This window comes from Chrysemys picta, chromosome 24, assembly GCF_011386835.1.
Source record: "Chrysemys picta bellii isolate R12L10 chromosome 24, ASM1138683v2, whole genome shotgun sequence".
NCBI lineage: Eukaryota > Metazoa > Chordata > Testudines > Emydidae > Chrysemys > Chrysemys picta.
The window spans coordinates 3,763,467-3,885,362 of NC_088814.1; the positions used below are offsets into that span (position 1 = coordinate 3,763,467).

At 48.3% G+C, this 121,896-nt stretch overlaps 2 protein-coding genes and 1 long non-coding RNA gene across 6 annotated transcripts; 2 read left to right on the forward strand and 1 right to left on the reverse strand.

Annotated features, from left to right (window-relative positions):
- Positions 1-56,257: 56,257 nt before the first annotated feature.
- On the reverse strand, positions 56,258-93,351 carry CDK12 (cyclin dependent kinase 12). The gene is given in 15 exon segments (XM_005301818.5): positions 56,258-60,167; positions 62,837-63,286; positions 64,804-65,018; positions 67,503-67,634; positions 68,365-68,481; positions 68,972-69,049; positions 71,304-71,405; positions 71,990-72,046; positions 73,348-73,537; positions 75,013-75,183; positions 76,949-77,088; positions 79,501-79,577; positions 79,579-79,678; positions 84,940-85,827; positions 92,155-93,351. Coding segments are annotated over 15 exon segments (4,431 nt in total). The 5' UTR covers positions 93,219-93,351; the 3' UTR covers positions 56,258-59,517.
- LOC122172612 (uncharacterized) lies at positions 63,810-66,453 on the forward strand. The gene is made up of 2 exons (XR_006173070.2): positions 63,810-63,943; positions 64,614-66,453. It is a non-coding gene; the product is annotated as an uncharacterized LOC122172612 (long non-coding RNA).
- Positions 93,352-98,831: 5,480 nt separating the features above from the next.
- MED1 (mediator complex subunit 1) lies at positions 98,832-121,499 on the forward strand. Of its 4 annotated transcripts, XM_065577439.1 has the most exons (18): positions 98,894-99,058; positions 102,120-102,226; positions 103,215-103,293; positions 103,836-103,890; positions 104,016-104,148; positions 104,942-104,970; positions 105,437-105,508; positions 107,225-107,299; positions 107,950-108,023; positions 108,453-108,542; positions 109,869-109,980; positions 110,455-110,579; positions 110,771-110,889; positions 112,472-112,673; positions 112,911-113,006; positions 113,144-113,249; positions 114,974-115,114; positions 118,687-121,499. In XM_065577439.1, the coding sequence occupies exons 1-18, from the start codon at positions 99,031-99,033 to the stop codon at positions 118,760-118,762; spliced, it is 1,719 nt and encodes a 572-aa protein (XP_065433511.1). In that variant the 5' UTR covers positions 98,894-99,030; the 3' UTR covers positions 118,763-121,499. The 4 variants fall into 4 exon arrangements, with proteins under 4 accessions (XP_005301876.1, XP_065433511.1, XP_065433510.1 ...); XM_005301819.5 differs by having other exon boundaries at positions 98,832-99,058; positions 114,974-121,499; XM_008162721.4 differs by lacking the exon at positions 98,894-99,058 and adding an exon at positions 99,308-99,626 and having other exon boundaries at positions 114,974-121,499.
- Positions 121,500-121,896: the final 397 nt, after the last annotated feature.

The window sequence follows — 121,896 nt, forward strand, 5'->3', positions numbered from 1 at the left end:
AATCAGTGGCCGTATGTTGCCTTCAGAGCTGACCTCCTGGAAGCCCGGAGGCAAAAGTTAATGCAAGAGCAGTTTGAAAAGTAACTGACTGGAGAGGGCAGATGAAACCATATGTCGGATCAAAACAAAATATCTAGAGCACACGTTTGGGTAGCTCACAGGGAACGAGCCATGGTACGTCTCGTGGGCCCCCTCACCGGAGCGGCTGAACGCCCCGCTCTGTAGCGGATCCTTCCAACCCCTCGGATGTCAGTGAAAGCTAGGGCCCTGAATGTGGGGCTTTGGCAGAGCTGGGTACGGGCACAGGGCTTCAGCAGCAAGGGGGCTGAGGGCCTGGCGAGAGAAATGTGGGGCCCTGATGCATCACAGACGCTGGGGTCCCATCCCCTCCCATTTCACCCCGCTTATACAGATGTTGGGGGGGCCCCCATACTCGGGATCTGATACAATTGCCCCCTTTTCTCACCCCCTTGGCAGCCCTGGCTGTGGGTGATGCTGGAGGGGCATCAGCAGAGCAGAGAGGAGGGGGCCCAGGGCAGGACTAGCAGGGTTGCTGCCCAGCGGGGTTGATTGGCAGAGTGCCCCACAGAAGCTCAGCACCTGTCTGCGGCTCGAATCTCTCTGCCGTTATTAATCTCTGGCTTTCACGGCAGCCAAGTTGACAGAAGAACTTACAGCTAAAGATCCCAGCGACGTTAGCCCCGGCTACCTCCGCCAGGACACAGAGACCCTGAGCCCCAGCTCCTAAGAACGTCTCAGCTGGTTGGCTACTGAGAGCCCCCTACTCCTCCTGCAAAGCAGGTACAACGCCTCCCCCCACACTTCACCCCGACTCAGGTGTGTGTGTGTGGGGGGGGAATTTGCCAGTCACTGCTCGAGTAGGTGGCATCAAGGACATTTCTGTGATGGGACTTCACGGCTCACGTGACCCTCCCAGCACCTGGCAGATGAAAAGTAAAGTCCCTCCCGGCTCCCCGCCCCCCCGTGTTTCTGATCTCCCCCCATCCTGGTTCAGGAGGCAGAGATCAGACCTGCAGCGTCCCACTGCCACCTTCCACCTCCAAAGGGGGCCTCTATTGTTCAGCCAGCCCAGGGGGGAGCGCTTGCCCGCAGTGGGGCACACTCACCACTAGGTGGCTTCGCAGAAACAAAAAGACTCAGGGGCCGGCGTCTGGCTGCGGATAGAGCCCGGGGAGGCCTGTTGGCTCCTTGGCACTGGTTCCCGGCCAGCTGCTGATGGTTTGCAAAACCCTTCCTGATCTAGGCCTGGCCTCTCACCCTGGGTCCCGCCCCAGACCCGGCTTCCATCCTCGGGCCTGTCCTTGGGATGGACGTAAAGGGCGATTAGTTACCGAGGCTGCTGGACCCAGGCAGACTCCGTCATCCCCCCTGCTCCCGGCCTGGAGCGGAGCGGGTCGGACCGGCTCTCCGTGCTAGGTGTGGCAGGGACACTAAACTGCTTCAGCGGAGAAGGCCGGGATCCCCCTTTCGGCTTGGGGCGGGGCGGGAATTCAGGTCTCCCTGCGCCCGCCGAGGCTTGTGCAGAGATCGGGGCGGAGTCCGGCCTGGACACAGCCTGTTATTGTTCCTGGATGGGATCTGGCCGCTGCCCTTCTGACCTTTTCCTTCCCCATCCTCCTCTCTCGTCTGGGTGGCTCCGTTCCCCTAGCTGCATTTCGTTCCTGGCAGCTATTCCCACCCCCCGGCGTCTCTCCCACACGCCCATGGGTGCTAAAATGAGCAGCAATGGATGGGAGCGTTTACTCACTGCGGGTGTGCACTGTTCTGCTGCCTGGGCATGGCACAGCGGCCTCTTCTCCTCTGCTGACAGCTGCTCCAGCCCTGCCGCCGAGTGCCGCTCCTGTGACCCAGCCTTCCAGCCAGGGGGAAACCGAGTCCACACGCCAATCGTGCCAGAGTTTCAGCCCCACCTCAGACTTTGTGGGCCCTCCACCGGGATCTTCAGGCCACCGCCCTGTGTGGGCTGGTTGAGGGACCTAGGCCAGCCCTCTGCTCTGGGTTCCTTCCAGACCAGGGTCCCTGGACAAAGCAGACTTGGCCTGTTTGTTCAGACCCTCTGCCCTATCCCCTGCACTATTTCCTGCCACGGTGCCCAGCTTGGCCTTTCTCAGTCTCTTCCCAGGCTGACTCTTCTGGAGAGCTCCCAAAAGAGGAACCAAACTACTTAAAGGGAACAAAAGGTCCCACCCCAGGCCTACCTGCTCCCAGGAGGGTCAAATATTGAAGAGTCTCTAATTTGGCTTGCCAGGCCTTCCTTCCAGGACCAGCTAAAAAGATCCACTCCCTCATCCAATCAGCTACTGCTGACCTGGTCCCTTCCTCTTTAGCTCTTCCCTCCAGGCTTGACACCTGGCCCAGGTGTAACAGGGTGGGGCTGATTGGGGCCCCAGGCTTTCATTAACCCCTTTCTGGTCAGGGTGGGGTGGGGCCTGTATATTCCATCACCCAATGTCACAGTCAATGTCAAAGTTCAAGCAACATTTCAACTGCAATGCCAGCGAGATAAATCGAGGGTCAAGGGGGTCACACCTGCCTGAGTCATTGGTCCGAGCTGTCTGCAGACTCAGGAAGGCAACGCTGCAGGGGGTTTGCCCTTGGAAGGTTTCCTTCACAAGCCCAAGGGCTAGAAACATGCAGGAAGCAGAGATTTTTCACAACCAGTTGCGTGGGCCACAGTAATCCATCCGGCAGCCCAAATGCAACGAACAGGAAGTACATATGGGCCTCCCCCTTTGATCAGAATCAGGCCCATTTAGTTATAGGACCAGAAAGGTACTTATATCCCCTCTTCACTGTATTGAGCCTCGCAGCACCCCGGGAGGCAGGACAGGGTCAGGATATTAACGTCATTGTACAGAGCAGGCCCAGAGACTGGGGTCACACAAGAAGCCTGTAGCAGGGCATTGAATCAGACTCCAGACTCCTTGGGACTAGGCCAGTGCTCTAACCGCTAGCCCATCCTTCCTCTGCGCCCCCCCCCTTTGGAGGGGCTCAGCCCCCCAACTTTTTGGTTAACGACCAAACGCCTGCACCAATTGCAGCGTGGGAACAGCCGACTCTCCATAGATGCCTGCCAGGCCTCTGGTCCTTCTGGCCTCCCATTTTCCCCGGCTCTGCTTCCTTGGAGCCTGCGTCTCTGGTACAGCCTGGTTGGGTTCCCCTGCTGCAGGGCCCAGTTTGGCTTAGTCTCTGCTCAGTCTCTTGGCTCCCACGCTGGAGATGGGCTCTTTGTACAGGAAATGAGAGTTAAGTAGCATGTGGCCAAAAGGCCCCCGTTTCTTTCTCGGCTATTACTTGCCAGACAGCTAGTGGTGCTTAGGGGGTTTGGAGGAAGAACTGACGCTGTACAAACCACTCCAGCGTGGGCTGAAGGGGATCTGCGGTGAGCCGACAGCGGTGCAATCGTAACACCGACAGAGCCCATTCGGCGGCGGGCGGGATCGAACCTGGGACCCCTGGAGCTTAGCGCATGAGCCTCTACCGCATGAGCTAAAAGCCAACCGGCTCTTAGCTGAGGCAGCCTCATTAACGCTCTCTAAGTGGTCTCAGTGCCCCTAGCTGGGACAGAACCCCACCCCCAGGAGGCGTGGGGGTTACACAATCACACCCCCTTCAGCAGAGGGGAGCAGTCATACGTGTGCACAGCCTTTCCCGCTCTGCACCTCCGCTCCTTCCCTGACTCATTTTCCCATGTCCCCCCCAACCATAGGCCTCCATTCCCCGAGCCAGCAAGAGAACCCAGGAGTCCTGACTCCTTGTTCTCCCAGGCCAACGGCTTGACCACATTCTCATCCCAGAGCCAGGAATCCTGACAACTACTCCTCACCTGTGTTAACCTCTGGACCGCGGTTCCCCTCCCAGAGCCAGAAGTAGACCCCCGGAGTCCCTACGCCTTGGCCTCCCTGCTCTAACCACTAGTCAGAAGTCACCGATGGACTCCAAAAGCCACTGCCCGGCCATCCAGCTCCCCGCATAGCTGTAACCAGCACCCGAAAGCCTGCAGAGCCCTGGCTGTTCACACACATCTTTATAGACTCCGAGAGAAGCTTTAATTACTCCGCTTGGCAAGGAGCTAACCCTTGCGCTGGATAGTCACAGCTCCCTGAGCCGTGCGGGGACTGGAGCCCCAGCCGCTTGCTCCAGGTGCAGAGCTGGGCTGCGACATAATGTCGAAGCGTTTTCAAACGTCTGTGTCAGGAGGAAATTGACCTGCCTTCCCCTGCCAGCGTGCCGGGGCTGCTGCTGTCACAGGCGGGCTGGAGGGGTGAGCCAGGCCGGGGCTGACTCGTGCCCGGCCCAGGTGAAAGGCGCCGGCGGCACTGGTCTGGGCGACACGTGACTGGACCAAGCTTTGCTGAAGCCACTGGAGTGCTGCTGGTTTACCGAGCTGGGGATCTGGCCAGGTCGGTTTAATTCTTGTCGGGCTCAGATGGGATGGAGGTGATGCCTTGGGGTTCGTGCTGGCTTCTCTGCGTGGGGTGATGTCACTTGTACAGGGGAATGTTACGCCCGTGTACCAGGCCCATGGAGTTGGCCAGTGCTTTGGAGCTGATGTGGTCCAACAGTTCAGGCATTAACCACAGGCTTGTGGTTCAATTCCTGGCTCTGCCACAGATGCTCTGTGGGATCTTGGCCAAGTCACTTCAGCCCATTGATTTCATCCCCATACACATCATCCATCCATTGCCATACACACTCCTCTCTCCATCCATCCCCATGCACATCATCCATCCCCATACACACCCCTCTATCCATCGCCATACACACTCCTCTCTCCATCCATTGCCACACACACTCCTTTAACTATCCATCCATCCCCATACACACTCCTCTGTCCATCCATCCACCCATCCGCATACACACTCCTCTGTCCATCCATCCACCCATCTGCATACACACTCCTGTCCATCCATCCATCCCCATACACACTCCTCTATCCATCCATCCACCCATCCCCATACACACTCCTCTGTCCATCCATCCACCCATCCGCATACACACTCCTGTCCATCCATCCATCTATCCCCATACACACCCCTCTATCCATCCATCCACCCATCCCCATACACACTCCTGTCCATCCATCGCCACACACTCCTTTATCCATCCATCCATCCCCATACACATCATCTAATCTAATCTATCTGTTGCACCTCTCACTATGGTATTCCGGTGCCACGGGCACTGATAAAAACCAATCTGGAGAAGCTCTCCACTGCCTCCCCATTGCAGATGCTGTCCAGAATGCACCCACTGGACTGTCAGGTCCCGGGCCATTCGCAGCTGTTACAGGCCTGTGCAAAGAGCTGGGCTCTCGCTTTGTGCCCATAACCAGCAAAGCTCAGCGCCATCCTGGCCTGCTGCATTAGGAAGCCTCACTGGGGACCAGCCAAGACTGGGAGAGGCTCATGAGCCGAGCATCGGTAACATCCCACTGCAAGGGCCTTTCTCCAATGTCACTGCCTCCTGCTCTCCACTCCCAACGCCTGCCTCACGGAGCAGAGAAAACACCTCCTTCTCCCTCACTTCTTCGGGGCGCAGCTCACTAGGCTCCCTCTGAAACTGGATCCCCGGTTCCCCCTGCCCCCAGGCTGAGAGGGCACCCCGACAACACCACGCCACGCTCTGGAGCCGAGCGCCGGCGCAGGGCTGTGCCGCTTTCCCAGATGCAGCCCACTCCCTGTTTTCCTCCGGAGCCGGGCCCCCACTGTGTGCTAGCAGCGAAAGGAATCAATCACCATAATGAAGCTGCAGCCTGCCATGCATGCCGGCTCACCGCAGGGGCACTGAGGAGAGGGAAACGGTGCCAAGTCCTCCAGACGGTTCAGAGATTCGGGGCCCGGTGCTTGCGTGAGCTGGGCCGTGCCGGAGCAGGAGGGATCTGACGGGCTGGGTTTGTCCCAAAGCAACTGCGCCTTGGCAACGGTCACGTTCATGTGGCATCAGAATTGGGGGGGGGGCGGGTACAGTCTCTCTCCTCCCTGGTCCCCCCCCACTTCTTTTCATAAAGCTCCAAGATGGCAGACAGGGCCGGAGTTTGGCCGCCACACAGGAATGGGCCATGAGGTGGCAGAGACCTTCCTGTTCCCTGGCTGATGGGGTGCCAGGCTGGGTGCTGACAGGGGACTCAGTGGATCTGCTGTTGGCAGCGCTCCCTCCCCTCCCCCAGAATTCACCCGGAACGTTACAGCCCAGCTGGTCAGTAGGGATGGCTCCCACGCCCATTGCACTGCAGGGCATTTACATGGAGAGTGGGCTGGGTCAGGGCGGGAGTCGCCCTGTCACAGCTCAGCAACCCCACCCAGCATTCAACACCACCACCACCGCCCTGCCCCAGAACAACCAACGGTACCTCCACCAACACAGCATCATACCAACACCTCCACCATCACCATCACCCAATACCGCCACCATCTCCATCAACACCCAATACCGCCACCATCTCCATCATCACCATCACATTGATACCATCACCTCCATTATCACAACACCACCACCGTCACCACCACCCAATACCTCCACCATCTCCATCATCACCCAATACCTCCACCATCTCCATCACAATGATACCATCACCTCCACTATCACAACACTTCCACCGTCACCATCACTCAACACCTCCACCATCTCCATCACCACCCAATACTTCCACAATCTCCATCAACACCATCACCTCCATCCATCACCATCACATTGATACCATCACCTCCACTTTCACATCTCCACCGTCACCATCACCTCCACCATTACACTGTCACCTCCATCCATCACCATCACATTGATACCATCACCTCCACTTTCACAACACCTCCAACACCTTTAACATCACCCCAATTACTCCACTATCACACCTGCACCATCGCCATCACACCAGTGCCTCCACCATCCTCATCCCCCCAACACCTCCACCATCACACTGACACCACCACCATCACCACATCTCCACTATCAGAAACACACAGACACTTTTAACATCAACCCAACACCTCCACCATCACCTCAACATCTCCACCATCACCCCAACACCACCACTGTCTCACTGACACCACCACCACCAGCACCTCCAGCATCACACCGGCACTGACACCTCCACCCTCACACTGAATCTAACACCTCCACCATCATGTCGCTACCCATCCACACCTCCGCTTTCACTTTGCCACTATCAGCTCCCCCTGTGCTGTCACCCTCGGCTTCACCCCCATCGACACCCGCATTCCCTTCCAGTGTCACACAAGGTGATGGGACTGGTTTGGAAATGAGCTAGGGCTCCTCTCTCCACGGTGCCATGTGTGCCGGCTCTGTGGCAGGGCGAGCCACCGATCTTCTGGAACCAGCTTCCCCGCGGCCGGGGCTCAGACCCTGTTTATTGGAGTTATGTGCTGCCTGCTCCTTCAGACCCGAACCGGCTCTCCCTGCATCAGCACCGAAGCAAGGGACCGGAGCTGTTCCATCGGGACTCCATATCCCAAACAGCAGCAGAAGAAAGATCGGCTGGCTGGAGCAAGCCACGGAGTCCAGCCCACTTCCAGGACATTTCAGATGAAGTGATCTTCTCCCCGGAGATCTCTCCTCCCCGTGGTGTTTGCCTATTGATGGCCAAGCACCGCAGCCTCTGCTCAGCTCCTCCCCACAACGCCCATCTGTGGATCATCCCACCTCCTACTGCCATTGAGAGCGACAATGCCCCACTGGTCTAGAACCACCAGCTCTCTTAGGGGAGCAAAAAAAAGGACATAGTCCCTGGTTGAACTAGCAGGAGCCGTCCTGAGCTGGTCCCAGCTGGGACTCACCTCCCCAGGCTGGGCTGGTAGGAGGGGGTCTGAGCGAACAGTCACTCTCCAGAGATCTTACAGATGCCTCATCACATGGATGGATGCCCTCATTTCCTTTGGCGTGACTTGATCCAGAGTCCAGAGTGTAGGACTGACAGCCAGTAGCTGTGGCGTTCCAGCCCCTGTCACCCACTCTCTCTGAAGCTGTGAGCAAGGTACTTAACTCCTCGGCCTCAGTTTCCCCATCTGTGCAGTGGGGATGGGATATTTCCTCCCCCCTGGGGAGCTAAGGGGATTAGGTAACCTCCATGCAAGGGGTTTGTATTCTCACGGGCGATGGAGTGCGCCCTGATGTGGGGTGTGCAGGCTCTGAACTAGCCAGAAAATACAAAGCCCGTTTTGTGAAAAGTGTCAAGGTTCCAACCATTTTTTCCCCACCCCGACGTGGAATGAGACTGAGACTGTTCAATATTTTTCATGAAAAACTAAAAGGAAAGAGAGATGCCCACGCCCAGTTGGCCAACAGCCCAGTTGGGATACAGCAACCACAGGGTCAGGCTCTCAGTCCAAAACATAGAACGGAGGGATTTGAACCCAGAACTCCAACAACCCTGGAAAGTGTCCTAACCAATGGGCTCTTAGCAAGGTTACTATTGGCTGCGTGCTGGCTCTCGCGCTCCCTAGTTCTGACCACAAATTCCACCCGGGCCCTCAGAACCTTCCCGACGAAACTTTAATTTAAATCGATACGTTTCCGTGAAAAGTTTTCGTTTTGATGCAAAAACGCAGGTCGAAAAGCTCCGGCCCAGCTCTCCCCTGACCTCGTGCGCAAGGCGACGTCTTTAACCCATGCAGGCAATATTCTGAACTTCAGGTATATTACTTACATTTAGATGTCCCACCCGACACCAGGCAGCCCGTCACGCTAGGTGCTGCATAAACACATAAGCGCCCGTTGCCCGGAAGAGCTTACAAATCTAAACAGGGAATGCAGGCGGGTCTAGAAGCAAAATCTGCCGAGTCTCCAGGCCTGTGCTGCACTCACAAGCGCTCTCCATTGAGATCACCCCCGGGCTGTGATTGGAACAAAGCCTCTTGCCCTGCGATGATGAAAGCAGCGTGTTGGCGGTTTCAGTGTCATGGGCTGGAGAAATGGCACCCACAAAGCAGAGGGATCGTTTGTAAAAGGCCTGAATGCAATTGAAAATCCCAGGCTTGGCTTGCCCAGGGCTCTGAGCCTGCCAGCACTGTGCGCAGGGGAGTTCCCTGGCTCCTGTGAGTCAAGCTACGGGCTTCTGTGTTTGCAGGATCAGCCCCCCCTCGGGTTCTGGGCGTGATCTGTTCCCATGGAGGTCAATGAGTTGGTCAGGTTTGGGCTCTATTGGGTATGTCTACACAGCAATTAACCAGCTGCCGCTGGCCCGGGTCAGCTGATTCAGACGGTGGGGCTGAAAAATTGCCGGGTAGATGTTCAGGCTCGGGCTGCAGCCAGGTTCTGGGACCCTGTGAGGAAGGAGGGAGGGACCAGCCCGAGTCCCCACGTCTACACCACCATTGGTAGCCCCACAGGCCACACCCGAGTCAGCTGACCTGGGCCAGCTGCGGCCATGTCGTGGGTCTTTTATTCCAGCATAGACTCCAGCCGCAAGCCCATCCCTCACGCATGTGCGCTGACTGCCCCCCTCCCGGCTGTGCCCCCCTCCCATGCAGGCCTGAGCCGGCGCTGTTCACATAGGGGGAGTTTGGTCACCAATTGCAGTGCACGCAGGATTGGAGCTTCTATAAACAGCTCCTAGCCTTTCCATTGCCCCATCTCCCTCTGGTAAACAGTGGTCCTCTAGCACCAAAATCTCGGGATGGGAAGGCCAGGCCAGGCCCATTACAGTCATCGAGCACGTCCTGCTGCATACCCAGACTAGAGCATCTCCACCCCAAAATAAGGCAGCTATTCAAGGGACAGCCAGATTTGAACCAGGGACTATTTGATCAGCATTCAAACGTTCTACCACTGAGTATAACCCACCGCTAAAGAAGCATCTGTAACCCTGCTACATATTACGTCTATGAGACCTGCTCCGCCGGAAGCACTTAAAAACTCACCTGCAAAATCTTATCGAAAAGGGTAAAAGTGTCTTCTCTCTCCTATTTCTTTGGAACCTATGAAATTATCATCTCAACCCTCATGCTCCAGGGCACAAACCAACTTCTAACCTAGTGGGTCAGGAAGAAACTTCTTTTATTGACTAGTTATTCAATTTAACTGTCCACTTCCGAGACCCAGCTCTCCAATCAGGGAAGGCTGGCCAGAGAACAGCATGATCTAGGGTCGACCCTCCGTTCCCCTTAACTCTGACCTCACTGACATTGACCAACTTCAAGAGCTTCCCACATATGGGGGGGGGGGCACTCTCTGGCATCAGATCCCTTCCCTGGCATAGAGCATTCACCAATGCCAGGCAACTTCTGCCTGCCCCCCCACACCCACACACATCATCCAAAAGAAAACAAGAAGCCCTGCAGCATATTCCTTCCACATCCATCCATGCCCATCAAATTGCCGAAGAGGGGAGGGTGCGTTTGTGGTGGTGATGGGGGGGGTGATATTGTTAGCTTTTGACTGGGTCCCTTCTGTGCATTCGCTCTCATTTAAAATTCCGATTTAAACCAAAGAGCCTCTTTAAATTTCCGCATTAGCATGCCGTTTGTATGTTAGGCCAAGATGCTGGGGACGCGTTTGGCAGGAGCCATCCTCCGACAGCTTTTGCCAGCAATAAAACAACACATGAATAAAAGAAAGTCAGTCGCTTTGGCACATGATCGCAAGGTAGCTTTGTACTCGGGGAGGATCGACGAGCAGGGCCGGGGGGGTGGGGCGCATTGGGAGCTCAGTTCTGGGGGGTTCGGGCCCTCTTTGGCACTGTGCAGTGGAATGCAGGGGTTCTGCTGAGGACCGAGAGCAGAGCACGATGCATTTGCAAGGGGCAGTTTGAGCACTTTTATTATCAAAGGGAAGGTCTCTCGCTCGCTCGCTCCCCCTTAGCCCAGCCCCCACTCCCCTCCCTTTTCCCCCTTGGGTGATATCTTCCTTCTTGGAGGGGACAGATGTCTCCTTTGATGAGGACATGAGGATTTGGCTGGGATCCTGTTCAGCCCAACTTCATTAATGGGCTTCCACTGAGCTGGGGAACAGGTGGGGTCAGAGCGTGATCAATTCTCCAAAGAGCGTCTTCGCGCATAAAATACGACGTGTGGGATGGTTCTGACAGACCGAAGGACGGGGAGAAAAGCCGGCTAGTTACTCACAGGCGAGGGGCAGCTCTCTCTCTCTCTCGCACGCGTGCGCACAAACACACAGACACGGCTGGGTTTGTACAAGATGGATCCATTTAGGCCTCTGTTTATTACAGGGCTGGAGTAATAGGGCAGGATCTTTGAATCATAGAATATTAGGGTTGGAAGGGACCTCAGGAGGTCATCTAGTCTAACCCCCTGCTCAAAGCAGGACCAATCTCCAGGCAGATTTTTACCCCGGTTCCCTAAATGGCCCCCTCAAGGATTGAACTCAAAACCCTGGGCTTAGCAGGCCAATGCTCAAACTACTGAGCTATCCCTTAGTTCTGCCCAGGCCAGCCAGGGCACAGTCCCCCTGCCAGAAGGGGAGTCTGGTACATCTTCCACCGTAACAAGTGAATGGGGTTCAGGGGCTGAAACAGCAGCATATGTTCTTGCGTGAGCCCCACTGATATTGACAAGGATCTTTGTTTATCCGTTCAGTAGTGTCCCGCCATGATACCTCGGCATGACACCCTCTTGCCTACTGTCCAGCCAGTCCAGCTGGCCCTGATCCCTAGGTCTCCTCCCAGCAAATGTGCACTAAGCTATTTGTCCCCAAAACGATTCCAAATCTTCCACGCTCCCAGGTTATTAACACCTGCTTTTCCTTCCTAAATCTTCTTACCTGGCAGAAGCCTAGAGCCCTTTAGATCCATTCAGTCACCGAGCCTCCCAGCACTGTTATCAAATAGCTGGCTTTATTCCAGATGAGTAAACTGAGGCACAGAAGTTAAGTGACATGCCCAAGGTTATCAGTAAGGGGTAGATGTGAGACTAGAACCCAGGAGGCCGGAGTCCCGCCCCTCTCCTCTAACTAGGAGGCCTGCTGAACCGATCCTGTTGAGGATGAGCTGCCAGGGGTGGGTTGGTCAGAGGCAGCATCTCTATCTGAGATGCTGTTAAGTTCAGTGCTGCGGTTTCCTTGTGGAAGGCTGCAGATGCCCCCTGCCCCACAGCCGGCTGGGATCAGACAGGGGCCGGGGCAGGTTTGGAAGCACCAGTGGAGGGGCCGGGGAAGCACCACGATCTCAAAACAAGGAGTTTGCTCTAGACTGTCAGCAGCTGCTCGTGGTTGGATCTGAAGAGGCCTGGTCCAGCTCCTTCTGCTGAGAGATCCCAGGCCAAGAGGGGGATGGGCACGGGGGCAGCCCCTTCCCTCGAGCAGGGAGGGGACATGAGCAGCCTCCAACATGCAAGATTCACACCGTCCCGCTGCCAAACCCATAAAGCTGGCGTCATGGGCTCTCCCAGAGCGCCCTCCACCCCACTCCCCGGGCAGATCCTTTCGGCAGTAAATTCCCCCATCGGGAGCCTCCCGGGTTGAAATACCATTCCAAGACCCCTGATGCAGGGCCTCTGTGTGCAGCCAACAGGCGCCTGATTCGGGTTTTAACGGCCAGGATACAGAGGGGCTGGGGAAGCAGGCCCAGAGCAGGGCCCACTTACTGTGCCAGTCTTGGGCTCCTGCCTACACACACAGCTCCACTGATACCCGGGGCTTAAATCCTTAGAGCAGATATCCTGGGGCCCCGGGCTTCAGCCCTGCAGGAGGCATCAGGGCTCAGGACTTCAGGCCCGACTGGCCAGCTCCAGCTTATTTTAAGCTCTGCTGATACCCCTCAGTCCCACCCCACTATCCCAGCCCTGGGCTCTGCATCCAACCACACCTCCACTAACAGCCCTGGATCCTGACGCTCGTCCAGTCCTCCTCCCTCTCTGCCAAAGCTCCTCTGCCCTGGGCAGGCTTCCCCTGCCCTGCTCTTGCAGCCCCCACTTCTCGCCCTGGGTTCACCTGGCTCCTATCACCACAGGATCTGAGCTGTCACAATCTCTTCCAGTCTTTCTCCTCCCATTGCACAGCAGGGGACCTGGGGCCCAGGGAGGCGAAGTGAGGCACCCACAGTCACGCCGAAAGTCCAGCAGAGCAAGGAATTAAACGCACGTCTTCCAAGTCGCAGGCTAGTTCTCTAACCACTGCACCCTCCTTCCTCTGCTGCTCCAGCTCGGTGCTTCTCCTGCACAAAGACGGACCACGGGATTGGACGGGATCATTGGCCTTTGAGCCAAGCCAGCATTGGACACCGAGGCTCAGGCGAGGAAAGTCCTGAGCTCCCCGTCGCCAGGCCAGGCTTCCCGGCCCGCTGCCCCCAGGCCCCGCTCAGTGCACTCACGCAGCCTTTCCGTTCTCAGTCTGGTGGGGTTTTCGGTTTCCAGCTTCGTTTTCCGGAGTTGAGTGAAGGTTTCTTCAAAAACAAATGAAAAAGCCCCCAAAATAACAGTCATCGACCCCCAGGCCCAAAGGCCCCAGTGCCAGGGACTGATTCAGAAAAACGAAGCGGGTGTTGCTAAGCAACAGGTCTCTGCAGAGGACTATCGGAAATGGCAGCAGGACGCCCTCCTGCTGGGAGGCACTTTTGGACCAGTTGCCCAGGATCAAGGCGGGCGCTGGGTTCACTGATCTGAATCCAGGGTGAAAGGGAAAATGGGCTTGAAGCAGCAGCGGGGCTGGGCTGACGTTTCTCATGGTTTTTTCCCCCAACAGGGTTCAACATAACGACAAGAATTTGCTCTTCTCTATCCCCGTACAGCTGTGTCACCATGCACTTTGCAACCAGGGGTGCAGCCCCATAAACCCACATCATGGCAGGGAGGTTTGACTCAACCTCCATTTTACACATGGGGAAACTGAGGCAAAGTGATTGGCTCCAAAGTTACACTGTCAACCTGGGTTACAAACCCCAGACTCCTGACTCCCAGTCCTCCTTCCTGGCTAACCTGTCTCAGAAAAGATCTAGCAGAAATAGAGGGGGGTTGGTGATAGGTGACGAAAATGGCTAGAAGTCTGGAGAGATTTTTGCACGAAGAGGGGCTGGAATGATTGGAGCGGTTTAGACAGGAGACTTACTAGAGATCTACAAAATAACGACTGCCATTGAGAGGTAAAAAACAACATCTTTCAGTTTTCAAAACCACACAATGAAAATCCTGCTTTCTCCGTATTTTCATTTCATCCCACTCCGTCAGTGGCAAAGGGGGGGGGGGGGCGAAGTAAAAAAACAACAACAACAAAAAAGAGAAAATCCAGAAAACGACAAACTTTTTCACAGGAAAGTTTGAGAAAATGAAATTTTTAAAGCAAACGCATGAAAGCGGCTCACTAATTACATGAAACATTTGCCACACCTTTGATAATTAGCCTGTATAACTCATTGTCACTAGACATCTTTGAGTTTAGGATGACTCTGGACACTTCTGTGGAGAATGAGATCACCCACACTTGCATTAGAGAGGATGAAAAGCATTTATTTATTTTTTTAGAAGATATAAACTCTTGTATCAGCTCAACTGGTAACCGACAAGAGTTGAGGGAAAACTTTCCCTACAGGTAGGTTATTCCATAATTGACCACTGGGGGGTGTTTCTTGCACCTTCACCTGAAGCAACTGGTGCCGGACACAGCTGGGGATGAAATACTAGATGGAGCAGAGTTCCTCGTGAGAACAGTGGCTGCACACTGGCCCTGCTGGCCTTCTCAGGGAGGCAGAGAATTGGTCCACAAGGAATGATAACAAATGGGAGAAGATGGCTCTTCTAGATGGAAATTCTGCTTCTCAGATCAGATGTACTATTGTGATGAGCACATTATAGGTAGCTGTTGCCCTTCTTCTGACTCCAGTATCCCACTGCTGCCACCATCCTCACCCCTTTGCCCAGGCATAGCAGGTGTCCCGGGCCTTGCAAGTCAGCTTCCTCACAGAGGAGAAATGAGTGTCACGGAGTTGGGGTTTGCTCTGTTTTCACACCCCCACCAGTCCTGCAGTGATGACACAGCACACAGGCAATCCCTGCTCCCAGGGATCTCAGCCCAGGGTCAATGCCCCATTCCCGAGAAGCAGTTGAATTTGCTCCAGTCAGAGCTCGAGGCACAGTGCAAACTCCTGCTGCTTGTATGGCTCCCAAAACCGCCTCTGCACAAAACCTTGCACAGCCCCAAACTTACAATACCCCCCAGCATGGTCTTCCCAAGAGTCAAGAACTGGGTGCAGCAGCACCACCTAGGGAGGCAGCCACAAACACCGGGCAGTGTGGGGACTATGACACAGTTGATTCGTGCTGATCTCACCCCATGGGGGAGCAGCGGCGTGCACACCAGCCCTTCCTCTTTTCTCTCCCGGGTGGCGTCAAAGGAATGGAACACGAAGGCCCTTTGGAAGCGGCTCGTGGGGGGCTCCCAGGGGCTCAGAGCCTGCATCTATGGCCTCTGCCACTGGAAGATTGGCTGGTGTCATCCGTGGTGCGAGACTGGTTTACACCAGCCGAGGATTTGGCTCAGATCTCTAAGAGCCCCGGTGCTGAGACTCAGCTAAAGAAGTGGGGGGGGGGCTGCTTGGCAAGCAGGCTAGCCCCCTGGCATGGTGCTGGGCGCCCGTGTCCAGCTCTACTGGTCGTGTGGGGTGGGGAATACCAACCCACTTGGGGTGCAGGGAAGGAGGGAGACTGGCGCCTCCTGCTGGCTCTTTAAAGACAGCTTCGGTCTCAGTCACCTAGGACCCCCCCCCCCTTGCCCTTCCCCCATCCTTTCCAGCCAGATTGGTGAATGCTGCCAGGCAGGGGGAGGGGGAGGGGGCGCTCACTGGAGGGGAAGGAGAGGAGATAGGCTGTAAAGGAGATTGGCGAACATCTGGCCCGATCTGGAGTGACTCTTGGTTCAGAGCCAGGAGGAGGAACCATTCTCAGACGCTTTGGCGGGGCCTGGGGGTGAAGAGGAACCGCAGGGCCTGTACAAACCAGACTGAGTAGGAGAGTCCGTGGGGAGATGCCCGGCGGGGTGGGAAAGGGAGGTGGGGGGGGGATTAATGGGGGAGGGGAACAGAGGCAGCTTCCTACCATGAGACAAGTCACCTGAATTTTTGAAGGGACGAAAGTGGGGCTCTTTGACCTCAGCGGGAAGCTGCCCCCCCTCCCCTGAGTGCTGCCAGCCGGCCACCAACAGCTTCAGCCCAGGGCTCAGCCAACCCCCCAGGAGCTTCTGTGGCATGTGAACATGGCAGGAACTGGCCATCCTAGGTCAGGGCAGCAGGAAGAGATTAATGAGGCAGGGGGGGCAGAGGATGGGAAGGGAACTCCCCCTCCCGCCGCCCCAGCTGTCAGCACCGCCAAGCTGGAAGAGGGCAAAGGGTCAGGGCAGGACGAGCTGGAGCCGCTCACGGTGCTGTCTCTTACGGCGCGGCAGGGGATACCCGGACGCCTGGGTTCCAATCCGGCCCCTCGTCGACTCAGTGGAATGACACCAGGGCTTTGGGTGGAGAGCTGGGCTGACAACGGCTGCCCCCTTTCTGAGCCGTGGGGGGGCTGGGCACAAAGACCGGCTTCAAATGTCCAGAGCCTCCCCACGAGTCCAACACAGAGCTCCTCCCCGCAGCCACCAAGTGCCCATCACCTGGGTATCCAGGCCCGGCCGCTCTCTCCGCGCAGCCACCAAGTGCCCATCACCTGGGTATCCAGGCCCGGCCGCTCTCTCCGCGCAGCCAGTCGAGAGGAATAACTCGAGACAGCAGGTTCTCATTTGGCTGCCGAGGAGTTTTGCCCCCGTGCGCCGCGCCAGACGCTGTCCAAACCTGGCCAATTAACTGGCCTAAGGGAATGGAGGTTCAAAGTTCCTCCAAACCAACCCCCATCCCCCGCCAGCTGCCCCCCCTTTTCATTTAACCCTTTACCTTTCCGAACCAACACGCCGGCCCGGGGGTTAAACTGGGGGCGAGGCAGGATAGAGGCATAGATGCCACTGCCAGAAGGAACCATTGTGATCATCTAGTCTGACCTCTCCTATGCCACAGGGCAGAGGCCTTCCCGACATCTGCGTGCAGTAGGCTGCAGAATCCAAGCCAGACGCACAGGGCTGGGTTTTCTCTCACGCCTCGGAGGCTGGGGGTTCAGAAGGAGGGCGCGCATCACCCCCTTATTGCCCCCCTCCCCGCTGCCCAGCACGCAAAGGCCAAAACCCCAAACGCCTGCCCGCCTCAAGACGGGCGAATTAAGATATAGAATATTAACGTATGTCAGGAATAAATGACTGCCACAGAGGCGCCTAATCTGTTTTTCTAATATGACCACAAGCAGAGAGTTAGTGGAATTAGGACGACAGCTGCTGTGGGGTTTTTTTTTCTCCCTCCCCTCCCTCTGTCTCTCTCTCTCCTCCTCCTCCTCCTCAGCGCTCCACACACCGATAGAAACGGTGCCCTTCACTCTATTTCTCTTCATCTTCCTCCATTCTGCGCCTTTTCCGCAGGCTGTTCTGCCAGAACTGGCTGTCGCTGGCGTCACACCTTACTGCTTTTAAAGATTGCTCCGCAGAGAGCTGGGGAAAATGGCAATTTTGTGTTGATGCAGCCTGGCAGCAGTTGGGAGCAGGGGAAAGTGAAGAAAAGTTGGAACCTGTGCCAAGTTTTCCCTCGGGAGAGATGCGGGGGGGGGGAGGGGGGAGGAGAAGAAGAGAGAGAGACACACACTGAGAGGACACACACACACATACGCACAAGACACAGATGATGGCTTATGTATGTTAGAAGCCCATGAATTTAGAAGCCCTTTTGAAATCTACCACCACGACTCTAAGCATGTGCCAACGCAAGACATGGAGCTGTATGTTGCAGTGTGTGTGTGTGTGTGTGTGTGTATGTTCCTTTTTTTTTTTTTTTTTGGATAGCAGTAGAATGCAGTATGCAAATGAGATGGTTATTACCGCAATGTTCGTCAAGCTGAGCTGAGAAGACATTAATAGCCTGATGAATATGCATGTGAATTTGTTAATTAAGTTAATTATTCTGCTGAAAATGCATTCGTCTTCCAAGGACATTTTCCCAATGATTTTTACATGCTTCAGTCATTAGTCATGCTATATTTTATCAGGGAAATGAGTTTGCTTAAGTTGTAAAGAAAAAGAAAAGAAGGTAAAAAAAAAGGGGAGGGGAAATGAAAAGACAAAAAGAAAGAATAAAAGTTGAGAAATGCAGAATTTATTACCAGAAAAAAAAAGTTTGGAGAAGTCTTTGCGATTTGGAAACAAACCCAGAATTTCTTGCAGGGGGTGGCTTAGGGTAAATTCTACTTTGCCATTTTCCTCTCTCTCTTTTCTTTTCTTTCTTTTTTTTTCTTTTTTGATGACAAACTTTTTTTTTTCCGGTGCCAAATTTCCAACACATTAATTAATTGTTGTAGCCAATTAACTGTAGTTGTGCAAATGAGTTTAGCACTAATTACCATGCAGCGCTTGTAATCACATAAAAAACTTGCTGAGAGAGAGCGAGAGAGAAGGGGAAAGACAGAAAGAAAAAGAAAGAAAGGAAGAAGAGAAGCGATGCATTTAAAGGCCCAGTGCCTCGATTCCACCCCACGCCCCTCCACAGGGGCAGAGCTGAGGGGAGTGGAGTCGTAGGGGGAGAGTCCTGGATGGATGAGTAACAGCGGAGAACGCGCACGAGCTGCCTTTTGTCTCCTAAACGCTGGTGGGATTTTAAGACTACGACTCCAACTCCAGCCGCGATGATTAAATCAAGTCATCTCCGCTTTACATAATATTTCTGCCGTTCCTTTAATTCCACCGCTCGGCAAGGAATTAAAGCAAGTAGCCCCCGATGGAAACGGCGATAAGCAGCCTGGTTGCAGACCTCTTTTTCATAGAATTGAGGAGATTTGTATCCTTCTCTTTGCTCCCCCGCTCCCCGCCCCGGCCAACATAGACTGGGCGAGGTAGTTTTGCTAGTTTCGAAGTGAATTTAGCACCTGGGAAAGTTGACAACGCCAGGGGATTATGGGATGACCTGGGCGGTGGCTGTGCAGGCTTCCAGCTCATACGCACACTCCGAGCCTCGGCTCAAATTCAGAGCCACCATTGCCATGGGAATTTGGTCTCCAAGGCCTGTTAAAACCCTTCAGCTGAAACTCACCTGCCTTGCTCTTACGTGTATTACAGTAGCACCTAGAGGTCCCCAGCTAAGATCAGGTCTCATGGTGCTGGATGCGGCATGGAGGAGGCGGCCGTCCCTGCCCCAGAGAGCTTCCCATCGAAATAGGCAAAGGAAAGAGGATTCTACCCAATTGGCAGATGGGGAAACTGAGGCTTGAAGAGATGGAGTTTGTGCCGGAGACAGGAATTCTGTCCCAGAAACCCAGTTTCCTACAGGCCAGGCCAGCACCTTACCCACAAGCCCATACAGCCGAGTCACCAAACAGGCATAGGACCATAGCCACGTTGGGTTGCTGTTGACCTGAGTCATAACCAAGAGATGAGAGTCTCCGTACCCCACTCCTCCTAGCCTGCCCATCTTTTCTTTGTTTGCCCTATAAACAATAGCAATGCTGAAGCTCCGTCTCCTCCCATCTATTGGCAGAGCATGACATAGTCCGAGCTCCTAAGAGCTTACAGCGTAAAGGCCCAACCCAACTCCCAGCCAGACAGCGGGCCCCAAGGTGGGCAAGACACAAATGCCAGAGCGGTTATCACAGACAACCCTTTGAGTCAGCGAGGGTGCGGGGCCCGGTGGGTCAGAGCAGGAAGACAGAGCTGTAGGGGGCTCGTGGTCGAAGGCTGGGAGAGGGAGGCCAAAGGAGCAGCAAGGCAAAGAACAGAAAAGCGAAGGGAGTGACAGCCAGTGATTTTGTTATTCCGGTTACAGTTGTGCCCCCGCCTCAGGCTGGTGGTAACATGATGGCACCACGTGCTGTTTGCAGCAGGTACAACCTATCGGCATCAGCTGCACCCAGGAGAGGGTTTCTCAGGCAGAGTGACTCAGGGAGGGATCAAGCTTGACCAGCCATAGGCTCATTGTCTAAGAACTGCACCACAACTGGCAATAAGCATTTTGCCAAGATCTAACTCCTTTACATTCAGATAAACACAACACTGGACTCATGGCCAAGCAAAGCATCCGGCCATTTGGAGCCCACAACTCACAGAGAGGCCTCGCCTTCCTCTTCAGCGATGGAATCGGCTCACCACCACCACAACTTCCATTCTAGGAGCAGAGGAGGAAACTCAAGGCCTAATCCTCCCACTCGATAAATCTAGGGGCTCCTTGTCACTTGGGGGACCCTTGAAAAAAAAAAATCACAAGCCAGCAGAGGCAACCAGGAAGTGCAGAAGGGCACATGGTCCAGGCTGGGACTGAAGGTCCCAGGCTGGTTATTGTCTCTAAATCAGTTGTACTGCTGTCCACAATTCCTATTTCCTATCAGGAAAACCCAATGGTCTTTGATTTCTGCTGGCACATGGGTGGCATGAGGGGGCAGTTACAACCCTGTCACGAGCTTGGTCTCAGCCTCTGTGCCAGGGAGCTATTTCTGTCTCAAGCACTTGCTAGTCTCCAAACTACTTGCTAGCAGTAGATTCTAGAAGCCTCGTTGACCCAAGCACAAACTCACCTCTCCACCCGGTGGAGCTGTTTCATGTCCTGCTTTGTTGGGTGTGTCTGGGGTAAACTCAACCGCGATCCACTTTGCAGAAGTCCCCACAACTGGAGTGAGCGCCAAACCCATGGGGGGTGGGGGAGGCAGAACCAAACAGTCACGTGACCTGCATCAATAGGGGTGTGAGGGCAGATTTGCTCAAGATGTGCATTAAGGGATACAAAGCCAAACAGCTCAGATACACACTGTGTGTGTGTGTGTGTGTGTGTGTGTGTGTGTGTGTGTGTGTGTGTGTGTGTGTGTGTGTGAAAAATGCTGCAGCTGCACCCATCCCATCAGAAAGAGCTTTGGTTTTAGCTCCTCTCCTTATTACCCTAATGCTTTTCATGCACCCAAGCAAAAAAGAGTTGCCTCTGGCAGGTGGGGGACTGGGAGAGGAGAGACAATGCGTGGACTGTGAGACTTCCTGGGCAAGTCACTTAATTGCCCTGTGCCTCAGTTTCCGCAGCTGTAAAATGGGGGTGAGGATCCTGCCCTCGCTGGCGGGTTGGGAGGGTCTGTTCATGCTAGTAAAGGGGGAGGGGAGAGCTTAGCATTCACATCCGGGCTGCTTTCCACAGGTGCTGAGCGCAGGTAGCTCCTCTCACAGGAATGCTCTAGACACGCGGAACGTCTGAACACACGTGAGTAGCTGGCTATCAGACGAGGTGCCAGGGGTTGGCGCTCAACAGTACTTAGCATCGCTAAGAACCGATTGTGAGACGCAAACGGCTTTCCACGGAGCTCTTCCCAGCGCCCGCTGACATGAGCCATGCCCACTGACCCCAGCCAGCCACGGGCAGGGCCGTCTGGATTCCAGCTCCCTCATCCCCGCAAAGATCTGGCCCCATCAGACCAACCAGGGCAGGAGCACAAGTGTGTAGGTCACAGACCAGTAGAGTGCAGCGCTGCACACAAGCCATTGCACAGAGCAGCGATGGAATCGGCCTCACAAGTGAAATCAGTTGGTTGGTCTGCGTTTAGTCCCAAGTCTGCACCACGGAAGAACCACCAGACGGCTGGGAGTGGCCTCAAGAGACGGTCCAGAATAAGGGGACACTACAGGCCGAGAGGCAACGGCAAATCTGTATGGGGGGGGAGCCCCAGATTGTATCCGAAGGGGGGGGGGGCTGTAGGTCAGGAATTAAGAGCCCTGGCAGAGCTGTGAGGCCCCAGAACTGGAAGAGCAACGGGGCTGCAGGCTAGGCTTGAGGGGCACCAGCTGAGCCGTGGGGGACGCCCAGGACTGGAACAAGTCGCTCGGCAGAGGTGATGACTGAGAGACCCCGAGGAAGTGGGGTCGGCTGAGTCTCTTCTTGAGGGGCCCGAATGCCGACCGGGGATGGGGTGGCTTGGAGAGTCAGGGGAGGGAGGGTACCTCGTGCAGCCAGGAGGGATCAGGCCGGTTCTATTTGGGGTCCTGGAATTGATCGTGTCAAGTCTCTGCAGACAGCAGGAGCTTCCTGCACTTGTCTCCGTTTCCCAGGGCTGGGCTCTGCCCACAGAGTTGAGAAAAGGAGACTGGACCTGGAGAGGAAGGTTCCTGCTTTGCCTCATCGGTTGCCTCTGTCAGGGCCGCACCGATCCAGGCCAACCGGAAACGTCCCACGCGATGGGAGACTCACCAGATGGAACCAGCAGGACATTTCAACCCGCTCTTCAGCCGACGTTTTCCTGAGTGCAATTTTGCCCTGTCCTGGGGGAGAATCTCCAGCCCCACACGCCTGCCTGCTCTGGGCTGGATTTCTCAGATCGATATAAACAGCAGGTCGCCTGTTATTACCGGTATCCTGGCATTACAGAGAGGAGCCGGCCGAGGTCAGGGCCCCGTGGTGCCAGGCACGGCACAGACAACTGACAATCTGCATAGAGAAGGGAAGGACCATTGGCTCCCTTTTAAAGATGAGGAACCAGGGATAGAGAGATTAAGAGAGTTGCTCAGGGTCACGCAAGGAGCCTGCGGCAGAACAGGGATGAGAACCAGGATCTGCCGAGTCCCCACCCGGTGCCTTTAATCACACAGCAGCTCCTCTTGAACCTATCATTTTATTTCAACAAGCCATCTTTAAACCTTTCCCAGCCTCCCCCACCCTCCTCAGACACAGGCTCCAATCTGACCCAGTTGGCTAGTAACGTCAACTGGAAGGCAACATCATAGCCGGTGTGAATGAGTTTGTTGGGACTCAGCCCAGTTTCTCATGGATGGGAGTTGATGTCACAAGAAACCAGGATCGCAACTGGCACCTCTTGGTTTCAGCAGAGGACTCAAGGACCGAACAGACCATGGAGATGGAGTTCCCCTTCCACAGCTTGCCCCACGTGGCAGTGCCACCAGGCTGGCGCCCCTAGGCATCACGGGATGGGGGCACTCGACTGATATTGCCATGCAGAATTCACAGCAGGCCCCATCCCCCTTTCCAATGTTCTGCACCCAGCTGGGAAAACCAGGGGGAAAACACCCTCCTGGCCCAAACGCAGGGGTAGCAGCCAGTTCTCTGCACACAGTTGCTGCTGGGACACCCATATGTCTAGAGAAGATACCCTGGTGGGGGGCAGGGTGTCCAGCCTGGCCTATTTCATGTAGTCTCTTTCCAGAAAGATGCACTTCAAAGGTGACCTGCAAAGAGGAAATGAATTGGCCCTCGCTCTTTTTCTATGTGGTTCGGAGAGGTGAAGAAAAAAAGCCTGACAAGTGTTTTTTCCTCCGCTCCTTCCTCCCTAGAAACCTCAGGGATGTCACCTCTGATCTTCCCTGGTTTTGCAGGAGAGCTGCTTGGAGGACACCAGGATCGGGGCCTGGAGCTTTTTCAACCCTTCGTCGAAGGGGCGCGGAATCCTTCCTGAAGAGCTCTTTCTCCCAAGGGTTCCCCCCAAAAGTCTGAATAAACATCACTTCCCTTCTCACACTGGCTTTGCTTCCTTGGTATCCACAACACCGTCTCTCTACAGGTTCTCCTGTCGTCCACGGAGTCTCCCAGGGGAACGAGATCAGAGGCGCTGCTGTGAAAAGCAAACAGAATAAAAACACTTAATTATATTATATATTACGCACACACAGGGTGCTGCCCAACACCCCCGCTCCCACACACACACACACACCCGATCTAGATTTTTATGATGTCATCAATGACTGTGGTCTCTGAGCCGCTGTAGTCACATACACACACTCTTGACTATGTAAGCTTTTATAAAGTCACCCATCACCGTGGTATCTGCTGCATTAGCGAATCAGTATAAGGAACCTGTATAGGAGTTTCGGGGTAAACTTTCTCTTAGCCAATCAGAAGTCACTAGCTTCTCATTCCAAGTGTGCATTATCCATTTGTGAGTTGCTCCTTCTGACCAATCAGATCAAGGGACAAGCACATTGCCTCCTGCAGCCATGCCCCAAACTTTCTAGCCAACTGATTTGAGCCTGCTCCTGACATACTTTGGTCCCCGGCTACTGGAGTGGCGGGCGGCGGGTGTGCAACCGGAAGTGCGCCCACTGGCGGCCAATCAATCCAGCTTTTGCAAATTGCAAGCAATGGAAAGCAGTGGCCTGATGGACTCAAGAGAGGATGTACCATTTTGAAGATTTAAAAAAACCCCAACGAAACGGAACCATCTGGCATTAAATATACAGTGACGTCTTGTAAGGTTTGCCGAAATCTGAATGGTCACAATGTTTTCCAGCACATTCCCAGTAGGGCTGGAATAATAAATGATCATAATACTCTGAATGCTTTGGCCTCTTTGACTGGAGAATCTTAAGGGACACACATTAGTTATTCAAGGTAGAACAGTGTTATCCCCCCATTGTATAGATGGGGAAACTGAGTCACGGGGGCGAGAACCAGGAATCAGTCCCAACAACCTCAGTTAGAACAGGAAACGGAGAGCCGAGACTCTTGCATTCTATTCCCAGTTCTGGGAGGGGAGTGTCACCTACTGGACAGAGTACGGTGGGGCTGGGAGCTGTTAAACTGCACTTTCCTACCAGGCGCGGAAACAGAACCCAGAAGTCTTGGCTCCTAGATAACTCCTCTAACCACTAGACCACCTGTCTCATTACATAGCTATACATTAGCAAGCCACCCACATACATGTACGTGTAGGGCCCGATCCTGCAGTCGTTACTTCAAAGGGAGGTTTATTTTGCACCAAGACTCTGAGCACCTCGTGCTGGATAAACACAGAGAGCGAGTGGAGGAATTCAGAATCCATCCTACCTATTGAGTAAAGACGAGCAGGTCTGGTGGGCGATAGAGCGATATGTACATCAACCATGAACGAGTGGGCTTCATGCAGGAACTGGGGGAGAGTCTCTGGCCTGTGGTAGGCAGGAGGTCAGACTAGATGTTCAGAATGGCCTAGGAATACACACACACACACACACACACACACACACACACACACACCTCAGCCTGGCTCTCCTAGCAGTATCTGCAATCCCTCTATAGAGCCCAATCAATTGCATTCAGATGAGGGGCTCCCAACCACTGTTAACCAGACAGCCTCGGAGCTGGGTTCTCTCTCCTGCCAAGGTTCATTCACGCCATCAAGTTTTCACCTTGTGGGCCGGTTGCCTCAGTTTCTCTTAACTCCACCGGGATTCCTCGCTTTCCCGCCAGCCGTCCGGATGGGAGAGGGTTAAAGGGACAGGATGGGTAAGCTATAAATTTCGCATCAGAGAGTGGGGAGAGCGGCGCTGTGGGGGGAAGCTGGGAAAAAGCCAGTGGGCTGTCTCTAGGTAACAATAAACACGGCGAGCAAGGAGCAGCTGTTACAGTGACTCTCTCTGCATCACAATGCTGAAATAACGCTAATAAACCACACGCGCGCACATGCACACACGCGCCGGTTCATGGGGGGCGGGGAAAGAGGGTCGCACCCGGGGCCCGGGTGGCCTAGACCACAGGCCTGGGGACAGTGAGTTGAGTTTTGCTATCCAGAGAGGGGGCTGGTGATTAGCATGAGCTGTGCCCCAGGTCTGGAGGGGGGAAGGGGAATGGAGAACAAGTCATAGCGAAAAATACTGCCAAGAGAGGATGGAGGCCCCGATCCGGTATGCTACAGAGCCGGAAGTCAGCGATGTCTCAGGGAGTTGGGGGGGTGAGAGGGGGGGGTCTGTTTATCAGGCCCTTAGCAACCCTGCATTGGAGCAGCTCAGTCATTAAAGGATTCGATCCTCAGACTGCGAGGGGAGCAGCATCCCCATTTTACAGGTAGAGAATCGAGGCACAAGGCCGGCGGAAAGACTTACCTGATGAATCAAGGGCTGGGAATTCCCAGTCTGGTACCCTGCCCACTTGGTTCTACTCACAAGACCAAGACGCTAAGTTTAGACGTAACAGGCCCCAGTTAGTCCCATGCTTGGATGTATAGGTGCTTATAGGTACACGCTTAGATGTATAGGTACCTATTGGCCCATGCTTAGATGTATGGATGCCTATAGATACACGCTTAGATGCCTAGGGGCTTATAGGTACATCATGAGATTTAAATCTAGGAGCAGCCCTGTTGGCATTGCCGAGTTCAGTGCAACTGCTCCTGTGTGTGCCGCGTTACCAACTCACCATTTTTTCAAGTCCTACAACATTTGGTGTTTCTCGAGGTCCCTTCCAGCCCAAATCCCGTTGCTAAATGGGACAGGAGCTAAAAGAAACAAAGGCCACGTCTTTTGCAAATGTAACTAGCGCTTTGTGGGCTGCATCCTGAGACACCTTTAAATGGGGCTAGTTTCCAAAGGGCGGGTACTCAGCACTTTCTGAACGCCAGGCCCTATGGAGGTGCTTCTGGTACCCCCAAATCACCAGCCTAAGATCCACGGGGTGGGTTTCATGGGGGTGCGAGGGGAGGAGTTGATGTTTTAAAGGAAAAAAATGGGGGGGGGAGGGAAATGTGGTGAACCTAAAAGGACAATATTGATGTCATGGACCTGGGGCAGATCCCACCATCCTCCAGCACTAAAGCTTTGGGGAGACTGCGCACCACCCCATAGAACCCAGCCCAGGTTTTCCAGCCTGGGAGTTTATCTGGGGCTGGATGGATTCTTCGGCAATGCAGACAGGATCAAAAAGCTCCTGGTCTGTGCTCCTCACTGTGGAGACTTGGGGCTCTGATTGAAGGATCATCGTGGTAACATAAGAGTTGGCACCCACAATTCTGTGATTGCAAAGCACCCACACTATGGCTTAATCGTGGACTCAGAAATAGCCGATGGAGCCCACTTCCATGCTTGACTCAAGGTTGGTGGCGACCATGTGACCACACTTTGGTGGCCTCTGGGTGTGGCTGACACTAGCCCCGTGGGCACAGAACAAAACAACAGCTGCACTTGAACGTAAGAACGGCCATACTGCATCAGACCAAAGGTCCAGCTAGCCCAGTGTCCTGTCTTCTGACAGTGGCCAATGCCAGGTGCCCCAGAGGGAATGAACAGAACAGGGAATCCCCAAGTGATCCATCTCCTGTCGCCCATTCCCAGCTTCTGGCCACCAGAGGCTAAGGACGCTTCAGAGCATGGTTTTGCATGCCTGCCCATCCTGGCTAATAGCCATTGATGGACCTATCCTCCAGGAACATATCTAGTTCTTTGTTATAATCTTGGCCTTCACAACATCCTCTGGCAAGGAGTTCCACAATTGATTGTGCATTGTGTGAAGAAATACTTCCTTTTGTCTTAAACCTGATGCCTATTAATTTCATTTGGTGACCCCTAGTTCCTGTGTTATGAGAAGGAGTAAATAACACTTCCTTATCTACTTTCTCCACACCGGTCATGATTTTATAGACCTCAATCATATCCCCCCTCAGTCGTCTCTTTTCCAAGCTGAAAAGTCCCAGTCTTATTAATCTCTCCTCAGACGGAAGCTGTTCCATACGCCCAATCATTTTGTTGCCCTTTTCTGAACCTTTTCCAATTCCAATATATATTTTTTGAGATGGGGCGACCAGATCTGCACGCAGTATTCAAGGTGTGGGCGTACCACGGATTTATATAGAGGCAACATGATATTTTCTGTCTTATTATCTCTCTCTTTCTTAATGATTCCCAACGTTCTGTTCGCTTTTTTGACAGCCGCTGCACGTTGAGCGGATGTTTTCAGAGAACTCTCCACAATGACTCCAAGATCTCTTTCTTGAGTGGCAACATAACATGATGGGGTCTAAATTCGCTATGTATAGTTGGGATTATGTTTTCCAGCGTGCGTTACCTTGCATTTACCAGCATTGAATTTCATCTGCCATTTTGTTGCCCAGTTTTAAAGCCACCGTTAGAGGCCAGGCAAAGACAATGACTGACCTTCTCAGGCCTAGGTGGTGGCAGCTCAGGGTTAAGGTTAGGTACGTTCTAAGAGGCCGTGCCCACGCGTGGCTTACAGCACTGCTTTCTCTGCTCGGTGGCTTTGCTTTGTAGGGCTGACAATCTTGCACCCTGGCTACCAATGGCGAAAGGGAAATGCAAGCGGCTTTGCTTTGCTGTCAGAAGCCAGGCAGGCACATTCTTGGGAGTAAGAGCGTGGGGGAGGCTCTTTGAGCCCCAAATAGAACAATGCAGCTGCTCTACCTAATTAACAGGCCCTGGAGTGTCTAATTCCAGTAGCTTGTGGGGCACGGATCTGGCAAGAAAAATATTCCCTGAAGATCTGGGATACAGGAGGAAAAATCCAAGCCACATTGGAATTTCAGAGGCAATACTGCCCGTATCCACTGGGCCCGATATCGTCACTGGTCTGATGTGACTCTGTCCCTGTCGTAAAAAAAAAACAAAAAACAACCACCACCAACCTGCTTGGCAAACTGGACGCCTGCAAGGCAAATAACAAACCCAGACCTGCACCCCCTGGCCCCAGGGGCCCAGTTCTTTGGCTCCCAGGAATCTGCAACGCAGGCAAGAGGCCTCCGCGTGCACCCTGTGTTACAGCAAATGGGGAGGGGAGTCTGTGAGCTCGATCCTGCCTTTGCAGTCTGGGCCGGTCTCAGAAGCTGGCTCGGGCATGCCCGCTGCTTTCTTGGCACTGTCTGCTGGCGAGGGAGGTATTTAGCTAGAGACGGCAGTGGTGCTTTTTGATGCTGGCATGCCCAGCCCGGAAGGGGAGCCGCGGATGCTGCCCCCAGGATCTTAGCCACTGAGATAGTGGCTCTATCAGGTCTAGTCCAACGTCTCCCCCTTTCCATTCAGATCAGGAAGCAACTGATGCCAATCAAGTCTATTGCAGTGCGATTCCATCTCTCTGCCTGTCCCTTTATTTCCTCTGTCCCTGTTCTCTTCTCTTCTGTCATTCTCACAAGAGCAATGCTGCCAAGACGCACGGGGGGTATACAGAGACTGTATCCAGGCATGATGCAAAGACACGTCCACACCCCAACCCTTCAGGGAGGTAGGAAGCCATGTAAACAAGCACGTGGGAGAGCACACGGGCCCCGTGTACATGGAGAGGCGCTGTCTGGCACGAGGTCTGGGTTTTCAATTCCCATCATGCCACCGAACGAGGGGGAATTCTGAGTAACATCCGGCCTAGGGAGCTTCTGAGCTGAGAGCAGCATCGAACATGCAAGCAGCAAGGGAACGTCCCGGGTGGAAGATTCCTGTTGTTCCAGCAAAGGGTGGAAAGTAAAGATTCCGGAGATGATCAGGGCCGTTTGCTCTCATAGATGGACTTTCGTCCATGGACTGGCAAGGGTTTTGTCCCGCCCTGCCAGCTGAATGCATTTGATTGGTGGGTCAACTCATGGCGCCCACAGGAAAGGAGACGTGGCCATGGATGCCCAGTTAGTCCCAGGAACCAAGAGTGACCAGGGAAATTAGACTAAACATAGAACGTTACCAATTTGGAGGAGATGCGCCAAGCAATGGAGGCCAGGTAAGAAGGGATGGATGGATGGGTTTGCATAGGGCTGGGTAGATAGATCGACAGCTTCACGCCACACTTCCTCTAGCAACTCAGGCGTTGCCAGAGTGGACCAGAGCCGAGGGCCATCCAGTCCAAGGTCCCGTCTCTGACGGCGCCAGCACCAGTTGCTTCAGAAGGTGCAAGGAACCCATGAGTGGACAGCTATGGAATAGCCTGCCTGGGGGGTGGGTCTCTGTCTTAGTCCCCACGCGTTAGAGCTTGGCTTAGCCCGCACTCCCAGGCTCTTGCTAGGAAGAGCTGTGTGTGTCCAGCTGGCGGGGAGAAGATCAGCAGGGCCCGGCCTGGGAAGCAGGGGCCCTGGGTTCTAGCACTGATGTGCCGGTGCCCTCGGGCAAGTCATTTTGTGCCACTGTTGCCCTTCCCTCCCGTCTTCTGGGGCAGGACGCATCTCTCACTCCGAGCCTGTGCAGCACCCGGCCCAGCAGCGCCTCTCCATGCTCCCGCCAGGCAATCCTGGACGTGGGGGGCGCTTTGCCTCCCGCTCTGGGCTTGGCAGCATGTGCCAGCCCACCTGGCACTGCCATGCCACCGACAACTGCGCGGGGTGCCGGCCCGGGAGAGAAGAGCGAGATCCTGCCGGTAGTGAAGCCGGGCCTGGCGCTGGGCCTCCGTAGGTGCCTGGGAGGCAGACGCTAACCCCCCTTCGGCAGGCAGCGCGCTCACGCCGGCGGCTGCACTTTGCATTCCAGCGCAGACGGCGGCCGTGCAGCAAACCCGGAAAAAAAAAATCCCCCAAATGACACTAAATATTAATGGCTGCCCTACATTAGGCAGCCTGCACCTGACTCGAGCGAGCCGGGAGAGCCGAATGCCTTCCCCACCCCTTCCATTCTGCAGGGCAGCTGCCCTCACGCACGGCCCAGGAGACAGCCTTCCCTTCCCTGCCAGCAGGACGCCCCCACCCCACCCCCGACTGGGACACGCCAGAAGGTTGGGGGGGGGGGGGGGGGGAGCTGGTGCAGCCGACCAGGAAGCTTGTGCACCAGCTGTGCTCCCCTTTCCAGAGGTTTCCAGCCCCCCCCCCACTCCTCCCAGGCATCAGTGTGCATGGGAACCAGGGAGGGGACGAGATAAACAAAGCAAAGGAGGGGGGCTGGGTGTAAATGGGGGCAGGGAGGGAGTATTTCTGGGTGCCGGGGGAGCGGTGGGCTTTGCCCCTGAGGGGTAGCAGCACTGACCTGGGGGGTCTCAGCGGAAGGTTGGGGAGCAGAGCTGATGAGAATCCAGCAGTGGGGGGGGGCTGGGTGAAGGGAGGCATTGGAGGGGATCCAGGCCACAGAGGGAACCCGCCCAATGGAGGAGCCATCGGCCTCCCAGCCGGGAAAGGCAACAGCTCCTGGGCCGGGGAGTCGCGTGGGAAAAGACCTACCAGCCGCTGAATCCAGCCCAGCCAGTCCCAGCCAACCTGGGCAACCGACGCTCACAGAGTGCCAGGGCCAGCTCGGGGGCGCAAGGCTCCCGGCCACGGGCATGGTTGCAATGCTTAGTGTAGACTCTGAGCACAGGAAGGGCCCGTGGTTCCTCATCCTCCAGGTCTCGCTGCGAGGAGGAAGCGGTCACGGGAAATTCCCGTTTGTCGCCCTGGGTTGAAAAGCGTCTCGTTCCCCGTCACCCGCTGGGCAGCGCCTTCCTGCCCCGCAGTGGGACCATCCATCCCCACCTCGTTCTGGGAACTTACCCCCCGCCCGGGGCCCTGCTGAGTGCAGGCTCAGCTGGGGGGGGTCGAGCACCACAGCAGCGCTCTTGGGTTTGCCACGCCGGACCCAGGCCAGCTCCGCCCTGCACCCACTGGTGCCCACAGATCATCCAGGGACAGCCCGTGGAGATGGGGGCAGTTCACGATCAGCTGCTAAAAGTGATCCAAAAGCCCCTGCTCCCAGCAGCAGGGCTGGGCTTTTGGGGACACCCAGAATGCACTGGGGCAGCACAAGGCCCTGCTGTATGTGCCCACGAGCTGATGGCTTCCAATCCCACCAGTGCTGCTGGATGGATGCTCCAAGCTGCCCTAAGCCAGTGGGTTTCACGGGCCACGTGAGATGGAGTACAGACACGCTGAGCTCCTGCCCCCGTGACCCAAGGCTGGGTCCTCGCTTCTGTGCTGCTCTTTCCTCAGGCTGTCCCCGTAGCTCCCCGACAGATCCTGGCCCCAGAAAGCCACGGCTGCTCTGGACCTCTGGGGGCAGAGGGAGCTTCTATGACAGCCTCTGGGCAATGAGGGGTTACCTCGCTGCTGCAGCTTGCTTCCCTGCCGAGTTGGATTTTCTTGCCCTCGCTCCCCAGCGGGGCTACACCCCCAGGAGAAACCCCTTTAAACCTCTTCTGAGCATCCTCCCTCTTGGGTCAAGTTGTTGGCACCACGTGGCGTCTTGCGGCTTGCTCCAGAGCGGCTGTAGGACACCCCTGTCCTGGAGGCACCGAGCCGTGGCTCGCCCACCCCAGCTCTAGAGGAGGCACTGAGGATCTCCAAAGGCCTGTTGGTTGGTACCGCCAGCGGGCTCCACTTAGGGGTGGGGAAAGTGGACTGGAGGTGGCGTCACAGCCCAGGCCCGCCCGTCTGTCCGTCCATGCTTAAGGGGAAGCAGAAGGCGCTTGGTCTCAGGAAGGCCGGCTCCCGCCTCCGGAATGCCCCAGCGCTGTCCTTGCATTGCGCAGTCAGAGCATCGGCTGCGGGGTGAAGGGAGGAGACGCAGCAGTGAATCCTGAGGCGGTTAGGGGAGACCGGCTCTGGGACATCCCGCACCTGGCACGGCCATGTCCACCTGACTGTCCCACAACGCCGTACGCAGCCGCTCAAGTGACCCAGAAGTCCCTTCTTTCGGCAACAGGCCTGGCTCTCCACGACTCCCAGAATGCACCGGGGCAGCAAGGGACCCTGGCGTGAACAAGCAGAATGGTTCTAGTCAACACTAGAGGCTCCAACCCCCCCATGCAGTGGGAGGGAGGGCAGCGGGCGTCCCACGTGGGCCGTGTGGGTGGGGGGAAGGACAACAGCAAGAGGGCGACAATTAGTAGAAGTTTGCTTAAAAAGAGGCAAACCCGAGAAGAGCCCCAGCTGCCATTGCTGTCTGCACGAGGTGCCGTCTCCCACCCGATCTGTGCCCGCGCTGCGCGAGGGAACAGCGTCTGCCCAAGCCGCTCTCCCCAGCCAAACCATGCGGCCATCCTTGGAAGGAAACCTGAGGGGTTGGAAAGGACCTGAGGAGGTCATCTAGTCCAACCCCCTGCTCAAAGCAGGACCAACCCCAACTAAATCATCCCAGCCAGGGCTTTGTAAAGCCTGACCTTAAAAACCTCTAAGGAAGGAGATTATACCACCTCCCTAGGTAACACTAGCAGAACCAAGTACTGATTTTGCCCCAGATCTCTAAGTGGCCCCCTCAAGGATTGAACTCACAACCCTGGGTCAGTTATTCTGACACACAATCTCCGTGGACACCAGGCTGTGGAGCAACCAGGCAGGGCTGCAATGATTTCACCCAGGGGGGTTCAAATCACATCTTCTGGTCAATCCACGTGACTGGGTGGGTAAACCGAGCCGCAGGCAGCGGGCTCTCAACTCGCCGGCAGCTGGCAAATGGGAGCGCAAGGGGCACTGGGGTGGTTTAAATGTCTAGACCTGGAGGAGAGGGACAAGGAGCAGCCCCCTTTGGCTTTCTCAGCCCCAGGGCCAAAGCTGTGGGACTGACCCCAGTCATCCCAGCCTGCGGAACCAAGCCCCACCCCAGCTGCCTTGGGGGAAGGCACAGCGGAAAGACCACTGAACTAGTGGAGCAAGCACCAGATGGGGACTCAGGGGATCTGGGCTCTTATCCCAGCTCGGCCACTGGGTGGCTAGGTGACCGTGCCTCAGTTTCCTCATTGGGGATAATGATCCTGCTCTCCTCTGGAAAGCACTCGGAGATCGACTGACAGAAATAAGGTGAACCAGGGAGGATGATTATTGGGTTATTATCTCTTGGGAGTGGCTCCGATACCTCAGTGAGGGGACCCCTTCTCAACAGGGCCAGCCACTGAGACTTTGCAGCACGTGGTTCTCATCTGTGCTGAAGGGTTCTCCTCTTCATAACCCTCTTAGGGCGAACCTGCCCCCTCCCCTAAGCTGGCTAAATGGCAGAGGCTGGAATATTCACTTTCATTTCCTTCCCCCTCCCTCCCCCCGCTACCCCCTTTCCCTCCGCGCTGATCCCCAGCCAAGAGTCCAGAGCTGAAAGTAGCGCGTGATTGATGGCGGTGTTTTTGCGGTAAGCGCACCCTGTAGTCCAATCCTTGTACCTTTCCCAATTCCTCCCTTGTCCCTATTCAGAGATCATGTTGTCTCATGTTGGTCCCAGAGGCACCATTAATTAAAAATACATCCAATTAAATGGCAGGTGAAAATGTGCAATTCCTGGCCCATTCCACCCCTGGTCCCCCTTCCGCCTTGGCGCAGCTGCGCTTTGATTTGAGCGAGAGGAATAGGGGAGGGTTCTCTGAACCTCAGCCAGCAGCGCCCATGCCAGTCTGTTCGGGCGGGTGCGTGCGTGTGTGTGCGCACACTGATCTCCATGGCTGGTGGATCATCAGCTGTGCTCTGCTGCTCTTCAAGTCGCACGGCTCCTCTTGGCCACTTGGGGTCCCAGGGCCGAAGCTGGGAAGGCTGGGGTGGGCCTCGGGGAGCAGAGCTGGCGGGAGCTACAAGCCAGCGCAAAGTCCTCTGCGGTGCAGAACACCCCTGCCCAAATACTCACTGCGCCCTCCCCCCAAACGGATGGGACAGACAGACAGCGGATAACAGGCCTGGGGAGGAGAGCGTGGTAATGATGTGACAGCTGGGATACGAATGGCTGAATCCGGCAAGACGCTCATTACTGATTGTGCCCACGGACGCGGGGTGGACTCCGTGCCAACTCCCCCCTGCCCTTACCGCTGGGAGAAATGAATCCTAATGGGCGAGCGGAGCCAGGGTGCCCGGCGGGCATTCCCTCTCCAGGCTGGGGAGGGCGGGGGAGACGGGAAACGCCAGAAGGCCAGGCAGGGTGGAGGGGAAGCCAAACAGCAGGGGCAGAGAGGAGGGACACATGGGCTGATAGCAGAGGCCTGACTAGAAGCTGGAAGACAGAGACAGAGGGGGCACAGACACCTACCCAGAGAGGCGGCATGGCCGGTGGAGAGAAGCCTGGGTGGAGACACAGAAGACCTGCGCTCTAGTTCCAGCTCTGGCACTGATTTGCTGTGGGACCTTGGGCCAGTCATTCCCTGTTTCCGTGCCTCAGTTTCCCTTCCTCTTTGTCTGCCTTGCTATTTAGACCATCGGCTCGTTGCGGGCAGGGACACTCTCTTACTCTGTTTGTACAGCGCCTAGCGCCCACGGGCCCAGCCCCAGCTGCAGTTGCTGGGCACTCCGCGGTTACAGAAAACAGCAGCTGGCAAAAGTGGCCAGGTGGCTAAATGACCAGGTGCTTCCTGGCTCGCAGGCTGCTTGTCACTGTGACATCCAAGTGCCCTGCAACCCCTCTGCAGACACACGTTAGCCAAGGAAATGACAGGCAGGTAAACGGCCAGCACCAGAAGCCAGAGACATGGAGACAGTTGCCAGTGGCCGGGACGCTCTGGTGGCTCGAGCCCTGCGTTAGCCACCAAGCAAGTAGGGGTGGGGGGCAAAGAAGGGACCTGGCTGGTGGACACACTCCACCAGCAGCCAGGACCCATGTACAGCACCTGGCACCACGCTTGAGGCGCAGTAACTGTGGAAGCAGGCAGGAGGGGGCCGGTAGATTGGGGCGGGGGGGGAGGGAAGACGGCCCCTGCTCCATTTAGCTCCGAGCCAGGAGCAGGCAGAGTAAATACAAGAGACAGGCCTGGGTGGGAAGGGACGGGAGACAAAGGAGTGATCCGAAAGGGGGCTGAGGTCCTGGGCCAGGAGGCGGTTCAAGGGGGCCGGAGCATTTGGGGCTCGGAACCCGCTGAGCTTCGCCGGCTTCACTTTAACGCTAATTGGAGATTTTAATCTTCAGTGACTTTCTGCTCGGGGTGCCGGCAGGCGCGCCAGCTGTGCTGCAATTCCACCCGCGCCGGCTTTTTAATCAAGCCGCCTTCGCCGCGAAGGGCTGGGGGAAGGGAGGACGCGGAGCAGGGTCGCTGAGGCCAGGCGGCCTGCTGGCCCCAGTAAGGGAAGCCAGCGCGCCTGCTGCCCCCACTGCACTGGGGGGCAAACGCCCAAGATCTGAGCTCGGAGATGCCAGGCCAGGGCCAAGCCTGGGAGCTCAAAGGGCGGCTGGGCTGGGCAGGTCTCATTCCAGCATCCGGCCTGCACCACGCTCCGCCCCACTGTAGCAAACCGCACAAGCACTGAAGGGACCACGGAGCCAGGCTGCCGCCTAACTCCGAGAGGCTGGGTCCCTACAGCTCCGGCCTGGGCTCCAGCAGCAGGGAGATGGGGGAATCTGACATTGCAAGTTCAATAAGCGAAGCTCCCTTGGCAGATTCCTAGAGTCTGATCTCCCGCGTAGCATGGGCCAGCGACCCTCTCCCAGGGGTCCCTGCCTCCAGCCCAGATCTCACAGCTGAGCCAGAGCGGAGCTTCTAGAGAGACATCCAGTCCTGCGTGGAAGACTTCAAGTGATGGACAATCCACCACGGTCCTATTGGTTAATTCCCCTCCCTTCAAATTCTGCACCTTATTTCTAGCCTGAATCTCTCTCCGCTCCCGCTGCCAGCCATTGGCTCCTGCTCTGCCAGATTGGAGCCTCCTGCTAGCGGGAATCTTCTCCCTGTCTAGCTAGTTACAGATCAAATCGCCTCTTAATCTCCCGCTAAGCTAAACCGATCAAGCTTCGTAAGTGCAAATCACGCAAAAGGCGGCGAGGGAATAGGACAATCCGGTGGAGGTGGCAATTCGGCCTGGCTCGTACGTGGGTTTTCTACAGCACCTGCTGGCAGAGTCTCGCAAGATGGCGAGATTTAGGCTGAAATTGACGCCGACGCCGATGGGATTTGCCACCCAGTTCTCCTCTCAGTCTCCCTCGCTCTACCCCACGTCCCTCCCATTCTGGCTCAGGGATGTGACACTTTGCAGCTTGTGGAAGGGTGATGGTCAACCGCAGGGATCGGTACTGGACAGAGGTTTGCAGGCAGCTGTCCCCAAGGCCACCTTGATCTTTCAGGAAGGATGGCCCCGTGGCTAGGTGCTAACCTGGGACTTAGAAAACCCAGGTTAAATTCTCTGCTCTGCCACAAACATACTGTATCATCTTAGGCAAGTCACTTAGTTGCTCAGTGCCTCAGTTTCCCCACCTGTATAGTAGGGATAATAGCAATGCCCTGCCTCCAAGGGGTGCTGCGAGGATAGATACCTTAAGAGAGTGTGTGATGCCCAGCCACTACGGTGATGGGGCCACATAAGTAGCACAAAGAGAAGAGAGGTTTCTTTTTCTCTGAGTGGAAACGGAGGATCAAGCGCCACATCTGAGCTGTTCAAATCGTTCTTTGCGATTAACCCTGGATTGGCCCTGCCGGACGGGCGCTCAATTGCCAAGCTCCGCTTGGTCCTGCTGAAGCTCCTCACGCAGGCTCCTCCAGCACCGACTCCCCTCTGGGTGGCATCCACATTTAGCTCCCTCGCCGACTTCGATGACCAAAGCAGGAATCAGGAGAGCTCTCCGGGGCCTTTCACACCACAGCCCAGGGCAGCAGACTCCCAACCCTGCGTGGTGTTGAACCAAACCCCGGCCATGGGAACCTGCATCGGGTTCCTGTTTTAACGTCCGGGTTGAACAGACAGAACCAGAGCTGGGCAGAAAATAAGGGCAGAAAATTGAATTAATTTTTGTTCAAAAACTTGGCTCTTAGAAATTCCAAATGTTAAGGCATTTCTAGGAGCCCCTGAGCAACCACTGAAACAGAAGCACGTTTCATTGACATTTTCCGCCCGTGGTGGAGGGAAATTTGGGCTCTGTGACCTCTCACCCAGTAGTTCTCAACCTTTCCAGACTACCGTACCCCGTCGAGAGGTGGATTTGTCTTGCGTACCCCAAGTTTCATCTCACTTGCTTACAGAATCAGACATAAAAACACAAAAGGGTCTCAGCCCACTCATACTGAAAATTGCTGACCTTCTCCTTTCGATCACGGAATTACAAAATAAACTGCAACTCCCCAGGTTGAGAAACACGGATCTAGTATATAGAGCAGTATAAACAAGTCACGGTGTGGATGAAGTTTTACTTGGCACTGGCTTCGCTAGTGCTTTTCATGTAGCTGGTTGTAAAACTAGGCAAATACCTAGATGAGCCAATGGACCCCCAGAGAACCTCTGCATACCCCTGGTTGAGAACCACTGCTCTGGCCCGAACACCCTGAACTGGTCATTAAATGAGCGGGCCTGGTGGCTTTTTATCTGTCATTCTTAAGCACTTTTAGGACCCCCCCCGCTGCAGTACCCTAGTATCTGAACATCTCCACAATCTTGTATTTATCCTCACAACACCCCTGGGAGGCAGAGCAAGGCTGTCATCCCCATTGCACAGATGGAGAAACTGAGGCACAGGGAAGCTAAGTGACTTTCCCATGGTCACGGGAGGGCTGTGGCAGAGCCGGGAATTAAACCCAGTTCTCGAGCCCCAGGCTAGTGTCCTAACCACTGTGCCAGCTGTCTCTGAGGATGGCTGTTTTCTCAGCAAGCTATTTGAGTGAAGTAGGATGAGGTTGCTCTGGACCTAACGCGTGTTCTATGGATCAACGACTGGCCAGGAGCAACACGGGAAGAGGGTCTTGACAGTTGAGTGGGAATCCTGCAGGATTTGCACACACAAGGTCTGGCAGTGCGTGTTGGCAGGTGGCAGGTACAATTCAAGATGCCCGAAGCGTTCGGCGCTGATGCGTTTCCGTTTGTCGCTCGAAATCACCCAGCCAAGGTTTCACGCAAACAAGTTCCCATCGTTGCTGTCTCCACCTCGTTTCCGGTGCGATGGGTCGGCCACTCTGTACCCCGAGTGGAGGGGTAAGGAAGGGGGGGAAGTTGTGATAGAGTCAGAGAGACGCTGTGGGGAAGCAGGCCAGTTCGCAGGCCCTGGGAGAAGCAGGGATCCTGGGTCCCTCTTGTGAGCAAAAGGGAGGCAGGAGGAGGCAGATGAGTTCAGCCCTGTCGAGGAAGATGTCCGTGCAACACATTGTCCTGTGCGTGCTCCACATCTCCCTCTAGTGGCTGGGCCGCTCACGTGTCTGCTACAGCTCCCACCTAGGAGATTTCGGTAACGGTCATGCTGAAGGTTGCGAGTTCAAATCCTGCCACACGGCTGCACGAGCACAAAGCCAGTTAACTCCTGCAGAGAGGAGCACGGATAACACATATCTTCTCCGCGCGGAATGGTCCCATGAGCAGAGAGAGCCCAGAAGACCACCAGACTACGGCCATTCACTGCCTATCTTCGGGGCTCATCTGGGCCCCAGCACTGTAGTATCCCAGAGGTGCTAAGTGACACGCTCATGGTTACACAGGGAGTCTGTGGCAGAGCATGAAATTAAGCTCAGCTCTCCGGAGTCCTGATCCAGGGCCTTTATGCACAAGGCCAGCTCTCGTTCCTATTGGCTCGTCCCTATGCTAAGGCCAAGTGCCTTCCCGATCGCCACTGGCAGCCTGGCTCATGCAGTCGGCAAGGGCTTTTCCCTGGAACTGCCATGCGCTAGATCCTGCACAGAAGCCTCTTTGGGCACTCCCCTCTCCTCCCCGTTCACCAGCCACACTCCCCAGGCGGCCACCACCTTCGCGGCCTCCCTAGTCCCACATGGCTCACGAGAGCCATGGGGCCAAAATTCATCGTGCGCAAGCCAAGCCCATCTCGCCCGGAGGCTGAGAGTGGAACGCCAGGACAAGCGGGGAACGGAAACCCAGGTCCCAAACGGATGGAAGCTTTGACAGCAGGTCGCTCTCCCCAAGGCACAGCACGTGGGAGAGGGCTGGGAAAGGGGGTCTCTTGTTAGGATGCACAGCTGCCTAAGAGATTCCAACCCAACTGGCATGTGTGTGGGAAGGGGGGTTGGGGGGTTTACTGGTTTGCAGTGCCCTCGTGTGGCCAGAAAAGAGACTGGATCCTCCACAGAGGAACACAGCAGGACAGACACATGCACCAGAGTCCTGAACGTCGTTGGAGGAACAGTATCTTCCATTCTTGAGTTCTGGTCCAAGTAGAAAATAACTTGCAAACTGCTGGAAGCTAGCAGGGCTGGAGAGGGTGACGGGTGACCCATAGAGAGCTAGAGGGGTTGCAAACTAGCGTCTGGGCAAAGGTATTTGAAATCACAAGCCCTGCGCCATTAAAGCAGCATTCAAAAAGCATGAGTCAGGCCCCAAACTAGCACCAGACCGACTTAAAAATCAGGAGGTTTTTTTTTTTTTTTTTTTTAAATCACACATTTGGGATTCTTTCTTGGCCTTCTGGTGTCTGAGCCAAGAATTCACGTTTTTGAGATTTCTCTGAACCACGAAGACTAGAAACTTGCTTTGTATTTGAAAGCCGAGATTCGCACCTAAGCCAGCGACTCTGGGGCGTTGAGAAAAATTGCAAAGATTACAAGAAGAGCACGAGCATTGGCAACAGTGTTTAAGACCAATTTTCTCCCCCCCCCCCCAACCCGTTTGATTCACACACACACACACACACACACACACACACCTAGCTGATGGGCTCTGTCTCAGAGATAGGTCACGTAGTATACACAGAACACACCCCACAGGATACAGAGGGCGCGTATTGTACATTAAATAGGTTGATATAGATCCTGCGCTCTTGGATTATTCCCTTTCCTGCTCCATTTTTCAACCTGCTCTCCTGAGCCAAACAACTCAACCTACTCACGTCAGCATCTGAGCAGCACTTTGAAACCAGCTGCATTCCGGTGGCTTTGAAATCCTCTGGGTGTTCACCCAGCCCCTGCCGCTGCAGGATCTCACCAGCCGGCACACAGGAAAGCTTTATTTTTGCAAATCCCCCTCCCCTCCCGCCCCCATCGTGAGGCAGGGAACTGTCATTCTCCCCATTTTGCAGGTGGGGGAAGCTGAGGCACAAAGGGATGGCGTGACTTGCCCAGTGTCCCACAAGGGAGCATGACAGAGCTGGGGTTTGAATGTTGAGGTCTAGAATCTCAGTCCAGTGACTTATTCACAAGATCAGCTCTAGTCCAGTGTCACCCAAACGATTCTTAAAAAAAACGAACAGGGAAAAATAAAGACTCTGCCTGCCACACGATATCAGTTTTAATAAACAGGTTCCAGGCCTAGAACATGCCACCAAGCATTGCAGCCCACTGGATAGAGCACTGGACTGGGAGTCAGGACGCCTGGGTTTTATTTATAGCTCTGCCACTGACTTCCCATGCGACCTTGGGCAAGTCACTACCCTGCCCGTGCCTCAGTTTCCCCCTCTGTAAAATGGAGGGATAACAACACTGATCTTCTGTGGCAAAAAATTTGAAGAGCTGGGGATGAAAAACACTAGCCAGGAGTTATGTCTTATTATTAATGGAGAATTCCATGGCTTTTGGCATCGAATGCAGCAGCAATCATCCATTTGAGAGGACAATTCTTTTTCAAACACTTAAGCAAAGGCGGTAGCGGATTTGGAAGGAAACAGGTCATTCCAGTGGAAACCTGTACCGCAGATATAAATAGTATCTGGATGGAGAAACGTAGCTGCGAAAATTTAAAGTGACAGACTAACTTTCATTAACTTTAAACGCGCTCGTTAGGAAATCCTGACCACAGTGCTACACTGTCACTGTGCTGAGAGCGACATCTTGTGGCTATTTCATGCTTCCACATATGGCACATGGCAGGCATTACTGGGTAATTCCAAGCCCTTCCAACACCTCCATTCCCACTGCATTGTAGGGGCCCGGGGACATGGTGTTTCCATGCCCATGGCTCGAGCATCTACCCTGCATTGTAAAGCCTGGGTTTATAATGGCAGGACCCAGATCTCGCAGCTGTCCCACGTCCGACTGACGTGTGTGTGGACAGAAGGGGGCTTGGGCTTGGGCTCAAACCCGAGTCAAAGCCCGGGCTTAGCGTGAGTGTAGACGTACCTTCAGTGTCTGGAAATGGATCAATAAATTAAGCGAGGATGGATCCACAAAGGACAGGTGCAGCCTTCATGGCTGACCACCTGCAGCCATGAACTTGGATCCTGGATGTTTTGTCCATGTTTGGTTTGCAGCCAATACCCCAGCCCACTCTTCAGAATAAAGCAACACCTGCTGTCGGGAGCGGATTAGGGAGTAGCTGCAAACAGCTTCCTATGGCCACAGACTGCCCAACGGCTTCCTGTTATGGTGAGCCCCGAGCCATCGCGTCCTGATCTGGATCCAGACTTTGTAGCCAGTCCACATCTAGTACAAGAGTCTGACCTGCGAGTAGCAGCCCTGCAGCCTACCATGTGCAAGAGGGACAGGACATGGTGTCAGAAGTAAAGGCACCCAGAGACAGAAGGAAAGCAGCAACAAAGGCTGCAGGATCACTCTCATGAACATGCCACTTTCGGTGCCCCGGAGACCTTCAGCTTTGCCACACCTCCAGATAGGGACTGGCTACAGAGCTTCTATCCCAGAGAAAGAGACTAGAAATGTGTCTTCAGTTCTCCACTAGCTCTTGCTATTAGCAGCTCAGGTATGTTGCACACGGTACCTTCTCCTGGCTGAACAGGACAATACCATTTAGCGTTCCATTCCATCTCCCGCTCTAAGTTTTACATTCCGGCCGTTTACAAAACATGCTCTCTCATGCTGTCTTTAGAGCTCAATACGTATCGGTCTCTGGATGGCGCTGGTTTTCTAATTACACAACTAGCAGCCCCACAACCTACAATGGGAGCCACAACCAGTGCTCCCCGGTGCTGCCACAAAACAAAAAACAACATTAGCTGGTAGCAGTAGGAGGCTGTTATCCACTGGGAGCCAGCTACCAGCGGGAGGACACTTTATAAGCATGCTAGACTTTATCCAGTGCAGGTTGGCTTAGTGGCATATCATCATTTCCTTTCTGCCTTTATAGACGGTTCTAAACCATTCCTCGCCTGCCTTGAGCTTTCCCTCTTCCTAGCACAACCCCTGCCCCCAGTTAGCAGATACACAAAACCCCATCACAACAGGACAGTTTGCAGCCAGCCCTTGCAGCTGGGGTTGTTGCAGCTCCTTGACCATTGGTTACTTACGAAGGAAGAAGGCTTAAAGATGCCAAGGTGCCATGGGCCATCACCCTCCACAATGAGCAGGGACTCTCAGATGGGCGTTGGCTAAACGCAGACTCCAGTCAGGCATCAGCTGCTAAGAGACGTGCCAGCACTCGACCTAAAACAAAGAAGAAGACTATACATGAGGGTGTATTGAAGGAAGGGGCTGCAGAGTGAGCCTGGCCATCCCCAAAGGGAGGTTATTCAAACCTCTGTTAAAAGACAGAGGGCGTTGAATCTGTTCCTAGCACGAGAGTCCTGGCCCAGCAGTGAGGCTCCCTGGAGCTACTACAGTAAAACGTAGTAAATAACCATCATTTAGCACAGACTACCTTTCTCCAGAGCGTTCGCCAGTTATGATATTTGTTCGCATGTACTGAACGTCAAACAAAAAGGGGAGTGCTTTAGACAGTCTGTGGAAAAACCCCTTCCCTTCTGCTCTGAGAGGCACTGCACAAGTTAGTGCAACACAGCAGGGTGCAGAGAAAGTCCCAAGGAACAGCCCCTGTAGCCCAAGTCAAGAAAAACCTTAGCAGAGATTTAAACAGCCCAGCTGCCTTGTCGACGTTTTATAACAAGAAGTGTGGTCTCTCCATGTTATGGCAGCAGAGAAGAGGGAGAGGCGTAATGAGCATTAGCCCTTCTCTAGCAGCTTTCACAGAGGATCTTAAAGAACTTTACAAAAGGCGGGTCAGTCTCATGAAACATTTCACAGGTAGGGAAACTGAGGCACAGGGACTCACTCAAAGTCACGGAGTGAGTCACTAGCAGAGCCGGGAACAGAACCTAGGAATCCTGCTGCCCATGTTCCTGCTCTAGCCACTAACCCCTACTCCTCCTCCTTTCCCATCAGTACATAAAGCAGCAGCACCCAGAGTCATGGCACTTAGTGAAAGAGCAACAGGTGTTTAAAAATAACCTGGCTGGAAACCGCAAGACCAATGAGGCAGCTCGCCCTGATTTCCAGCCACCACTTGGGTATTATTATTTGTATTACAGCAGCATCCAACAGCCACTTTTCAGAAGCAAGGCCCTGTTGGGCTGCGCGCCGTACACAACAGTCAAGAGACGCAGGCCCTGTATGCTTTGATATCAATGTTATGCTCCGTTTCCTTTTCCCCTCACTTGCTTTTTCTTCTCAAGCATCGATTCACGTGCATGGGTGAGGGGATTTATTTTCGTATAGACCACGTCTGACATTTAATAACAACAACCCCTCACTCTTATATAGCATTTGTCATCAGTAGATCTCAAAGCACTCTACAAAGGGGAGCCGTTTCATTATCCCCATTTTACAGAGGAAGAAACCGAGGCAAGGATTGGGGAAGTGACTTGCCCAAGAGGTCACCCAGCAGGCCAACAGCTGAGCCAGGAATAGAACCCAGGTCTCCCGAGTCCCAGCCCAGCACTCGATCCACTGTACCACACCACTACATCCACTGAGGCTTTCAAAAGCTGACTTTTTAGAACCACACATTAGGACATCTCTAGCTCCTCATTCAGGAAATGCTCAACTCCGCCATAGCTACAACAGCCCAAAGGCACCCACTTGCTTAACTGCACCGTCCACGGAGCTGCCCAAGGGTCCAAGTTGAGCACGTGCATATGCGGTTTGCAGAATCGGGGCCTGTGTGCCAGAATTACTGCAAAGGGCTGCAAAGGATGTGCCATTGACTCCTTCAAAGCCTCACAACTAGAAATCTGAGATGAGACCCCCATTCACCAGCTCTTCCTCCCCTGCTAAACAGACCCCATGACTATCAGCAAGCTAGGGACCCGGTTTCATCACTGTTAACATGAGAACAGCCAGACCGGGTCAGACCAATGGCCCATCTGGCCCAGTGCCTCTGTCTTCCAACCGTGGCCAATGCCAGGTGCCCCAGAGGGAATGAACAGAACAGGTAAACATCAAGTGATCCATCCCCTGTTGCCCATTCCCAGCTTCCAGCAGTCAGAGGTTTAGGGACACCCAGACCATGGGATCGTGTCCCTGAGCATCTTGGCCAATGGCTACTGATGAATCTATCCTCCATGAACTTAGCCAATTCATTTTTGTACCCAGTTATACTTTTGGCCTTTGCAACATCGCCTGGCAGGGAGTTCCACTGGTTGACTGTGCGTTGTGTGAAGTAGTACTTCCCTTTGACGGTTGTAACCCTGCTTCCTATTAATTTCATTGGGTGACCCTGGCTCTTGCGTTATGCGAAGAGATAAATAACACTTCCCTATTCACTTTCTCCACCCCATTCCTGATTTTATAACCCCCCATTACATCCCACCCCTTGGTCGGCTCTCTTCTAAGCTGAACAGTCCCATCTTTTTTCCTTGTATGAAAACTGTTCCATAGCCCTCCCCATTCTTGTTCCACATGTGCAACATGGATGGGACCTAGCTGTGTCCACTTAGGCTCCACCCACCTCCATCCGCCACACGAAAATAGGCAAGATTTTCAAAAGTGGCTAGTGATTTCAGGGGGCCCACTCGAGACTTCTTTAAAGGGGCCTGATTCTCACAAGGTGCTCAGCACCCCCCCCCCCTGGAAAATCAGGCAGTTTCGAAGAGGTCTCAAGTCAGGCCCCCCCAACACCTTTGAAAAGCGTGGCCACCACAGCTATTTTTACTTGCCCATGTGGATATAATCATGTTAGAAACGCATGTTCTAACTCAGGGATCTTACAACATGGGGTTACCACGTGGCCCACACATTTTCCCCCACCCAGACACGGTAAAAGAAACATGCCACAACCACACGGTGGTTTTCGGAGTAGAATTCCTCCTCTGTCCCAGGCTTCTCAGCCTGGTGTCGAGACAGTGGTGACGGGTTGTCCACGCTACAGCTTTTAACTTTATTGTACCTGGGGTAGAATCACAGTGTAGACAATGGGTCAGATTTAGGAGCCTAAATCCCATTGGCGCTTAAGTCTCATTGAAAGCCTCAGTCACTTCGCAATTGATACTTAAGTGCTTTTGAAAATGTTACCAAGTACTGTAGAGGTGACCTGAAGAGGAGGTGGGATGAAAAGTAGGCCAGTGCCTTCTTTTTCCCCCCCTCTTTAGGCCAGGAAGAGAAGCATTGAAGGGTTCTTTATCTATCTTTTTATTGTTAATGGTTTTCTCCCTGCTTTCCCCCCCCCCCACAGTAGAAATTCAAGGCTTGTCTGAACTGGGTGTCTCTCTCTGGACTCAAGTCTCAGAGGGGTAGCCGTGTTGGTCTGAATCTGTAAAAAGCAACAGAGGACCCTCTGTTGCTCTCTCCGGACTGAAGACTTAGCGCCATGATGACATCATGAGAACCAAGCCAGTGAAAGCGGAGCCATTGGCCGGGGAAGACATTTGCAGTCAGACTATTGGGTGGGTGGGTTGGTTGGTTTGTATTTGTCAATAGCGATTGATTCATATGGCCTGTTAACATTTTGGAGAAAAGAAGCCTTCACTAAAGAATGCCCATTATTCTATTAAAGTCAACAAAACCTCCTCAGGGACCCTCTCGTGAGTTCGCCAATGAAGTCAGGAGACCAGAGGTGACATTTCTAATAGTTTTAAGGTTAAAAAAAATTATTTATTTTAAACAGTTTCAGGCTGTCAAGTTTACACCTTTAAGCAGCAAAATAAAGGGCACAAACCCAGTTAAAACCGAATCCTTTGCAGGGCTCTAATTTGCCTACTAAAATGCCCAGCTAACCGGCTGCAATGGCACCTCAAAGTACATTGGGCGCAAGAACCCTTGAGGTGCAAACCCATCAAACATAACCCGCTGTAGTGGACCCTGCCTCCCCTTGCCAGCACCCATTCAGGCAGCTGAACCGTGCCTCAGCGATCCCACCAGCGATCACTGTCACTTGGGGACGTCCTGTCCCCTGGCTGGAAAGGATGGGATGCTAGCAGTGAACAAGTACCCACTTTCTGCAGAAACATTTGTTTTTCATCAAAAACCATTTCCCCCCAAACGGAAGTATTTCTATTTGGATATGCCGCTGCTGGGCCTCATGGGAGTTATAGAGCAGTTGCCTAAAGGTCCCCCATTCTCCTATCTGGGGTAGGGTTCCCAAGTGGACATCTCCCATAATGCACCATGGCCAGGGATTTCCATGATGCACTGCTTCTGCCTCGCCAAGGAGAGAGCTCATGGGAGATGTAGTCCAACCAGGCAGCCTGGCCTCTAGAGGAAAATGGGAGCATGGGGCATTTGAACTACAACTCCCATGAGGCACCCTAGAACCAGATCCAAATCAAAATATTTAGTGTCAACTGAAATTTTTTGGTTTCCAAATTTTTGCTGAACAAAAAAGACCATTTTCCAGGAGGGGAAAAAAAAATTCAACCAACTCTATTGAAGACTAGGCCATGGACTGCAAGATTGGGATCACAGAGCGTGCATAAGAAAGCAGTGATCAGACAGCTGTAATTACGGAGAATGGCAGGGACCAGTGAGGACAGAGGCAGGAATAGCCTTTATCAGCCAACAGGCTATAAATGTATTGAACCTTAAGTTGTCTCCTAACCAGAGAGCCATCCTGGGCCAGTGGTCACCATGGCTTGGCCCAGGGGCTCAGTTCCACTACCAATGTCCCACCCTGCAACATGAGCTAATCAAAATGGGCCAGACCTTTTTGCTATAAATAATTGGATCATCATCCAGTCTCTGAGAAGCAGGGCACCTGCAGTAGATGCACCCTGAAAGGTGCCATTGGTTACTAATCTATGGCCTGCATGATGCTGCAAAGCAGGATGGAGGATCATAACAGTGCCTTCTTGATTTCATGTCCGGGAATCTAAAGTTTCACTGCACCGCACTGAACCTGATCTATAGCCAAGTCTTAAAAATACATAAAAGATGGGATTTCTGAATTTGATTCATGAAAATATTAGGACTGCAAATTGTACATGTACACATACACCATTAGTCTGCAACAATCAGACCACTTGAATTCTGGACCTTCAACTTACGTATCAGATCTGATTCAGAGTAGAAGCGACCATTCGCTCCTTCTGTGTACACACAGTGCCAAGAACACAGAGTGCAATCATCAGATAGAAGAGGAATGATCTAGCCAGAAGCGGGACAGCTCTGTTACCAAAACGTAGGCAAGAGGCTCTTCTTGGAGCAGAGCTAAAGCATTTAATGCCATTACCTTCTGCTTTGGATCTTACACCAGCAGTATTGCACAGTACTGTTTTAACCAAACGGAAACGTGATCTTAACGGGACAAGGAGGAAAAGTAGGAGCCTGCCGACATGTACAATAACCAGATTCCAGCTGTGTTTGCACCATACTAGTCAGACCAAGAGAGCGGGATCTGTCCGCTCACTCTGCCTCATCTTGGGAGCAGCGAGGGCATAGCTAGCCTGTGGAACTCATTGCCCCATGATGTCATTGCAGCCAAGAGTTTAGCAGAATTCCAGAAGGGATCAGCCATCTTTCTGGAGAACAAGAGTAGCCAGAGCAAAGATTTTAAAAGTAACCAAGAGTTTTGGAATGTCCCTGTATTAGGGCAGAGCCAATCTCTAAGGGCCTGAAATTAGGAAGAAATCTCTCCAACCAGCAGATTAATCCATAACCGCCTACTGCAAGATTTCTTGCACCTTCTGGGATGGCGCACAAGACACTGGGATGGAGGGGCCATTGAGTTGAGCTGGTATGGGAATTCTAAGATGTCCATGAGTAACATTCAACCCAGCTTTGGCATCTCTACTGCCAATGGACAATGGGTTTGGGAAGAATGAGCAGGAGGATATGGGGATCTCAGCTGGGAGGGGAAAGGTACCAATAAGCCCACCGGTGAAAGGGGAGCAGTGGACATAGGTGGTGGGGAAAGGGGGAGTTAAGGTCAGCGTTGGGGTTTTCACTCTGGCATTAAAAGCACAGTCCCACAGATACTACGCAAGCAGCCGGCTTTAAAAGCCACTTTGACACCGCACTGGGGAGATACACGAAGCAGCGCTGTGCACTATCGATACTGGCAGTGTGACGAGACTGATGGGAAATGAAGCCCGGGGTTGCCAAGGACAGAGAGAAGAGCCTTTTGGCTTGCAGCAAATCACAACGTCCTCACAGCTGTAATGGGCCGCTAAAGGCTCCCGCAGGCCTTGCTCAGATCTGCTTAAGGCGAGGAAGGAGAAGTTTTAAAGGGGAAGAACTGAGCATGAAGACAATTACCATTGTTCATAGGAATCTGCTAATGGGATCCTCCAGGAAGGTGACCCAAAGCATTGAAGATTTAACCTCCTGCCCCCTCCTTAAACCCAATCTAATTAATAAGAAGTTGGAGATGCTTTATTGCTTGGGGAACAGGATGAGAATAAATCAAACTAGGGCATCTACGACACAGCAGAAGGGTTTGCCGTTGGATCGGCCCTTAGGAAAAAGCAGAAAGGTTAGGAAACACGGGACCTTTAAATTTTGGGGGCCAATAAAATACATAGGACTCTAATCAATTTGACTGTAAGCTCTGTGGGGCAGGGAATGTCTCTCTCTGCTGTCTGTACAGCACCCAGTGCAACTGGGATCTCTAGGTGCTACCATAATATAAATAAATGAGATGTTCAAGGCATCCAGAACTTTTGCATTATAACATATTGCACCAGCAAGAGGCAGAAAACACCCTTGATTGCAAACTAGAGAGGTAATGGGATATTTAAAATAAGCCTTCAGTAATGGGTCTTACTTTCCAGGGGGTTTTACTTCTTTTTGTTACAAAGACCCCAGATTTTACCTTCCACGCTCTTTTAGAACCATTATGTCAAATTTGGGCCCCGCAGTTCATTGGTCCCATACAAAAACTGCAAAAGCAGCCCCAGTTATGAACCTACAGTCTCAAGATAAAGGGACAGTCAGCCATACGTCTGTCTGGATTTTTTTTTTTTAAACCTATTGTTACTTGTAACCCCCCTCCCTCCCTTCCATTCCTGTAACAAAGAGCCAGGAAAAATGACATTTACTTTTCCAGTTTATTTACTTTGCACACTTGACAGTGCTTTGAGTCTAGTCAGTTTCCCGGGCTCCCATGTAGTCAGTTTCCCAAGGTATTTGCATGGGTCTTTCATAGAAGTGATGAAAAAACCAGCTAGGAAAATGTGATTGTAAAGCCATAATTGGCAGGGAGACTTGGGGCAAATACAGCAACGGCCACTTCCCCTGGCCCCTTTTAGATGGACTACCTCGCTCGTTAATTGCATCTCTTGAAGTCCTGGTGAAACCTGTCTGAATGAGAGCAGGAGTATTTGACAAGGGACAAACCATGGCTCTCAGCCTGTGACCTACATTTAGGCTAAGTGCTGAGGAAGGCATCTGTATAGGGGTGAATGAACAGAGTATTGTCTACACTAGGGCGAAAATCAGACTCCAGGTCTCCCCAGTGCAATCTACAGCGGGAAGAGTCAGCCGAGAGAGCAGTCGGGGGATTTAGCAGGCTTACATGAGATGGTAGGCAATCCAGCTGAGCCTTGGCTATACTACAAGTTCTATCATTGCTATTTCCAGGGGAGAGTTACGGATCTGATTTTTCCCCAACATGAGACAACCTGCGGGAAGCGGGATCGCTGTTGTGTGGGATGGGAGGGGAGGACAGGGAAGGGCAACAGAAGTGGCCAAATAAAGTACCTTAAAAAGCATTTCAAATGTATTCCGTTAGGCCAGGACTGGCAGAGCAGTGGGCAGATCTTTGGTTGGCTAACGGCTCAGCTTGGTGAACACTGGCTTAGTCCAAACCCGTGGGAGGAAATCTCTTTGGTAAGCACGCCTCATCCCCACCGGTAAGGGTTAAGATGACTCCTGAAACATGAGTCATCCTAAAAGTCCTCCAGCAAAAGGGATGATGATATGATGTGACAGTCCTAAGGTAGTGGATAAGGTACTAGGTTGGGACTAAGGGGACCAGGGTTGTATTTCAGAAGCAATACAAGTGCTAGGTAGTAGGTTGACTTCTGACGGGTTAACAAACAAGCCAAGGCCTGCAGTCTTCCTCACACATCATAAAGCAGCAAATAAGTGTACAGGCCCTTTAAACATAATCATTCCCAAGTCACCTTTAATTGTTCAAATCTACTGAGAGTTCTTAAGCGGGGGAGCAGTCTTGAGGTGAACGCAGCTTAGACCCCAAATACAGAGAGTACTTTCTCCTGGGGGTATTGGTAAATGGTTCCAGAACCTTCCCCCCAGGGCACTAGCGCAGAACTGGCCTAGGTACATGAGGATTAAGACCCAATTTGCTGCGGTTTAGGGCCCACCCCTTTGTGAAACCGGGTTCTCCAACCATATGCATGGGCAGCAGTGTCCACAACACGCCAGGCACTTCCCAAAGAAGAGGCCATTCCTGCTCCATCAAGCCCATGATTTAAAGAAGGTCCACACGCCCCAACCGGGACGAACCAGCAGCTCTAGGCCTTTTCATTGGCCAAGTAGGCTAGGATTGACGGAGCCCAGGAAACAACTCCCCTAACCTTAGAGGAGAGCCAGGTCAGTAGTAGGCACAACGGTGGGATAGCTTGCACTGCGGCTGCCTGTTCTGCAACCAGGAGCTCTCCATCCAGCAGTTTACACTAGTACAAAACACACAATGAAGAAAGCTTCTTTTGTTGGTAAATGCAAAACATTGCGGGGTGGTGGTGGAGGGGAGGACAACTAAAACAGGACAAAGTAGCTCAGTGCTCAAATTTCATCTACCTTAGAGCTTCCCTTCTGATGGAACCATCAACCCGTCCTTTCCCATAAACGCTCCCTAGAAATTATGATCTAGGATGTGTCTCAATCTTACCCCCCCAAGAAGTACCACAATCTTTGATGTCCCACCATGCGGAACAGATAAAGCCTCTCCATGAATTATCTGAAAGACCCAGACCAAACACACCGCACAGAACTCTTTCTGGCCGGAGTGGACCTTGTCTGGATTGGAACCTGCAATCAGGGTGTTAACAGGCATTTCAAACCTTCCGGTTCCCTGCCCCATTCCAGGGACTAAGCCATCTTCCTCTGTAGTACAAACATCAGATTCTCAAAGCAATGTGGCACTGGGAAAAATCAGCCTCGGATCTCTCTCCTTCACCCATCAGGACCATCGTCAACTACGAAGAACCCAATTCTCAGCCATGGATCCCGCCATTTTTCCCTCACACAAGTTTTGTACTGAAAATTGGTGGGAATTCTGCTTGAGTAAGGAGTATAGCCTCAGGCCTTGTGTTGGTCATTTTACTCTTGATGTGCAAGGCAGAATAGCTGGGCCACAGGTAGGATTAGGGTTTCGGTTACATACAAAAACCTTTTCAACTTCCAACCGCAAACAAAGCAAGGCTGAACCGAAGATGCCCAACTGCATCTTCCCGATCCCAACCTTTAAAACATGGTATCAAAACGCCTTTTAACTCTTCGCAATTTAGCACCTCTCTGCCAGACTCATTCAGCAGGGACATAAATCAAGCCTGAGGCAGTCACATCGGGGATGATGGATGGCCATGCAGATCCTTTCCGTGATGTCCCATGGCCAGGTAACAAGCAATTTGTGCTAAGTGAAGGCACGCTGCTGGGAACCTGCCAAGGCTGTCCAACAATATACGTCTTGCAGATAGAACTTCCCTCGCACAGGCTTATAATTCAGCTGGCTTTTACAGCTACCAAGAGTTTCGCAGACACAGGGAAGCAAAGGAGTCCTCAATCAGGCAATGAGAGAGACACCAGTCTCTAAGGGTCTAGGCTGACCGATCTGCTGGCTAACCTTTACACTGCATCCCAGTAAACTAGATTTTTAAGGCTCCCTGGTGGAAGCACTTAAATCCCGATTATCCTTAATGAGGGCTCCTGCTTTATTACTCCCTCCGTTTATATCTGAGCAGGTGTAGGGGAATGGGAAACAGCTAGAGAGTTAACTCTTAGCCCACTGCTCTCTGCGCCCAGGCTGGCAAGGGCATCCAGCCAAAGATAACATGGCAATTGGCATAGGGTTCTGGGCAAAACCATTCAATGTATTCATGTCTGCAGACTGTCGCTTCGATTTGAAGATAAAAATGTGCTAAACCCAGTTTGATCTAGTTCATCACCTTTTCCCTTCCCCTGGGCCCATTCACGGTCATGGCAGCTGCTGTAACAATTAGATTCACAACACATGCAGAGTAATCCTCGTACAGGGCTCTACCAACTCCCCCTTTCTCTAGAAGAAGGAAGCTAGCATCACAATGGGTAGAGGAGACCCACTGAGATCATCTCATCTGACCCAGGCCCAAGGGAGGGGAGCCAGGGTATCAAACTGGTATCCCATCATCTCAGCCTACAGGCCAGGCAAGAGAGAATCAAAGCTAAGTTTGTCCTAGAGACCTTAACTCACCCTGCTGGACCCATCTCGGCCTACACGCTTTCCAACAGCCTACAGTGGAGACACACCAAGCCGTGCGGTGAGACCCACGCTTCTCTTGGGGGCAGGGATGTTAAATAAGATGATTTTGTTTCTTACCCTCCCCGCTCAAATCTTTATATTTAATCTGGTTTCCGTGGAGAACCTGCTCCGCCTGCCCTGAAGGTGCAGTGACTAAACTCAGGAGCTCAGGCAGAACTAATCCTTCCATTCCCTATGCTCGTCTGCAAACCAAGCTGGTAGTGCTTGCGCTCAAATCCAACGGCGCCACCTAAACCCGAGGGAGGGATCTTCTAAGGGGCACAGTGGTGGAAGACCAGCCTACTTGGTGAGGAGGGGCCCCCTCTCCATGATGGGCAAAGGGCCCCTTTTTAAATCTGTAAAGTCTCCCAACTGCCACGATTTGGCAACACCCTGCAGACACGGCCCCCGCATGGCCCTGGGGACGGCTCAGAAGGGCAGAGGAGTCAACGCCGCAGGCCAGCTGCCCTGCTAATAAGTCACCACAACGGGCAGATCCCTACGCTTTGCCACTGCTTCCAAGTGGATAGCAAAGCATGAATCCCTACTGCTGCCTCTTTCCCCTGCATCCACCCGCTGCAGACTGATCTCGCAGGGGCATCTGCCAGGAGAAAACAGGCCGGATCTAGGATTAGGGACTTGAGTCCAGCGAGAACTAGATTATCTGCACGCTCCCGACGGAAATGCCCTGATGATCCGTCACTCTGCCAGCAGGACAGAGAACGCCTGAGAGATGCCAGTCTAGCAAGATGGGTGAGCAGACCTCTAGCTCAGGAAGGCGCTCAGACATCAGTGGGATAGGGACCATCTAAGCACCTGGATAGACAGGAACTGGACACAGGCAGGTCTTAGCACACAGCAACCCAGCTTCCCCTCTCGGATTCTACCCCACCTCTGCCAGGGCAGGATTTAGCCCTACAGTACATGCTAATAGGGTAATCACCTGGCCCAGTTGAGAGAATCTCAGGCTAGACACACCTATCAAGGACAAAGGTTGCTCAGGAAGGATAGGTTTAATTCACCCTGGAGGAACGAGCCAAGTGTTCAAATTTTGACACGGTTCTGGTGGCTTTCCTCAGCTTTAGAGTATGGGGTTGACTACCCAGCCAGCTTTAGAGGCCAGGCTTGTACAGCTGTGCTTTGGTTTTCCATAGGGGTGGAGCATGCAAATCGCAGAGGGCTAAGGGGAATCCTCTGGTTTTAGCAGCTGCTTGGAGCAGGGCGGGAGATGGATATGCTATGGCTTGATTTGCATGAGTCAATACCCAGCCTGCTTTGGTTCACAGTTCTGGTGTTGGGTGCAGAGCAAAAGCTGCCTTCCGAAGCATGCCCTGTGGAAAGGACAATTTTGAACATAAGAAGGGATGGGACAGGTGGAGAGCAGTAAGTACGGCACCCCCACGCACACACTAGCAACAAATGGTACAAGTCTCCCTACTAGGCAAGGGCCACGCTCACCCCTAAGAGCTTGGCACTGTGCTGTTGCCAGGAAAATCAGTAAAGGGCTGAGATGGCAGCTGAGATCTTTGGGAAATCTGACTAAGGCTGCATCTTCAATGCAAAAAGTGTGTTCTTAACTCAGGTTACAATAGCAGTGAGGACATAATTTGGCTCGTCACTCAGGTTAGCAGCTCAAGTTAAAGCCGATAGCTGCTCACCCGCGTTAAAAGCTGAGTTGCCATGTCCTCCCTGTTATTTTAACCCGAGTTAGCTAACCTGTGTTAAGAACACATGCAGTGTAGACACACACTGAGAGTCTGGCACTCCCAGGGAGGTGAGAGGGTTGCCCAGGCCACGCCCACTGAAGGGGAGGGTTAGGAGCTAGGTTTGCCTCCTCTCCCTCCATCCCCTTTCCATGTCCTTTCTCCCCTTGTTCCAGTAACTCCCACACCTTCCACGTGTTGCTGATTCTCAGCAACTCTTTGCCAGGCTCTAAGTTTCAGACCCCTGCATTTCCTTCCACCCCCCTCTGCTCCCTGTTCTTCCCCTCTCAGCCCTACCACCAGCCAGCTAGCCCATCTTCATCTCTCCTTCCTCGTTCTCCCTTTTTAGGCCCTTGTCAATTCTTGTTGCTACTTTCTCATTTAGGTCTCCAGACCATGATCCCTGCACCGAAATATTAGCCCATGCTCTTGTTCTCTCCTCCCTCCAGCTTGCTGATGCCACCATCCTTTCTTCATGGCCCAACCATGTCTCCACACCTTCTGAAATTCTTGCACTGGCTTCAGCTCCTCTTTACGTATCACCTCCTGCCTAGTCACACCCAACCTGGCTTCTGGCAGCTTCCTGGGTTGTCTCCTTCACTGTGTCTTCATGCCCGCCCACCCCCCCCCCCCTTTTTTTTTAAACCTTGGAAAAGGTTTTTCCCAGCCACATGCCACAAATCCCATCCCCTCCCCCTCAGATGCTTCAGGAGGCAGACCTGTTCTGGAAGACATGCCAGGAACTCAGACCGCACACCTGTCTGCTCTCCTGCAGCTCTTTCGGAAGGGACTTTTCCCTTTGTTCCTAAACCCCTTGGCCCAGGAAGTCCGCCCTGATTTGGCATGTTCACTAGCTGGGTGTGCACAATACACACCCAGGGGTATTAAAATAATTTTCTCTCAATACACCCAATGGTCTTTCCTCCTCCATCTCAGACCTAGCTTGGCCTCTATTTCACCACTGCTTCCCCTCCTTCCATTCATTCTGTTTTCCTGATTTGTCCTCCCCTTATTTTTCCCTTCACCTGCACAAACCTACGATTTAAGGGTTGCCCAAATAAGCGAAAAGCCCCAGGGTCCAGAGCCTGTCCTCCACAGACCTAACCAGAGTGAGCATTAGAAGAGCACAGGTAACTTAAAACACTTCAAAGCCACAGTTCTGAGTGACAGACAAGGAGATTCAGGGAAGGACGGAGACTGACACACTCCTGGGGCTCTGGTCTTGACTCAATTGAAAAGGATTCTCTAGACAACCTGGGACTTCTGAATGGACTATGGTATTTCAACAATGCGTCTAAGAGACTGGGACTATGTGTTGGTGCATTATGGCAAATCCCATTCACCCACACCAACCAGCATTAAGATAAGACCCACTTACCGGTATATCTGGCCATTCAGCATCAAGCTACAGTTGGGAATGGGGGAAGTAGGAAAAGAGAATCCTTTAAAGGCAAAAGTTACCATATGTGCTTTAAAGACTACAATGAGGAGCGTAATAACTCAATGCACTGGAGCAAAAGATAATACAGTAACAGGAAATATTTAATTTTCCAATCTCCACTTTCCATTTTTATAAACTGAAAAGAAAAAAAATTAATATATTACAAAATATCTGTACAGAGACAAAGGTACAACCAAAAAAAGGCGCGCTCAGTCTCAAAACGAAACTCAGGAGAGGTACAATAAGGTGTTGGTATCAGACACTTCTCTGCTGGGGAACACGGTGGCTACAGCTTTTAGACATTGGTGTTAAACCCAAAGATGATCTAACATTAAGAAAGAAAAAAAAGGAGGGGTGAATAATCTAATGAGTTGCCTGTAACCTGTACCACCAGCTTATAAATCACATACAATTTGTTTTTTCTTTGTAAATCCTTTAGTCTTCTACGTACAGAGCCCCTCAGGATAAATTCAGCTATGGCTAAGGAAAGGGAGAAAATGAACAGCTTCCACCACCTTCCTTCCCCAGGATCATAAATACAAAGTAGAGGCTTGTGCCCCTTCCACCTACATGCTCCCTTCTTCAGAAACGGAGCCACTTTCTCTCATCTGTTCTAGTCACCTGTGCAATGGAATTAATGTCTTTGTGGTGCAATTAAGTAAATACATTTTGGATGGAGCTCAGTGACTTTCCCCCACACTCATTCTAACTATGAGAGATTTAATTCTGCTCAACTTTGCTCAATGTGTTTAAAAGGATAACAGATGAACAGTAAATACCATTTCCCCTCCCAACAAGATCCCCTGGTATTCAAAGGCATGACCCAAAGCTCACTGAAATAGATGGGTGCTGGACCAGGTTGAATATCAGGTGCATATGGGGGGCGGGAGGGTGTTTAAACTTAAAAACAAAAAAATTCTGATTTTTGTCTAGTTTCTAGATTCAGACTTGAAAGGGGAATGAAAATCCACTTTCACATTACCACTGCCTTTGGGATCCCCAGCATGTTTTTAGGGCCTCCAGTATAATTTATTATTGACTGATGCAATCAAAGAAACAAAATTGATGTAATAGCATTCGATAGTATATAACACAAATACGTGTATAGAAACAGCGTGAATGGCTGTTCTCTTTATTCGCACTTATGGGGAAGCTGGCAGGACAAGTTGGGGTTCACAGCATTGCTTCTTTTCAGAGCCTCTGGAGCCAAGTTTCACTACAAAAGCCAAGACAGATAATGTCCTCGTATCTTGAGAGTTGCCCCACCCAGACAGACCGGGGAGCTCAAATAAAGTCAATACAGGTCTGGTCACACACAGCAGCTCACAAGACCGAGGTTCTGGACTAGAACTCCTGGAATTCAGTTCTGTTAGAAAGCGAATAGCACATAGATGGGGCCACGTCAGAGGAATTCAAGTCGATTCCTCCCACCCCCAAAGAACACTAGTTTCTGGTGAGGCGGACAAATCCGTGGATGAAAATTGGTAACAAAAGTGGAAAGGAAATAAAAAAGAAAAGGATGCATCTGCTTCCTGCACAGACTCAGGACTGTAACACAATTCTCCTTCCAAAATTCAAACAGGCTTGGAAGGAAGAGCCAGGACAACTAAAAATGTGCCAGAATGTCTGGCAGCTGCATGTGGAAAAGAAAAAAATATATAGAGAGATTTAAATAAAATGTCTGGAGAGGCTATTCTGTTTTATTTAGTGCACTCTGCATTTTTACAGTACTATTTTTGCACATTAGGCATGAACTGGCAATTGAAAAAAAATCCACAAATTTACCCTTGGAATTTTGCAAACTGTGTTACTAGTCTTTGCTGAATCGACAATATAAGGATTTGCTTTTTTAGTCATACGAATGGACTCGTATATATTACAGGATAATATATATTCTCTCTCCTCCTTCCACCTGCCTCTTGAAAGCTTTTCCCTACAGTCATTTGTCTGTGTTTATAAGGCAGATTTTCGCCCTGCAGGTCACGATGCACCACCTGCTGGGGGGGAGGGTGTGGTTTTTATTTTTAAAAACAAGAAATCCTTTTGCAATGATCAGAAGGTCTCACGGCCATACAGATTCTGATCCATTTTACACATCAACACTGTCATTTTAAAATTAAAAGACTAGATGTATGTTTTCCTTTGGAAAAGTCCACTTGGAAGAAAAAGCCCCAAAATGTGTATTCTTGTTTTATTCATTTGTTTTGTTGTTGTTTTGTTTTGAAGCCTTACTGAAATGGACAACATTGCAATGTTCTGCAGGAGAAGAAAATCCATTGTAAATACTTTCTTGACCACACCAAAAATATATATGTATATAGAAATGATACATTAACCCTCGAAGTACTCAAACGCTGCCAGCCCGGTTTAAAAACAGCAGACATGCACACCACCAGCCCTGAGAGCATGACTGACATTTACAAAAGACACTCCCAGCTGGCAAAGTTTCCCCACCAGAAAATTTCTGCTTTAAATCTTAAAATGTTTTAGAATTTAAGTATTACAAAGGTTTTTTCTTGCTGTTGTTTTAAAGTTAGGAGTTCTCTTAGGCTCTTGAGCTTCTAAAAAGACCATTTCCACTGCAAATTTATGGAGGAATAATAATAATAATAATAATAATTAAAAAAAAACCCAAAGAGCCCTTTCAAAAGCCAGTGCACTAAGGCTGCCATCAAAACACACAATCTAGGATCTGGGAGGGAGGGAGACTGAGCTTGTGATCCCCAAGTGTAAAACTTTGAGAGACGATCTGACCTGAAAAGAAAGAGGGGAGTGACGGGGTGTCCAGCAGCTTAGTGGAAAGAAGGGATGCTAAATAAAAATTTGTAATACAAACCAGTGCCATATCCTGGTTCTCCAAGTTCAGTCTAGGTGATCTAGGCACCATTCCATGAATACTTTAAATAAAAAGACTGAAAAAAAAGATTTGCCTTGGGAAACGGACCCTCTCTGAGTCCTACCTGAACACCAAGGTGGTTCTCTTTCTGAGAAGCCCGAGTGCCAGGCAAGTAAAACATTTTTATTTCCTTTTTCCATTTTTTCCTCTTTTTTTAAACGATTCCCCACCATCTGCAACCTAAGGCAGAAAACTCACCGTTATTGTCACTAACCAAGTGAGAAGTTTGGCTAGCAAAATGCCCAGTCAGGACTCTTACAGTATTTTGGAGGGCACCAGCTAGCGGCCTAGCGAGCAAGGAATACAACATTGAGCTTTGCAGTAGCCGAAACGCAGACAATACCTCGCTCTGGCAAAAAAAATAAAATAAAATAAAAAAAAAATCATTTCACTAAAGGTTGAGAGGCAAGGGAGGGAAGGAGATCATCACAAAACTCAAGTCTCTTAATAAGGAACCCCTCTCCCCCTTCCCCCTCTTGGAGGCACTCTAGTAGGCCCACGATAGGCCTTTCCATAAACGCCCCAGTTGTGACCCGTTCCTGTCCCGCTGGAGCCAGCAGTCCCTGGCCCCAGCTCGCTGTAGTTTTGAATTTTGGCCTCTGGGTGTACCAGTGTGTTGTTGCTCCCCTCAGCTTTTACAAAGGGCTGCCCAATAACCGAATGTAACGCTAAGGGGACTCTGGTGAAACGGAGGTCCTGGTCCCCTGGAAACTGAACAGATCCTGTGCCCTGGTAATTGCTCGCCTCCCCATGGTGGCTCACAGAGCCCAAAAAGGTCCTGCTTTTCCCCAGAGTCTGGGCAGAGGGTTCTGTTAAAGTTTGGCCAGCACTCCGCTCGTCAGCAGTGAATCCCCCCTCCGACCCCTCCGTGCCGTAAGTCCTGGACGGCTGCGATCTGACGTAATCCGCAGATCTCAAGGCTTGGTGATCGGACGTCGAGTGGCTTAGCGGCTCCGCCTCTTGCTGAGAAAAAAGCTGCAGCAGGGCGGCCGTCACGGCTGGGTTCAAGTCCTGTGCTGCACTGGAGAGATCTCCTTCAGACAGAGGAGGTGGCGGTGGTGGTGGTGGTCCAGGGGGCTCAGGGGGTCTCTTCTCTGGTGGGAGAATGCGAGGAGGACATGCTGTGGAAGGGTTACTTCTTTTAAACAACATCTTAAATCACATGTTAACAGATAAACACATTTACAGAAAACAAACAGCCCACCACGGGAGACAGCCTGCTCTCTGGGATGGACAGAGAAAGAGGCGGAGTTTTTATAGCTGGTAATCCTTGAAAGGTAAGTGTACACGTTCATTAACATTTTCCCCTGCTCTTACTCCCCCACCTGCCCACATTCTTGGCTCATCAAGAACAGCTGTCCTAACACATGGGTACCTGTGAACACAATTCCTACTTTTAGATCAAAGGCTAACGCAGAGAGGGAGAGAAAGACCGATGCGAAATCACATGACAGAGCGTGTGCCTTGAAAGCAGTACCTCCTGCTGCTGCAAAAGGACATAAGACCTCAATGCTCTATTAATACACTTACTGGCAGCTGTATCTCGGGGCTAACTGTATGCAATTTTACTGATGAAGCGTGGACCCACTGTGTAAAAAACAAGAACAAGTTTTGACCAAGATCCGAGCCTTAGCGTAAAACGGAATTTCCCTTCTTCACTACTTAGGAAGCTTGTGACAAGAATTATATTTTTTACTTGGTTTGTTTTATAGCAGCTTAGGAAATAAATTTGCACAAGGACAGTCTTTTAAAAATATATAGATATATAAAACACTCAGAACTATAAAAATGTTTTCACACGATTCACAGATTGCCCGTTACAAAAGGACAATCAGTTTATTTCGTGCTCTGTTTTGCCCAGATTTGAACTAATGAGGATGTTTGTTTCAAAAGGATCTCCCCTTATGAGAACAAAATATTTTTTGCACATTGTTATGGTCACAACTCTATCACTGGTGCCTATTTACTGCTGCTACTGAGTCAGTGGTAAGAACAAAGCGTTCTGCTTTCTTACATCACAACAGTGAAGGGTTCCATCCCATTCCCAGTTAAACTGCAGTCACAGTCAGAAAAGTGACTGCATTTAAAAAAAAAAAACCCAAAAAAACACAGAGAAAAGGCCATTTCCTATTGGACAGATCTGCTTCCCTGGGTGTCAGTGTGATGGCTTTACTGGAAAAAAACAGTTCTCACTCTTGTTAGGCTTGCAGAGCCAACGCAGCCCAGCCGTGAGAGTGTGATTCAACGTGAACTCATTGTCAACAACACGATCAGCTGAATGGTGATTCTTGTCATTACCGGTGACGCTATAAGAGGCACCAAGGACATAGCCTGAGAGTCAGAGCCTTGGTGGAGTTTGCAACAATGGTAATTAAGAAAATCATCTTTAGACTTAAAGCAGATCAGATTTGGTCAGAACACAAAGCACACACTTCCCGGTAATATTTTTAAGTTAACTTTTCTGACTATTAATTGCACTTTAAAACTAGGCTGTGTTAGAATCCAGAGGACAAGTAAAAGTATTTTGGGCCAGTGCCCATTTTTCAAACAGTTAATAATAATAATGCAAGATGTTGCCCTGGACTCGACCCTGTTTTACACTAACCTAATGATAGTTCAGTACTGGGGCAAAAGTATGATCATGAATAAATTCTGATGAGTGTGTGCATTTGGATGGAGTGATTGCTATTACTGAAAAGCAAGATCTTCAACTGTATTGCAGAGAGGAGCTGTGAATAAGGTTGAAAGAGGTTCTCCGGAGAAATAAGTTGTAATTCATTTGCAGCAGGAGCGTTTATAATCTGCTGCTCCTATCATCCTGTGGTGCTCTGTTGGCAGTAATGGAAAATACGGACACACATTTAAACTCACCTCTGGGAAGGAAATCCAAAATTCCACTGGCACAAGCCAAATCTTTTATGAACAAACCTCTCTCCCACTATCTTAGGAATGGGCACTCAGCTCAATTTGTTCAAGTCTGTCAAATTTTAGGACTCATAAAATTGAGAGAGACCATTCGATCTAAAACCAGGCCGAGTGAAGCCAGGCGTGTCGGCTTTTTCCTTCCAGAACTGCGGCTGCATTCCCTGCCAATCCCGTGCAACACACTCCAGGCTTTTCTAGACATATTTTTGCATGTGTGAGAAAGACCACTAGGACTCTAAGAGGGATTAGTCACTGTGCGGCTCTGATATCCCGTGCAAAACCTGCATGTGTGTAAATGCAACATGAATTTATTAGCACAGTATCACTGGCCAATGTTAATCAGTCTCTGGGCATCGGATCATACCAAAAAAGAACTCATCGGGTTTGTCTTTTACAAGAGGAATCTTTTCAAATTTCACTGCCCATTCACCACCCTGTTGAAAGATTGTAAGTGCTCTGGAGAAGTGAGGTTGCCTGACCGATTTTTGAAATATCTGCGGTGTGCTTGGCTACTCTGGAAGTTTTAACCAGCTGCCCTAGCTGCTCAAGCCTATTTATGAGATTCTGCTGCACCCAGTCTCTCAGATAAAGCGACTTGAGTGAGTGGCCAGTCACCTCCCCCAGAAAGTCCTGAAGTTTGACACCCCCCCAAAGCTGGTGTAAGCTTGGCACCAGGCTTCTTTCCACCCCTTTGTAAAGCACCCTCTTTACAATGCGCACGAGGCCTGGCTCCCCACGGTCACAGTTATGAACTAGATGCATTTTTATGGAATGCTTAAGATTCCTCAGAAGGGTGAATGGCACCCAAGGTCCACAAGCAACAGTCACGATTATTTACCTGTGCTTTCCTCCTGCTGCGTGGTAGGGGTTTTCCTTGGCCCACGTTGCTCACTGCTCTTCTCCCCGTTGCTTTCCTCCAGGTTTACAGCAGGTTCCTGGGTCTTCATCAGCTGACTCAGCAGAACAGCCAGCATGTTCTGCATATCTCCCTGAGTGCTAGCCGCTTCTGGGGTTGTCTGCTCCTCTGGCGGCTGGACCTCTGTGGGTGGCTCTTCTTCGATGGCTTCCTCCAGGGCCACTTTCTGAGAGTCCTGCTGCTGAGTTGTGACTTCTGTCAGAGCGCTGATGGACTGGTTGAGAGCTTCCAGCTGCTGCTGCATCTCTGGGTTAGAGTGTACGTTCAACAGCTGGGCCATCTGTGGGACACTGAGATCCGTCTGGCTCTGCAGCAAGTTCAGTAAAACAGCCAGTTCGCTTTGATTCAGCTGCTGCGTGATGTCTCCGAGGCCTGCAGAGAATACAAGAAGCGTCACAGAAAGGGGCTCGGGAGAGGCATAGCACATAAGTTCATAACCGTTACTTTGGAAAAGCAGAGCAGAAAAACCACCTCCCAACCTTTCAAAAGCAAGGAGGGAGTTTTAGGAAAGGAATTCCATGTCAAAGTTTGCTCAAATACCTCCTGATGATCTCGATTTGGGCACTCAGCGTTTGGCTGTTTTGGCTTATTTTCATTCCCCTTTGTGGTGTTAATATTTTACATTCACCTAGCACGTTCTAACCAGAAGAATTCCCCAGAGTGCTCTGCAGATCAGAAGTGCTTCTTCCAGCACTGAAAAGCAGGTCCTTCTGGGATGGAATGCAGCAGCTGTTTAACAGCACACATGACAATTTTGGGCAGAAAGTGCAGCAGAGTAGGGATCCAATCAAAACGGGAGGGGAAATCGTGTTGGGCAAAATGTAATTTCTCATGCTGGAATCTGGTCAGCGAGCATGTGGGACTGGGTCCTGATAAGCATGTGTCAAAGTCTCATCTGAAATATGACACCGCCAGTGGCACAACCTCCCTTTGCATCAAGCTGGAGCACAGCACCCGTTGCTGACTCAGAAAAGAGCGCCATTTGTGGCTGAATCACCAAGTTGCCAGTACACCAGTATCAAACTACAGGTAAGAAATTCGTGTGGGTATTTTATTTTATACTCCGTTCTTTTTTGCAAAACTGTCAGAAGCTTGAAAACAAGCTTCCGGTACTTGTTAGCAAGCTGTGGCTTCTGATTTTCCACTCCACCCTGCATGTTTTATTGTTCTCTCATTCACCCAGCCCCATTCCCCTTCTTTTAGGCACATATTGCATCCCAACTCACAATCTCACTGGGGCACGACGGGGTCCTGACCCCTGACTGGGGTTCCTCAGTGCTTCCATAATACACAGACAACAGATTTGTTTAGAAAATGTTGGATGCGTCTATTTCGAGGGGTCAATATGGCTCCCTGGCATTTACTTAATATTTAGGCACCAGCATGAATAGATAGTGCAAGGTCCTGATCCTGCACACATTGACTACCAGGCATAATCTTTACTACAATCATTAATGGGCAAAAATCCATTGATCCCAGCAGAGAATTTGGACTTTGCCTACAAGATATTCCCACCTCCTCCTATTCTGAGGGTTAGTCATTATAATGCAACACACAATTAGGTCAAAAACAATTACAGAACAGAATTCCTAGGTCATCCAGTCCATCTGCCTGCACGACTGTTTCCTTCAGTATATTCTCAGATACTTTGCCGGTCTTAAATGTCTCAAGATTCTATTTAGTCTTTGTTGTCATACAGGAATTCATGCAAAGGAGCAAAGGGTGTATAATGGTATGTACTAGGAGCTCATTTCCTCTCGATGTAATGTATACTCCAGCTGACTATAAATTTGACCAGGAGCCTTCAGAGACCAGCTGGAAACATTTGCAATTGACAAAGTTCCCACTGGAATGGACGCAGGAAACCGCTGTGACAACATCAAACTGACCTATTGCATCTCCAGCACCAGGCTCTATCTTGAGCTGGGCAGGTGGTGGGTGTGCCGGGCTGCTGTTGTTCTTCACAGCGTCGGTGCTCGTTACGGAGGTAGTTTCTTTCCGAGAAACTTTAGATGATGGAGGTTCCTCCACGGTGATCCCACTTTGCCGTTGTCGTCGGCGTTTCTTGCTCCATAGCTCGTGGCAATCCTGCCAGTGAGGGAGGCTGGAAGAGGACAAGACTTGGTGAGAGGACAAACATAGGGAAAGCGACAAGAACTCCTTCTGGGAAGTCCTGAGTTACACTTGCGTGGCTGGGGACGTTCTCAGTAACCCAAAAGGATCACTGAAACATTGCTCTGATGGCAGCAACATTGCTAAACAAGGAGGGGGTTGCGCCCTACCGTGAGGAAGACATTCGGGCACTCACACCGCTTAAACTGTACAGGGATCTTAATTAAGTCAGGACTAGATTAGCTTTGATGCATGTAGCTCCTAGTCAGGGCTCAATAAAAGGGTAACTGGTGAAATTCTATAGCCTGGGACAGACAGAAGACACAGATTAGATGATCTAGTGCAGGGGTTCTCAAACTTTATTGCACCAGGACCCCTTTCTGACAACAAAAATTACTACATGACCCCAGGAAGGGGGACTGAAGCCTGCGCCCACCCAAGCCCCACTGCCCCAAGTGTGTGTGTGTCTGTGTGGCGAGGGGGGGGGGGGAAATAGGGGGGCAAGCCAAAGCCTGGGCGGTGGAGCTTCAGCTTCAGCCCTGGGCAATAGGGGTCGGACTTTGGCCCTGGGCCCAAGTAAGTCTAACACCAGCCCTGGCAACCCCATTAAAAAGGGGTTCACGACCCAGAGTTTGAGAACCGCTGATCTAATGGTCCTGGAAGGATAAGGCCTTTTCCTGTAGCCATATTGTAAGGCCTAAGGTCTTTGTCTGCAGCCATATTAAGAGCAGCAGCCATGAACTAAGAAGCAGGAAGTCACATCCTCACATTCCATCTAAATGACATTAAAACAATGTCATATCAGGCTGTTCGGAAGGAGATCCCGTCCTAACGGCACCCACTATCACCAGATACAGAAACAGATCTTAAGATGTTAAAGAAAACTTAGTTTGATAGCATCCTGTCGGTCAAGAAAACACTTATCAATAGTTGTGGTTGTGAAATCCTCATTTCTTTATTGTTTTGTCATTATGGTCCCCACTTCCCTATTGTTTGTCTGTATGGTCTGTCTGGTTCTTTGACTGTTTCTGTCTGTTACATAATTAATTTTACTAGGTGTAAATTAATTAAGGTGGTGGGATGATTAGGTTAGAGAATTTTGTTACAATATGTTAGATTTGGTTAGTAATATTTTAGTAAAATGATTGGCTGAGGCACAGCTAAGCAGAACTCAAGTTTCACTCTATAAACGGGGGTCAAAAAGGAAGTTCTTTGGGAACCAACTCCAGGACGCAGCCCAAAGATGAGAGCTGCCAGACCTCAACACCCTGCCAAACACACCGTGCAGGAACTGGAGTCCCCAGATGACCTGATCCTGACTGGCCATCAAGAAAAGTTCATGTGTCTTATTGGGAGTGTGAGCATTGTACGTGTGGCGTGTGCAGTCTGTTTTGGTGATTGTTAATAAACAGAGGTTAAGTAGGATATTACTGTGTAAGGCTCTTTCACTGGTAAAAGACCCTGTAAACTCACAAAAGATTAAGCTCTGAGCCCATAGGGAATGGGTGTTTGCTCTGAGCCCGGAGGAGTAGAGCCCGGAGCCCACGGAGGGGTAAAGTTAGGTGCCTTTTGTCTGGAGCCCTAGGAACTGGGAAAGGGTGGAGGTGCCTAAGTTAACCGGGTTATGCCTTGAGCCCTAGGAACGAGGTAGGAGGTGGGTTCCCTAGAGTGTGCAAGTGACAGATAATTTTGTGTGGGTAACAGTCCTTTTGGCCTTAAAAAAAGAACCTCTGAATCTAGTTCACAAGCCCAGGGAAAACCGAGACACCCATTTCACTGCCTTGCATATGTCTGGATTCCTCATTTGGAGCACTAAGAGAGTTCAATGGCAATACTCAGTGCCTCGCTGAGACCTCTCGAACAATCCAAGCGTGTTTACAGTTTTGGGTTTTGCTTGGGAACAGCCAGCTGCTCCAGCAGTTTTCAAAACCCAAACCCATCAGGGCCTGTGACGTGCTAAACTGAGAGACAAAATGATGGTCTCATGACAGGGGCTGCCCTTGGCAGCTCTAAAGAGGTCACAGGTATTTCCACACCAGTCATCCCTGCGTGCGGCGACACAAAGGAAGCAGAGCAGGGTTTCACAATCAGTGTGCTCTTTGGGGTGGAGCTGTGACACGCTGCTCAACAGCGACCCTTCTAGCCAATTAATAAGCAGTATTAACGAACTCAAAAGGCCCAGCCAATCCTCTTTGGCAAAGAGGATGGGTTTTTTTTAATTATACTTTACCCTTCTATATCATCCTCCATCAGAGGATCTCAGAGCACTTTACAAGCATTAATAAACTGAGCTTCAGCCGCTGTGAGAGATAAGTGGCATCCCCATTTTACAGAGGGGAGAGGCAAAAGAGACACCAAGGTAAAGTGACTTTCCCACAGCCACACGGCTGTGGCAGAGCAGAGCAAAGAGCCTAGGAATCCTCGCTCAGGCCACTACTTTTGGCAAACAGCAGTGGTGATGCCGATTGACACTTACTCTGGAGGAGCCATCTTGCCGAGGTCCACATCCTTAAGGAAATCACTCTGCAAGGCCTGTTCTGCTGTGCAACGTTTGCCAGGGTCCAGCGTCAGCATGTGGTCCAGCAGATCGAGAGCAGCTGAAGGAATGCTGGGTAAAGATTATGGGGACAAGGCTAGAATTAAGAGGCTGTTCTAAAAGGAGAGGGCGGGTGGAAACTGTGCCACAGGCTCAGAAAATGGCTTGACCACTCCCCTCGAGACATGGGGCAGACCCACCCAGGCCACATTAATATTGGAGTCCTACCAGCTCAAGCAAGGGACACACTCCAAAGTATCTGTGGCACGAAAAACAGACACTGGATTCATAATATTTTCAGTATCACGTTAGCCATTAGTGACTTTAAATTCCGCTTTGAAGTCACAAGGCAAATCACAGGATGAAGGTCTTCCTGAGACCGTGCACACCACTGTCCTTGGAGGCAGACAATTGCAGCTTTCCCTTGGGCCTGGTTCTCATGAAGGGAGTCTTGACAGGCTAAGGCTGTGCTGGAAGTTTCCTAGCCAGTGGATTTAAAGTGAGTGCTGCAAAGAGCTGTGGGTGGGGTTAGAAGGCAGCTCATTCTTGAGCAACAATCACGGGATAGAAATTCAAAGAGGTGTCGATGGGCCACCTCCAGCTTTCCTGGGATGGGAAAGAGTCCCCCAGGAGGGCAAAGGGAAATGGGAGAACTGTCCCTTCATCCCACCACCACCTGCCCGGCCACCTAAAGGAAGGTGAAGGCAGCCAGCCAACGTTCTAGTGACATCACTAGCAAGTGGTTATAGAAGGTCACGAAGCCACAAACACAGTCACTCCTCTCCTCTCCTCTCCAACTCACAAAGAGAACTCCTCCCGCAGGCGCCTTCGGTATTGCTTCTTCGGTTTCATAGTGTTGAAGTAGGGCAGCTTGATGACGTCCGGCCACACAGCTGGGCAGGGGCTCCCGCAGAGCCGGCTACAAGAGAACCGGAGAGCAAGAACGCAATCAACACGCGCAGCACACCCAGCAGGAGAAGCAGAAGAGCTGCCCAAGTGAAACAATTTCCTCTCTGAATCAGCTTAGCAAACCGACAGCCCAGGCCTGAGGACACACTGAGGAGGGTTAGACAGAAGCTCAGGTAAAAGCAGGATCAGGAAGAGAGAGGCTTACCTTGGTTTTAAAACCATTTGACAGCGAGTTTTCAGTGCTGATCTCTATTTTGGCAGGAGTGATTTTTACACTCAAATATCTACACCCTCACTTCGCTACTGGTGTGAATATTAATCGTCAGGCATCGCAAGCACAAACACCTAGAGGCCTAACCGCTTGTATTTGTAGTTACTGTCATGGCTGGCCTCACTTTGCCAACTGATTAGGGTTCGAGAACTGCTGTGATACTGAGACTAAGTGCCCGAGCAGTTTCCCCCGCACTACTTCTCACAGACACACGTGCACAATGCTTTACCTGATTAATTCAAGCTGAGCCAGTTCCAGATTGGCTTGAAAAATAGGCTTCTTTGTAAACAGTTCCCCGAGGATACAACTGGAAGAGGAAAACCGACAGGTCACGACAGCAGACACGGGGGACGATCATTGGACTAGTGTTGCATTTCTGGCTATAAGCAGCTTTGCCTGAGGGTTCATTTGCATCAGAAACTGGGAACTGAGCAACTAACCTGCGTGCGAAGAGTCAGCCATCACGTGCATTTAGGGGGGGGGGGGGGGGACACTTGCCAATGGCCCTGTTAAGATGGCAAGCCTGCGACATATTAACTCTTCTCGGGCAAAGGGAAATGAAGGCTTAGCTGGGCCAGTCTATTAGAAATGGCCAGCGGTATATCACTTGCCTTGAAAAAGATAAATTGAGTCTATTATACCTCCAGCTAGGGGGAAAAAATAGGGGAGGGAAGAGTTCAGTCTCCATTATCCATTCAATCCCTGGCGTCTACGGTGAGCTTCCGACAGGAGTACAAATTAGTGCCAAATACAGGCGTGGTCTGAGGTGGGCACCTAGGCGAACATCAACTTTCTACATTGGACACTGAACAACAACTTGACTTCATAGAGTTTTCAGAAGGGATCAGCACTCTCAAATTGGGGCCAAATTGACAAGAGAGCTGAGTTTCCATTAAAAGGCCAATATAAGTAAGTAAAATTTACAAAAAAGAGCTCGGCCGGCCGTGCGCTGAGCTCAGCTGAAAATTCGGCCGAAAGCAACACAATGAAAGCTGCTGTGTGCTGAGCCCTTTGGAAAATCCGGCCCCAATTGTGGATCCTGCATTCTTGAAACTCAAGTTCTGAGATTCTTTAAAAACCTGGCTCTACGTTGCTAAATTCACAGGCATCAAATTGCTCCGGTGGCTATATAAGGCCACTGGAAGGCCCTGAGTTCTCCAATTTATGATCTTTTATGGATATTGCTCTCTTCTGAGAAATCCAAACTTCCTTTAGCTTCTCTGTCTAAATAAAGTTTCCAGCCCCGTGATTGTGAAGAACCTCCATCATGTCATCAATTCATTGATGTACTGAGTCACCAAGCTGCACAAAATGAACAAAGAGCACCTGAGAAATGAACTTTCCCTGTGCACCTTAACGGGGCATTAACTTCAAGGCTTACTTGTTAACATTTAAATGGTAATGACAGCTAAGCAAGTGGTTTAGAACTAAACACGGCCTCAGTTACTATAAAAAGCTAACTAGGTACATTTTATGCTATTGTTCTTCAATATTAATGCACACTGGCCTTCCTACAGATATTCAAATACTCCACACTGGTTCTTAAGAGTAAACGTTTCAGTTGCTTGGGTGGTAAGGCACCCTTACTTTGGATCCAGAGTTTTAAAATATTTTAAACTCTGCCTCAACTTTTTTCATCAAAATATTTATAAAGCGAATACAAAAATAATACCCATGCTTTCACCAGTTAACTTCAACTGTTATAGCTAGACAGAAAACTCTGCTAACGAGGCCTTTTCTCTACTCTTGTCTCCACTACCACTAAGTCAGCGGATTCACAGACACAACATGGTCACAGTTTGTAGCACAGATAGGACTTAACTATGTTCTGTAACCACGCTAAAGCCTTGGACAGGATCATCACCAAACCTGTCATCTAGGTTTTGATTGCAGCATCTTTATTACCGGGTGTAATATAAGAATGAAATCCCACCTAGATCTCTTTGACCCCATGGAGATTTTGCCAGTTTACAAGTCAGAAGATTTTTTTTTTTTTTAAACTGAGCTAGTTTGATGTATATTCTCTCTCATTGACTTTTACAAGTTCTACGAAGTCCTTTTTTGCAGAATATTAACTGCATTGGATTTGGAATTTAGCCAAAGTTTGCTAACTAAGCATGGCTGAAACTATACCAGGAATGAAGGAAGTGAAAAGAAAGCGGTATTACTTTAGTAGGTGGGCTACGTATAGTAATGGTGGTGGTCTTCTATATGTTAAAAATAGAACGTCATTATAACCAGGAATTAAGCCCTTCACAGGGAAAGATACAGTTACTAATTTTTAGCAGACCATCCCCAAGTTTCCATTGAGATGAACCCTTGTGTTAAAGTTTATTTAATGATAGTTCTGGTAAAGACACAAGGGTTACATCATCAAAACATTTTTGGAACTTCTCAAATGTTGCAGAGATGAGATCAAGTGGAATCTACTTGTATGGTTGCTACTACATTACCAACAGATACAGCACATTACACGAGGCTATTCTGTCAGAACCATATTTGGACTCTTTCGGATTCTCACAGCTCAAACAAAACGCTACCAAATAAAACGAGGCGCTTACCCACAGCTCCACACGTCTATGGCTGGTGTGTAACGCTCCTCGCCTAGCAGCAATTCTGGAGGTCGATACCATAATGTAATGACTTTATTTGTGTATGGACGGCTGGAAGGTAAGATGACAGACTTACATTGGTACAGTTCTTATCATGTCAGTGGATCCCAAAATGCTTTAAGAACCATGGCCTCGATTTCAAAAACAGGGGCCTAGAATCGGGCATCTAAACAAAAGCAGCCTGGTTTTCAGAAGTGCGGGGGGCACACAGTTCCTCTGTAAGTCAACGAGAGCTGTAGGTGTAGCTCAGGCCACTGCTTTGTGTGGACAGCTTCAGAAATCCTCGCCGATACACCCACATACACAAATCACCTAACCCAGCACTGAAGTGCAGCTAACTCTAAACTGGAGGGCAGCTGAGGTTTAACAACAACCCTGCTGAACAGTTAAGGTAGGAAGTGAAAAATAATGCTACAATAATTTGAAGAGCAGACTCATGGTAGTCAAGGAAGGGAAACTTCTGCACATTCAGCTGGGTTTGTCTAAGGAAAGGCTATTAGATAGCTGGCGTAGTATTACACACGTACTCTACAAGAGGCTGCCGGCTAGCTTCCCAGGCTGCCGGAGTATTGGGGCATCAGGACTCAGTGGGGCAATTCACGTATGTTAGCTAATTCCCCCTTGGAGTGACTTACCTCTCTTCAGAGCTGTACAGTCGGGCAAGTCCAAAATCTGCAAGTTTGATCTGCCCACTGAAAAACAAAAGCACAACCACTGGCGTGAGTTACAGATGGGACCACTTACTGAAACAGTAAGAAAGGACCAAGGACAACCAGTGTTTGGCAACTGATCATGTTGGATATGCCAGTCTGATTTTTAACAGATCCTATGCTCTATGGAAGGATAAAGACGTACAAGCATTCAGTTTCACGACCATCACAAGTGGGCATGTGGCTGCAGTGACACTATCAGATTCTATCAGTTTTAATTTTCCCTCACTGGCGTTCAGATGGCGACCTGAAGATTCCTAGCAAACGGTCTCCAATTTGTAACCTAGCCCACAACGAACTATGCTGCATCCAGCAACTCTAGCAGAAGACTACATGGGAAGTCATTCTGAGACTTCTATACCACTCCTAAAACTGGTTTCCAGGTGGTCAATAGTGAGGGACATCGGAGCCCACACCCAATACATGCCACCACCACAATCCCAGCCTCTAAACAGCTAAGAAATTAAACTGTGACAGTGCAGAGCATGGGTGGTGTCTGCATGTGATGGCAAGTGGGGGAGGGAACAGTCAGAAAAACCCAGACACATTGAGAGAGAGGACGACTCCTTTCCCACATTCATTTATGCCAACAAAGGACTCAGTGGAGATGGTGCTGGAATAAACCCATTACATTCCCCCCCAGGGGCTTTGAGACTTGAACCTAGCAGCAATAGCTGCAGGAATACGCCTTTGGGCTCAATCACTGAACAAACCCCTTATTTAGTATAACTCAGCCTCCCCACAATGTTTTGTTGCAGATGGTTTTCAGTAGCAAGGTTTAACCTTGTGACACACCTGAATGAGCCATTCCAGGATGCCATTTCCTATTCAAAAGGCATATATGTTTGCTTTAACATAACCAACCCAGTCCCCTAAATACTACTATTAAATAAAGCAACCTTTTTATTGTAATGCTGTAGAATCAGAAACTGCACCCAGACACGGTTTGCCATCCTTAAGAGACCGGGATAAGCAGCAGTACATTTTGCCAGCAAAAGGTCTCTTCTGGAGAGGTTGCCACCAACAGGAAGTTAAGCAGAAGGTTATTGGGCTCATTCACCTTTGGTTGAAGACAACTCCTATTACAGATGCAGCACCCAGGGGACCTGTTGCTTAATTAGACTGTCACTTCGGATGGAAACACGCAGAAGATAGGGTCACTACAGCAGATAAGATCCTTGTATTCTTTCCCATAATCTAAATGAATCAGCGGCTTAACATCTCACAGCTCAAATTAGCCGGTTTGATGAAACCATCTTCGACCCAACCCAGTGCCAAGTTACCTGTTGTTTAATAAGATGTTGGAACACTTAATGTCTCGATGAAGGAAGTTCTTTTTGTGACAATAATCCAGCCCCTCCATCAACTGTTTCATGAAAGACTTGATATGGTCCTCTGAGAAATGCACCAAGCCGGATTCTAGCAGCCCCATGAGGTCATGGTCCATGTATTCAAACACAAGGTAAAAGGCACCTGCCACAGAAACAGACAAAGTTTAAGACAGAACAGAGTCAAAAGGTTCAACATTTTTGGTTATGTAGTGGAATTGCTTCAAGATAAAGGCCAAGATTTAGAAAAAAGTGACTTGTGATTTTATGGGCTCAACTGGCTACTTCTGAGGCGGGGAGCGAGGAGGGGAGGGGGATCTGATCTCCAGAGGGCGGGTGCACAGCACTTTTCATAGCAAACAACAAAAGGACAGAGTGGAAGCATTAGCATAAGCTACTATGGCATCACGGACTTGAATCTGCTGGAAGAAGGGACTCTCCAAGTGCAACCTAAAAGAGCTGTATTTTTAAAAGCACCCTCAAACTTAGAAGTGAGAGAGGATGGAAAACCTTCCATGCCATTAACTGGTTCTTGAGACAGCCAACATTATCCAGCATAATAAAGGGACTGCCCAGTGCTGGGGAAAAAACGCCACAGCTAAACCAGCAAAGGCTAACTCAGTTGTAAAGACTGATCACTCACATACCTCCAGGGATAGAAACAAGTATACGTTACCCTTGGGACGCACTAAGTGTGCATCTGCTCTGTAAAGTGACAAGACTCTAAGACTGGTACTGTGGCATTCCACATTCATTGCCTCTCAATCACATTCATATCAAGCATACTTAGTTTACAAGAACAAATATATTTCTTCTAACAGCCAGTTCTGCAAAGTTGACCTGGACCCTTGTGCATCACCACCATTATTAAAGGATCTGCCGCCCATTTTTACACCTATGAAAATCCACAGTCTTCAGTAGGAACAGGGTTGCTCAAATGTAACTGATTAAGATTTAAGCAACAATTCAGTTGTTGAAGCATAAGGGACAGACTTCAGCTCACCCTCTCTTGGCGGTGTGATAACAATAAGAAGCGGGAACAAACTTCCCAGGCCCAACATTTTAGACGGTCTGATACCCTGCAGAGCCAATGCAGCCAAGGGAGAAGAAGCTGGAGTCTTCTCTTTAGTGCATCCGAGGAGTTGATTAAGTTGATACCGTTTTCCAAATGGTGTAATTATTGATCTCAGCCTCTAGCAGCTCATGAGATGCTGCTGCTATAAGACTGCTGCAAAGCTGGGTACTTGGACAAGATTGAATGCTTGGAAGTGTTCGCAAGACACCAAGCAATGATTCTATACCAGTGACCAGAAAGACTTTGTGGGTTGCCTGCAACAGACACGAAGGATAATATCTGGTGCCGATTAACACTGAAAGCAAAATCAGCAGCAGGCTGTGCAGGTTTTGTGGCTGTGATCTGCAGTCATAAAATACATGTAGATTATTTTTTCATCCAGATGCAGACATGTAGCAACAGACAATTCTAGAGTTTTCTCTAGCACAAAACCCTATAATAAATAGAACTGTATCAGATTGCGAGACCCACCCTTACACCAGGATAGTAAACGAGGTGCTGGAGACATTTCTGTCAGTTAAACCACACTATGCAGCTGGCAATACCTTTGTCCTTCTTGAAGTCCAGTGCATCTTGTTTGTCTGTAACAATTTCCTTCATGTTAACAACGCTGCGATGGATCAACTGCCGAAGGATTTTAATCTCGCGAATGGCCGTTATGGGGAAGCCTTCCTTCTCATTGTCCAATCGCACTTTCTTTAAAGCCACCAGTTCACCTGCCAAAACAAGTCAGTGTCAAAGTGATACTCCAAATAATCCAAATGATACACTCTTGATGCTGTCCTGCCTCTGCCCTGCCCAGGCCTTTGAGTTTGGTCTTTTTATGATTAGTTTTCATTAAGAAAACTGCTCATTTAGTCTTTAATTATGTTCTTGGCAAAGACTTTTCTAGGCTAAAGTTACATTGGTAACAGAAGAACATTGCCATTTAAAGACAGACAGGGATGGGCAACTTTAAGGTAGTAGACGGCCACAAAAGCCACTAAAACCCTTTGGGCTGGGGCGTGTGTATGTTGGGTCCTGCCCCCACAGGGTGTGACGTGGCTTGTTTGTGTCGGGTCCTGGCCTCCAGGGTGGGAGTTGGAGAGTGAGCCCTCCTGACCGTGACGGCTATTGTCCCAGAAGGCTACGCCCAGTTCCCTGATCCGTCCCACTGGTTCTCACCACGTGATGTGTATATGTTCTTGCCTGCCCTCTGTGATGCCTTGCCCCACCCTGTTCCTGGCCCACATGCTGCTAGATGCCTGCCCTGAGCTGGGCTGTGGATGGCCAAATAAGATGATCTGATGGACCGGATGCAGCCCTGGGCGGCTGCTGCCCATCCCTGCACTAAGACATTTTCCAAAAAGGTTACATTGCTCAATCTGAACTCCAAGTTTGTTTTGCTTGGGAATACTATTTCACTAGTTCAACATAAGAGCTACTCAGTGAATTAGTGGCTAGAACCAGACAGAGGGTATCAGGACTCCTTTTTCCTATTCCCAGCTCTGCAAATGACTAACTATGTTACTTTCCCAAAGTCAGTTCAAACCATGTGGCTTGGTTTCGCAATCTGAAAAATGAGGACGCCACCTTCTTCAGACAGGCATAGGGCTTGTGAGATTCAGTGTCTGTAAAGCATTTTGAGAACTTTAGATGAAAGAGGTCCTAGAAATGCAAAATACATGACAATAGAGCCTCACTAATTTGCACTGACTGGGAGACGCAACACGAATTAGCAAGTGGACAGCACACTAAAGAGCAAGGATCCCACTATCGCAGAAAGTGGTTTGTTCATTGAATCTGAAGTTGATTTTTAATTATTTCTTATACTTTGTAATTCACTGGAAAATGCACTGTAGGACATTGGGTGAAACACTTCGTATTAAGCAACCTCACTATCTACAATGCTGTCTCGTCTACTAAAACTTTGCTAAGTGGGGAGAGAACATCATCTATGTGCAAATTATAAAGTGCAGGATTAGCAAACTCTCCCACAGTATACCCACAAAACCAGAGACACGGAGAGCAATAGATGCTGCGATACTAGGCAGAGAAAGGTGAGTTAAGAACAGGATCGCAGTTTTGTTGAACTTCTTTGCTTTGGTCACTTTACGTTAGAGTCTTTGTGGTGCAAATGATCTCATCTGTGGCTTGAGGGACAGCAGGAATGAAACAAATCTGTGGGTTTACAGGGCGGAGTAACACTGTGGGTGCACATGGGGAGGAACAAAAGAACAGTAAGGTGCCAACTTCCAATGAAGGTCAATGGGGTTTGGGAAACCTCGCTCCCCGAGAGTCCTCTGAAAGTCCATGTCCCAAAGTCCATTACTGGTCATGGTGGTATTCCCCATTGAGTGGTAACAGCACTAAAACTGGAATGAGCTTTTAAGCAAGCTCACTGTGATAGCACCAAACATAATTAAAAAGACACCCAAGAATCACTTAGGGAAATTCTTTCAATATTGCCTTGTTCAGACTAAGGCTCTATCTAACCTTTACCTGTATCCTTGTCCTTGGCTTTGTACACTTGCCCATATGTTCCCTCTCCAATAATCCCAATGATATCAAATTTATCCACGCAGCGCTTCCCCCAGTCGCTTTCTGTCTGTCTCCTCTCGCCGTAACGAGGACAACAGATTCTGAAAAAGGGAAGATTAGTTTAAAAATCCCAAACAATAGGACTTGATCGTAACTGCTTTAAATGGAAATTAATTTTTTAAATTTAAATCCTAAAAATTAATAGACTGGAGAGCAATTTTGTCATCTTACCTATCCAACTTGTAACACAGGATTGTTCCTCACACTCCAGTGTACCTTAAATCTAGATAGTAATTATCAACAAGCAAAGGGATTCCATCACTTCCTTGGGGAGATTGGCATTTAATCTAACTGATTGCAGAGTTAGGAATTTTATACGGTGCACTAGATCAGTGTTTCTCAACCTTTTTGATACCAGGGACTGGCTTACTGTGTCAGGGAGATTTCAGGGACCGGTGCCGGTCCACGGACTGGCGTTGAGAAACATTGCGCTAGATGGAGATCAATTTTCTTTACTCGATACAGCAGGCATCACTAGACCAACATTTATACCATCCCACACAACAATATTTACACATCATACTAAGAACAGGAAAACACACAATAAATGTAACTATCCAAGCAACAAATGCCTTCCTTAATTTAAAATGGCAACCACTGTACTCATTGTTTCAACCTGCCCTAAAATGAGGGCAGTAACAGGCTAGTTTCCATGGTCGCTTTCATGACTAACTCTCATTAAATGCTATTTTGTAAATTTTTACTCCAATAGCCTTTAGTGAATCACACTACATAGTCCTATACCTCTCACAGGCAGAGCAGCCAAATGGGACTTTTTTCTATGCCCATCATCCTGCAGCGTTATCCTATATCAGGTCCTTACGCTTAAAGCACAGACCTAACAATTGTACAAGGCCAAAGAGCATAATCTGAACTCCATTCAATGTTATCCCTTATTTCCCCACATATAATGATCTAAAATAGGGATCAAGGGTTATGATGTACCAAAACACACTACTAAAAAGTTCTCAGTATGTCTCACCATTCTCCAGTTAGCCTGTACCTCAAACAAATGGATCTGTCCTGTCTTATGAACGGAGAATGATACACAGGAGTCTGCTATACATTGCTCTTAACGTGAGCAGGGTTTGGACAGAAGCCAATCGGTATTACTGTTACATAATTCTTTGATAATTTTAGATTTAGTAAATATTTGGAAAACTTTTGCACGAACATAGGACATTTGATCATTATTTAAGACATAATGTAGCAAATATGCCTTGGGAAAGGAAAGGAAACATAAAAGACACTCCTAATTGTACACAAGAGTTTATTCTCTTGATGAACGCGTAGTTCTCATTAGCATTAAAGAAAGTCAAGTATGCCCACTGAGTGGAGAATAAATCATCAATACTTCACCAATGTCATGGGTGAAGGGATGTGTCCCCTTTCCTGAACAACTGCTTCCTAGAAACACTAAAGATTCTACATCAGGTTGTTTGCCCGCCAGGTTTCTTTGGCTTCAGAATGAGAGGTCGTTTCCCAATTCAGCCACAATACTGTTTTCAAGGCAACTGTTAAATAAAAGTTGATAGGAATTTTCAAGGTGTACATGAAACACTCCAGTAATTCAGACCATAGGAAGGATCATGTAATAGATTATAGAACAATGGGACCTGTCAGAACCTTGACGAAATAAAGCCTGAATTACAGGCTCCATTTGGTGGGTGATGCAAACATGCTACATTTCACCTGCTCTTCCCCCCCCCCCCCCCCCCCCCCCATCTGTAGCCCTTCTAGTTTGTTAATATTCAAATGGATGGAGAAAGGATCCCATTCTCCTGCATGGACAAACACCCGCGTTTAACTGACAGACAGAGCCTTAAACCTGTCAAATGTGACCCGGAAACCCAAAGGAGTTGGGTGCAATGAATAAAAGGAAGCCAGCACAACAGGGGCTTCATTTCTTTCAAACAATGTTGTTGGTTTTTTATAAGCACAGTAGCATGATTCAAGCCTGTCTGAAATCAAATGCTTTCCAGAAAAAATGATGGGTTGTCCAGGACGGAGATAAGTTGGGCTGTAAAACAGAAAACGCCCCTTGAAGAAACATAAAACTGAGATCCTGAATATGTGTAATCATTAAAAATGCACTAGGACTTTTAGCAGGGCGGGTAGCATTAACAGCAGTGTCCTGACTAGACTCCAATTGGGCAATTGCACTGTGCCTACTTACATTTCTCTCTTCAGATTCATCAAATTCATTTGGAATTTTCTTTTCACCCTGAAGTGACTTGCTAGGTTGCTGAGAACTGCTAAAACAGTTGCAGATTTAACCTCAGAGGTAGGTGCATTTTCATGATAGGGAAAGCAGTTTCCATGGCCAATTTATAGCTACGTTCTAAACCACATTGGGATCCTTTTGGATGAAAGGTGCTATATAAACACAAGATCACCACCATAAGAAGACACAGTTCAGAGACTGCTAGCACGCAGGCTGTGCAAACACTTACTTTGGTCTCTTTTTGAATGGTTGCTGAGGTGGTGTGGCTGCCTTTGGTTCTGGAGACTCCGGGGGAGATGGATCCCCCTCCAGGAAGCTCTGGAGGAAGCGGGAGGTCCATGAGCAAGTGTCGTGGTCTCTGCTCTCTCTCTTTCTTCACAAGTTTTGGAGGAAGAATCTCCTTTGGACTAAATCCCAGAAAGTTACAGCAAGTTAATACAATGTGGTCAGACTTAAGATGCCATTTCAAATAAAGAGGATCATAGGCCAAAAGTTTCAGACTTGAGTGCCTGAAATTAGGGGGCCAAGTATGGATTTAGGAGCCTAGCTCTAGACACTCAGGGTTAAAATTAAGCATCTTTCTTGTTTCAAAGCCAAAGTCAACGTAGAAAAATACTAAATTAAAGACACAGTCCAGCCTCAAAAGACCACGTAACTCTTTGCAACTATAAGTCTCTCATGACAGTGGAATAAAAATTCTTATTATATAAACACAAAACAAATTGGGGATATAACCTGTTATCCATTTACTGATCCCTACTTCCTATCTCCTGTCCACTCATTAAAACAAATTTAAAGGCATGTTCTGACCCTTATGCCGATTAATAGCCATTGCAAATCTACAACATGCAAGCAAAATTAACCATGTCTCCACTACATTGCTTTTAACTCATTAGCAAGGACAGAAATGGGGCAGTCATTTCTGCATATTGCAAGTAGATCACCAGTTGATTTCTTCTTTTATTATGGTACCAATGGTAATGCGGTGTTGTCTTTAACTAGCTGGAGACCGATATGCGGAATCTAGTTTATTGGGGGCGGGGGGACATGGTAGGAATATCAGGGAGAATTCCTGGATTTGAATAAATTGGGAATTAAAATCCAAGTTGAATGGCAGTAGGCAAGTCAAATTATTCATAATACTTACCCTGTACAAGACTCCACCCTCCCCAGGAAAGGGAAAAGCTGTCTATTGAGAAATAGACAAGCACCTTTCTTGGATCATTCTCAGGGCAACCTGCTAGGGGAGGTTGATGCTTCTCAGCATCAGCAGGTCTAAAATTCTGCTCGTCAGCACAAAGCAGCCAATGCAACTGAACTGACGGGAATAGAAAATTAGGAAAGTTACCTTACTCGCGAGCCACTTCCCAACCTAGCTGAAACCTGTGGTGAAACACAGTGTATTCCACAAATGAACACAGAACAGGACATGGAAGGAGGTTTTGATTGAAGTGCAGTACTTTCCCCTTTGGAATGACGGAGTTCAGATACTCTTTAAAGGAACAGACCCCCAAAATTTGTCTTTTTACTTCTACTGAGGTCCTCACATAGGTTTCGTGAACTAATCAGAAAAGCCCTGATACTCAGAGTACTGGAGGAAAACGGTCACTGATATGTATCGCTATGGCCGTTATAAGCCATGAAAATAACAACAGACACGAGAGAAAGATCCATGGGCCTGCTCTTGCCCCCATTTAAAAATCACCCAAAGTACTGCAGTTGACTTAGAAGAGCAGGACTGCCCCGGTATTGGTCACTCTTAACAAAGCAAAGAACATCAGCGTTAAGGCTGACAAGAGGAGCCCCAAAATGGGCTCGAGCTGGCAGGCTAAAACTAGCAGTCTAAACAGGGGTGGCCCGGGTGGCAGCTCGGTAAACGCTCCTGGGGGGGGTGAGCAGGTTTGTACTTGGGCAGCCAGCACAAGCTGCTGCCTGTGCTACCACGGGCTCTCCTGCTATTTTTGGCGCACTAGTTCAAGCACGTTCCCAGCTGCAGTGTAGACGTACCCTAAAGGCAGGACGAAGGTACCTCACTCACGTGCCACGGCTGAAAGTCAGTTCTTGTGTTAGAGCCTGACAGACTCGGTCAAATTATTTCACCAGCTTTGTACGTTCTAAATAAGCTAGTAGAGGAATATTTAAACGTTATTCATTTGGATTCAGGGCCTAGTTATTTCAGCCTGTGTATGCCATTCACCACCAGGATAAGCAGGGCCTTTTCCAATGACTTACCCACTTTTGCTAGCAGTGAATCTGTTCCAGAGCCGTAACATTATGCAGTGTTTTAACATGCTCCACACACCTTCATCCAAAAAAGCCTGAATTGGAGACTCTTCTCAGCAAGCTGCAAAAGTATTTGTCTGACAGGTTTTTGGGGAAGGATGAAGATGTGTGGCTAGGTAGCATCTGGAGAGGAGAGGCTTTCCTGGAGTGTTTTCATTGTTATCTGCTGATTGATGTAAATTGTAACCTTCATTTGATTATTTAAGGCTACTGACTAGCTGGAGTTAGTTTATTTGTACCTCAGAATTAATGCTGCTAGGTGGCTATTTCAAATTTGGTTATGGTCACGGCACATAGACTATTTGCATAGGCATTCTTTTTTTAACACTAAATCTAAACAAACATCACCTCTGCATTACCTAAACCCGAGAGTGCTGCATACAGATGGAGTGGAAAACCTTAAAGATGAGCTGCAAAGCTTCAAAAACCAGAAGTCCATCAATACAAAAAACAAGGGAAATAAAATCCAGTAACAGTAAAACAATTGTAGTTGCTTTAAAAAACTGTAATTAGCACAGCTCTTAGCTATTTTGCGGATCATCATTATCTCCCAGAGATCCAGAGGAATTCAGGTTATGAGAGTTAGAGTGATGTCAGCCATCACATACCTAAAATGATGGAACTATTCCTTTCTAAACCTTCATTTTCACTCCCTCCTCCTGCCCTCCCTGTAAGATGAAACATCTCATGCTGAATCAGACCCCAAAGGTGAATCCTTTGGAATGATACATCACAAGTCTTTTTAGCATTACACAAGCATGAAGAGAAAGGTACAAGAATCTTTATTTACTCAACTGAGCTGCATTTTGTACTTAGGCAACTCAAATGGGATTGTAAACTTCATGCTTGCCACAGTCTTAGAAATCAAGAAGGGTGTGTGTTTTTTCCACATGTTGGAAACAGAATAAAGAAATCTACTTAAAGAAATTTGGTTCACAAGCAACAAATAAGTGATTGAAAACAATGTACTGTGCATGGTCAATGTGTCATTTGCAACTAACACCTGCTAACCCTAATGAAGTGGCTTTGTTTGTTTGCCTCCTCTTTTTCCAATGAACTGGCTGAGAACTTGTTTGCCAATCTTTGGGTGGAAATATATTCTGAAACTATGTTATAAATCTCTCCAAATGCACAATGGCAGTGGAGGTAAAATTAAGAAACTGACAAAGCTGCAAGTCAACCTTGAAAGAGTCTACTCAGCCACTCATCTGGGGACATGAACAATATTAGTATTTTCATCACTGCCACACTCAGAGGTGTGAGAGTTTGTGGGAAAGTTTATGATGCTTTACAAGGCAGTCTTAACTACACCAGAGCTGATTCAATAGGTTATTATACCACGTTAGCAACCACAGCATTATGTTTAGTGTGTACTTTTCCAATACAAGTACCGGTCTTGGTACCACATTAAGGCTACTCTTTCCACCCTCACTGCTACTTAAAAAGCTGAACAGACACACTGAACAACACTAAACCAAGTGCTGTTTGTGAAAGACAACATAAGGATGTACAGGTCCAAACTTTTATAACCTATTGTAATGATCACAATTACAGCAGTACCTCGCTAATACTAATGCCCGAAAGATCCATTGAGAACAGTAAGTGAACAAAGAACATATAATGAACTTTGTTCATGTAAGAAGTGATGATAATACTTCAAAGTATACTAGTAGATGTTTTGTTTTACATTATGCAAGAGTAATTAAGTCTTATATTAAGATATCCCAGTACCTCTTTACTGAGAAGTGGAGAGTGAGTAAGGGTTTTGGTGAGCAATTTAGTAAAGTAAAAAATAGTGGGAGGACCTAATGTGGAATCATTCACCAATTACAAAACTTCAATAAAGTATTGTGCCACGACAAAAAAGTTTTTAATCTTTTTTCAATTGATTCTATTTCTTTTGCCCTGGTTTATATAGATAATTTCCATCATCTTAAAAAGTGTATGTCTGGAGTCATCTAGGGGATTAGTTAAGTAATCTATCGGATCTAGAAATTATTCGTGTAGCAGTTAACACAACAACTCACTTGGGAAAGGACTCAGTCTTGATGTTCTGCTTAGGGCTCCTCTATAAGTGAACTCTCAGGAGAATTAATTAGAAATAATTTAAGGTGTGAAATTAAAGTGGATTGGTTAAAGTGCATTAAACCCCTCTGTGACACAATCAAAAAATTAAGGTCACTTTTATTCTGAATAAGAGTATCCACACCTGGGTTTAATTTGGTTTAAGTAATCGGCTTTAAAAGTTAACTTGGATTAACTTCCTGAGCATCCCCATGTAAACAAAAGCCCTTAGAGATAGACAGGTAAAGGGTTACCCTCTTCCACATTTAAGTTATATAACAATGTAATTAGATATGCAGCATGGGGCACAGATAAAGAACATGTTGCATGTAAAACCACAAGGCGCATTACATATGGATGTAACCATTAAAACTACTGAACTATGCATGGTTTCCTTATCCCCAACAACCCTCCTCCCAGATCTGCTACTTAACTTCTGAGATTCTTTTCTTTTCTGTCTATGGCCTTGTTTACAGGACAAAGTTGCACCAGGTGCAATTTTAAAGCAGTTTAGTTAGTCTGATGCAAACCCCTGCGTCGACACTCTTATTTCAGTTTAAACTGGGCTTATTTCAGTTTATTATGAATAAATAAAATACTACCTAGCTCTTCTATAGTATTTTTAGTTTAGCTTAAGTCAATTAGTAATTGATTTAAAAATCCAATGCAAGTTAAAGCAATACAATTTGTTTCAGGTAGACAAGGCCTGCATGTCCCAACAACATGCTGTTAGTGTGACACTGCTTTGTGTTGTCCTCTCCTATAGGTCACAATCTTTTCTGTTACTTTAAACCAGCTTTTTGGATCATTCCATTTTTTGATAGTAAGTCAGGACTTTATCTTGCAAGCTGCTGCATGCAACAGGATCCCTTCTCCCATGTGAAGCCCCATTAAAATTAACAGCGGTACTTCCATGCAGAGCAGCTTTCAGAATAGGGATCTACTGGATTTGTAATAAAGACTGACTTGATTATGGTTTTTTTTTTAAACTGATTTTAAAAAAGCCTCTAAACTTCTCTTCCTCGCTGAGATTTTGCGTTAGTTTCAGCACTGAATCATAAGCCCCTCAAAATAGGTATTCTGGATGGAGAGACTGACAAGATGATAACATCGTGAATGACGACGTGACAGGGCATTTGGTTATGAGTGGTGTTTTCAGTAGAATGGCACAGGCTTCAATAGAATCAAGTACAAAACTAGGTATCTTCTAGGAAACACATGCAGGGTAAAGAAGGAGTTGGCAAGCTAAAAATAAAATCTCTTCTCTGTTAGTACAGTGTATTCCAACCCAAGCAGAACTGAGTTTTCCACATGACCTTACCTATCCAAGTCATCTTCCCCGAGCAGAATAGGTGGGAGCGGGAGTGGAGGCAGCGTTGAAGTCTTCAGGTGTGGTATAGCAGCCGTCACAGACACTTGTGGTTTTGTAGAGACCTGGACAGAGGGCTGAGAATTTGCCTGAGTGGACAAAGCAGATGTTCTTGAGTGGGAAGAAGATGGCAAAGAGGCTGGGACTGAAGTAGGGACCTGAACAGAAGTCAGCTGGGAAAGCGGTAGAGGTGGAACAGCTGGTGATGGAGGCAAAGGAGGCAACGGGGGAGTCTGAGGCGGCGGTGTAGTTGTTGGTAGAGGTGGAGGAGGTGATTTTATAGAGGGCAGTGGGGGTGGGTTCTCCTTCTCTGTTGTCTCTGTCTCTTTTGGAGTTGCAACCTCCTCTTTCACTACTACAGACTTCGAGTCTTTTGTTCCCATCATTTTTGAGTCTTTAACTGGAGCTGCAGGCTTCTTCTCAGAGTTCTCGTCTATCTTGGTTTTTATTGGCTCCAGAGAGGTTTTAGTCTCTGCATTCATGTGTATTAAATTAATCAGTTCCGTATCGGAAGCTGATTTTTCAGATTTAATGATTTTGGGTACTTTTTTAGACTCTGTCCCAGTCTCCTTAACCTCAGATGAGCTGTTCTCTTTTATAGACAGAAAAACAGGTGAGTTCTTTGCCTCCTTCCCATCCACCTTTGCTGCTGCTGCCGCTGCTGCCGCTCGCTCTTTCTTTTTCCTGCTAAGCTCTGCTCCCAGGCTGGAGTTCAATGGTAGCCTAGCAGGCGATATACTGGAATGGCGACTACGTGAACCGGACCTCTGCTTTTTACTGTGAGATGATGATGAGTGTCTTGAATATACAGGACTTCGACTTCGGGACTTCACAGACTTCCTATGGAAAGAGCAGGAAGCAGAAAACTGAGATGCAGTCTGACACATACTATGTTAGTTACTGAAATTAATAAATAGGGGAAGCTCTCTTTAAAGACAAGAGCATTCATAAATTGTCAACTACATTTCTGACCATACCCAAGGCTTGTCTGAGGAAACTTAAATTAATGGCACCAGTCTGATGACACTTGAAAATAATCCAACATCTAGGAGTTTCCAAGGTCAACGATGCTGCTGCTTACAAATCAACAATTGAAATAACAGAACCGCAAGATGAGGGTTAGACAAACCCCAAGTTAAAGAAGAGATAACAGATGCACAGTGCTTGACTGGAGGATTTTAGTTGAGAGGATGAGCTGACAGTTTAGGAATCTTTCAGGGCAGTAGAGCAGGAGGGAAAACCACAATGATAAGACATGAGTATTGCTTGTGGGAATGTTTTGCACAACCTTGTGGCGTTGATCAGTGGTGTTACAGTAAGGCAGTGATAACTCAGACCTCAGTGGCTAAGGAGTCAAATTAGCAATCAACATTACCCAAAATAGACACAATAGTGTGAATTCATTGTTTCATTTACTGGAGTACTATATATTCACTCACACAGTGTTTTAATATCATGTGCTGCAAAGAGCCACGAGAGAGACATTCAAGTGCTACTTCCCACTCGAGAGCCTCAGTCTGAGTATCACTGCAATAAGACATTCTCCGAGTGAATGCCACTATTTCCCACAGATCATCTTCACTCCAAGTAGAGGTTTTACTACTACCATAAATGCATTTGCACACTGCAAGTCAGAAAGACAATTTGAGGCTTTCATCCTGATTTAGACATGTTCAGAGATGCTCTAAGTCTGAATTTACAATAAGGGGACGACAATTTATTACATAAGCAGAGATATGAAATGCATTTGGAAATCTGCACTCTAGTGTGAGCCACAAATAAGGAGAAAAATGCCTTCCTTTAAAAGGACACAAGGTGAACAGAGGATGGACTTGGGTTAGGCACAAATCTGCAATATCTGTCAATCTAGTGGAGATTAGGGATGAAGATTCATTGGAAAGACTGAAAAATAACCCCACCCCCGCCCAGAAAACTGGTATTTTCAATTCACAGGTCAGTGAATATTTTCTTCTCTTCAAGGGAGACTGGGATTTTGCAAGGCATGGGACAGTGCATTTTATAAGTAATGTGTAAACGATGGACTTTAATGATTTGGAAGCCACATGTTACTAAAAAATAAAAAAGAATCTTGAAGTAAGACTCTACCCATGCGTAGTTGAAATCATGCTCACAACTGATTTTTACTCTATGACCTATTCAGACCTAGAGTTCTCTGACCACAGTAGAAAATATAGCATGATTTTAGATCATGGTTAAAAGAAATTCCCTTTTCCACACAGTTCAGAAAACATGTAAACTATAATTGAAATGCAGAGTAAGAGATTAATATAATTTGCATAGAAAAGAGAATCACAATTTTAAACAAATATTCTGACAACATAAATGCTTTAAAAATAAGCTGAGGGATAGAAATGGCTTATTATAAAGCATTTCACTAGCCATTTGTGATTGTAGAGGCCAAATATCAATGTGACTAAATGGATCTTACTTTTAGTCTTAAAGAACAAAAATAGCAATAAGAATATAAAGAAAAAGTCAAGACTTATTTCAGATTCTGTCTTCAATGTTCATGGAAGTTGTGTGAACCAGAATCTGGCAATATGCCTCGAGCTGGTATGTCGTCTTCAGGGGACTCTGGATAATCAGTTTAACTGTCACACACACAGAGGCAGAATTTGCCATTTGGCTAGTAGTTCACTTTCCACATCCCGCTGCAAAACGGTCAGGAGCTGAAATAGCTAGCAGCATGCTTTCACTGTACTCAGAGGTCACACTTGCAGACTTTGCTGAGGACAACATTCCTAACTGAACTTGTATGACATGGGTAGCTGCAAACAGAGCTAACTTCATTCTGAAACCTCGACAGCACTGAATCCTGCACTAAATCCCAGCTACAAGGGATTCATAACATGGATCTGGAAACCTCCCCCTCAACAGGCAATATTAGTTTTTGTCACCGCTGACTGCATTGAAATATGTTTTAAGAGAAGCAAATATATACAGGAAGTTTTGTAAGGTGTTTCCCCTGTCTAGAGTAATCACTGAGTAACTTTATCTCTGACCAAGAGGTTAGTGATTTGCCCTCAAACATCACCTTTGAAACCAACACAGCAGTGCAGATTACCTAGTTTATAGTACTTAAAAAGGGAGGAAAACCTCCCAGCTTTAGAGATGTTCAAGCTTTTCTTTCCAGCTACATTGGAAGGGTAAAAAAATTCCTGTATTTCTAATGCAGGAAACTGGACATGTAAAATGCTAGCCATCAGGCCCGTGAATTAAGATAAAGGTATCAACGGGAAAGAATGGGAATGGCTCACTACAGAAAACCAAAGCACACTGGCAACAGATACACTTCTCTGCTACAATCAGAGCTGTACCAAAGAAAGATATCTCGGAGGAAGAACTAATAGAAATCTCTAGCCCTATCTATACTATGAAACGACGTTGCTAAGAGTTGTTAGCAACAGTTTGCCCTCAACCAGTGATGAATGCAGAACAAGACATGATAGAGAGAGCACAATCGGACACTTCCAGAATGCCTGTCACCCGAGGCTCTAAGAGCAATCTAAAAATATTACGCATACCTCACAGGTGAGATTATTCGGCATTATGCCCCCATTATACAGTGGAGAAATCACAAGCATAGTGGTGAAGTGAAAGTTAGTGGCAAAGGTGGGACTAGGACCTAGGCATCTTGACTCCTGGTTTCTTGTTTTAACTACTAGAGCAGGGGTGGGCAAACTTTTTGGCCCGAGGGCCACATATGGGTATGGAAATTGTATGGTGGGCCATGAATGCTCACGAAATTGGGGTTGTTGTGTGGGAGGGGGTGAGGGCTCTGGCTGGGGGTACAGGATCAGAGGTGGGGATGAGGGGTTTGGGGTGCAGGAGGGTGCTCCGGACTGGGACCAAGAGGTTTGGAGGCTGGGAGGGGGATGAGGGCTGGGACAGGGGCGCAGGGGGCTCAGGGGTGCAGGCTCCAGGCGACACTTACCTCAAGTGGCTCCCGGAAGCAGCATCATGTCCCCCATCCGGCTCCCTACACAGAAACACATCCGGGCAGCTCTGCTGCACGCTGCCCTGTCCGCAGGCGCCACCACTGCAGCTCCCATTGGCCACAATTCCTGGCCAATGGGAGCTGCGGGGGCGGCGCTTGGGGTGGGGGCAGCATGCAGAGCGGAGCTCCCTGGCCGCCCCTACGCGTAGAAGCCGGAGCGGGGACATGCCGCAGCCCCCAACCCTGCTCTCCAGCTGGAGCGTAGCAAGCTCCCGACCCCGCTCCCCAGTGGGAGCTCGAGGGCCAGATTAAAACAACTGGTGGGCCAGATGCGGCCTGTGGGCCGTAGTTTGCCCACCCTTGCACTAGAGAAACTACCTCAAATTAAATCCTCTAAATCCAGTTCACGGACATTTGACAATATATGATTTTGTGCTGCACACCAGTGACTATGGTGCACATACAAACCCAGAAACTAAAACCTCATAATAGTGTGCAAGCTGACATCCATCAAGTGGGGTGTTACCTGAATTCTTTCTCTTGGCTATAGCTGCAATGGTATGGTTACGACAACTGCTATAGAAGACAAGTGATTACATCTGTTACCTTCCCTCCCAACCAAAGACTCTACATTTCCTCCTTAACCAAAAGCAGTTTGTTTGGAAGGGCCACTTGGAATGTGACCTGCAGTGTGCTTTCTGCATCAGGGACATACCTGTATTTAGTTCACCATCTTCCTTCTCAGACTACATTTTGGGAATGGGGACATAAAAGAATGACTAGAAAGGATTTCACTCTCAGCCAATGAAAAAACATCAGTGCCACAGGAAAGACTCTTTCATCCCCCTCTGAGGAATTTACACTAAACTTTCCTCACTGCATGGAATGCATGTTCAGTGAAGCAACAACCAACATACACACAGGAGTTCTGATTTTCAGTTTGCTTAACAGTTAGAAAGAAAATAAGGTCTGAAAATTTCCCTTTGCTCATTTAAGTGTAATAGTGTTCTTTGGGGTAGCCATTTTCTGAAGGCTTCTTCCACACTCAGTTGGCTCCTTATTTCCTGCTTCGTGTTGCTCAGTGAAACTGAGCTTTGATTTAAAAAAGTGTGCTATACAAAAACTGCAGACCAGCTTTAGGAGAAAGGGGTGGGACCGTGGTGGGTTATCAATTTAACCCTAGATTCAAAGAATTCAAAATAAACAACGTCTAAACAAGCAGTAACCTTTGGAATTTTTTTTGGTTTGGCTAACTAGCTAAGTGCCATACCAGAAAGGTGTGCTCAAAAACTTTCCCACATGGCTATGCAAGTTCATGGAAGCACATTCAAAGCGGCTTCCATAAAACCAGGCTCGGAAAAAGTGATGTTCACTTCACAGGAGTAACTAGCATTATACAAGAAGTGAGATTTTTACCCACAAAGCTTATGCCCAAATAAATCTGTTAGTCTTTAAGGTGCCACCAGACTCCTTGTAGCATTATACAGACCAAATCAGCTATTGCTATTTGGGGTGTGTTGGGGGAAGAGGGGGAATGGAGGGAAAACACAGCGCTTTAGGATCCCACTGATTCCTCTACTACCCTCCAATCCAATAGCAACCCTCTTGCTGGTGAAGGAAGAGTAGATACACACCCTTAACAGAGCCTACGAGCACAGCCAGAAAGGATACACGAGGCATCTGCCACCCAGTCAACTTTTCCAGGGGTGTCAAAGCGCACAGTCTATGAAAGCAATGTCTTCATTCCCCAAAAGGTATTTGGTTTTGGTTTGGTTTTTTACATGGAGATAGCCATCTCGATATAAAATCCTAGTGGAGATAAGGGACAGGTACCTTTTGCTTCCATGCAGCTAGTCAAATAAATTCCAGATGGGGAAGAATAGGATTGACCTCAATGAGCTAAATCAAGGCAAAAATTACCAATACCTTATCGCCAGTAGGATTTTACCCTGGAGATAGCTATTTGCTGTGAAGAGAAAGGCAATGTTCTTAGCCCATACCAGCCCTGATTTTCATCGGAAAGCCGACTCCTTAAATGTTGAGAGCCGTGGATGTGGTTTTAGGGCTCAATTCCACAAGCAACGAGTTCAATGGACTACGCACATGAGAAATATCAATCACATAGCTAAAGATGCACAGGACCAATCTCCTTGCTCACAGCCCCCAATGGAATCCAGGGAAGCAACACAACTAACATTGTACATGTTGTTTTGACCATACGGATTTACTTCATACAAGTTCAGCTCGGACTTATGATAAAGCTATAACCATAGCTCCATAACACACATGCTGTGAACTGGAAGTTCACTGAGGCACAAGCTTTAGACTGAAAAATAATCTGTGTTAGGCTACCTATCAATCTGTACTCAAAATACTCTTGATTACTATACATCCGAAATAAAATGCAGCACTATTACTAATTTCAAACAAAAATGGGTTGTGTGCGTGTGTTAAAGTTACTAGTGCAAAAAGAGAAAAAAAAATACATCTGTTCCAAAATAAAGAAGTTACCTAATTGCCCTTCTAGAATGCCCAGGAGCTATTTAAAACAAATGGAAGCAAATGATCCATAACTGAGCAGAACACAGACTGAGAAAAGCAAGTTTAAACTAGAAAGAAGCAACTTAAATACGGTCAACTAATTATGATGAAAGGAAAGAAAACAATTAATCAGTTCAGAGTGAGATATGCCCAGAATTAAACAATCTTTCTGAAAACTGTGATAAATCTTTTTCTTAGAATTTTGACCAAGGTTTCCAGAACGTGAGAGCTTTTTTAAGTACATTTAGTGCTAGTGAAAGGTGCTGGATTTTCAGCACTAGAAATTTAAATACTTTCCACAGAACACTCACTACTGCAAACTTCCCCACAATGCTTCACTCATGTTCTGCAGGAGCCACTTCTAGAGGCAAGTGTAACTCAATCCTAATGGCTCATTCAGTCTTGGCCTCTCTGCTGAGGCTGCCAACATTGAGGCTGATTAGTGCCAACAATGGTGGTGCTTTTTAAGATGCGGACATCTATCCAAAGCGAACTGTAACGAGCCCCAGCAAACTCACACAGACCAGTGAGGAGCCCTTGGCAGTAATAAGTGAACACTAATTACCTGGGCTAGATCTGAATAGATGATCTAGAGGGTCAATCACTCACATCCCCAGAGCCATTCAATCGCCCCCCGACACATAAAAGACAACATAGAGATCACACACCTGGCTACCGGACTTCGGCTCACTGACCGCTTGGCAACAAAAGGACTGCTCGAGCGCCTTCGGCTGTATGGGCTGGGTGATCTCCCACTGTACGACCCACTTCCCCTTTCATAACTGGAAGAGCGCCTCCTGTTGTACGGGCTGGCGGATCTCTGTCTCCTACTGTAAGGACTAGGAGACCGAGTGTTGGACTGGTATGCTACAGGTTCCTTGTAGGGTGGGCTGACCGACTGCCTGCGCGATGAGCCACCGGGGCTCTTCTTGTAGGAGTCATAGTTGCTGGATGTATGCGACCGTGGAGGGCTGAGATCATATTCTTGCGTGTAGGATGCTCCTGAGGGGCTGTCATCCTGTTTGGGGCTGTCAGCCCATTTCCTATGGGGACTTCTTGATTTCCGTTTTGGACTGTCAGTTGCTTTGTAGCTTTTCAGGGTGTCCCTTTTCCGATGGCTTTTACTGCGGTCTTTGTGCCCAGACTTCAGCTCCCGCTCTTTTCTGGACTTCTCCTTGTGTGCTTTGGATGACCTGGACTCTTTGTTGCTGCTTCTTGAGGGCTGTGACTTAAAGTGTTCCTCATTCTCCTCGTTGAGTCTCTTGGAAGTCCCTGACACCCGGTCCTTGGTGGACCCTGACTTGCTGGACACCTCCTGATTCTTTTCCAGCTTCTTCTCCTTTTCCACCTGCTTACTCCTGATCAGCTCCCGAACACGTTTGTGCTGGTGGTGCCGGTGCTTGTGCAACCTGTCGCTCCTGTCTGAACTCCCTTTCCTCTCGTCATTCTCCCTTCTTTCCAGCTTGAGGGCCACATCATCCGAGAAGGTGTCCGAGTCGGAGCTGATGTCATCGTACTCCACCAGTGGCTTGATCATTGCGCCCAGTGGTGCCGCCGTCTCTTGAGCCACCAGCGGCGAATCTTTGGAGTGCTTGGACCTGTGCCTCTTGTGTCTGGAGACCAGCCGGTGCCTCTCCTTGCTGTTTGAACTGCCACTGCTGGATGTCTGCAGCTGCAAGGACCCCCCTCCTCCTCCATCCTTCTTGCCCCCATGTCTCTCTGGATTTGGCATTCCTTCTCCACTGTGCTTGCAAGAGGGGAGGGGGGAATCCTCCAAAACCCCCAAACTTTAAACCCCAGTCACCCCCCCTCTATAGGCCTCTCTCCTCTTTCCGTGGCTCTCCTTTCTCCTCCCACCATTCACAGCCACTTCCCCCCTTTGCCTTTCCTCCCTCGTTCTAGCTCTCTCCCTCCGTCATGGGGTGCAGCTCTTTGGATCAGGCCCCGGGGTGGGTGGGGGGGGGAGGGGACTTGACCTCACAGGGCCCCTGGGCAGGAAGCTACAGGGCCTGGAAAGCCCCGAGGAGGAGGGCCTTGGGAGGGGGGGGGCTGGGCCCAGGAGCGGGCCCCCTGGCCTGGGCAGAGGGTCCTCTAGGCAGGGGCCCCCTGGGCCTCTGAGCAGGTCCCTAGGCCCGGCTCCCTGAGTGGCTCCCTACGCGGAGGGTCCCCGGCTCCCACCCCCTCGGCCGCGGTGCGGCGGGTGCCCGGCTCGCGGCCCCCTTTGTCCGCCCCGCTCTCGGGGCCGCCTCCCCTCTCACTTCCCAAAGCGAAACGGCACCGCTTCCAAGGGGGCAGCCGCCAACTCTCGCGAGACTCCTGCTCTCGCGTGATGAGCGCAGCCTCCCCGGCCCCCCGCTCGGCCAAACCCCGCGAGAAACTCCGGCCGGGCCCGCTCAAGCCTCGCGAGAGCTCCTCAACAAAACTTTATTGAGCAACCTGGTAACGCGGTCAGAGAAACAAGCGAGCACAAGGCGGCCTCTCTTTTCAACAAAACTTTATCGAGGCGCACTGTGCGGACAGCCCCCCCCCTTCATTTCCCCCCCCAACAAAACTTTATTGAGATGCAGAGTGTCAACAAATCGCTAAGGCCCTGCCCCAAACACACTTGTGTTCAGAAGCATCATGGAATGCCCTCCCCCTCTCCAGAGGGAGCTTGAGTGCCTTGCAATGGGTGGCATGAAACGCATGCCAAGCATGATCCTAGCAGTGTACCAAGGCAGAGTGGGGGTGTCGGTGCCTCTCTAGGCCCAGATTCATGGAAAGAGAACCCAGGCATCCTGACTCTCAGTCCCTTGCTCTAACCACTAGACCCCACTCCTGTTCCAGAGCCAAAAACAGAACTGAGGAGTCCTGACTCACAGTGACTCTAAACCCCACATCACACTCTCCTTCAAGCTGGAAACAACCCAGGAGTCCTGACTCCCAGTCCTATGGTTCTAGCCTCCTAGACAACAAGTTTTGTACGTAGACAGTAAATTCCTGCAGTTCTTACAACGCGGGCTGCAGGTCCTTGGCACCCTTTGAGAAACAGGCCCTACGTGTCCCTACCAAGAAACTGAAGCTCTCAAAATCAATGGGGAGACATCTGAACATTTGTCTTGCCTATCGCTCAAATTGACAAATTGTCACTCCAGAGTATGTGGTGAAGTTGTAGCCGTGTCAGTGTCAGAATATTAGAGAGAAAAGGTGTGTGAGATAATATGTTTTATTGGATCAACTTCTGTTGGTGAGAGAGACAAGCTTTCAAGCCAAGAAGAGTTCTGTTTGGCTGGAAGCTTGTCTCTCTCACCAACAGAAGTTGGTCCTAAAAGATATTATCTCACCCACTTTTTGACTCACTTCAGTGGACATTTTACCTGAGTAAGGACTAAGCAAAAGCTGGGTGAAGGCCTCCAGATTTGGCTGATAGTGAGTAGTAGAGTATGGGCCTTTAAATGCCAGTTTTAACACTTTAAATCAAATAGAAAAAGCAAGTAAACACTCCCTCCCTTCCCTCTGATTAAAAATACCCCCTTGCAGTTTCCATCCCTATCTTATTCTAAAGAGAAACAATAATGAAAACGACTATTTTGAGACTTGAGTGTTACACATGACGGATTGGGGTACAGTGCTACTGAATGATACAGCAGTGGCCCCAGCAATGCACCATTAAATCTACTGAAAACTGTAAGATTTGGACTGTTACTGATGAAGGCAGATGTAGTTTTGTATCATGGTCACTTCACTTAAAGGCAATTTTTCAAAAGCTCTGAAATTCCAGGTTTTGATTAGCATTTATTCAATTTGCATTTATGTATGTATGGCTTCCATTTAGCCATGTCAGCATTTTGAACACTGAGCCCTTTGGCTATAATTATAATTGTTTGTATTTCATTATAGACCTCCTTGACTATACTCTCTAGGCAATAAAATTGCCTTTAGGTTGACCCTCACCACTCAGAAGCTTATCCAGTATCATTCATTTCCTTTTTGCTCATATTTTACAGACTTTAAAAACAAATCTATGCTTTGTTTTTAAGTTAAAGGATGGCAAAAGAAATACAAATAGTTTGTGGTTTATAGCTGCTTTTGCCCCCCGAGGCCCCAATTTTGCAATGAGCTCAGTATAGAAAGCCCCTTATGCCCACATAGAGCGCCACTAACTTCATAGTTTTTAAGGCCAGAAAGGACTAGTGTGATCATCTTGTCTGCTTTCCTGGTCTGCTTTTTAACACAGGCCACAGAATTATACCCAGTAATTCCTCTATCAAGCCCAATAACTTCTGATTGAAGTAGACTATATCTTTTAGAAAGACATCCAATCTTGTTGTAAAGACTTCAAGAGATAGAGAATCCACCACTCCTCTCAGCAAGCTGTTCCAATGATTAATACTCCCCACCTCTCCGCCCCACATATTGTTAGCAAATCTGCACCTAATTTCCAGTTTGAATTTGTCTAGCTTACATTTCTAGCCATTGGATCTTGTTATGCTTTTGTCTGGTAGTAAAGTTTTTTTTTAATCTATCAGAAATCTTCACATATAGGTACTTCAAAATTACAACCAAGTCACCTTCTAACTTCCTTTTTGGGACGCCTACTACATGGAGCTCATTACAGGATCAGGGCTTCAGTAAAATCCTGGTAGACAGACCTCCTTGCACCCTGATTTTATTCTTCAATCTGATCTGCTATAACGGGTGTTGGGTTCCACAGGGAGCTCTGGGATTTATTAAAATATTGTAATGAGCTGGCATATATAAGTGTTTAACACAGTTCTCTACTGGATGGAATCAGACCTGTGCATCAGAGGCCCTATACTGCTGACAGCTGAAGGAGATTCTCCTTTAGTTCACATGGTAGAATGCAGTGCTTTCTAGAGCAGGATATGAGTTTTACCTCCACACGTCATGAATTTCAGAGTAATTGTTCTGTAAAAAAAAAAGTGACAACCATTATAGTCCTAGATAGCATTTTCCCCCATTTATACTGCATTAGCAAATCTACTCGTTTTATCGGGGCAATTTTCCATTACTTTTTTGTTAAATATTAATTTATTTGTATTCACTACCTCACATGGGTATGTGATAAGTCATATGTACCCTGCACGATAGGCTATTGAACAGGGATAAATGTCTTCCTTGGGGAAAGAGAATCCTACCCCATTCATAAAGATTGCCTGAGCTGCCACTCTTGGAGAAGAGGGTCTTCAGCTGTGGCTTATTAACAGGAAGTCAGGGCCGTAAAGAGGAAGGTATGAAAGTAGGCTGGATTTCTTCAGGGGATGTGCTTCTGCCTATGTAGAGCTGATAAAATCAACTGCTTAGGCAAATGCTCATAAGAAGAGATCTTTGTTTGCCATACTGTAGGAGTGAAGCAGGTATACTCCTTGGATTCTACAAAAGGGCATCTTTCCGTTTACTCTACAATGAGCCAGAACTATGCATTTGGGCCTGATGGGGAGTGTGACTACCTACTAAAAACTAGACACTTGAAAGATTGCATCCTGCTCCAAGAAGAATGACATGTGCTTTGGATTTTTTCTTCCACATACTCTTGTATTGTTTCCCCTTTAGGGGGCTAGTGACCCCTCATTCTTGGGTGTTGTGAGCTTTCATGCCTGTAAAGTACTTTGAGGCCTTCTGATGAAAGCCATCTGTTGCAAAAGCCAAGCAATGTTCAGCTGCAGAAGACTTGACTCAATGAAAGGGAGCAAAAATAGCCACTCGATAAAAAGAATGTAAAAATACTTAATATATTTTGAAGACTTGTGTTATTTTATATGCATTTTTTTTTAATTTTAAAGGTGCTTAAAATAGCCTCCTAAAAACCTTCTTTGGGGAGAAAGGTGTAAAACCTATAATATGTTTAAAAGCTCACTTTAGATGTGTTTAGAACTGTAACCATTAATGTCAGGCCTAAACTTTTGTCTACCAGTTCCTGTAGTTGGAAGTTATGGATCAGATAAATTGCACATTACATACATAGCAGGTGAGGTAATATATTTTACTGGACCAGCTTCTGTTGATGAGAGAGGAGTTTTTGAATGTACACAATTCTTCTTTAGGTCTGGGGCACATACTCAAGAGTGTCATGGTAAAATACAAGGTAGAACAAATAGATATAAGGAGTTAACACATGTTGCAAGAAACCATTCAAGGTGAGGTGATCCACTACCCAGGCTTGCATTTTTGAGGCGTTGTGTGGGTTTCCTTTGAGGAAGAGGACTAAGAGGTCAGACAGGGAATGATCATTTTGTGAAAAGTATTTACTTACAGCTGATCTAGTGTTCTTCTCTCATCCTTTTTCTGAGTGAACTCATTTGAGAGCATTTCTCATTTCACCCACAGAGTTGTTATTGGAGCATTTAGTGCACTGGATGAAATACATTGAATGATGTGATAGGCATGTATAGGACCCATGGATCTTGAAAAGTGTTTGGGGGGGGGGGGGGACAAAGTATTGTCTCTTTCACCAGCAGAAGTTGGTCCAATAAAAGATATTACCTCATCTATCTTGGGACTTACATGGCTACAACAATACTGTGAATTAGGTACATACGTATGTACCTAATTGCCATACCCAATGAAACCACTAATTCCTCAAGTCTTTTCTTGTCCCATTTTATAACCCAATACTAGGTTCAGGTTGGATTATTGTAAGTTTTATGGGGTCTGACTTTGGTCAGTGGGGGTTGCTTTTGCAGCTTCCTTCATAACCCCTGCACATCACTGGTGATGTTAAACTTACTTTATCAATGAATAAAATAAGTCCTCTTAACTGGCCCATTTTAGACAAGAAATTTTGTGCCTCATATTGACTTGTTTTCATAATGGTAAAGTGACATCTGAAACAGTGCATTTTGAAGCTGAAGTTACAGCAACATTATTTCTGTTCAAGAAAAGAATCCCGCCTTGTCTAAAATAATTTGTCCTGCTTGTGCATTCCTTACGTTAGGTCTCTTAGCTGTTGGGGTGGTAGGTTTTGAGATGGGTGCTACCCTTCCCCCAGCAGTAACCAGGATTTGCTGCTCCAGCTATTTTACAAAGGGGGGGGGGGGTGTAACTTTGCAGTTTAAAACTTTTTAGTTTTTTTTCCCCTGCAATTAAATATTTTTGTAACATGTGGGCTTCAGTTGCAATCTTTTCCACCCGCAGACGCAAAATCCCCCCGCTTTCCCCTCCCACCCCTGCCCTGGCAGAAGCAGCCGCCTACCCTGCAACTCTCCTGGGCATCGCAGGGGCACCCACGTGCCTCTTGCCTGTGAACTCCCAAGAGCTCGCCCAGCGGCCAGAGTGACCGCTTCAAGTCTCGCGAGATGACCACCCGCCGGGGTCGAGCCGCTCTGCTCTCGCGAGACGTCTCGGCGGCTGCGGGAAGGCGGAAGTGTCGCGCGGTTTGGAGCGTAGCCATGGCCGTTGGGCTGGCGGCGGCCGCCGCGGACTGAGGCCCGAGCGGGAGGGGCCTGGCCGCGGGTACCTGCTCGACGCCAGGCCGGCGCCTGCGGCCTGCCCCGGGGCCCTCCCCTTCTCCCTCCCCCCCTCACAGGCCCGCACCGGCCCACGGGATGAAGGCGGCACAGGGGGGCGCCGAGGGTGAGTCTGGGGTGGGGACCCCGGGGGGGGCGTGGCCCTTGGAGGGGCGGGGCTCGTGGGGGGTGGGGAGCCCCAGACCCTGTGGGGGAAGCCCTGGGAGATCTGCTCCCCAACTTCCCTCTGAGATTGTGCCCCCCCACCCCCGGTAGCCCCCAGTCCGGTCCAGCGGATCCCGGCTCTTTGCTGAGCTAACGGGGAGTTATTTCCGCCCTACACACACGTTGACCCCCGTTGTTATCCTGCTGCTCCGCTACCCTGCCTGGGAGGGGACCGAAACATGGGGTCCTACGGCCACCCACATCCGTACCAGCAATGCAGCCCGTGCCCACGGGAGTTCTTCGCGGCCCCAGTGGGATGTGAATGGTTCGTGGAGATGAAGGGGTCCTAGCACGGGCTGCTGCAGCTTCAGGGGAGCAGCCTGAGGACAACGCCTCTAGCGTGGGATGTTTCATCTTGGGCTGCATGGGCTCCTGGTCTACAGAGCGGACGGGCACCAAAGCCAGGTTGATCCAGCATGATCCAATATGGCCCGTGAGAGGTTACAGGTCCTACTGTGCAAAGCTTCATGGTGATCAAAATAGCTTGTCCTTTGATCCAGATACAGCATTCTAGAGAGGAGTTGGTAATCTTTGGCGGATGGGTCTAGCATAAAATAGAGCAGATTGCAGACACCTTTATCTTCATCAGACATGCCCCTTCGGTTGCTATTGCATTGTCAGTGAATGTTACAGTGTAGTGCAGACGTTCCCAAACTTTTTTTTGGCTGAGCCCTCCTTTGGCGATTCATGTCTTATGCACACACTCCCTTGTGTGGATGCCTGGTACCCACAGGGTGGGTGTCCAGTACCCACGTTGGGCGAGGGATGCCTGCTCCCTATGGGGAGCAGAGTGGGTGTGTCCTATGTGGCAGTTTCTGCTCTGTACAGGGGTTGGGGTGGTCTTGGCTGATGGGACCTGGCTCCCTGCCGATCACACTCCTCCCTGTGCAGGGAAGCAAATGGAGCCCTGCTTGGATCAGGAGAGCAGCAGAATGCTGCACCCTATGAGTAGTGGCCCCCCTCTTGACTTTGGCCCTTTAGTGTGGCCCTGGGGCACTGTGCTCTGTCTGCTTCCTCTACTCAGGCTCTGTCCAGCAGGGGAAGCAGCTGGGGCTTGGTTCCCTGGGGCTGCACTGAAGGGCTGGGGGAAGGAAGAGGCTCTGTGCTGCAGGGGTATCAAAAGTAAGGGGGACAGCCTGCAGCTTCCTGCTTGCAGAGTCCCTTCTGGCTTCCCCAGCAGAGCATGGTAACAGCCAGTTGGCAGTGGGGGAGTGAGATGATCAGGGAATCTGCTCCTAACAGCTGAGACTGTCCAAACAGCCCCCTATCCGCTTCCCTTACTGGACTGGGCCCCTCTTGGCTCGGACTCTTCAGCACAGCACAGTCAGGTCCTCACATTCCCCTAATAGCATTGTTGTGCTTCCCCTGCCCGGGAGGTGTTCTCCACAGTTTAGGAACCTCGGATCTGTTCCATCACCAACCTGAATTTTGAAAAGTCCCTAGATATGTGTGTTTACATGAGCAGTAACTTACTTCATCAACGTGTTATAATCCTGTGTTTTCCTTGGATCTGGCAGCTCAGGTGAGGTTGCCAAAATAAACTGTGGTTGCTGTACATTTCAAAGAGTCTATAGAGGAACCGGCCGGTGTGGCTTTAGCCTGGGTTCAGTTGCACCCACAGAAATAACGAAACCACGGGTGCAAAAACAGGCAAACATTCATTTCTCCTGGCCTGGTGCAGAGGGGAGGGTGGGGGAGTTGGTAAGTGAGCCTGCCCTGCACTCACCCCATGGCAGCAGCTCCTGTCACAATTGAGGTGTGGCTGGGCCAAACCTGAGTGCCACTGCAATCCTGTGCAGTGCCCCTCCAGGCCCTCCCCTTCGCACCAGGGTGGAATATGAGTTAGGGTCGCGGGGCTAGGGAGGCGACTGAGACATGATACTCATTTTTTTAAAATGACTAGATTTCAAGTGATGGTGTCCCTTGAAACCCCGTTTACTGTGAAATCCCGAACTGTGTCACTCCCTTGCAGTGTGCAAATTGCAGTCCGAGTTCTAGGACATCTCTGCAACCTAATGATACCGTGCCCACAGGATACTAACCTTAGGTATTGACTCCATCCCACTAGGCAGGTCAGAATACCTCTAAATCATAGAATTTTGAGCCCTCTGAGATGCTGGCAGTTGGGCAGGGGCATGAGTCCCTCCCTGTATCGCATTCCAACTGTCGCTGCCTCAGGTCCTTCCCTGTAAATGGGCTCCAGTTGGAGCCTTTATAGGATGTTATGTTGACTTCCATTCAGTGCTGTGAAGGTGTTTTTAAAAAAGAAAAGAATTTCCTACATGAATGTGACTACAGTGGATCTCACTGTGGTCTGTGGGTTCCTCCCTGGTGATTCACTGAATACAAATAGTTGATTGTAGTGGGTGGTTGGGAGGTTGGGAAAGAAGGTGGTCTCTGGGGAGGATCTTTGCCATACAATGAGGTTAGTAGAACAAAAGAGTTGGAAAGGAACTATAAGTGTATACCGTGCAATAAGAGACAGGAGATTGAAAGTAGAACCTCCCCTCTTTAAAGATCTGCTATGCTTCTTATCTTCTGTTTTCCTTGAGCTTTCAGCAGGTCTTTAAACCATCCTCTTGTGCCTGCAAAGGGTACGCAGTCAATTATAATGCAATACCAAGACTAAACTAGATGGACCAAATCCCACTCTCTCATCTTACTCACATATGTAGTCCTACTGATTGCCCCAAGAGGTCTTTGAAGTCTTATTGTCCCCTGGGTATGATGACCTTTGGTACAGTCTTTGCATTATTTAACTGTGTGTGTGAGAGAGAAGAGTAAAGTGGCAATAAGTAAAATTTCTCAGAATTGTTTTATGTTGCTGTTAAAGGCAAAGGACACGTCTTTTATTTAGAACTTGCAGGAGTTTTTATTTGTAAAAGTTTGAATGTTGTTGTCAGCACTGAGATTAAACAGCGGCAGGCCCCTGACTGAGCTGTCCCATATCATTTGTCCTGTAGAAACGGAGAAGCTGAATAAGATGAGTTCTCTCTTGGAACGACTTCATGCAAAGTTTAACCAAAACAGACCTTGGACTGAAACGGTGAAGCTTGTCCGTCAAGTCATGGTGAGAATTGGAGGAGGCTGGATGAGATTGTTTCCTGGGAGAATGGTGTAGTTATGTAGTCTGGATTAGTAGTAATAGTTCTTTAGCACTCCTCAGCCAGCTGTCTCAAGGTGTTTTGCAAAATCTTAATCCTTACAACCGCTCATAGAAGAAGGGTTTTAGCAGTTGCACCTAGAGGGCATAGCCAAGATCAGGGTTCCCATTGTGCTAACCCAAACAGGGAGAAATAGTTCCTGCCTGGAAAAGTTTATAATTTAAATGGACAAGACGGACTAAGGGGAAACAGGCACAAAGAGATGAAGTACTTACCCAAGGGCACATAATGGAACATTGGCAGAGTCAGGAATAGAACCCATGATTTTGCTGCCCTTGACCACTGGACTGCAGTCTTTACTCAGCACTAAGGTACCTGTCCCCTTTGGCAACTAGCTGTTAGTGCAGTTATGCAGCACGGTCTCATTCATACTCCTTTTCTGGTAGAAGTACAGTTAATTTGTGAAGAGCTGCACCAAGTTATTGTAGAAGCGTTCCTAATGTTAGGCATGCTGCTTTCAGTTTTAGCACCACTGCCCGGCTGGTGCGTTTGTTGGAATGGCAGCAATGGGGAAGAGAAAGATAACCCAAAGTTTTCGGCAAATATTGTTCTGTGGTGTGTGAAATTTGCATGCCTGGCTATTTCGCCCCATTTCTTCCTTTATTATTCTCGGTTTGTTTAGGATTATGCATATATAAAAAGCTATTAGAGTCAATTCTTCCAATTCAATCAGCTGCTTACGAAAAAAAAAGTGTGTGCGCGCAGTGGATATCTTTAAGTTATCTTGCTCCTGTTCTCATTTTAAGAAGCTAAATGGAAGAGTAATTCTGGGATAGGATTTAATTAACTTTAAATTGTCTGAATAAACAACATTTGGCCCTGAATAACAGTTACGGACTCAGTCTTGATGAACATTGCATACAAATGGTGGTTGTTTTCTCCCTTTTCACTCAGGAAAAACGGGTTGCGATGAACTCTGGGGGCCATCAACATCTGGTGAGCTGTTTGGAGACTTTGCAGAAAGCATTAAAAGGTTGGTAAACTCCTTGGAAATGTAACAACTAAAAATGTACTTACGCTTTCCATAGTGTTCAGAATGAAACATGATTGAAATATTAAATTGTAAAAATAAACAGAAATAGCAAATGTTTCATTTTGTGTTTCTGGTATGTGCATTTACATATGTGCGCGCACACTCTCACACGCACATATTTACCACTTATGCCACAGTAGAACGTCATAGTTTAGGTTGCCAGCTAAGCCATTTGCCTAGCCTCAACCCAAAAGTGGTTTTGTATGGGAACGTGGAAGAATATCAGTTCATTTCTTTGCAGTTGTGACTGCGATGGTGGGCAGTATTTATTTTTCTTTTTAAAAATTGCTCCTGCTATATTTTGCATGTCAGTAATTCGTGTGTGCATGCACCCAGATGTGAAACCATACAAGTGAATAATGTTGGCACGTGTGTGTGTGAGGAAGGGTAGTTGAGACTGCACTTAGTGCCACATGAATACACTCCTATGGGGAAATTAAGAGTCATTCAGTCTAAACTTGCCTTGTGTCTTTCCTGTTTAGTATCGTCTCTGCCTGCCATGACAGATCGCTTGGAGTCTATAGCTAGACAAAATGGGTAAGTCGTCTTTTGTGGCAGAGGCATTTCCTGTGTATCTGTACAGAATCATCATAATCTCACTGCTGGTTTGATTGTTTTTTGTGTGCATCTCATAGCAATTTTTGTTTTGTTTTGTATGTAAGCCTTGGATCTCACCTTAGTGCAAATGGCACTGAATGTTACATCACTTCAGACATGTTCTATGTGGAAGTCCAGTTAGATCCTACAGGGCTGCTGTGTGATGTGAAGGTGGCGCACCATGGAGAAAATCCTGTGGTACGTATAACCTAGAAAGAGGAGATGGGTAACGCCAAAGGCAAGCAGTGTTGGTTTGCCTCCCCTCTGCACAAACACAGGGAATCAATTGGGTAAAATATGTCCATCTAGTTCTCATAGAAAATCTCTACTCGTGGCTCAAGTGGAAGGTGAAAACCTCCATGGGGAGATTCCTTCTCACTCCTAAATTTGGTGATTAGTTCAGTTCTGTGCATGTGAACAAGAACCACTTAGATAATGGTCCATATTTGACTTTGAGTCAGAGTATAATGAACCGACAAAGCAGAATTACAGTTATCTGTAGCTTTTTATCTGTTTCCTTCAGTATATTTCTTTATTATTGATAAAACTTACAGTTCTGTAGATGGAAGATGGAAACTTGGGTCAAAGTGTTTCAACTTGGAGGCCTAAAGTTAGGCATCTTAAAAAAGTGGCCTGATTTTTCAGAGGCGGTGGCATCTGCAATTCCCATTGATTTAATTGCACCTCTGAAAACCATGGCACTTTTAGTAGATGCCTACATATAGATTTAGGTGTTCAACTTAAAGCCCCCAAGTTTGAAAACTGGTATAGTTGTTTAACAGGAGATAATATTAATTTAATTTGTGCTGCAAGTGATTGACAAACAGGGCATCAGAACCATACTGGTGTAGAGCAGTCAGTGTAAAACTGTTTCTCACCAGAAGATAATGGTCAGAAACCTCATTCTGTCCCTGTATTTTATAGTCATAGAAATGTTCAAAAGTCACAGATTAATTTGAAATGAATGTAGTGTATGTTCTTTCCTTTTCAGAGCTGTCCAGAACTGGTGCAACAGCTGAGGTGAGCAAAAACAGTTGTTCAATATCAGGGAAAAGACGCTTTTTCAGGATGCAATGATCAGCAGCACTATTTTATGGTTGGAATTGTACAGCAGTTGGTAACTGTTCCTTCTTCACAAAGTCTCTGCACTTTCACAAGAGGTTTTCTGGCTTCGTTTGGCCAGGATTTCCTCACTCTTTTCATCATTCATGGTACCTTTGAAGCCTCTGTACGAGGCCACACAATTGTCTCTTGACCAGGGTATTTTGCAGAGAAATTTAAAAACCAAAAAGCTAAAAGTAAATCGCTGCCAATATTACAGACAGTGATGAAAGAAACACATTTTCACAGTTTTCATGTTGTAAAAGTAAATTCCTGAGTGACGTAAGAATTTTATTATAAAGATAATAATTCTTAAAAATAAAACAATCTACTATGAACAATTTATCCAAATGGCTTAACAATGACCATTTTTTCCCCCTCCTAGAGAGAAAAACTTTGATGAATTCTCTAAGCATCTAAAGGGGCTTGTGAACCTTTATAAACTTCCTGGAGACAAGTAAGTGTATATAGCATGTAGTGTATCCCCGCCCCCCTTTTCTAGGCCCCAATTCTGCAAGCACTTAACCCATGTTAATTTTACACAGGTGACTAGTCCTGTTGGCTTCCGTCGGCCTGCTTGTGTGCTAATAAATAAAATAATAACAATAATAATAATATATATGGAGATATCCTATCTCCTAGAACTGGAAGGGACCTTGAAAGGTCATCGAGTCCAGCTCCCTGCCTTCACTAGCAGGACCAAGTACTGATTTTGCCCCAGATCCCTAAGTGGCCCCCTCAAGGATTGAACTCACAACCCTGGGTTTAGCAGGCCTATGCTCAAACCACTGAGCTATCCCTCTTAAAGTTAAAACTGTGTATAAGTGTTTATAATATTGGAGCCCAAGTTACAAATCTCTAACAAGTTACATCATTTGTTTGGGAATCCAGTTGTCAATTTTCTTACACTAAGAGACTTGAAAAACTGTTTTTTATCTTGATAACCATCTGTCTTTATACATAAAAAAGCACTGTATTTAAAGGTCACTGTCAAGATAAACTATATTAACAAATTTCCTTACCAATGCCCTGATCCTCCATGTATTTATTTGAATTACCATCGTGCCTAGGAGTCCCAGTTGTGGACCAGGATCCCATCGTGCTTGGAGTTGTAAAAGCACAGAACAAAAAGACAGTCCCTGCCCCAAAGGACTTACATTGGGTTATTCAGGTGCATACGTGTTTGCAGGATCAGGGCCTAAGTTTATATTAAAATACTAAAAGAAATTTTAAAATGTCACTTCTATATTTATGCAGTGCGTTTACATTTCACTTCATATCAGGTGAGATAATGGTCAGTTTCAGGTTCATTTTGTTTCTCTCTGATTTCACTGCTAACTAATGCAGTGGTGTTATTTTAGGGACTCTCAACAATGCAGGGGAATATTTCAATCCAATACCCATTTTCACTGACATTTCAAAAAAAAATCTATTCATAGTGGGCAAGATTTAAAAAAAAAAAAAAAAAAGGGCGGGTTGGGAGGAGCCTAAATATAGACTCCTAAATCCATGTTCGTGGCCTGATTTCAAAACTGCTAAACACCCCACATCTCCCATTGACTTCAATGAAAGTAGAGACTGCTGAACATCTCCCGGAAGATACTTAGTACCGTGCAGTGTTGAGTCTTTAGTGAGTACTGTGTCAGCTGCACACACACACTTGATTGCATGATCTTAGAAACCTGCTGCTATCTAGGCAGCCAGGGTTGATTTCTAGACAGAGATTGAAATTAATTTAATAGTAAAATACTATGAAGCATAAAAAATCATATTCTTTTCATTTTCTCCTCTGTGGTTCTGTGCATTTTTGATTTAAAAAACATAGATGTACATATAAAGCCCTTAATTTTATCTTTTATTATAATCCTGAAGTACACAGATACCAAATTAGGAATACATATGTACATGATTTGCTCTATACAAATTGAGAAAAGAAAACAAAATATAATATACAATCTAAGATGTGAGACATTGTATCATTCACTGTGTATACGTCTTTTATCAGTTTACATTGAAACCAGAATGGGAAAAAATGACTGTCTTTAGTGATTTAATACCATGATTAGGGTCATACTATTAGTAAAGAATTTAATCTGAAGTTCTGAGTTAACGTCCGGTTCTGTACAGTTTCTTGAATTCTTTTTTTTTTTTTCCATGCTGCTTTTTTTTCAAGCAAACTTAAAACTAAAATGTACTTGGCTCTTCAGTCTTTGGAGCTGGATCTCTCAAAGATGGCAGTGATGTACTGGTAAGAACATTTATACACCTTTGAGTTTCTCAATACCTGGGCATGAATTGGTGCCATGATGAGGCCCATACTTCCTGACTGATGCTGACATTAAAACAACCCTATGCAACTGGAGGGTGATACAAAGCGTTATAGAAACTGTTAATCATTTTTAAGGCTTTTCTAAAGCCTGTGTTTAACTGCAGAATGAGCAATTGAAATAGAAAGTGAGGAAAAAACAGGCTGAGGATGAAAAAGAGAGAGAGATTGAAAAAGAGCAGAGACAGCATAAACGAGGGACTGACTGGGAAAAAAAATAGATACAGCAACTTTTCTAGCATATAGCAGGAGGAGATACTGGGATGGGGTTGATCAGCCACCTGCCAATCTATCGCGGGTTGTTCCAGCAAAACAGGTTGGGAACCACTTACGTTAGCTTTTACTGTTGTAGATTTAATGGACTAAAACCCACTTAGCTAGTGGGGAAATGGATGACTCCTTTCGCCAATACTTTGAGACATTTTCCAATTACAGTGGGAGCTTAAGATACTTACAATACACAGTTCACAGTCAGATAAAAGTAAGATCTCAAAGGAGCCACCAGTGCTTAGACGTTTGGGATTTGAACTATGCTCCAGCATGTTATAAATCTACGATTCTCTCTGTTGTAGGCAAGCCACCAACGCAAGTCTCCTCGACAAGATTCTTCATGGCAGTGTTGGGTATCTCACCCCAAGAAGTGGAGGTATCTGTGTCTTTTGTGTAACCAAAAGGGAGAATGGGGGATTGAACAGACCCTTCTTAGTGGTCTGATTTTATTCAGGTGACTAAAACTTTTATGAATGGTAGCTGAGCTTCATGTTAGCAGCTGGTAATAGTAGGTAAGAGTTGCCAGTGTAAGAGTGGTGGTCATCTACATATTTCTAAGAACCTCACGATCCAGTAGGGTAGTTTTACTTTTACAAAATCACTCCCTATACTGGATTTACAATGCACAGTTTCTCTCTGTCAGACATCTTGGCCTCTGTTAAAAAGAGTGACTGTTTGAACAGCTTTGCACTTCATGTGCTGTGCAGTATCGCAAAGTGAGTGTGGTCTGGTTGCTAGTGACTTTTATGAAGGATCGGTGTAACTCATCCATCAAGGCCCTCATTAACAAGCCTGTTTCCCACAGGTCACCTGATGAATCTCAAGTATTACGTTTCGCCCTATGATTTATTTGAAGAAGGCACTGGAGCCCCCATTATTTTGCATGAGAACAACGGTACGTCACCTAAAAGGCTGCTTCTGGCCACTGATTGTACTTTAGGCACATAAGATTTTCAGTCTGTCTAAAACTTGTTCCCGGTTTTGTTTAAACTTTTCTATGAGTTTCTATAAGTTAGAGGCAAGAATATTGTAGAAGAAGGCAGCTTCCTTATAGCGTGAGTGACTGACTTACTGGTGGTAGAGTTTAGATTTTTGAGGAAAGTGTAGAATTCTGAAGATTGATGGCTGGGTTCTCCTTCATAAGCAGCACAAAATGGCCTTCATGTCTGGAGCTGGCTGATGGAGAATTCCCATTGCATAGGGGAAGTCTCCCCCAGCAGAAAGCTGGCAGAGGTGGCTCTTCTGTTTTCTACGCCAGCCAGCCCCCTTGACCCTGCCATAACAGAAAGGAGAGGTCATGTCAGATGTGTTCCAAGGGTGAGAGGAGCATAGTAAAGCAGAGCTCCAGTGTGCTTGGTCATCCACTAACATAAAGTCAGTGGTCCTTTCAGGACCTTACGCCAGTGGCAGAAGTTAAATTAGGTCCCCTGCTATTCCAGCTTCCACTGGGCCTGGACAGCCAGGATCAGGGAGTCATGACCATTTGGCTGTCTGCAACCATTGCTCTCCAATATGAGAGAAGCAAGGGCAGAGTGACTGACGTAGGTTTGAGACGCATATGCAAACCCTAGGACACTTCTCCCATTTTCTGGATATAGTTGCCCTCTGGAGGTGAAATCCACTTCTGTGCAGGCCTGAACAAAGCCAGTGCATCACTTAAATCCTACTAAAGCCCTCAAAATATGCAGTGAGGTGAATTTAACCCATGATGGCTAACTCTAGGTTTATTTTGTATTGATTAATTACAAAAAAATTCTTTCCCCTGGTTTCAGCCGTGATTATGGGTGTGGCTTTTTGTAGGACTATAATAATAAACTTTCACATCTGAACATAGAGGTTTCCTTTTTGTTAGCATTTTATACAATAACACCAAGCTCCGTATCTAGCAAGAGGCAGACAACTTGGAAAAATAAGACACTGGGACTGAACGCATCCAAAATCATAAATAATTTTGCACATAGAAATGTACTGCAAGGTTGTAAATTCACTTGAAATCTATTGCTGAGAGGTAATAGGCCCACCCCAGAAAAGAGAAATAGAACTTCAAATGGCATAAATAAAGGGCTGCACATTCAAAATAGACGATATCAAACTTTGAAAGAGATGCTACATAGACAAATAATGCATCTACACGTGAGCAATATTTTAAACTCCTAAAGCACATTAATGGTTTTTCCAGCGGTTTTTGATACGGTCTCCTTTCTCTTGCCTCCTCTTCCAGTCCCTCGGTCTTTGGGCATGAACGCATCGATAACAATCGAAGGAACCTTGGCTATGTACAAACTCCCAATTGCACCATTAATTATGGGATCTCATCCTGTTGACAACAAAGGGTAAGGAAAGGGCACTTCTGCTGGGGCCTCTCACAGTGGCCTCATTCAGTTGTTACCGGTGTGTCCCTGTTTTGAGTCCTCTTTCCTAACCACGTCAATAACACAATATCGTATCATCAGTCATGGGATTTGATGTGGCCCCGATCTGTGAAATACCCTGCACTTGAGACATGAGTGAAGCCTATTTTTCAGGTGTTAATCAAGTGTCGTAATTTTTCAGAAGTAACAGACAAGATACAGACATAAGTTTGGGCAGAGGATAAAATGTGTATCTTAAAATATAGACACACTTTAAAAATTGTTTCTGTGCATACACCATAATACTTTTCTACCTTACATGTGTATTGTGAGGATACATTCATTAATGTTTGTATGGTGTTCAGGCACTATTTGTGGGGGGGGGAGAACATAATGTACCTACATAAATATAAATATTCATGTAATAAAAAAAAACAAGTAACTTCAATGCTTTAGGACTCCATCCTTCTCATCAGTCACCAGTGCCAACAGTGTTGACTTGCCAGCTTGCTTCTTCTTGAAGTTCCCACGACCTATTCCAGTATCCCGGGCTTTCATTCAGAAACTGCAGAGCTGTACAGGTGGGTTGTAACTCTATCAGACGAGTATTCACTAGCTTTTACTAGTTGATTGTTTTAAGCACACTAAGTGAGTTTAACCCAAGTTCTTATACTCTTTTATATGTACTTTTGAGGATTGAATAGGTCCATATTATTGTGCAGCTCCTTTTAGCTCCATGGTGTGGTCATTGTGCTCTGCTGTGTTTCCTCAGGAATCCCATTGTTTGACACCCCGCCAACGTTTGTCCCCCTGTATGAGCTGATCACGCAGTTTGAGTTATCCAAGGAGACCGATTCTGTACCTTTAAACCACAACATGCGCTTCTATGCAGTAAGTATGTCACTAGAACTGGGGAACTAAGCACACAGAAGAGGCAGGTTGAGGACTTTTGAAAAGAGTTAGAAACCCTGGACTGGAAAGTATTAAACTCTCTTGTACCAGTATAACTGTCAATTAGGGGCATGTTTTTACCAATAGTTATTCCAGTGCAGCCCCTAGACTGGATGCAGTTATACTTAAAGAGGTACCGCTTTTGTGTGTAGACACAACCTAAGTTATCCAAGCCAGAATGCTGGAAAAGACACAATCACAGTAGGTTAATTGTCCTGTCTTAACTTTGAATTGATCATCCTCTGGACTGCAAGAGTTTCTTTTTGCAACTGATCTTCCTCCATTACAAAAGGTAACCCAAAACTGCTATGTACTATTTTGTCAGACTGTTGGTAAATAAACCGATGCATGTGCAACCAATGAGTTTGTGTGCATGGGTTGTCTTGTTTAATGTTCCTATTTAACTGAGAATCACGGATCAAAACAAAAGTCTTGGGAGTGGAGAATGTAAGATGACCAGAAAAGATCAGCAATTTGGTCTAACAACATTTGATAAATGACCTCTTTTTTTTAAACGTTTGCCTGTGCTAATGAGCTGGTCCTCCTAAGAACAGACTCGCTATTTTGATTGGGTTAGTTGCACAGATGAGAAGTATAAGGGTAGCCAAAATTATGGTATGGCAGAGACCGGATTTATGGGAAGTTATTGAAATCATTTGTACTGTTAAACCACTGCTTCTCTGAGTGACTGCCATGAGGTGGAAAACTTGTAGCTGATGTGTGGAGGGAAGAGGAAGGTACTTTCTGGGTTGGCTACTGTGTTGAAAGATGCAGTTTCCATTGAACATACCAATATCTGTACACCGCAAGCGACTGAATGCTCACATTATCATGGAATTATCTGGCTTCTATAGGTAGCTTAGATTCTTAATGTAATTTGAATGGGCTTTTTGGGGGTTTATAGATGTTTTTGCATTTGCATGTATAATGAGTGGGAATTGACTTTGACTGTGTAATTATAAAACCCAAGCATCATGAGAGGTGGAATGTCACCGTGGTGGTTAGGACAGAGAGCTGGGAGTTAACATTCTTGGGTTCTGTGTGTGGCTGTTCCGCTGACTACACTGTGTGACCTTTGGGTAAGTCACTTAAACATTTTGTGTGAAATCCTGGACTCACCGAAGTCAATATAAAACTCGCATTGAATTCAGTGAGGCCAAGATTTCACCTTCTGTGCCTCCGTTTCCCCAACTGTAAAGTGGATCAATACTTAATCACCTCACGAAAGGACAGTGAAGTTTACTGTGTATAAAAGTGCTTTGAGAACCTCTGATGGGGCAGTATAGAGGTGCAAAGTAATATTAACATGCTTGGCAGTGGTATTTCTAGACTGGTATTTTGTTCAGGTTGTAAATCAGTTTATAAAAGGGTTTGATTCTTAGAAAGTGTCTCTCCAATGTGTCAATTCCAACTACAAAGGTCACTTAGCATGACACAGATGTTGGCGCTGCGCTTGCTTTGGTAGCTGTCTTTACTTCCTTGTATCCAGTACCATTGGAGTAAAGCACAGATTGTTTCCTAGGCTCTTCCAGGACAGCAGCACTGCTATTTCCTGAACAAGGATGCTCCTCTTCCAGATGGAAGAAGCCTGCAAGGAACTCTCATTAGTAAAATCACCTTCCAGCACCCTGGCCGGGTTCCTCTCATCCTCAACTTGATCAGGCATCAGGTGGCCTACAACACACTGATTGGCAGTTGTGTCAAGCGAACTGTTTTAAAAGAAGGTGGGTGACACATTGACCAACATAAATAAAATTCTGGGACTAGAGATGATCCTGGATTGTTTTCTGTAGCGTGTTAGAATCAGACGGCGGGTTTGGGGAATAGGAAATTAGAAGCTCGGGCTGCTTTGCTTCACCATTTTATTTTTCTTTCTTTTGGATGGCTATATTTGAGCTCATGTCTGTCTTCGTCTCTTGTGCTGTGAAGATGCTGCATTTACCAGCTCCTGTGTCTTTCAGATTCTCCTGGGATCCTGCAATTTGAAGTTTGCCCCCTCTCCGATTCCTGTTTCAGTGTATCCTTTCAGCATCCTGTGAATGACTCCCTGGTGTGTGGTGAGTAGGGGTCAGTGAAAAGCATGTGTTTAAAAATGGATTTCAGGTGAAAATAGGGTTGGGTTTTTTTGTTTGTTTGTTTTGCCACTACAGTTGGAAGTTGAATGTCTCCCAAACACCTTCTCTCTGTCTTTCAGTGGTCATGGATGTGCAGGACTCCACACATGTGAACTGTAAACTATATAAAGGGCTCTCTGATGCTCTCATCTGTACAGATGACTTCATTGCCAAAGTTGTTCAAAGGTAAACCAGGCCTTCTCTGTGTTGCTATTAGATGCTACTCAGAGCATCTTTTATAAATCCCCAGAACTAGCACCCAGATACTGGTGGGCACTTCACAAATATCTAGACGACAGTGGTTCTACAGGTCATTTTTCTGCAGAAAGATCCCCTTGTAGATCACCTGCTATCTCGTTCAGACTATCCGCCATAGTTATTTATAAAGCACTACAGTTTGTTCAGCCAAAGGGAGTGCTTGATAGCTGAATATTTGTAGTGTCTAAAGAAACTGAGTTAATCAGTAACTCTTGCTTAACAATCATTGTTATAAGCGTGCGACATAGATTTCTAGCCTCCTCAAATCTATGTATAATAGTAATAGCGCTACAATAATACAAATAAATAATAATGCCTAGAGCTTTTGTAGCAATTCTCATCCATAGATCTCAAAGCACTTCACAAATGACTTAAGTAGCATTATTCCCATTATACAGATGGGGAAACTGAGGCACAGAAGTTTAAAGTCATATGCCCAAGGTCACCGAGCAGGCAAGTGGCAGAGACGGGACTATAAGCCAAGTCACCTGAGCCTCTGTCTAATGCCCTGTCTACTGGTACATACTGCTTCCATTATCCTTTCTATTTCTTAGCTACAAAAGAGACAAAATATCATTAAAAGACTTTTTCTGAATTCTGGTGAACACCTCTGGGTGGCATCATTCCAGAACTCCATTTCTAATGCACTTCAACTTTTGTTGAGAGTTTTCTACGCCAGCCTTGGACAAAATCTACTAGATTTGAAGCCATTCATCCTTTGTCTGTGGATTTCAGGCAAAGGATGGTCAGGAGAAAGGGAGGCGAAACCAGGGTTGTATTGGAATCTCAGTTCCAACTTTAACTGCGGAGCAGCAACTGCTGACCTTATTAAATATCCGTTTTCTGGGTGCCTGTCTTAGTTGAACGTGTTTTCAGGCTTCGTGATGAGCTCGCAGTTGCCTTCAAAGTCTCTGCCTCCCTTTGAATTAGAGGGTGACTCACTCACGGTTCCAACATTTGATAGCCCCGCCCCCAGGCTTTACATTTACACAGGCTCTTTATCAAAATGGCTCAGCCCCAGGCAACATTGGAAGCATTTAGAAAACGACTAGGTGTTAATAATGCTCTGCACATGCAGAGACCCTACAGACGTCCTTATCAATATTGATGAATTACCTACCTTACAGGTCAGTCTGATCATTCCTATTTTATAGATGGGGAAACTGAGGCACAGATTAAGTTGACATACCCAAGGTCACACATGGAGCCTGTGGCAGAGCTGGGAACAGAACCTATCCCTCCTAACACCCAATCTCTTTAGCGACAGGATCATCCTTCTCTTAAGTATTACTTAGTTACTAATTATTAAAGTTTGATTGTCATTAAAAATGTAGCAGATAATATTAATGAAGGCAATGTAGAGAGGCACTGTTGTTCAATGGCTAGAGGAGTATGACAGAGTAGCTATGAATAGATACAGCAGGGAACAAAAGATGCTAAATTCTGGCAATTCCTGGCTCAGTTGCTGTCTTGCCATGTGACCTGGGGCAAGTCTCTTGCGATTTGCATTAGTTTACCGTCCTGCAAAAGGGGGATAATTCCTAACTCTCAGAGCTTCTGTGAATCCTGTAATGTTTTTAGAACTCTTTAGTTGACAGTTTCTAGAAATGAGCAAATTGCATACTAAATCCTTCACACTTTCTGTCTTGCAGATGTATGTCCATTCCTGTGACGATGAGAGCCATTCGTAGAAAGGCAGAAACCATTCAGGCAGATACACCAGCCCTGTCCCTTATTGCAGAGACAGTAGAAGACATGGTGAAGAAAAACCTTCCCCCCGCCAGCAGCCCAGGGTACGGCATGACCACAGGCAACAACCCAATGAGTGGTACCACTACACCAACAAACACTTTTCCGGGGGGGCCCATCACTACCCTGTTTAACATGAGCATGAGCATGAAAGAGAGGCATGACTCGGTGGGCCATGGGGAGGACTTCAGCAAAGTGTCTCAGAACCCTATTCTCACTAGTTTGTTGCAGATCACAGGGAATGTGGGGTCTACCATAGGCTCAAGTCCAACCCCTCCCCATCACACGCCACCACCAGTATCCTCACCAGCAAGCAACACCAAGAACCACCCGATGCTCATGAACCTCCTTAAAGACAATCCTCCTCAGGACTTCTCCACTCTGTATGGGAGCAGCCCTCTTGAAAGGCAGAACTCTTCTTCTGGCTCCCCCAGAATGGAAATGGGCCCTGGGGGGAACAAGCAAAAGAAAAAAAAATCTCGCACGCCAGCAGACAAGCCCAAGCATCAAACTGAGGATGATTTTCAGAGAGAGCTGTTTTCAATGGACGTTGATTCCCAGAACCCGATTTTTGATGTCAACATGACCGCTGACACTCTGGATACCCCTCATATTACTCCAGCGCCCAGTCAGTGCAGCACTCCGCCTACTACGTACCCCCAGCCTATACCTCACTCTCAGCCCAGTATTCAGAGGATGGTTCGGCTTTCCAGTTCAGACAGCATTGGAGCTGATGTTACTGATATCCTTTCTGATATAGCCGAGGAAGCTGCCAAGCTCCCCAGCGCTAATGAGGACTGTCCACCCATCGGAACGCCTGTAAGAGACTCTTCTAGTTCAGGACATTCACAAAGTGCCCTATTTGACCCCGATGTCTTTCAGACAAATAGTGAGAACCCGTACACTGATCCAGCCGACCTTATAGCAGATGCTACTGTGAGCCCAAACAGCGACTCTTCAAACCATTTTTTCCCAGACGGAGTCGATTTCAATCCTGACTTACTGAACAGTCAGAGTCAAAGTGGCTTTGGGGAGGAGTACTTCGATGAGAGCAGTCAGAGTGGAGATGCTGACGATTTCAAGGGCTTTGCATCCCAGGCGCTAAGTAGTTTGGGAGTGCAAGTGTTGGGGGGTGATGGGGGAGAAAATAAATTTAAAGGAAGCAGTCAGGCAGACCTGGTTGACTTTAGTATTATTGCAGCTGCGAGCAAAACCCTGGGGTCCTCTGACATTATGGAGCATCATAGTGGAAGCCAGAGCCCTTTACTAAGTACAGGGGATTTGGGAAAGGAAAAGTCTCAGAAACGGGTAAAAGAAGGCAATGGCTCTGGGAGTAGTTTATCGGGTCCTGGGCTAGATGGTAAACCAGGAAAACGCAGCCGGACCCCGTCCAGTGATGGTAAAAGTAAAGAAAAGCTCCCAAAGCGGAAGAAAGCGGACATAGAAGGGAAATCTCCCTCTCATAGTTCATCGAACAGACCTTTCACCCCACCAGCAAGCTCTGGTGGGTCAAAATCTCCTGGAAGTTCAGGCAGATCTCAGACTCCTCCTGGCGTAGCCACTCCTCCTATTCCAAAAATCACAATTCAGATCCCCAAAGGGACAGTGACTGTTGGCAAACCTTCACACGGCCAGTATACAAGCAGTGGCTCTGTCTCCTCAAGCAGCAAAAGCCATCACAGCCATTCCTCCTCCTCTTCCTCCTCCTCTTCTGCCTCAGGCAAAGTAAAAAGCAGCAAATCAGAAGGGTCTTCTGGCTCAAAGATGAGCAGCAGTCTCTACCTGAGCCAAGGTGGATCAGGTTCAGGGCAGTCAAAAAGCTCCGCTCAGTCTGTGGGAAAGCCTGGGTCCTCCCCTATCACCAAACATGGCCTCAGCAGCAGTTCCGGAGGTACCAAGATGAAGCCTCAAGGGAAGCCTTCATCACTTATGAACCCTTCCATGAGTAAACCAAACATTTCTCCTTCACATTCTAGACCATCAGGGGGTTCTGACAAGCTTGCCTCTCCAATGAAACCTGTTCCAGGTACTCCCCCGTCATCAAAAGCGAAATCGCCTATCAGTTCGGGTTCTGGGGGCTCACATATGTCTGGGACTGGATCAGGGTCAAATATGAAGTCCTCTTCAGGAATGGGATCGTCTGGGTCCATGTCCCAGAAACCACCTCCTTCATCAAACTCTTCTGCAGCATCTTCATCTTCCTTTTCATCTGGTGGTTCTTCCATGTCTTCATCTCAGAACCAGCATGGAAGCTCCAAGGGCAAATCTCCAAGCAGAAACAAGAAGCCATCCTTGATTGCAGTCATAGACAAACTTAAACATGGAGTTGTTACTAGTGGGCCTGGAGGTGAAGACCCAATGGATGGACAGATGGGGCCAAGTTCCAATTCCTCAAGCCATTCTTTGTCCTCCAAACACAACATGTCTGGAGGCGAATTTCAGGGGAAGAGGGAGAAAAGTGACAAAGACAAATCTAAAGTCTCTGTTTCTGGAGGATCTGTTGACTCTTCCAAGAAGACTTCGGATTCCAAAAACATTGGTAGTACTGGAGTGGCCAAGATTATCATCAGCAAACACGATGGTGGTTCCCCTAGCATAAAAGCCAAAGTAACCTTGCAGAAACCTGGGGAAGGAGGTGGGGATAGTTTAAGGCCTCAGATGGCTTCTTCCAAAAGCTATGGATCCCCTCTGATCAGTGGGTCTACTCCAAAGCATGAACGCTGCTCACCCAGCCACAGTAAGTCACCAGCATACACTCCTCAAAACATAGACAGTGAGAGCGAGTCTGGCTCCTCTATAGCAGAGAAATCCTATCAGAACAGTCCCAGCTCTGATGATGGCATTAGGCCACTACCGGAATATAGTTCAGAAAAACATAAGAAGCACAAAAAAGAGAAGAAGAAAGTGAAAGACAAAGACCGTGACAGAGATAGGGATCGTGACAAAGACAGAGACAAGAAGAAGTCTCATAGCATTAAACCAGAAAGTTGGTCTAAATCACCTATTTCTTCTGACCAGACTCTGTCCATGACAAGCAGTGCTATCCTATCAGCTGACAGGCCATCCCGGCCAAGCCCTGATTTTTTGATTGGGGAGGAAGACGATGACCTCATGGATGTTGCTCTGATTGGCAATTAATTTTTTTTAAATAATTTTAGAAGATCTCTAGAACCTCCCAGTGGGTTCTAGAGATAGCAAGCAAAGAATCGTTCATTTCAGAATACCACACTTACCTTGAGGGACGTGGTTTAAAAGGAAAACAGTATTCCTGAGGATCTCAAAAACCTGCACAGAATACCTGCGAGAGCCGATCTTTCTGACTGGGAATGGCAAACCAGTCTTCTGACTGTGGCCCCAAGTCTGCAGCCCATTTACACACATGCTGAATTTTACACGTATTAATAGTCCTATAAAGTCAACAGGCGTAGAGTTAAGCATGTGGGTAAGTGTTTGGAGGAACAGACCCTAAATTGGTGCAGAAACATAAGTTATTGTTGAAGAATTAGATTTTTCCCCCTCCCTCTCCTTTTCATGATAAGTTTTTAGTAAGTTTTGAGCTAATAACTTTAGGGCATATTTTAATGTTTGGGGCTTGTGGTTTTCTCTTTTTTTGAAGGGTGTCTGGAGAAAAGAGAAATGCTTTGCAGGTTTCTTTTATGGAGTTTCTTCATCATTTAGTGTCTGATTCTTAGAGGTGCTGAGGACCTTCATCTTCCATTGACATCAGCAGCTCTGCAAAATCAGGCACTGTGTTTTGATGGACATCAGCGTTTTATTCCAGGTCAAAGTGATGAAGGATATTTATGTCGATGTTTGATTGACCTTGCGTTTTAGCTATTTATTTATGTCCCTATTTGAATGCCTCATGCTGTTTGTTTTTCATGCAGTCTTTATATTTTAATTGTGTGATGCAGGGTCTGAAGGGACTCTGGGAGAGTGGGAGCTTGGTTAGCTGTGGGTTAGGAAAGCCTGGAAAATGTGCAGCCACTGTAGCTTTGGTGAAGTTGGTAAAATCACAGCATGCTTTGCCCTGATCTGAGCGCTGTTTGCTAGGTTTAAAGGAAACGAAATTCTCCAGAATCCCAGTGCTGTGTATATATGAAAATTCACAACCTTTATAGAGATACATTTAGGGCCCAATCCTGCAAATACTTAAAAATATGTTTAACTTTATTCATTGTAAAAAAAATCCCATTTGAAGTCAATGCAGCTATTGCTACTCGTGTGCGCAAATGTTTTGTGGAATCAGGCCGTATGTTTTTAATCTTTCTGTTGCAAAAGTGCCTAGGGCATTTTTAATTTTTGTGTGTGTGCAGCACATTTTCCCACAGCAGCACTGCTGGTAACCCACACAAGCATTCCCCATGCCCTCCCCCCCCCCCCCCCCCCCCCCCCACTTGAGAGGTTGTTAGCTTACCAGTAGGTGTGAATCATTCCTGTGCCGATGTTAGTACTTGTGTTGATGAAAAACATGCTGAAATGTCTTGGCTTTGTAAAACCTGATTGGCTGCAATAGAAACAATAATTTCCCCGAACGGTGGATTTCCTTCTTTCACCAGGACTTTAAAGGCAGATGCAGGCAAGACCTGCTAGTCTCCGTCCTTGAGAGGATAGGAGTGAGAAGTCTATTTTGTAAATGAAAGCAGTTAGGATTGTTTTGATAGAGGAGGAGACATGGAAGAGCCTTCAGACAAGGGAACACAGTGTATCTAAAGAGCACTGTGAACCCATCTCCTTTTCGGTCCTACAGGGAAATGCATTGAGTGAAATCCTTGCCCCACTGAGTTTCGCACTGACTTCAGAGGGGCCAGGATTTCACCTGTGGGCTTGAGAATACGCTTTATTTTGGGTTTGCAGTTTGAAAAGACATCAAGGTTTAGGTTTCCTTTAAACTGTGGACATTTCCTGTCTTGCATACAGTCCAGCCCCCTGATCATTTTCAGGCCACACAGCTTCTCTTTTCTGGCTCATGTAAAGCTCCTAAAAAACTGGAATGCTTGTATCTTTTCAGTGGGTTGGCTTCTAGGCAGCTAGCTGTAGACTTTCCATTCTTCCTGTCTTCAGCTCTATTTGGGGCTGTAGACTGAAATTGCTATTGTCACATAGAAAGCAGGTGTGAATTTCTCTCTCTCACACAATAGCTCTCCCTTATATTTTCCAACCTTCATCCCTTGCTCCTAGTGGTCTGCATTCCATGGCTTCCCTCTCACCAATACTCCCAGCTTCATGTGCTGAGATGATAGACAATAGTAAATAAAGTCTAAACCTGCAGCAAATGACATTTGATGCAGCATCAGAATCGTATGACTGTGTGGTGTCTGTGAAGAGGATGTAAGAAATACACCACCAGATGACTTTATCTTGAGACCCTGCTAGAGTGGCTACATCTTGGAAATAATACTTGTTCAGATGGCAACAGGTTGTTATCTGTTTTAGTTCTGTCCGTCTCATTTAAGTTGCTTTATTTAAAATAACCCTTTAAACTTCTTTGGATTGTGTAAAGGCTTAGCTGAAGCTAACAGCACTGTTACAAAAGCAAAGCAAGGTTTGGGTGTTCAAGGAATAATTTCCTCAATTAATAAAACGGACTGGTGTTTTAACAATATAAAAGATGCAGTGAAAGGCTTTTTAAAAAATTGTTCAGCTTTGCAAATTATTAAGATTTAAATTATAAATATATTTTAAATGAAACAGCTGAATGTGTTTCCTTCACTACTTACCTAAGACTCAAGTTCAGGGTTCTAAATTTCTCCTGCAAGAGGTGGGCATCATCGCTAACACCTAAAGAAATACAGGGAACAAAGTTGCATCCTCTTTAAGCATCTGTGACTTTGAGTGCTGCAAGAGAAACTTAATCCTGAACTGTAGTCATAGCAGGTAAATAGCTTTTCAATCCACTTATAATGCACTGTAACCCTTTCCCCTTTATACACTTATTTGTTTTACACTAAGTAAGGGAGAAAGACAGCCATTAAAAGTCAGGCAATAGTTGCATGATGCTTCTGTTGCACTGATCAGAGATGAGGTACACTTGTCAATATTACACAAACATTTTACATGTAAATGTTTGATCTCTTACAAATGTTTTATTTTTAAAATATTTTTGTTATTCTCTATGATATTTTACATCTTTCAGTATTGGAAAGATAAAAGTGTAAACAAACTTAAAAATTTTTAAAAAGGCAAATCTTTTAATCTCAGGTTAAGAAATGGATGTTGAGATTAAAAGAAAATGGTTCTTTCCTAAATGGTCATTATGTAAATAAGTGTCTTCAAATCTGCTTTTTGTGGGCAACCGTGTAAATACTTCCTGCTAATTTTTCATTCTTTTTCAATGTAGAGTGTACTTTCAACTTTTTTGGAAATACTGCAAAAAAAAAAAAGAAAAAACATGTTTATTTACATGCAAATACATTTCTTTGGTAAGAATATTGTCTCGTCTTTATTTAAAAGCATTCTGCTATCCAAGAACTGTCTTAACTTCAAGGTATGTAAAGTCAACACTCTTACAAAAGATCATTTTAGAAATCAAAGATTGCTATCACCTGTCAGTGAAACATTGGTTCTGACAGTACGGGACACATTCTGTCCACTGCTCTGGTGGCATACAGGAGGCAGAACTTGTGCTGCAAGAGGCTGGGGGAGAATTCCCCTGGCACAGGTACACCATAAAGCCGCCACCTTTGTATGCCTTGGTGCAGGGTCCATGCTAAGACCATCTCCATAGTGCATGGCCCAATGTAGATTTTGAGCTGTGACACAGCCCAATGGCAGCCTAATTTATCCTGTGGGCTGCAGCAGGCTAGAATCCCAAGGGTGCAACCAT

Coding starts and splice junctions, on each gene's coding strand:
- MED1 (XM_008162721.4), top strand. CDS start 99,419: ATGGTTCGTGGAGATGAAGGGGTCCTAGCACGGGCTGCTGCAGCTTCA. Junction 104,149..104,941: donor ACCATGGAGAAAATCCTGTG/GTACGTATAACC, acceptor TTTCCTTTTCAG/AGCTGTCCAGAACTGGTGCA. Junction 105,509..107,224: donor TATAAACTTCCTGGAGACAA/GTAAGTGTATAT, acceptor TTTTTTTTCAAG/CAAACTTAAAACTAAAATGT.